The sequence below is a fragment of the Empidonax traillii genome, unplaced genomic scaffold (genome assembly GCF_003031625.1).
Source record: "Empidonax traillii isolate 1590-97213 ecotype Southwest subspecies unplaced genomic scaffold, ASM303162v1 scaffold277:size2070623, whole genome shotgun sequence".
Classification (NCBI taxonomy): Eukaryota; Metazoa; Chordata; class Aves; order Passeriformes; family Tyrannidae; genus Empidonax; species Empidonax traillii.
Window position 1 is genome coordinate 671,708 of NW_020955470.1, and position 120,299 is coordinate 792,006.

The 120,299-nt window shown below is 39.3% G+C and overlaps 2 protein-coding genes across 3 annotated transcripts; one reads left to right on the forward strand and one right to left on the reverse strand.

Moving 5' to 3' along the window:
• The first annotated feature begins 19,263 nt into the window (after nucleotides 1–19,263).
• LRRK2 (leucine rich repeat kinase 2) lies at nucleotides 19,264–82,591 on the forward strand. The gene is made up of 51 exons (XM_027890128.1): nucleotides 19,264–19,571; nucleotides 19,672–19,757; nucleotides 23,980–24,086; nucleotides 27,282–27,370; nucleotides 28,654–28,788; nucleotides 30,359–30,493; nucleotides 33,632–33,763; nucleotides 36,212–36,331; nucleotides 37,438–37,562; nucleotides 38,098–38,177; nucleotides 38,919–39,025; nucleotides 40,663–40,792; nucleotides 41,351–41,475; nucleotides 42,866–42,999; nucleotides 44,553–44,697; nucleotides 45,000–45,139; nucleotides 46,469–46,597; nucleotides 46,683–46,853; nucleotides 48,126–48,381; nucleotides 48,589–48,777; nucleotides 50,175–50,296; nucleotides 51,148–51,217; nucleotides 51,678–51,898; nucleotides 52,432–52,682; nucleotides 53,823–53,971; nucleotides 55,317–55,410; nucleotides 56,506–56,692; nucleotides 57,077–57,258; nucleotides 57,528–57,757; nucleotides 58,813–58,940; nucleotides 60,193–60,411; nucleotides 61,049–61,250; nucleotides 61,829–61,917; nucleotides 62,802–62,989; nucleotides 63,882–64,036; nucleotides 65,040–65,186; nucleotides 65,342–65,533; nucleotides 66,226–66,372; nucleotides 66,685–66,785; nucleotides 66,960–67,150; nucleotides 67,978–68,138; nucleotides 68,901–69,071; nucleotides 70,881–70,981; nucleotides 71,607–71,801; nucleotides 72,782–72,975; nucleotides 73,266–73,338; nucleotides 74,139–74,323; nucleotides 75,129–75,281; nucleotides 76,003–76,211; nucleotides 78,839–78,913; nucleotides 80,830–82,591. Exons 1-51 carry the CDS (start codon nucleotides 19,412–19,414, stop codon nucleotides 80,949–80,951), a joined length of 7,599 nt encoding a protein of 2,532 aa, XP_027745929.1. The 5' UTR covers nucleotides 19,264–19,411; the 3' UTR covers nucleotides 80,952–82,591.
• A 7,839-nt stretch (nucleotides 82,592–90,430) lies between these two features.
• On the reverse strand, nucleotides 90,431–113,525 carry ERGIC2 (ERGIC and golgi 2). 2 transcript variants are annotated; one of them, XM_027890130.1, is made up of 14 exons: nucleotides 113,414–113,525; nucleotides 108,352–108,497; nucleotides 105,475–105,583; nucleotides 103,996–104,042; nucleotides 102,941–103,011; nucleotides 102,158–102,198; nucleotides 101,308–101,409; nucleotides 99,721–99,816; nucleotides 98,913–98,968; nucleotides 97,811–97,909; nucleotides 96,524–96,621; nucleotides 92,984–93,146; nucleotides 92,044–92,123; nucleotides 90,431–91,249 (listed from the first exon to the last, which is right to left on the reverse strand). In XM_027890130.1, exons 2-14 carry the CDS (start codon nucleotides 108,455–108,457, stop codon nucleotides 91,184–91,186), a joined length of 1,134 nt encoding a protein of 377 aa, XP_027745931.1. In that variant the 5' UTR covers nucleotides 108,458–108,497; nucleotides 113,414–113,525; the 3' UTR covers nucleotides 90,431–91,183. The 2 variants fall into 2 exon arrangements, with proteins under 2 accessions (XP_027745931.1, XP_027745930.1); XM_027890129.1 differs by lacking the exon at nucleotides 113,414–113,525 and adding an exon at nucleotides 110,555–110,672.
• Nucleotides 113,526–120,299: the final 6,774 nt, after the last annotated feature.

Below are 120,299 nucleotides of genomic sequence, written 5' to 3' on the forward strand. Positions count from 1 at the left end.
CAAATAATTAATGAAAGCCCAAAAATTTTTAATCTACAACTAAGGGATGAGATTATCCAGCTGTGAGTTTGGGACTGACCTCTTTAAATATTTGAGATTTGGGCTTTGTAAATGAGCCATATCTAAGGAAAGGAAACTTCTGCTGTGAGAGGAGAGGATTATGGTGATTTGGCTGCTGTTCATGAGATCCTCTCCAGCACTGCACAATTTTTGGGGGGACTAAATTATTCTGGGGTGAAAAAATGAGTTATTATTCTGAGAGTATTTATAAAGGTTTATTTTATGGAAAGTAAAACTGCTGGCCAATATACTGACAACCCAGAAACTTCGGGAATACTCCAAATACTTACTCCTGTCATTACACCCTCAACTCATGCATCTAAATATGGACTAATTTTGATAATAGACATGTGGGGACAGTATTCATGAAAAGATTGAGGCCATACATCAACAATAAGTCACACTTCACTGATTACAAAAAGTTAAAAAAGAGATTGAAAGTCTTATTGTAGAGTATATTTGCAGAAACCAAATGTCACTTTTCACCATAGAGGAAGAAGGATGTCAGACTTCTTTAAAGTGTTAAACATCACTTATCAAATACACAACTATAAATTCTTCAGGGAAATCACCATGCTTTGAATAGTAACAGAAGCCTATGAGTATTTTCTGTAAGACTCCCTCACACAACACACAAAACCAGCTCAAATAATACTGTTTAAAAGTACTTATGACTAAGAAATTAAGTGCTAGTTTGTGTTGTGTAGGACTATTGGCTGACTAGCCAAGTGAATGCAATGCTGCATTCTTCTATTCCAACACACCCTCTATATCCAGTGCTGTTTAAAGACACTGTCTACATCAGAACTGTGGCTGATTCTTCAAGCAAGTTCAGAGAAATTTGCCAGGCAGCCTACAGATGGATTTCATGTTCATTAGGGAAAGTAAAAAAAAAAAAAAGACAAGAAAATAGATCAAATACAGACTTGCTGTTTCTGGGCAAGGGGGCAGGAATGAATAGCTCTACTTTTTAGGGGGAGGAAAGAAAAATAACTGCAAGGTACTTTGCTACTCATAGCCTTATTCACAATGAGTCGGATACATGAAATTCTCACATTAGCATTTGCAAACTTTCTGAACCAGCAGCAGTGAGTGTCAATTTGCACACAATTGCAAGACCCTCAAAGTACCACCAACAGATTAAACCATTCTCCCCTAGGAAACAGCAAAAAGTCCTTTAGAGGCTGTGTCTATGTTACAAAATAATCCTAAAAAACAAGTCTGGGAGTAGCCAGACACTTCATCTGCATATTAAATACCCCAGCAATTCAAGTGGCTCAGTCTAGAATGAAACCTCAGAGTGATTGTGGTAAGATAATAGCAGGATTTGCTTTTCAGAGGTTGTGTGGAGAAGATCTTGCTAATATCACATCACCTTACTTGCCACAGTCCACCACTTGCCTGTGCCAATAGCCTTAAGGCTTCCCAAGCTCAGACACGTATCAAAACCATGCCCTAAGGCATCCTATATTCAACCCTCCCTTCTTGCTGTAGAGTCACTAACCCAGCAAATTGCAAAGGGCCTTACTATTATTTTGGGGCAGAGCCTGTCTTTGCAACCATAGCAGGGGAATGCCAGAGCCCAGCGTTACAGCCTATACCAGCAACACAGAGAATAAACAGAATAGTGAGCTACTAACACAAGAGGGAGGATGTTCAGATGCCTTTCCTTGCTATGATGAGCTGTTTCAGCTGCATGCAGATGCAGAAGCACTTGACTGTGCATGTTCAGTGGTCTAAGACCACGTCTCTACTACTACTGAAACTTAAGTACTGGAAAGGGTGATGTGGCCTCTATGTCAGGCCCTCAACTTGACCATACTCTGAGCAGAATCCCATCCTTCTAGTCAGGCCTGCCTCCCTTTCCTCTACGAAAAGCCTCTCAGCTTCCACAGCACCACTTGTTTGGTCCTGACACCTTTTTATTGGCATTCCCCAAATACCGTGTTAGCAGTGGCTTGGGGACACTCATTCCTGAAGCATCACCGTGTTCAGGTGGACACAGCCTTGACCAACACATATGATGGCCTTCTTTTCTGTTTAAGAATTCATCTGAGACAAACTTATTTAAATTAACATTTTTCCATAGGAAACATCTGGCTCATATTGTTTTCCTATAAAGACATAGCTACAAAAGAGTCACTCCTGTATTTCAAATGAATGTTTTGTTCTCTGTGATCCTGCAGAGCCCATTGCACAATTCCTCTTCTACCATGTCCTGCCAGGAATTAGTGGACAGGCCCACTACTGCTGTAGGTAACCAGCCCCTGATGTGAATTAAAGTCCTATTCAGCTGAAGTGAATGCCAAATCAGTTCTGAGAGAGGCTTAATTACACTGGCAATACTGAGTAAAACAATAAGGACCTTGTACTCAGTACTCTTAACAGAGTGCAAGAGAAAGAAATGAAATTCTACCCTTCCATTTCCAGAGTTGGAATAGAACCCACTGATGTGGTAGGAAGCCTGCCAGCAAGCCAGCCACTGCCAGTATTGATAACACCAAGATAAATGCCCATTACCACAAGCAGCTGTGCTACTGGAAGCGCTCGGCCTTGCGCTCTTGGTGCCAAAGGCTCTGTTGTCTTTCCTGTGAGCACTTTGATACACATGCCTTCTTTGGAAAGAGGCAAAAACATGGAGAACTTGGCACACTTGTGGTGGACATTACTCAAGATATTTGACTGACTTTGTTGTGGCGCGTGGATTTTATCTTGCTGCTAAGATAAGAACAGCCAGTGCAAATAGACTTGGTATCACTACCACGATCAGTACAGGAACCACGAGTGTGTTGTGTTTGCAGGCTCAGTGTCAGTGACAGCATGCTATCACATTAGACTGCTCACACAGCAATGCATTTACTGAAGTGATTTAAGTAGTTTTCTGGCAACTGCAATGTAATTTCAACACTACAGTCAGTTACACACAGTCAACGGAATTGTACCATTAGGGAGTTTATATAACATAATGCTTTTCAAATCAGGTTAATAATGCTATATTACAGTATTTGACAGTTCCATTACAAATTTTTTTGTCAGCATTGTGGAATAGCCAAGACAATCACTAGCTGGAGCAGCAACAGGGATAGCAGGCACCTGGCCAAGCTGGAAGAGGGAGGGGACTGGTGTTGAAGCCAGATGTGGCAGCAGGGCTTGACTTTCTTGCCACAGGGATGCCTGGCACGAGTCCTGTCTTGGGGCAGGCACCACTCGTGCCTCCAGAGGACCACAGGAAACAAACTTGCCCAAGTCAAGCCAGAAAAGTCTTAGGAAATAAGAGAAGTTCTCTGAGGGACAGGAACAGGAGTAGAGAACAAAGAATGGAGAGCCTGCCAGAAGCTGGACTGAGAATATATGGATTCTATCTTTGAAGAAAAGAGAGATGCTAAGTTATGCTTTGAAAATTATGGACTGGAGTTAAACCAGAGGTATATTCCATTCCACTCCTGTTACTTGCTTCACCCTTGATTTGCTATTGGTGACAGAAATTAAGAATTATTGTGAAATTAGAATAACAATACTGCTTGATCCTGGCAGCATACTGTTACACAAAGCCTTGCAAAAAATAATTAATGCATTTGATACAGTAGATAATTTGTTGAAATATTTGTATACAGTAAAATTTATTGGGTCTAAAGCTGTTCCAAATATCAAGAGAGAAAATATCGATCAGGAGCGCCTTGTAGTGACAAGAGACGAGTTTGAAGCATTTAAATACTAAGTTTCCAAAGCAAATTAATGAAGTTAACACTACTCTCACTACCTTAACTTAGGAAATAAAGAGGATAGGCCTTACCTCTGTAAATTCTGATAAAGGCTAAACCGATTTCAATCAATACTTTGAGAAAAGTACTTGACTAATTAAAAGTGTTACCAACAAGTACTCCTTTGTTTTACTTTGAGATTGTTAGAAAATTGAACTTTTTTCCAGTTTGAAAAGGCAACAAATAGATAAGCAGCTAATTTAGAGAGATAACCTCTTGGTAAACGGAATGGAAAGTTTTATACTGTTTCAGTGGTAAGCTAGGACCTGCTATGTGATAACTTAGCTATTACATTTCAGTTACTTGATACAGCACCAAACTGCTTGGACAGCTACAGGAACACTGATTGTCTAATTATCAATTATTTTAGCTCCATGCAAATACAGTGAGTGCTTCTTTTTGTTGTTATATTTAAACTAATGAAATTGTTATATTTAAACTAATGAAATGGGCTGTTGTAAAGAATCATAGAATCAAAGAATGGCTTGGGTTGGAAGCCATTCCCCCTTGTCCTGTCACTACATGCCCTTGTAAAAAGTCCCTCTCCATCTTTTTTGTAGGCTCCCTTCAGGTACTGGTAAGCTGCAATTAGGTCATCCTGAAGCCTTCTTCTCTTCCATATAAAAAAAATTACTTTGATTTATAAATAGTGCAGAAACATGTACTGGAAAACAATGCATCCTCTGGAAGAACTAAAAACAGATCTATTAAACCTAAAAATATTTGTAGAAATTAGGAAGCTCATATTTCATAATCACTGGCAAACCCGATAAGATATTTTTTCTTTAAACTGCCAAAGTAAATACTGAAGTCATATGACTAAATGTCTATATAAGGGCCAAGAATCTTCTTCCTTACTCTTCCTTACTAAAACCAGTCTATTCAATCGACCAATAACAGAAGAGATAGAGGGGGGGAAAATTACGCTGTTGGATTATGATTTATCTTGGTGCCACATTCTTAAATTCTGCTTCAGGGATTCACATTCATTTGCATCCCTATCTTTATTTGTACTCTTTATAAAGCTGACGACAGATAGACGTTACGGTACAATGAAAGAGACTCATAAAAATTCAATTAAAAAAAGGCATACAAAACTCTAGACACAGGCAAAATGCATCATACCTGGCCCTGTAAACCCACTGGTGCTGTATTGTATTAGCTCCAGTTATTAAGAAAGAAGTGAAATAATCCCAAGATGAGCAGTGCTACTCAGGTCATACACAGTGCTGGTATCTATCTGGTGAGCAAAACCACTTCTGTAGGCATTGTAGTGTACAGGGGATTGTCTGCACTATAAGAAAGTGGCATAGGTAGAGCTAGTACCTTCTATCAGACCAAACATTACAAAGTTGACCACACTGTGTAAACCAACAGCCCTATTATATCCTATTATATCCAGGGTCCATGTATTTCAGCCACTCTGAAAGTGCTGATTCTTTCTTACTCGTTTTCACACACTCAGTGCTTTTTTGTCTCAGACACAGGGACCTCCTTTTTTAGCCTACATCACCTTGCTAGTTATCATGGCCAAGTGCTATGTTCCCACAGATCAGCTGCTTCCTCTGGATCAGGTGGCCCTTAACCCTCCTCCTCCCAGCTCTCTTTAACATAACCTTGAATCCAGTGAACCAGAAATTTAGGCTTTATGTTGCACCTCCTGAGAAACCAGCCCCAAGTCCCACTTATTAGTTTTCCAGTGCTATTTTTTTATTTAAAGGTCTGATCAGCTTTAGTAAAGCAAAATTCCAGCTCTTCAAGAAGCTGGTCAAGTAGAACCCCCGGGAAACATGGCAAATTTTTAGGGACATCTTCTATAGAGCACAAGAGTCAGTGATCCTCAGGCACAGGAAACTGGGCAAGCAAGGCAAGAGACCAGCATGTCTGAATCAGGACCTGCTGGTCAAACTAAAGGGCAAGAAGCATCTGCACAGGCAACAGAAGCAAGGACAGGTGACCTGGGAAGAGTATAGTATAAGAGAATAGTATAAGAGAATAGTATAGTCCAGTTGTATAGGGATAGGGTGAGGATAAGGCGAAGCTGGAGCTGAACTTGGCAAGGGATGCAAAGAATAACAAGAAGGGGGTCTACAGGTACATATGTTATCTAGAAAAGAAGGTCAAAGAAGGTGTATCCCCCGATAAGTAAGGCTGGCAAACTGGCCAGCAGATGAAAAGAAGGCTCAGTCTTCAATGGTAACTTCTCTTTCCACATCTCTCAAGTGCATGGACTGTAAAAGGAGGACTGGGGAAGCAAAGTGCTTCTCACTGTAAGTGAAGATCAGGTTTATGACCACCTGAGGAATCTGTACCTAAGTCTGTACCTGATCATTGTATCTGATGAGATACATTCCAGAATCCTGAAGGAATTGGCTGATAATTGCCTGTGATACTTGAAAAGTCATGGGAGGCAGGTGAAGACCTTGGTGACTGGAAAAAGGGAAACATATCCATCTTTAAAAAGAGTAGAAAGGAGGACCCTGGGAATCACTGACCTCTCAGCCTCACCTCTGTGCCTGGGAAGATCAGGGAACAGATTCACATGCAAGCTGTGCTAAGGCACATGGGCAACAGGAAGGTGATTCAGGACACCCAGCACAGCTTCCCCAAGGGCGAGTCCTGCCTGACCAGCCCAGTGGCCTTCCATGATGGAAGGACTACATCAGTGGACAACGGAAGGCTACAGATAATTTCCATGAGGCCTTTCAGATGATCCTCCCTGACATCCTGGGAGGACTGTTTGGTGGATAAGAAATTGTTTGGACCATGACATCCAGAAGGTAGTGGTCAATGGCTCAGTGTTGTGATGGACATCAGTGACGAGTGGTGTCCCTCAGTGGGTTCTGTCTGGGATCAGTGTTATTTAATATCTTCATTAATGACATAGACAAAGGGATTGAGTGCACCCTCAGCAAATTTGCAGATGACACCAAGTTGAGTGGTGTGGTTGACACACCTAAAGGATGGGAGGCCATTGAGAGGGACCTGGACGAGCTCAGAAAGTGGGCCCATGGGAATCTCATGAGGTTTAATAAGAACAAGTCCAAGGTGCTGCACCTGGGTCAGGACAACCCCTGGTATCGATACAGGCTGGGGGATGGGCAGATCAAGATCAAGCCCTGCCAAGGGGACTTGGGGTGCTGATGGATGAGAGGCTGGGCATGACCCGGCAGTGTGAGCTCACAGGCCAGAAAGCCAAATATGTCCTGGGTTGCATCAAAAGAAGGGTGGCCAGCAGGGTGGGGGGGGATTCTCCCCCTCTGCTCCACTCTGGTGAGACCCCTCCTAGAGCACTGCATCCAGCCCTGGGGTCCCCCGCACAGGAAAGACATGGAGCAAGTTGAGAGAAGGGCCACCAAGATGATTAGAGGAATGGAACACCCCTCCTAAAAGAACTGAGATTGTTCAGCCTAGAGAAGTTAAGGCTCCAGGGTGACCTAATGGCAGCTTTCCAGGACCTGAAGAGATCCTGCAAGGAAGATGGAGAGGGACTTTTCACAAGGGAATGTAGTGACAGGACAAGAGAAAATGGCTTCAAACTGAAAGAAGGCAGGTTTAGATCAGATACTATGAAGAAATTCTTTACTGTGGGGGTGGTGAGGCACTGGAACAGGTTGCCCAGAGAAGCTGTGGATGCCCCATCACTGGAAGCGTGCAAGCTGGATAGGGCTCTGAGCAACTTGGTCTAGTGGAATGTGTCCCTGTCCATGGCCAGGAGAGTTGGAACTAGATGATTTTTAGGGTCCTTTCCAACCCAAACCATTCTATGATTCTATGAAGTGAAAGCTTTGTCCCTTTAACAGAAGCTGTTTAATCAGCTGGATACTGACAGAAAACATCCTGAACATCATCTTCAGTTTCTAATTTGGAACCACAGAGTGCATCATCAGCTGTTCAGCAGGAAAGAGCAGGAAAACTTACTTGGGCTTTAAACTACTCATCTGCTCTGTTAACATAGAGACGTATGGCAAAGCAGCACACTCCAAAGGATGAGGGGAGGGGAAAAGCAGGCAGAAGGAAGACGAATTTCAGGAAAGATAAAGGGCAGACACTCCAGGGACAGCCTTTCTTTTGAGCAAATCCAAGTCTTCTCTGGCCTCCCCTAAGAAAAACACAGTTTCAAGCAGCCTTAGTTTAACTTAAGAGGATCCACAGAACCAAAGAATACCTAGACTGTACACTGATGTATTAGAAACACATCCACCACTAGGTGTCAGCCCAATTTAAGATATTATATGCACAAATTTCTTTAAATATCACTTTTGTTATACTTTAATCTTTTATCTATATAATGGAAATATTCATGCATATTTATATAACACATGTACATTTATAACACTCAATCTGATTTTAAGGAACATACTTAATGACAATTTCAAAAAAGCATGTCAAAAACCTTTTTGAAACTGAAGTAGCACACCTGCTTTCACAAAGATACATTTCATAGAATCATATAGTCATTTAATCATTTAAATTGGAAAAATACTTTAAAACCATCAAGTCCAATCATAATCCAGCCCTGCCAAGTCCACCACTAAACTATATCCCTAAAGGCCACATCTACATGTCTTTTAAATACCTTCAGGAATGGTCACTCCACCACTTCCCTGGGCAGCCTGTTCCAGGGCTTGACAACCCTTTCAGTGAAGGAATTTTCCCTAATATCCAATCTAAACCTCTTCTTGCACAACTTGAGGACATTTACTCTTGTCCTATTGCTTGTTACCTGGGAGAAGGAACCAACTTCCACCTGGCTACAACCTCCTTTCAAGTAGTTCTAGAGAGTGATAAGGTCTCCCCTGAGCCTCCCTTTCTCCAGGCAAAACACCCCCAGTTCCCTCAGATGCTCCTCATCAAACTTGTCCTCCAGACCCTTCACCATCTCTGTTCCCCTTCTCTGGACACACTCCAGCACCTCATTGTCCTAAAGTGAGGGGCCCAGAACTGAACACAGGATTTGAGGTGTGGCCTCACCAATGCCCAGTACAGGGGGATAATCACTGCCCTGGTCCTGCTGGCCACACCGTTGCTGATACAGGCCAGGATGCCACTGGCCTTCTTGTCCACCTGGGCACACCGCTGGCTCATGTTCAGCTGGCTGTTGACCAGGACACCCAGATCCTTTCCTGCTAAACAGCTTTCCAGCCCCTCTGCCCCAAGTCTTCCATTGGGCTGTTGATATCCAAGTGCAGGGCCCACTCAATAGGCTCACACAATTGGCTTTGGCCCACTGATCCTGTCCAACCTGTCCAGCTTCCTCTGCAAGCCTTCCTATCATCCAGCAGATCAACACTCCCACTTTGGTGCCAACTTGCTGCAAACTGACTGAGGATGGACTCGATCCCCTCATCCATCATTGATAAAGATATTAAACAGGACTAGCCCCAATATGGAGCCATAGAGAACCCTCCTAGTGACAAGCCCCCAGCTGGATGTAGCACCATTCACCACTACTCTCTGGGCTTGGCCATTCGGCCAGTTTTCAACCCAGGAAAGAGATGCCTGTCTGAGTCCATCCATCTGGGGGCTGTGGAGATGATGCACCTTCACGTACAGAGAACAGTGAACAAGCTCAGGCCTATGGACAGTACTTTATCTTTTCAAAATTTAAAGCCCTGACAGCTAAACATGAGCTGAAAAGGTCAAGATAGAGTATCTGCTCTGCCACTGTTTTCTGAAGCAATGAATCCATTTACACCACACAGCCCCTGCTGGTTATGAGATAAAAGCAGATGGACAATTTATCAGCATTTTGTCCAGAAGAGAATCAAATAACCATCATATCGCTTCTGAACAGGCTCTATCTGAGCACTTTCTGTCATTTAAATTAATACCACCCACTCTCCAACTGCAGGGTTAAAACAGACAGAGTGGGGACATAACACAGGGAAAAAAACTTTATGCAAGGTATTATGCCTTCAGTCATAAATATGCATGGGATCTTCAAAGCAGATTTCAAAAACAAAAAAGGTGTTTATGAAGTCTCCTGTAATTAAATTTTCATTCTCCTCTCTAGGGGAAGTATGATGACACAAAACTGAATGTGGAAAAATGGACCTGACTGACACTGCTTTCTGTCAGAAAGAGCTTGCAAAGAAGAGTCCCCAGGTAATGCCTAACACAGCCTTTGAAGGCTCACCAGGTGAGCTAAAGCACTGAAAATAAAACAACGGGAGAGCAGGAAGAGGGGAAAAACAACAACAAAGCCTAAAAAACCCCAAACTAACAAAAGCAAACAAACCGCTCAGAATCACCCTCCCCCCAAAAAAACCCACAAATTCATTCCCACCCACTCATCCCTGCAAAACCAAACAGAAACAAAATCCAAAAAGAGACCCCCCTGAAAAAGCCCAACAGAACTAGCAGTGGTCCAGGGAAAAGAACTGTTCTAGAAAAACACCTTTTCCAGCAATGCAGAAACAACAGCCTACAATCTTTCCTTGCACACAGCCTCCCTCTCCTGTCAAAAAGATGAAGCTTCAGTTCTGAAATAGGCTTGTACTACACTGCGCTATGCAATCCTTTCACAGCTGACCCAGAGTCTTTCTCTGCTTCCTGATATCTCACCCTGTCAGCCTCATAGAACATTCAAATCAGTTTCAACACCAAAGCCTAGGAATGATGAAGAATTTAGGGAACTGCTACACAATTGATAGCAAAAGCCAATCAGAGATGGCTGATATCAAGGAGAGACTGAATTAAAACATGAAGTGGAAAATTTTATTTCAAATGTGATAATGGATGTAACCCAGAGGGGAGAAGGGTCCAAGACAAGAAAATGATTTTCAGAAGAGACATCAGAGATGATCAAGAACAGAAGGCAGAAATGGCCCCTTTACAAGCCAAATCAACCTGGAGCTCCAAGCTAGATTTCTTTTCTAAACCTAATCCTAGGAGTGGGATGAGCCTCATTGCCAGATGTGGGCATAACCCAGACAAAAAAATTTCTTGTGGGGTTCAGGTGTGTCTTGTGGAAGCTTGCCCCTTCCTTTAGAGTACCCTTTGCAGCCTTACTCCCACTGAAGCTCTAGGATTTACCCTTCTCCTAGCCCTAAGGATGGGCACAGACAGAGCTTTAAGCCATGTTCTCAGAGGTATAAAGCTGTTGGCAGCCCAACCCTTCCCTTGACAGTTCCCTTCAGCCCACACCAAGTGTAACTTGAGGCTTTGCTTTGCTCCTAACCCTAGCCCTTCTCTCAACCTCAACGCTCAGACTTCAGCTCTGACTTAGACCAAGTAGGTCTTAGGGGAGAGGTCTTTTAGCAGCCTAAGCCTTCTGTTGGTGCTCTCTTTGCACATATAGTTTAAATGGAGCCCTAGACTTTGTCCCTCTCCTAATCCTGTGCTATGAACAGCCATAAACGTGGTCTCGTTAGGAGGAAAGAAAAGCTGCTGAACAAAAGAAAATGTCTGCTGAAAAACACTGACAGAGAAATGCCAGCCAGCCTGGGAAACAAACATCCATGAAAGTGCAAATGACTTCTTTGAAGTAGATAGCTGAGACCCAGAAACCAGAGACATCCTAAAATACTATTAAAAGTGCAAAAACCCAAGAAAGAGTAGCAACTTATCTCAAAAAGTAGGAACAGTCTGTGAAAATAAACATTGGTCCAAAAGAACAAACCCCATCATCTATTGGCTGTTACAAGTAAAAAAATACAAAGTAACAACACCTATTGGCTGATCAGAGAAGTGCTGTCCTGCATCCTCTTACCCTACAATACAATAAGACTTAACTTTTATCCAAAGTGTAGCTTTTCCCTGAGAAATTCCGGTGCTGCATATATTTTTGTTTTCCTAAACAGGTTGAACTCTCTACAAAATCTTTGTATGAGGTCTTGAACCACCTCTAGGAACTACCTGACTGACTCCAGACTTCATGATGCAGATCAACTTTGCAGTGAGATTGTTATTTTATTGGTCAGCCTCTAGCTCACCTCTGGAGTCAGTTCAGTTTGTTCTCTCACTTCCAAAATGGTTGGGTCCCCCTCTGGGATCAGTTCCTTCACCCCTCTCAGCTGGTCTGTTTAATGCACTTGGTATTATGTGTATATATAAGTAATCTACCATAAGTATACCTGCCATTATATTGTTGAGCTTGCTTCACTAGTGATAACTTTGTAGTAGCCTGTAATGGTATTTACCTGTTTAGCTGTTGCTGTACAATTGATTTCTGCCACACTATCGATTCTTGCTGTATTATTGATTGCTGGCAGTAATTTGTAATAGCTTGATATTTATATTCAATTTATTAATCCTAGGTATGCATGCTATGGATGATTTTTGGGCTATTTGTGGTGATCTGTAATAAAGCAGAGAAATCCAAAGGAATAAAAACAAAGTCTCCACGTCCTCATGCGTTACAGAGTCCTACAGAGCCACAGTCATGATCCCTGCACACCTGCAGAAGAGGTAACCCTTCAGGTTGTGATATGCTGTCATGGAGTAGCAAGAACCAGCTGCTCTGGGAGACTTTTAAGTCAAATAAATATATAACTCAAGCCCAGATTCCATCTTTTCCATTGCGAACATTATGTGAGTGTTAAAGATGTCAGGAAGGTAGGAGAGGCAATAAACTTTTGTTAGCACTGTTTATATATTGTGTGGTCACGTTCCCAGCAGAATTATAGCCCACTGTGCAGTTAAAACAGGCACATGAATCTGCAGTCCTAGCTGCAGAACAATGTGCAGGTCTGGGAAATATTTACAGAGGCACAAAGCCTTGGTTATTGGACAACTGGAATTATTTTTTTTTTTTCACTAGCATCAGTGCAAGTTCTAGGTGAAAAAGCTTCACCTGTGTAAAGACTGGAAGTGTGCAATGTCCTATGGGCAGATCTTGTACAAAAATCCAACACCAGTGCTTCAAGGGTTGGACTTAATGATCTCAGAGGTCCTTTCCAACCTGCTGATTCTATGATTCAGGTATGTGATCAAAGACTGAGAAGGAACACACAGGGCTCCCTGTTCTGTGACAAGATGCATATAGAAATGGACAGTATATACCAAATTACGTTTTTGCCGGGTGGTCAAGCATGGCATGGGCTGTCCAGAAAGCCTTTAGACCATGGAGATATTTAAAACCCAACTGGACATGGGCCTGAGCAACCTGCATTTAGTGACCCTCCCCTGAACAAGAGCTGGACTAGGCAGCCTCCGGAATTCCCTGCCAACCTCAGCTCTCCTGATTAATTCTGAGACTAATTATTGTTGAATATTTACTTGGTGATGAAATAACAATGTTGAAGTCTGAAATGGGTGTATAAAACTCAATGGTCAACTTGAAGACACTTCCAGATCCATTTTACATAGAGATAAAACTCAAGCTCAGTGACAAAATAGAAGTCACAATGCCACGTTGTCTGGTTAGATATGTGGCAATTAGTTGTAACAATTGAAAAAATATCAGTTAAAGGTTAGTAAAAACATACAGCCTTCATAATAATTTCCTTTTTTTCTTTGAGGTTATGCAAACTTCAAAAAACAGAAGTAAACTTAACAGTTCAGCTGTCAAGAGGTCAGGTCACAATAGTCACAGATCTATTGAACATATCAATATGAGCAATTGTGTTTATTTTGCTGACTGCCCCATAGATCTCACCAAAACCAAATTTAGAATGAAGATCACCAACGGAAGGGCAGTTTGTTTCTTGCCACCACCACCTCACAGTCCTGTCTGGACAAAGACAGAAGCAACCCGCTGACAACTGCACACAGAAGTTCTGTTCTCCTATTCTAAGATGATGTGAAACAAAAGATGAAAATCTTATTATTACCAGCTGGTTTCAAAATGGCAATCTAACTTGGAATTTTGTCCATCCACTAGTCATACAGTCATGTGCACTGTAGATTTTACTACCATTTATTACTGAGAAATTAAAAACTGCCTGATTAACTATTGTATTAGCTCTTCAGAAACTCTGTCATCTAACACAACCGTACTGACAGATGTCAGGAATCTCAGCATTAAGAATTCCAACTTCAACAAACAAAAGCTTGTCGTCTATGGTTGGTAGCTGAAGACAAGGGATGATAATTCAGATTGGAAGGGATGTTCCTAAGTCTCCAGTCCAAGCAGACTCCAGACTGCATAGCTTCCAAAAGGCTGAAGAGCAGCTCATCATGGCAATCCTTTATAGAAGAAAAAGAAGTAAAATAGTATCACTTTGATTAAAATTTATTGGGACTCCCACTTGCATAGGTACAGTCAGAACCAAAAGTGTGAGGCCAAATCCATATCACACATGAATCAGCTTCAGAAAGGGTCAATTCAACATACTGACAGGTTATTGAGTATGTCCAACCAGTCACCCACCATAAGCATGCAAGGTTAGTACATGCAGACAGTTTCATCAACACTACCTCTTCTCTCCCAGAGAGGAATACCACAGGAAAACATGGGAACTATCATTCCCTCTGGGTGTGATGGCAAAGGACCAAGATCATACACAACTCCTGAGAACACTAAGTAAAGATTAAATGGTATCAAGATCAAGCCTATGAACTTGTTTGCAAGATTATTAGGCTACTGTTTATGAATATGCTGAGCAGGACACTGTCCCTTGCTAGTCTTACAGTTGAGGACAGTAAAGAGACACAGTTTAAACCAGGTATAGAGGGTCCCATGACCTGCAGTCTCTCATCCCATAGCCCATATTCTGCCTCATTATCCCCATTCTCTCATGTCCAGGCAGCACCAATGAACTTCTTGCAGGTTTTCTGAATTCTTACTCCCATCAACTACTACATGGAGATAAAAGGAAGTTCAGTTACAGTAGACTCAAATCTATCATTTCATTCACTTTGGAAGTTTCTGTATGGGTCGATGTCTCCTCCCCTTATGCATAACATTATGCTAATTTCAAAAAAGTATAACAATATGCATTATGCATTGGATAATGAGGCCATGGAAATTATTCTATCAAGCCAGAATGGCTGATCTGGAATTATAGCCTGTGGCCAAGAAGAAATGCTTCAGAGGAAAGAATAAAAAGCCTTAAGTGAGACAGGAAAAACTGATTAAAGGTTATTCCACAAAGCACAAATCTTTAGCTCTGGAAATTTTTTTGAGTATCCTGTGCTCCTTTAACTCTTTTATACACTTGTACTGTAAGGCAATGAGTCCTACTGCCCCACTAGGATATTGTAAAGACGTTGTTCCCTTTTCATTCACGTCTCATACTTTGACTTTCAGTGCAGGGCTAGAGCAATGGCTGTGCTTAAGCAAATGAAAATAGGACACATGCAGAGAAATAAGAATGTCCTGCAGGAACTGTTGGGAGGCAAAAAACACAGTCCACACTGTTGAAAAAAAGTAATAGGAGCTCAGAAAAAGAATCAGAGTCACTTCTAAGCATGAGTGGGTACCAAGCTATACAAACTTATTTGTGGTGCCATTTCCACAAGCTTTATACTTCAGCATAATGGGGAAAAAAATAATATTATGTTCCACACCAGACAGATAATTCCCATTTTAGGGAAACAGTTCTGTGACCTTAGTGATACAACTTTCTGTTAGCCTTCTTTGAGTGTTATGTTTTCCTGATATACTGCATATTTATATCTATATAATACTATATATTTATAGATACTGCAAGATAACTCAAACTCACTCAGTTACCAACTCCATCTATCAAGACTTGGGGTACACAGCTGCTATCATTGCTTCTGCTGACTCCTATGAAATGTAAGATCCAGCAAATCACAAAGTCTTTGAGCCATTGCAAGAGGGTGTATTGACAAGTCAGTCTACAATGAAAACCAATACACAGAGAACAGGTTACATGATGTTCTGCCTAGACGGGCCCAAAGATCCTGGGAAGCTACATGGCAAAGTCAAGAACTTGCAACCACCACCACCCACGCACACAAACAACAGAGAAATTGCACCAAGTACAACTAATCCTTCTTGGTACTACCATTCCCCACAGTTCTCTGTCTCGAGAGAGAAAGGGGGGCAAAGCAACACAGAGGGGCCTCCAAATACATAAGAAAGATGGCTAAAATCAGCTACTTTACTTGTGTACATGGTGCTTCTCTGTTCAACCCGGGCCAGAAATGCTCCACTGCTAAGCATCAAAAGCTGCTCTGGCTGAGGAGGATGTGCAGCATCAGGCTCTCACAAGGTACAGATAAGACACAGCACAACAAGCAGGTTGAAGTCATGGCCAAAGAACAGGACCAGAGGAATATAGATCAGGCCCTGAAGAAGGGCAAGACTTACCAGAAGGGGGCCAACATTCTTGAGCCTGACTTAGTGGTTGAGCTCTCAGGGCCAAATGTTTCCTTTCACACACAGAGAATGAGGAAGAACAGAAAGCAGAGCAGTACTTCCCCATGTTAGACTTAAGCAGTCCAGAAGTAACTGGCCCCAACACAAACAGTTACAGCCCATTTTACGAGAAAAATGAAATTCAAGCTCATATGCAGAAATCATCTCTCCGTCAACCCAGTCTTCCCCGACTGTTTCAGTTCTGGCTTCATCTACAAAAGGAAAAGGGAAATGACCACTTGCTTTTTACAAGAGATTACTTGTTGTCTCTGTTAGATGGGTATTTCTTGGTTTCTTCCATTATATTTAGAAGGATTTATGTATGCAGTGCTTAATTTTATTTCAACAACTGGCCAGCTGCAACTCAGTGTGTTATACAGCCCCCACTTCAAACTCTGGATTAGCCTTTCAGCCCCATCCACACACAGCAACAAGAAGAGGGTAACCTGCCTGACAAATTCCTGGATTCCATGTGAACAAGATCTCACCAGCTGCACTACCGACATGATTACTCCCATCCCCATTCCTGGAGTCCCAGACTCCCACAGCCAGAGGCAATGAGTCCAGTAAGGTAGAAGAGGTGACCAAGTACAATGAAAGCTGTGATGAGTCAGAGTAGAAAGAGTGGCATTCAAATCCACCAGCTGGGAAATGCGGTCCCACAGCTTGAGACAGAGTTGTTGAGTGTGGCTGTGGTATAAGCACGGCTGTCCCTGAGAATGTGGCTTCACAACCCAGGCAGCTTCCAGGAGTGAATCAGCCTGGCAACCCCAGAAGCCATAAAAGGGCAGAGGCCTGCAGAATTTGTCTTGCTTGTACACTGCCTCAAAACTGCAGGTCACCTACCAGCTTCAGGAGGCCCCAACTCACCAAGGATCCAACTGAACACAGATTGTACCCGACTGGTTACTTCTTTGGGTAAGAATGGTATGAATAGTCAGAGAGACTATATAATTGCAACCAACCACTACAAAAACTGAAAAGTATATTCATTCATAATTCAACACACCAAAAAGCAGCATAACCCACCAGGGGATAGGAATTAACAATGTGGTGAAGCCACCAACTCTGCTTCATATCCTCTGTGTTCTTAAGACACAAGAGGCTGGTTGTCAACTAATTGAACTAATCCTGCATGCAGACAAAACTGTTACTACTCCTCTCTTGAAATTGAAGGGATCCATTGAGTCTGTTACTCTCAAGACTGAAGTTTAAATAAAAAAGATCCAATATCATCACAGACTCTTTACCCCAACAGAGAGAAAGAGAACAAGTTGTTTAAACCAGTTAAAGATGGAATGGTCCTTTGTTGGTCTTAATGGTCAGACAGGACATTCACACTCACAGATGGAGCACTACAAGGAGTGCCAAAATATATGAAACTTCTAGAGCAGAAAAATATTAAAGAGGTGCTCCAGAGGTAAAGTCCTTTGCCTTTTTCTCATATTCCAATAAGAAAGACATTCAGACAACTACACTTTACTATCAGAGCACAACCCCTCTGCCAAGACATCAAGACAACACCACTCAGTCTATAACCCCTAATCATTTGAACAGATATTAATGATATCTTCACCAGATTTTCCCAGGAAACTCCAAGAAAACTGTACAATATAGATGCTTACCAAGACTACCTTATTCCTTCCATTTTCCTCTGGTCTAACTAATTAATGCACTGCAGTAGGCTTTTGTCAAACCCTCCCAGATTCATAGAGACTTATCAGAATTTGGCATCCTCTCCAACCAGTCCTCCAGGGAACTACCACCTGCAGAGGAATGAAGCTTAGGAGACACACTACAAGTCTGGGGCTTGAGACTCCTGGTCTCAAGTAGCTGCTTCCTATATTTTTTCAGACACCTCAGAAACACTAGCACAATATTTTGTTCTTTACCAACACAAGCAGAAAGAGGAGGAAACATTAACCCAGACCTCAAATTGTCTAGCTCAGGAATCTACAATTTCAAGGAATTATTTACTTGAGGAGCTACAAATGATCCAAGACAGCATGCCAGCTGTCTACAGCACCATGGAACAAGCTGGGAGACTGCAATTACACAACATTTGTTATACACGTGGGTAGAAGACACACATTGATGATTTCAGACATCTGTGGTTTCAGCCAGGAGTAATGGGGTGGAAGCCAAAAAAGATCGTATTGGACTGACTCTGGCTGGACACCAGGTTACCACCAAAGCTGCTTTATCATTCCCCTCTGCAGCTGGACAGGGGAGAGAAAGCATAACAAAAGGCTTGTGGATCAAGATAAGGACAGGGAGAGATCACTCAACAATCACCATCACAGGCCAAACAAACTCAACTTGAGTAAACTAATTTATTGCCAAACAAATTAGATTACAGTAATGAGAAATTAAAATGAAACTTTAAAATCCCTTTACCTCACCCCTTGAGTCTTCTCCAATGGTTCAACTTCACTCCGTCCCACAGGGTGCAGTCCTTCAGGAACAGACTGCTCCAGCACAGATCCCCTGCGGAGTCACAAGTCCTGCCAGCAAACCTGCTCCAGTATGGGCTCCCCCCTCCACAGGTCCTGACAGAAGCCTGACCCTGCATGGGCTTCTCGTAGCATCACAACTTTCTTCAGGAATCCACCTACTCTGGCATGGGGTCTTTACTGGGCTGCAAGGGGACGGCCTGCCTCACCATGGGGTCTTCCCCGGGTTGCAGGGGAATCTCTGCTCTGGTGCTTGGAGCACTTTCTCCTGGGTCCTCTGCACTGACCTCGACGCGTGCAGAAGACCGAGTATGTTCCTGTAACATATTCTCACTCCGCTCTTCCAGCTGCTAATGTGCAGACTTCTGGAAGAATACATCAACATGTGAGAAGCAATGCATGTACGCAGGCAGAGAACCACCTCAATTTCACTCCCTCAAATCTCAGCCGACCCATAACCGCCCACAGTCGGGACGCTTTTATAGAGGGGATGTGCACTGCTGGGCGGACCCCGGGGTCCGGCCCGGCAGCTCCATTGGGCCGCTGTCTCGTCAGTCACCGGGCAGGGGGAGCTGTCGGCGGCTCTGCTCTGTTTGCCGGGCGCTTGCGCGATTCCCGCGGGCGTTTCCCGGGGGTTCCCGGGGGGCGCCCGCTCTGCCCGCGGGGCCGGCCCTGGGCCGCTGCCGTGTCCATGGAGCGGCGCCGTGGGAGGGGCCGGAGGCCGCGGCAGGGGCGGCTCGGCAGGGCCGGGTGACGGCACTGCGGGCGCTGCAGAGCGGGACAGGCCCGCACCGCCCAGCCCAGCCCAGCCCAACCCCGCCGCGTCCCCGCCGACCGGCGGATGGGGTGAGGGCAGCGGGTCGGCCATGGCCAGCGGCGGCCCCGAGGAGGGGGAGGCGGTGGCGGGGGAGGAACAAGCCCTGAGGAAACTGGTCGTGCGGCTCCAGAACGTCCAGGAGAGGAAGCGGGTGGAGACGCTGGTGCAGACCCTGAGCGACCTGCTGGAACTGGCGACCCGGCGGAGCGGTGAGCGCCGCGCCCTGCCCTGCCCGGCCCCGCCGAGTGCCGCCCGCCCGCCCGCCCGCCGCCGGTCGCTAACGCGGTCTGTTTGTCTGTTCCCCCACAGCTCCCCGGCTCTTCAGCGGCAAAAACGTCCACGTGCCCGTGCTGCTGGTGGTGGATCTGTACCCGGGAGCGGCGGGCGTGCAGCAGGTCAGGTCAGGGCCGGGCGGGGCGGGGGCCGGGGCCGCTCCGCGGGATGCGCCGAGCGCCGCGGCCCCTTCCCGGGACAGAAGTTGGTGTTCCGCTTGTTGATTTCTCCTTGACTTGCTTTCTCATGGGCCGCTTCTTGAAGTGTAGTGATCTTAGAAGGGCGCTGTCACCGCTGGCGTTTAAAGGGACCAAGCGCTTCAGCTCTTTGCGGACGCCACTTGCTCCGTCTCTGTTTAAACGGCAGAAGGAGGCGAAGTAGAAAATAAAAATTAAGCCATGTGCATACTGTGTGATGTAGGGTTCTGAATTACCAAGAATGTTATCTAATATAATTTTGACGTGTCAATATTGAGTTTTGCCATGGTTAGACAAACTTCCGAAAAGCAGAATTTTACAATTCGTATACATGCAGCCCTATCCTAGAGACTTGTACTAGGACAGCTTTTTAAAGGGAAGACAGAAGCTTTTAGCTAAGAGTAGGTTCTTCAGTGTAAGGTTCTGCCTGCTCCTGTAACTCAGCATGGGCCCATTTGGATTAGGTGTGGCACTTGTACGATTTGATGTTGTACTTATGGTACAGCTGCCAGACTTGTCATACAAAACAGCTCCTTCCTGGCAAGCATTTATTAAATTTCTGAGTATGATATGCTTAGAGGATGTTTGTAAACTCCAGACTTCTTTGCAACTCATTTTTTATTATTATTATTAAGCCCATTTGTATGGTAACAATATTTTTTTACATATCTTGTTTTTTTCAATTGACCTAGAAGGCAAAACATAAATTATATTGCAAATACCTCTTAAACAATAGTATATTTTAAGAGGGTTTGTGTGGTGGTTGTTTTGTGGGTTTTTTTGGTTTTCGTTGTCTAATAGACCTTAGCTAGAGATAAAAAGCTGAAAATTCAGATTAAATATGAAATTCTATTTGTGTAGTAATTGATCTGGAATAACAGTGATTTGAGGTTTTCTTTTAAGACTAAATATTAGAGCAGTATCTGAAGTTTTTACTTATTTTACTATTCGATTGTCAGATTGTTAATAAATACAGAAAAATGAATCAGCACTCATTTTCAAGATAAAACATATTACATGTATATAACAATTTACAAAACCACTGCCCAGAAGTTTAGACTAGGAAGCAGAACATGTGAAATCCAACCACAACAAGAAATAGGTGTGAAATGACAGCACAACACTCTCAGAATTGCATAAGGAAGATAGTGATTGTTTAATTTCCATTTTAAATGTATTGAAATACCTCACTCCAAATTAATGCATTTAAATTTTATTTTAATCTTCTATCTGCCTACATTTGCAGTCAAACTGCTTCAGTTTAGAAGTTCTGGAGCTCCTTTGCATTACTGTGTTGTATTGGAGTATGAAATTCATAGCCAGTGCAAAGCTCAAATCCTGTTCCTCATAAAATGTCTTAGACAACTCTTCCTCCACATTCAGTTCTGCTGTTTACAAACATTCACAGTATGTTAGCAGAGCTGTGTCGTCTTGCTTCATTCACTGCTATTTGTTTACAGTCTTTGTGAATACACAATTCTCACTTTACAGCAGTGATGAAGTAATGAGGTCCTGATTACAGTGAAGTCTCTTTGCACTACCAATGAATTTTCATTGAATAAATGAATTAAACAGCCTTTTTGCTTTCGGCGTTGTAAAAAAAATTGTCTCACATCAGAGAATAAACACAGTAAGAGACACACCTGAAGTGAGAATTTCCTTTACCTACCCTCCTTAACTGGTTACAAAGCGTCGGGGTAGTGCTGCTGCTCCACTGACTTGTACAAAGTATGTTTCCATAGTAGATCAATATTGCAAGTACTAGTGCAAGTCAGACTGCGGGCATAAACCCTGCAAGCTTCTTCAGAAGTAGGAAGGTACTGGTCTGGAAAACCAGTGGTGCTTGAAAGTAAAGTAGGCGTCCTTAAGTAAATATGGTCGTTTTCTGCAGTTACTCTGGCAATGACTGGAGCAACTTAGAAACTCTACAGCAAAATATGAGTACACTTGAGTAAAGAGCAGTCAGTAGAGCTTTATTGTCTCGTGTAGAAGGGGTGACCTAATGTAGTACAAATTCATTGCATGCTAGAAACAGAAGGGGTCTGATTTAAAAATAACAAGAGTTTCAGTGCTGCCACCACTGTTTCTGTGGGACCTGTTTATTTGCAACGACATCTTTGTTTACTTTTCCCCCGTTTCCTGTAACCTTTAGGATTTCTATTATTTAAAAGACCTTGACTTTCTTATATAGTTATTAAACAGCTAATAAGTTCTCTGTTATCTGAGGTTGTGATTATAATATTGAAAAATAGACTACATATCAGCAGGGCAGATGTTTCCATTGGTCTTCTCTAGATCCAGCGTTTTTGTAGTTGTCAATACTTGGGAGTCCTAGCAATCCAAATAAAAATGTTTAGTGGGAATATGAATTTCATCAGAAACAGTTTTAATACAAGAAAGAATCTTCTAAAGTCATTAAGCAAGTTTTCATCAGATTATGTATTTTTTAGGAACAGTTAGGATGTCCAGAAGTGAGACTTGTAAAAAAAAAAATAAAAACACAGTTTGTGAATTAATAGTCACCTCTACAATGTTTCTAAGATTTGTACCTGACTGACTGTCACTGATAGACTCTTATCTTGGGGAGGATTGATGGTTGGCAAGACTATTTGTTGTACCTACATGTGGTCAGGACTCAGTTATGAAGACCAGCCCAATCATCCTGAATGTCCATAGTACATGATTTGTAGTCTCATGCAGAGCAAGCCAGCTTGCTTTCCAAGGAAGCAAAGAGCAAGGAAATTGGCTCGTGATAAAGATCAATCTGCAGGTGTTAAGGTTGTAATTTGGCTCTGCAAATCTGAACTCAAACACAACTACTGATGGCATGAGCGTAGCCCATGTAAACAAGTATGGAAAAGACAAAGGCAAAATTCCAGTTCCCAGAGAGCTACATCAGCTTTTTCCTACTCTCCAAAGCTGTCAGCTGTCTAGATTGAAGCCTCTGCTGTTCTTTGGGTGACTCTGCACTACCAAACCTGTAATTCCATGTCTCTAGTCTTACTGATTGCAGGGTTAGGGATCATGCACTTTCTGTGAACTTCACTGTTAAACTCTTTGGAGGTAGCCATTTACATTCCTGTTGTGGGCTGTCCCATCTTGACCCCTTTGCTTTACACAACTCTTCTGTGGAAAAGTCATCCAGTTACACATACAGTTTTTGTGCCATACTTATCTTCTGTTTTGACCCTGTTAAAGTACACAGGCCTGCTTCCACCTTTTTATTTATTTATTTATTTATATGGTCAAGGAAGTTTTTATGCCTTATTATAATTCCTTTTTGTAAAATCTGCTTCATCTTGACCTTTGACATTTCACAGTTTGCTACTTCTCTCTCAATACAGAGTGGGTTTCTTGCTCATCAGTTAATTATTTGTACAGATTTTGCTTACTGCATCCTCACTGCAGCCCATTCGATCATATCAGCCTGTAGGCATTCATAAGACAGCAGATTTCTCCAATACAGAAGATCAGAGAGGAACATTTTTAGGTTTGGCATTATTCACAGTCAAAGTGTTTGCATAGAATGAAACGTGGTTATTAAAAACACATACACTGGGATTAGTATTATTTCATTCTTTACGGTCTCAAAATTTCCACTGCTTTCATTATGTTTTGAAAGAACACAGTGTTGATGACTGATAGCAAAGTTATGAAATATGTGCTGTTGTTTATGTATCTCATCCCTGTTTAAAACATTGAACACCTTTGAAAACCTATACTTTATCCTTATAATTTGCAATTAAATGGGAAGTTCTTGTGGAAACACACATTCTTCAATAAAGGTGAACTTGTAATAGTGCAGAGCTCTTCCCTTGCCTGTGATGATATACTGTGAATCCCATCATATTTTTCTGTCTATCAGCATCTCATTTAACTGTGTACCCTTTATCTTCAGGCAGTGCTGAAGCAGATTGAAAGTGGTGTGTTCCTACAAGCAATGCATTCGGAATCATTATCTTATCTGTTTTACCTCCATCTTTTAAATTTTCATGCCGTTTGTCTTGTGTCAATTAATTTTCCCATAGTGATTTAGCCAGGTAACTTTTCAGAACAGCTGTCTTCCAAAAGTCAAGAATATTAGAAGACAACATATAAATTCCAAGCAGAGTATCAGTTTTAAAATAACTCTATTTTTGTTTTACAGATGGGCTGGTCACTTCTCTGTAAATTAATAGAAATTTGCCCAAGCACTCTACAAAACTTAGCTCCTAAGGATGTTGGGAAGGACTGGGAAGTTCTGGGTGTCCACCAGTAAGTATTTTGTATGCAAAGAGTCTGCCAGAATGCTTGGTGATTGTGGCAGCATATATATATGCAATGAAATGTATTTATATATAGTTATTACATCAGCTTTTTTTGTGAGTTTCTTCAGTCCTCAGAATGGGAAAGTCATTCAAGAAGGGACCTTATCTGGGTATATAAATACTTGATGGACAAAGTAAAGGAGACTGTGCCAGGCTTTTCTTAGTGACACTCAGGGATAGAATGAGAAGTAATGGGACCAAATTGAAATATAGGAAATTCCACTTAAACATTAAAAAAAACAAAAAAAAACCAACAAGCAACCCTTTTGACAGATGCAGTATTGCTTGGATGGTTGCGTGTGTTCTTTCCAAATGTGAGGAATTGTATCCACAAGCCTGAAGTAATGGAAATCGAGGAGGTTTTGTCACACCTAATATTAGCAAGCGTGGGTAGAGCCCTTCTCAAATCTTCGTTCGCGAAACCTAGCCATGATGAGACTGATCGCCTGAACTACCTGTGAAGTCAGTGGACATAACAACCTTCAGAAGGGATAGTTTGTTCCATCTTTTTGGGAAGTTATCCTGGAGAAAACTGTGGTTTGGACTTGCTCATCTCTATCCTTTAACTGTCAAGGGAAGCCTAAGCAAGTGGTTTCTGGATGTTTGTGGTTACGTGGGATGAAAACCCACATAGTTTAGCTGAGTGGTTGTCCAGTAGCACAAATGCTGGTTTTAGGTGTAGGTCCAATGCAAATGGGGGTTGGTTTGGGCCTTGGTTTGGTGTTCCCTCACTTGGACAGATTGTCTGGTTCGGGGCTGATAATGGCAGAAGCTGCAGCCTTGTAACCGAGTGAGCCTGCCTCTGTAGTCTTCACCATACCCTTCCTTGGATAGGATAGCATGAAGATGCACTTTGGCTTTGTGGGGTTTTGTTTATTTGTTTGTTTTCTAGTGGTTGGTAAGAGAATGAACTCCCTTGAAAGATGTGTTGGTAGTTTTTGCTGGAAAGTAAAAGCCATTTGGGTTGCTTTTCATGAGCAAGAAATAACTGAACTGAAGCTGTACAAGCTAGTTATAATTTCTTTGGGAGCTTGCTAATTGACTAAAAGTTATTCTGAAAAGTTATTCTGAAAGCTGGAGATATTGCTGTTCATTCTCAGGTCCCAGAAAAATTACTTTTTGAGGGCTGATCTTTCCCAAAGCCTCTTCAGAGCCCACACAGTGCATGTGGTTGAACAAAGCATCCATTTCAAACTTCCCTGAAGATCTGATGACAGCATTGCTGTACACAGTACCTTCCCACTACCAATATTTTAGCCTACTGTGTATCCCTGTCTGACATGCTGACCATTTTCCTTGCTGTGGAGAAACTTCCTCTTAGTTGGGGGAGTGGGCTCAGGCGTTTCTGTCAGTGCCAAGGGCAGAGCAAACCAGCTGAATTATGTCTCATGTTCCCAGTGCATGGACTGGACTAGAACTGTAGTGAAACCACACCACAGCAAATATGTGCTGTTTGCAGCAAGGCTGGAAACAGTTAGGATAGAGAAGAAAAGGTCTTGCTGGGGGTTTTTTGCAAGAGATTTTCCCTTTTGTGTGTGTGACTATTTTAGGAGAATAGAAATTTTAAGCTAGAAGAACCGTTTCTTTCTTGTGTCTCAGCTATGATCAGCCTGATCACATTGCAGTCATGTTTACAAACAGTAGTTTGCTATTAATTTAGGCGTTCTTGACAGACAATGTGATAAATAATTCAAAATTGAAGAAAAAGGAAGGAAATTCTTTTCAGTGTATTTGCATCCTTTCTACAAGTTTAAAGAGACTTCATGTTTTGTAATCTCTTATATTAAACTATCATACAGTAGAAAATTTTACATACTTGAAATGGGAGGGTATATGAAGGGAATTTTCTAAAGATAAGGGGTGTTATATCTCCCATCAGATTTTGCCTTTTGTACCTGCTTTGGTCATCATAGCTACCACAATAGTGCTACAACAGAGGGGAGATAAACTAGCACCATCATAGTATGAAGGGAAAACAGTGATCCATTCATTCCAGCTTATAAAGTTAGACTTCAGCAAGACAAACAACATCATTGTCAGAGTTGGGGAGTGAAATTAGGATGAAACTTTAAGTGCTGTTTATGCTCTTCAAGACAGATCAAGACTATCAACTAAAGTATCATTAAGTACTGCACAATCTGTTTTTCTTAGATATTATATATACAGTGACTCACATTTGAAGTTTATTAATATTGCAGAGTCAAGTTCTCTAAAATAATGAAAAGTAAAAACCAGTTTCTTTAGGTGGACCTTGTGTGTGTGTAAGTCTATGCATTTTTATTTAGTTTTTAATTATACAATCTCTTCCCCCCATTCAGTGTGAAAGCCAATCTGACTGTTGCTCTTACAGCACTAAAAAACTTTTGAAAAAATATTAAATTTGCTTTTAAAATTTTATTTATTGAAGAGGTGTTACAGGTTTTTGATCACTGTTTTACAGGTGGTAGTTTGAGCAAAATATGTTAAAAGATTTTTAGGTGCCCAGTTTGATACATGCCCTGACTTTTGCAGTACTTGGCATCGTTTGTCTCTCTCTGTTTAACAAGTCAGCTTTGGTTGGCTGTGCTGCAGCATTTCTGAGGTTTATCTTCATGCGTCTCAGGCTGGGTGTGTGAAAAATCAGCAGTCTAGGAAATGTTTCTCTTTAGTGATTTGTCCAGCATCATGTAAATGCTTCATGGTTGGACCTTAGATAAGGAAGAGTTCTCCAAGATGCTCTTCAAGTTCTTTAACCAGGAAACTGCTACTTCTCTTCCAGCAAACCCGTGATTGTTCACTGTAACTGAGCTCTGGCTACACAGCTGTACTGTCCACAGCCCAGTGCTCTGTAGAGTAACCACCTCCTGGATGACACTTGTCCACTGTAGAATTAATATATAACTAGCTGAAAATGAAAATAAACTTGGTAAATTATACAGAATTATTTTAATGAAGTATGATCACATTTAAAATGTCAACATTATTTCATTGCTAATTTGAAAAATTATAAATTGAAATAGAAAGGTTTTTTTAAAATTAATTGAGAGCTTTTTAAGCTTTTGCTAATTTCTGTAATTATGTAAATGTTAGATTAAAAAATTGTATACGTTAATATTTAACCTTAACTCTTTCCCCCCCCTCTTTTTTTTTTTTTAATTTTTAGGCAGATTCTTAAAATGCTTACAATCCACAAAGGAAATCTAGATATTGCTGTAATAGGACTAAAAGCACTAAATCTACTCCTCATGTCAGGTATTGTGTGTTTTACTTTCCTACTTTGTCCAAGCCTTTAAAACACAGAACTGTGACATAAAGTGTGTGAACTGTCAGACCAGAATTTTCTGTTTTATTCAATGAAATCACTTGTCATTTGTACTTGTATACAAAATACAAAGTAATGTTTTGCACCTTTTTCACCCAGTTAAGTGTGATTTGAAGGCTCTGAAGAATATGACCAATTAGTTTTGCCAACTTGTTATTAACGCAGACACAAATACTTGCGGTTAACTACTTAAGTAAAATAAGATCTCATTTTTTCTTACCAAAGTCCAAATCTGGTGACATTCTGACTTACTTCCTTTAGCACTGGCTAGTACTTTTGAAAACAGTAAATTGTCTCTGACTTTTCTGTTTTTCTACTCTGCAGAGAGAGACCCAATCCTACCATTCGTGATCTTCTGTTGTAATTAAAGAGACAATCTAAGGGAGAGATTCTGCTCATTTTATTCAAGCTAATGTGTAATATAATGTGAGACAGGTCATGTTATAAAGCATTACAATAATGAATAATTACAGTAATAATAGCAAAATCTGGCTATTGGTGAGTTAACTGTAGTCTTTTAATTGTGAGGTATTGAAAAGGGTCTGGCTGCAGTGGAAACACTGGAACAGGCATTGTACATTCTGTTGTTACTGCTGTAGTTTGAAAATTGTCATGAAATGGATCTTTTTGCCTGCACAGGCTATTGAGTTAATGTTTTTTTCAAATGTTTTTTGATGTAATAACAGTAACAGTGAGATTGGCTTTTCAGTCCAGTTTCAGACAACAAATGTCTGAGAGGGTGAGACCGATACAGATGGACTGATTTCGTGGTTCACTGTGGTTGACACTCACATTTCAAATGCCCTATCATTTTCCTCACAGTGCAGTCCTGCCCCCTTTCTTCCATCAGCTTTACTTCTAAGTGAAACTTCTTAGCTGCAAAAGGGGGGGAGGGGTTGATGGGTTAATTTTCTACCAGTTTAGAGAGGTGAACTGGCTCACTGAAGAGTCAGAGCAGCACCAAAGCAGTGCAAGGTGGGAGCAAGAGTGGAGAGGGGAAACTGTCTTTTTGGCAGTAAAGTTTTAGAACATCAGTTCCATTGTAAAATGCTGTCCTAAAAGATAACTTTGTCATGGGTTATACAAACCTGGATTTGAACAGGTGAATTTTAAGGACAGTATTACAGAATTTTAGATTTTAATGGTTAAGTACAGTGCTTCAATGAAAGTTGAGAACTAATCAGTGCAACATATCATCTCTTCTGCTGTTCAGACATAATTGCTTTCCTGCTCTTGGAAGAAGAGGTGGATGTGTTTTCCTTGGTATTTAATGCCATGCACACCTTCCCTAAAAATGAAGAGGTCCAGCAACATGGATGTAAAGCATTACACAAACTTTTTGAGAAAGGTATTTATATCTTGTAGTTTATCAAGTTAGAAAAATGTATGGATTGGGAGGGGATGGCAGATTTTTAAATGCAATAAATGAATTTTTGCATTCCATATTGGTTTGTGTATTGTGTCTGTTCTTTAAATGAGTTAGCACACAACAGACTTTCCAAGCAATAGCACAAATTTCCTAAATTAGAGCAATGAATATAACACCTTTTTAAAAAAATCAAAATGTGTCTTCATTTCTAACTCTAGATTTAACTGAAAAAACAGGATTCGACATTGTTCAGTAACACTGGAATAAAGAGTAGTGACATTTGTTTTTAATTCTCAAAACCAGGATTTAAACAGGATTAAGTATTTAAAGACTGGTAAATTTTAGTAATATGTGAACAGTTCTAAAACCAAGCAAAATATTGGTACTTAAAAAAATACTTGGTTCTGCTTTTGATCATGACAATGCTAAAAGATGATTTTGTATCCCTATGATATTCCTCTGTTTCTTCTGAAAAATGAAGGCACTATGTATTGAATTTCTGCAGAATTCTCAGGAACTGTGCATGTGATGGCCAGAAGGCCCCCTGTTGTATTGTCTGAATTGAGTTCCTTGTTTCAAAATAGTAAGAAATGCCATCACTTGCTGTACTCCTTTGTTTCAAAGATAATCTCCAGTCCTTCAGATTGGTTCTCTTTGGCACCATTTTATATTGCTTTTTCTAAGTTTTTCTCCCACACACGTGTGCTTGGACTTATCTTCAGTGTTCCTTCCCCTCTTCCACTCTCCCTAAACACTTTTGTCCTGCTGTATTTTCTCTTCAGTCTCCATAAAAGGCTGATTGTCTTAGATTTTCTGTGCCTGTTTTTTGTAAGTGCCTGATTTTTACAGATCTGCCTGTTTTTTTTCTCTCTGTGACACCTTGTCACCGTGTAATGTGGATGTTTGCCTAGCCTTAGCTTGAACCAGGCTCAGAAAATGATCCTGCTTATGAAATTCAAAAGGTGCTCTTTCTCAGCCTGGGTCAGTTCCCTCATCTGGCTCATTGCACATCCATGCAGTTATGTCAGTGTGAATAACAGAAATGACCAGGAATGGAAAAACCTGAAGCCATTAAAGTAAGCTCTTACTGAAGCATGGCTGAAATCTTCATGGGAAGAAGTCTATTATAAAAAAAAAAAAAATTGAGAAATTAAATAAAATCATGGAGTATGAAAAATGACATTCCATCAATTGTTTTCCACTGTATGCTTAGCTTTTCCCTCACTTACATGCTGTCTTGTTTTAGAATATTTTATGTTCATTCCATGAAAAAAGGTGACAGATTTGTTCTAAAATACAGATTCACAGGGTAGCATTTATAAGTCAGGACTCAGTTATATAAAGTGTAGGCTAGAAAAAGGTCTTTATAAAACTAGCTCAGTCTTTAGTAAAAGGAATTGTGGAAGATGGTGTGTATGGAGAGTACCTTACTTTTGGTGAAACACAAAAAATAAATATAAGGAAACTTGATAAAAACAATTGTCTTTTCTCATTATTCATTTCCTCTTATTTCCTCAAAACACACTGTATCTCTTGTTTTTCAATTTAGTTCCAGAAGAGCAGCTGACTGAATTTGTGGAAAGCAAAGATCATATGATCATACTGAAAGTATTTAAAGAGTTTCCAGAGAAAGAAGAGGTGATTCTTCCTGCACTTTATTCATTACATTCCTTAGCTGGTCCACGTAAGTGTATTATTAGAAGTTATTTTAATTTCCTCATCTCCCAGAGCATGCATCAGCTCACATTGTCTGTGCTTGTAAAAAGTAATCTTTGTGTGATTGTAAAAAATCAGTGAGAACTGGTTGGGAGTTGCCAGACAAATCACTTTTCTGTTTTCTTTGGGAAATACTTTTTTTTTTTCATGGGATATTTTTTATATTTAGCCATTAAAACAGATATCTCTCATAAATAACAGACAAATGCTTTCTTCTACTTGGAGTAAGTAGTAACAGAGATGCTTATCATGATTGTAGAGACTGAAGTTCAAGATCCTGCCTGTCATCTTTTAATACTTGAAAAGTAAGATATGTTTATTGACTGAATAAATCTTCAGTGAGTTTGGATAGCAGGTAAAGAACACTTTGGGCAAAGTCTGTTCCACAGGGGGAAAATTGCCCATGCAAATTCAATGGCCAGGCCTGGGAAAAGGTGTCTGAGCTCAGGCACCTGCTCTGATCGTTCAGGGGTGGCTGCAATGACAAGCATTGGTAGCACTGTGCACATGACAGTCTTAAAGTGTCCTCAGGTGTTGTGCCTGGTTGGAAGAAAATGTCTTTGTTATGTTGTGCCTTCTGATAACCACAGTCCCTGTTCTGGGCAAAATCCGATCCTGAGAAATGTGCTTGATTTGTGTCAATTTGTTAAAAGCAATTTGATCCTGTTGACACAGAGGCGGTTTTTGTCAGCTTGCTGCTGGTAGTCCTAGTTTTGATAAGCATAGAGCATAGTTCTGCTCTCCATGTCTTTCATGTGGTACATAATATTGTGCCTCTTGCAAACGTGTTTCCTCACAAAGCCTTGCTCATACATCCTGTCTGGCTTTGTAGCAACCATGTTGTCCCCTTTTGTGCCACTAAACAAGAACCAGACTCGAGTGTCCCACATTTCATCAGACTCCGAGCTATTTAGTTTCTGTTTCTCAAACTTCTTGCTGTTCAGTCTGTGTTTAAAAAGTTAAGTATTCCTTGAGTCAGAAATAATTTTACCATAGCTCAGAAGTTGTTGCTGTTATCTGGGGAAGAAGATGCCAGATTTCAAGTGCTTTTCAAAACAGTAAATAAAAGTAACAAGAGAAGGGCATGAAAAAGACCTCTGTAAATTAGGTATTTAGTACTCTCATTTCTAGTATGAAAGATTACAAATAGCCAGAGAAACAAAGACAGCTTGCACGTGAATGTGCAAAGCAAACATTCATACTATTGGTTCGCAGCATCCCACAAAAACTCAACAAAATGTATTTCTTTAAGGCCACAATGCAGAAGTTAATTCACTGGAAGTACATACTGTAACTTATCCAGCAGCAAAATGTCTCCCCACACCCTGAAGTTCCAAATGAGTGCCTCGCTATGCCTTCTTTCACTAATCCATACATAAACTGTCCTGGCTTTCATGCCATGAGACATTGCAGGGTAAGGGTTTGTTGCAGCGTGGTACAAGAACCCTTTTAAATCTTAGTAGCCTCGATGGCATGAGAAAATTGCTTTGCTGCTGACTGTCCTCCAAAATCTGCAGTGGAGTGATGGGTCACAGAATGTTAGCCATCTAAATGGTAGGCATAGGGAGCTAGCCAGGCTTCTCCTCATTTTAGTAGGGAGAAAGAGGCACCTCAAGAGGACATTTACCTAACCCTAAACTAACTGCGTGTTACAGCTGGGATGATACACCATCTCAGTGATGAGTGCTCAGATCTTTTCATCGCTTGTTGGGAGAACCAAAATGACCAAGTTCTGGTGGTTAAGATTTAACAAAATTTGTTCCACCTCCTTTTCTCTAGCTTGTTCTGGGAAATGGTGACTCTGCAAATGTACCATTGCTTGCATCTTGCAGAATTTAAAGATTCATTTGATTGTGCTCCCTTTGTTGTAATAAATTTTGGAATCTTCTGAATATTTTAAAATGTTCATAGTTGTCACCTGTGAAAATATATCTTACTGTGAAGTGATGCAATATTGTGGAATATACCTTTAAAAAGGTCATATTAAAGCACTGTGAAAGGTACCTTCTTTCACTATCAAATAGAATGCTTCAGAAATGCTTCCTATTTAGCTTGTGTTTTCAACTTGCAGGTTATCATTATTTAATATTCAGAGATATATTATTTAGAAGATCTTTAAAAATACCAATTATCTTTAATAATACAGTTGTGAATATTTTTCTCATGTTGCATCCAGGAAAGGCAAGCTGTTGAAAAAACAATTAAGAAAGTTTATAAACCCTAGCAGATTAATGACAACTCCCTTGGAGTCAGTGACAGGACTCCATTCATTGGGGTCAAGATTTTGGCCAAGATTTTTTGGGTTCATATTCTTCTCATACCCCTGGTAGACATAACACAAGGATGTTTTCGTACACTGTGTTTTAACTACCATGATGTTGTTTTGTCTTGCAGTTCTATATGTAGGATCCTTCTGTCCTCATCAGGACTGGATGCATTCTGTCTTTGTACTGGCTCTTGTGATTATCCTGTTGGTTCTGTATCTGGCTTGAGTAATAAGCAGTAAATAGGTTGAGAGTGACCAAGCACTGGCACAGTCTTCTTGGAGGGGTTGTGAAATTTCCATACTTGGAAATCAGAAACCAGCTGGCTATGGCTCTGGGCAACCTGCTCTAGGTTGCCTTGCTTGAGCACATGGATGGTACAAGTTGACCTTTAGAGCTACCTCCCAACATCAATCCTTCTGTGATTCTGTGAAATACAGGATTTGCAGTGACTTTCAAAATACTGTAGGAATAGTAGATGAAAATTTTTGTACCCTAAGTACACAATAGTAGAATTAATTTAAATTAAAATAATAACTTTTTTTTTTTTTTTAAGAAAAAAGTTACATAAGTTAATTGTGGGGACGGTCCTGTTGCATGGCCTGATATAGAATAGAACAAATTGAAATAAAACCACTTTTCTCTCAAGTTGCAGGGCAAAACCTGAAACATAGTTGCAGCTTCCTAAATAAATCATTTAACTAGATCTGAATTTAACACAGGCCAGAATTAGAATCTGGAATTAGATCAACTTTTCTCTTCTCTCTTCTCTCTTCTCTCCTCTCTCCTCTCCTCTCCTTTTTTAACTAAGAAGCAATTTTTGTTTCTGTTTCTCTCTTTAGCCAGTAATGTTGAAGTGCTCATGTCTGGAGATGTTCGCTGCTACAATGTCATAGTAGAAATGATGAAAAGTTTCCCCAACAGCGAAACAGTTCAGGAAGTGAGTTGCTGTTTGTTGCACAAGCTTACTTTAGGTAAGTTCACAAAATTGTTTATAGTCAGCTTATTCTGACTGTGTAAGAGTTGAGTTTAATGGCAGCATTACAGGCAACAAGGCTACTAATATTCCAGTTAATCCTCAGAGTGGTGTATAGATCCATGTCTCTAATGGTATAAACATCCTGAGGTAACACTGGCCACAGTCAATATGGTATCCTTTTGTGTTAAACATTAGTAACAGTCAGAAGCTGCTATAAATGACTCAAGCTGGGGGTAAGTAAAGAGAGAAAAAAGGCGGAGAATATAAAAATGAGAAATCTGGATTTCTGGATTTCTTTTTTTGCAGTGGAAATGCTGAATGTGTGGGAAACAACTGGTGCTACAAAATTACCTGGAAGGTGTTCTCCAAGTTTGCATTTTTCCTGCTTGCAGTGTATTTATCTTCAGAGACCTGTGCTGCATTCCTGGCAGTGATGGTACCTGTCTTGGGGCCCCCTGTGCTGCAGCAGTGAAAGAATCGCTGGGTCCTGGACTTGCCTTAAGTACTTTGGTTGTCTGGGCTTACATGGGCTAGTGTCACAGGAAGAGAAATGATCCCAGTGGCAAAATGTAATGCCTCTTAGCAACTCTGTGAATATAATGAAGTGATCTGAGCAGTTGCCAAGAACCACGTAAAAGAAAGTTCAAAATACGAATAAATATGTTTTCCCCCTGCTGCATGCAAAACCACTGTGAGCAGCTGCCTGAGCAGCCTGCACGCCGTGGCTGGCTCTTCATCAAGGACTCAGCCAAGGTCTTCCTCATGAGTTAGACTTCCCAGTTCTTGCAGGTGGTGGCCTGAAGCTACTGCAGATGCTGGTACCAATGCATGACTCCCCTTAATCAAGTCAGTCCCATCCTTTCACCATCTGCTTCTGCTTTTTTGTGCAGATATTGTAGAAAATACAGATCAGACTTGAGTGCAACCCAGAGCGACTTCCAGTTCTCCTTCAGAAAGCCAAATACTATTTTCAAGGAAATGTGGTGGCCACTGAGGGGGTATTTGCAGGGTTTTTTTGGCAAGAGGCAATGCTGCCCTTGACTAGTTTCCTGTGCAAGGCTAACTGAAGATAGGCAGGGAAACCAAGCACTTGAGGGGACACAGCAGCTTGGTTGACATGCCTTGGTCTTGCCCTGTTTTCAACCTGTTTCCAGTCACACATTTGTCATGTGTTTATGCTGACCAACAAGTGAGAGTGGCAGAAAAGCAGCCTCAAGATCCATTTCTTCTTTCGGTGTAACAGATGCCCCTTATCTTAATAAAGAACAACTTTGGGAGAGTTATGAAAGAGGTGTCCACAGCATCACACAGTTAGGGAAACTGATGTGAGATTGCTAGGTGCTCCTGGAAATAGTCTGGAAGATTTATATCTAGCCAGTGTGGCTTCTCAAATTTTTCTGGTGAACACAGTCTTCCTAAACCTTTGTTAACTGGCAGTGAAATGGTACAGTCAGCATCTACTAGCTTCCAAAATCACCATCACACGTTTTTGTTTAAGCTGGTAATGACTATCCTAGATTTGACTCTCTTTGGAATTTTAACTGGCTGACACTTGTTTGGCCAGCCACAAGTCCAACAGAATTACTCATCAATTAGCCTAAGATTATTAAATTTTTTAGATAAGTAATGCATTTACACAAACATACCATTTCCATTAAGGTACAGTAGGAAACAGCAATACTGATGTAACATGACCACACTACTGATCTTTCACATTCTAGTGTGATTCTCATTTTTCTAATGAAGATTTAAACAAAACTAAATATCAAAATAGAAACTATAGCTATCAAATTATATTTAAGTGAGTGTTGCTCTGGTTTTTTATGCATGATACATATTTTTACAACAAACATGGAAATTATTTTAATTTGCTTGCCTTTTTGGAGAGTTCTTTATATTCAGCCTATAACAAAATACTGTACAACGTATAATAATAGTTATGCTTAAAATATATTTATCATCAAAAGGTAGTGCTTTCTGCTATTCCAGAATGTATGTATTTATAATGCTGACCTTGATCTATTTAATGAGGAGGGCAAAAACAGAGCATAAACCAGGGTTAAATGACTTGCTTCACAGGATAAATCAAATCATTGTAAGAATTCAGGGCTAGGACTGCATTTCCTTCCTGACGGGAAGTCTGCAAGTGATACACTAACTGTATTTTTCTTATTTTGATGACAATGTGTGCTTCACTTTGCAGTAAACCTCTGTCTTTTGTTAAAAAAAAAATAGAAACAAAATCTAAAAAAAAAAATAGATCCCAACTGTTTTTTTTCCTTGACCTCTTCTTTCCACAAATAAAATGTTGTGTTAAACCCTTTAATAAAAAACACAGTGTTTACTACAAAGTTTGTGCATTGTGTGCCAAGAAATTTATGTTAAATGCACATAAAGCTATAGAAATGTATTTATATCAATTTAATATCTCCTGTGTTTTCAGGAAATTTTTTCAACATCCTTGTGTTACATAAGGTTCCAGAGGTCATTGTGAAGGCTGTTGTGGCATATCCTGAAAATGCAAAGTTACAAGCTGCAGCTCTCAGTTGTTTAGCTCTTCTAAGTGAGTAAATCTCTGTCTGCTTGTTAATTTTTTCATTCTGGTAATTTCCTGTAATAATTTCAAACTCCCATTTCTTTACCACAAAAGCCTCAGGCAAGGTAGCCTTCACAGAAGTAGATTTCCTACATGCTTAACAGCTTGTTTTACTTTGAGAAGGCTGTGTTCATATTGTATGCCCAACATCTTCACAGTGTTCAGATCTGAACAAAACAAACTGTTTATTCCTAGGCAAATATTGGATAATCCCTAGTTGCCATAAAATCTCTAGTGGTAGTAACACTGATTTGATGGTGTGTTTGCCAGGTATGATAGTACTCATATTGTGGCAGTTGACAGCAACACCAAATCAGTGCTTGTGCTTGAGTTCTGAAATCAATTAAAAGATTTAAACTTTTCTTTGAGTACACTTCAGGTATTATTTTGAAACAGAGGTTAGTTAGATAGTGACAAAAAGCTAAGAATCTGATCCTCTTTGACTAATTGTCCCATACAAAAGTCAGTAGAAATGCTGTTTAAGAGTCCCCAAAATAGCAAAGATTAGAAATCAGTACAAACTCCTTTATGCCTCAGACATTATGGTCAGTGTTGGTATCTTTTTTTCCCCTTAAATGCTGAGAAAATCACAGGTATGAAATTACTTATTTTAAATTCTCTTGCACTTTCTGGGATGAGTTATTTCTCCCTTAGCAACTGCAATTTGCATTTTGTTTTTTAATGGCATGGCTTCAGAGTGTTGATGGCTCTGTAATAAGTGGTTACATGCAAATGAGTCACAGTTATATTCTATGTTTGTGGTATTCTGTATGTAAATACACTGGGAGAAAAGTACATGGAGGTCTTTTCAGCCAGTTGACTGATCTCCAACTCTGTGACTCATTTACTACACTAGAGTGAAGTTTTTTACTCCCTTTATAACCTTACAGGCAGATTTTTCAAATCTGTCATAAAGCTTATGTCAGAAGACTTCTTCCTTCCCAGAAAAGGCTTATCTTCCCACTGATTTTTGCACTTTGGGAGTGCAAGCACCTCCATGACTACAGGAAGGTTAAGACATAAGTGATTTGTTTTCTAAGTAAGAATTTATTGTAAATATTTTATATTTCAAGCTGAAACAATATTCTTAAACCGGGACTTGGAGGAAAGAAAAGAAGAGGAGGAGGAAGAAAAATTATGCTGGTTGGAAGCATGTTACAGGGCGTTGGAACTGCACCGAAAAAATACAGATGTGCTGGTGAGAATTTCGGGATAATGGGAGTGTGGGAAGACTACGTTATATATTGAATAAAATGCTTAGCAACAGCCTTTTCTCACATATATCCTCAGGCGAAAAAAAAGCTTTAAGGACTGGATTAGGTTTAGAATAAATCTTACCTTTCTTGCCTTTCTTATCTTTGGTCATCTTAAGAGGTTTCAGTTACTCCTTTGGATCAAATGTTGGTTGTTGAGTCTTGTTACCTGAAACATTTGCCATGCAAAGACTGTTGTTTACATGCCTACTGTGTATCCAGCAGCCAAACACAGACCCATCAACAGCAGAATTAGTCTTGGCCTAAAATAGGTATCAAAATGCAAATCAAATAATGAGAATGTGGCACACGTTTGTTACTCGGGCCTATTCCAGCTGTATACATTTTGTTTTATTTCTACATAAAGCACCAGGTACCTCTGTTGTGGACTGAAAAACAGTCAAACTATTTAAGTTTTTCATATGCTTTAATCTTCTAAAGGTATGTTTTCTTAATATTTTTGTTTCTGTTTATATTTAGGAGGCTGCGTGCTGGGCTTTGAAAAATCTGTTTCTGTATCAACGTAACCTTCATGAGAAGATTGGAGATGGAGATAATCAGTCAGTGTTATCTTGAACTGGATTTTTTGAAATTTAAAAAATGAGTGCCTATTGTTAGACAATTTTGGGTTTCATGTTTCAGTTATTTTTAGTTTTGTTTCCTGTTTTCTAATATATCATTAAATGCATGATGATCTACAAAGTTTCTTCAAAAGTGTGCTAACCTTGATTCAGGCAAAACTGCTGGTGTTTTAGTAAAGGGTCAGAACAGTCTATTAGAACTAATTTTTACAGTTTACAAGGAATTTTGTCTTCAGTTGCAACAAGGATAAAGAATGTAAGAATTAGGAAGGTAGACAAGATTAAGATATCTAGCATGTAAAGAGTGTGGGAAAGCAGTGCTTATTTCCACAAATCAGATGGAAGAGCATTGAAGAGGGGATGCTGCCTCGTCAAGGAGAATCTAGTCATGGATAAGACACAGATTTCCGTTTTACCTAAACTGTTTCTCAGAGTTGCTTAAAATTTTAGTCATTCGATTTTTAGTAAACCTATCTGTACCCCTTTCTGGACCTCAAGTCACTTGGAAGGCGTGGTTCCAAGTGAATGCAGTGAGGTTCAGACTAGACAAAGTTGCGTGGGTTACAAAGGGCTTTCTGTCAACTGTTGCTCTGGTAACAGAAGCCAAGAACAATCATCTGAAAATTTAATTCTGTTGCACAATACCTTTTAAGGAAACTGTAATTTTGAAGTAGCTTCTGTGATACAGTCAATGTGCAGTGATTTGTTTCTCTCTGAAAGGTTCCCAGTAGACAGAGCAGTGATGCTCTCCATGCTGATGCACTCCTCTTCAAAAGAAGTGTTTCAAGCAGCTGCCAGTACCTTGGCAATTTTGTCACAACAAAACGGTAAGGGACTTTAATTATCTTTACTTTCTAATTCAGCAGGAAGTTATTGCATTTATATTAAAGAGAATTTAGTGTGCTGTTGAATGAATACAATATTTTCTGTGATTAGAATATTATGCTCTTGTGTTCAGTAGGAAGTTTGTTCCTTGCTTTGAAAAAAGCTGTTGTTGGCTAGTACCAAAAAGTATGTGGAAGTAAAGAGTTCTCTGCCAGGTCATGTGTTGCAATTGCTACTTTTTGGAGCAGGAGACATGAAAAGAGTGTGTTCTCTCCGTATGCTTGTTTAAATATTTGTCATGTTTGAATTTCGTCAAGAGCAGCATTTGTTGAAAATCACATGAATAAGGAATACAGCCCAACAAATATCATCTTCTTGCCTATCATGGGAGATTTGAGCAGCCCTGTGGACTTCAGTGAATCAAATTGTGTAGAAAGTTAACCATGTGCATGACAGTTTTCAAGATTGCTTTAGTCCTGATTGTGTCCCTAACATGGTTTCCTAACTTTTTTCGATTTGCAGACCCCCTCAAAATTTTTCAGTGGAGATGTGGACCCCTTGGTAGAGTATTTAAGCCTACTGACAGTTGGCCTGCTTTTATTAGATACCTTTCCCAGAATCCTTTGAAATGGTTATGGACCTCAAGTGGTTTGCAGACTGCACATTGAAAACCACTGGCTAGATAGGAAGAAAAGCCTAGCAGTTTATTACCATTCTCTAGGTGAGAAAGCACTGTTCTATCACTAGTTACTGAGTCATCCAAGAACATAAAACCTAACACTTAAAAGGTTTTATTGTTATTTATGAGATCAGTATCTATCTGTATTGAGAGCTAGATCTCATAAATGTATGCATACCATTATCATATACAGGTACTTTCATAACATGTTACTGACAAGTGGGCCTCTGGTTCCTTTTGGAAATCTAAAGAAAGTTTTTCTTTTGTCTTTTTTCATTATTCCTTTTTTCCCCCTAAATGAATGTGCTTACAGCAAAAATGATAGACATGAAGAAGCTTAGTAAAACCCTCTGGCACAATGCAGTGTTGCTTGAACTAACCACTTGAAATGGATATACTGGACAAGATAACAAGATCTGGCGATAGTTACTGTGATAATGTAGAATGGCTTTGTGGTGGTCTGATTTGTATTGGTTAGCTACAACACGTGCTTGGATATTTGATTTTTAAAAAATGAATTAACAAAGTCAATAGAATGAAATAATTTCACTTCTGAAGGTTTATTGTGGAAGCTTGAAGTTTTTTTCAAAGTTTTAAATTATAACTTTCCTACGTGATCACAGAGTGCAATCACAAAAAGTACAAAAAGTGTAAGAATAAACATTTTGAAAATAAAAGTACTCATACATACTCTTCTTCCAGTATGCTGACTTAATGTAAGTAAAAATAGCAGATGTATAGAAACTTATTAGATGATTGGGAATTACGATCTGTTTAATTGAGGTGTGCAAACAGAATTCAGCTTCAGGTCAAATTGTTTCCCATTCTAATTTACACTATAATGTGTGTGTTTGGTGAGGGAGAAAATTGAAAAAAATGAGGGGAAAAAGGCAGTTCTGCTGGTTTTCAGAACTATACATAAAGATTTACTTATAGGATGTTTGCTATTTTGTGTTGTAGTAAATATTAGGAAGACACTTTTGGCAAAAGGCGTACATATGAATGTTTTGGATATAATGAGGAAACATCCAGATTCTCCTGAAGTGGTTGAAAGTGCCTGCAGGACTCTGAATCATGTTTTTGAAGGAAGGTAATGTAATTAGAAACATATGTATAGTCCCAAAGTGAAGGTTTGTGATATTCAGTGCTGTAAGCAATTGCATGTAAATTATTGACTATTTCACTGATACTAAATTGACCCCAGGCTGACAGCCCTGTTTAAGACATGGAATTTTGTAAGCCCTGTAGTCCAGTGCCCAGGTGGATGTGTGTAGGGAGAGGCATGTTCTTCTCTTTCTGGCTCTTGAGGAGTGAGATTTGAACAGACTATCCCTGGGTGCCCTCCCCTCCTGTTAGCCACACTGAATTCCACTGAGAGCTAAGAAGTTTCCCACAATATCAACTTAACAACATTGTGTTAGTATTGCTCTTGTGTTGGCTAGGATGGAATTATTTACGTGGACTGAATTAATGGAATGGCATAAAAATAATTTGCTATGATAAAGAAAAATGCCATAGTTTATATTTCATAGCTCAAATTGTATTTGCAGTATTCTAAAGGGTTATCACACAGTATTAATTGAGGAGCCAATACATGTACAATTTAGAAATGCATTCTTTGTAATAATTTAATAAACAATATTTTCAGTTTTCCTCATCTGGATATAATGACAGTTGCAGTATCAGAAGTTGTAAAAGCCATGAAGAAACATGAGAAATCACTCTCTGTTCAACTGGAAGCACTTCGAGTCCTTTTACAGTTTATGATGCCTGGTAAGTCATCCAAAGTCATCCACCAAATCAGGGAATAGAATTAGCTGGTTTTTAGTTTTCCTTATCTAATGGGACTGCCTTTAGTGGGACTTCAGAAAATTATTGCAGTTCTGTACATAGCAGAGAACAGCTTTAAATCTTTAGGAACATATAAGACAGAGGCAAATTTTTGAGGTATTGAAGGTAACAAACCAAAATTATCACTGCTGCTTTTCTCCTGATTTAAAGATATAAAATATGCAATTATGCACTATTTTCTACCAAAAATGAGAAATTATACTGACAAGCTTAGAAATTCCTTTCCAAAAAAACCTCTTTAATGGCAATCCACAGGGGAGAAAAAAATGTTCTTTAGTAGAATTAGGGTATAGTTTTAACTCTTTTTATCAGTGTACTCCTGTATATCCTGCTGTTGTCCTTTGATATTAAGCATGAGAGTACACACATGGGGTACTGACTTTCTTTCAGAACAACTTTTTGCAAGTATCCCTCTGCAGTTTTAGTTGAACATTTACAAAACCAGTAACTCTGAAAATAGTAACATGGCTAATGTGCAGACATTGCAGGTTTTCAGTTTCCTTCTATTATTTGTGTTATAATCCTAACTTTTTTTTTCAATGGACAGCAGGATTAAGACTTGATATATGTATTCTAACATGTAGACAGGGTGATTTGTTTGCCAGTATCCTGGAAGTGGGGCCCTTTTAAAGTGTAATCAAACACAGAGATCCAACTGGATGTTGGAACTTGTGGGTTAATTAGGGAATAAAAAAGTAATTCATAGAAAAAAGAGCAATCAGAACAACTATGAATGCTGAAGTGACTTTTAAAGGATTTCTGGGTACTTTCTTTAGTGTCACTTGAGTGCAAGTGCCAAAAGCTACAACAAAGGTAACTCTGAAAGACCTTTCTCTGTTCTTTTATATGTGGTCACATTCTACTTAATGTCATCTGTGTGTAAAATTTGTCCTGTGATCCTGCCAAGTGAGCAAGGACAGAGTTCATAGCTTCTCTATAGTATCTCCTTTCCAGAAGGAAGAGGCATTCTGAAGTAGGTATCAGGAACACCAAGAAACTCCATAGCTCAAAAAAGTACTATATTGCAAAGGACCTTAAGCCAAATTCTTTGGCATGATTTTGTGTTTTTATAGTAAGCAGTGAGCAAACATGTGGTGAAATCGTCCCTTCAAACTCAATATACTCACATTACAGTGGAAATCTGGAGGGACTCCAGTCTGTGATACAATGTTCTGAAAATGTCATAAGATCTGAAATACGCCCTCTGAGTCACCTCTGTATTCAATTTGATTGTTAAGTTGTTATATGGGGTCAATACTGGGAAGAATATGAAATCTGCTGTTCTGAGAAGGGCTGTTTTCTGTCTTTGCAGATATAAAGCATGAACACCAGAATGGTTCTTCCAGAGATGTGGGAGATGCTGCCTTTGCACTTACAGTGAAAGTCATTAAAAGCCAGTGTCTCTTGGAGGGAACTCACTCATTGGTGCTTAATGCTTTGAACAGGGTATAGTTAAAGCTTTAATCTAATGGATATTGTCATTATTTTACACTTGCAATGGTGAAGTATTTATAAGTTTTAGTTCTGCACTGATTTTCCTATTGATTTGATAAAATTAATCTTAACTCCTGAGTTTTATTGATCTTTTGGGATTTCTTCTCTCTTTCCTGGAGTATTAGATGATCCTTTACACAGTAACTCTAAAGAATATTTATAAAAAACAAAGTTCATTTTAAAACATACAGTTTATTTGTGAGTTATTTTTTTTTTTAAGGGACTAGTGTATACATGAAAAGTGTCCTCATGCCTACACCTCAGCTACACATAGAACTGAGTGGACAACTCAGTTGTCTTTCACTGGTCAATTCTATAAATTTTTCCAACCACTGGAAAACAGAATCAAGAGGAAGCTGAAAAATGAAAGGCTGAAGCAGACTCAGTCTATACAAAGGAAACACTGGGCACTTTGCATGGCAAATAAACCTTAAATCCTAGTGATTGGAAAGGCATAACTTCATGGCCTTCAGAAGAATGCCATCTCTACAAGGCTTTCAAGCTTCACATAACTACAATCAAAATGTATTGATTCATAATTTTTGTAAAGTCTCTCAAGAATTTTAAGGTTGCCAAACATCTTCAGTCAAGGACGCTTATGTCTCTTACATTTATTACAAAAGTCAGAGCAAGTAACGTATCAGTGAAAGACTTTTAGAGTGTCTAAAGGGCATTTCTTGACCTGAAGATATCAGACATAGGAATAAACGAGGGAGGTAAAATAATTTTTGCTTCGAGAAGGTATTACAGTGTTCAGTGCTTTGTGACCATCTTGATTGCATTTTTCAAGCCAACTGGTTTGTGTTTTGGGGTACTACAGCATCAATCAGAAGGGCGAGAAATTGACACATTTTAATGAAAAACTACAGATAGAATAAGGAGAAAGATGGACATGACACCACTGAAATAATTTTACAGGTTTGCAAGTCACAGTGACAGCTGTGACACCCTCAGATCTAGGCCTCATCTGGAAGTGGAGGTAAACTGGAAAAAAATATCACAAATAACCTATTCAATTGCTATATAATAAACCCAAAATACTCGTTGTTTCACATCTTTTTATTTTTGTATTTTTTCAGTTGCCACCATGTTAATCACTTGTGCTAGTTCTCAAAAAAAACCACTCTTTTTTTTCCCTTTTTAACCACAAAGGAAGTACATTTTCTCGCTCTTCTTGTCCTAAAAAAATGGTATGAATTTATCAATGGTTTTACGTAAAATTTGAGGAAAAAACCCCACTCTTCATCAGAAAACTAGCAAGGGAGTATTTTCAAAATCAGTGGTGAAAATCTGTGGAAGTTATGAGCAGCTGAAACTGATGGTTGATAAGGAAATCTTTTTGAAATTGTGTTTATTGTTATTTATTGTCACATCAGATGTAATTTCACATACTTATGAGCAACAATCGCTTGTTCTTACAGAACAGCTTTAAGAACAAGCAACTCTTTTGTTACCCTTGTAAACAGAATAAACTTCATCTGATTTTGTATTCCTTTCTTCATTAGTTTATTGGAAATCCTAGCATTCAGAAGTGTGGATTAAAACTACTTGCTTCTGTAGCTGAGTGCACTGGTGCACTAGAAATCTTAATCCAGCAAGGAGCTACTGATACTGTGCTTCACACCCTACAGATGTACCCAGACGAACAAGGTAGGGCAGGTGTTTTGTCAGTAGAATGAGAATGACATGGTAGGAGGGTCTGATTACCCTTAGAGGCTGTAAGTGGTCTATAGCTCTCTTTAGTGCTGGATGTGATGTGGGTTGCATGGCAAGAAAAGGCTGCAGTACTGTGTAGTCCTCAGGTTCGCCCACCTTGTAGTTTTATGCCTGGCCCTGTAAGCTTGTGCCAGTAACTTTGTGGAATGTTACTAAAAGACTACTTAAATCATGGGTTTATTCCACTTAGAATGTCTGAATTGTCAATGTCTGAAGAATATTTATTTCCCTTCTAGACATACAGTGTTTGGGTTTGAGTCTTCTACGCTCTTTGATTACAAGAAAGAGTTTGTGTATTGCAACTATGCATGTCCTGTCAGCAGTTCTGGTTTCTACTCTGCGACGATTTAAAGAAGTCACTGAAATCCAGATGCATGTACGTGTCATTTCTATGTGCAAAGAACAAAAGCCAAAACCTTAGAAAATTATTTTAATATAGTTATATTAAGTATAATTCCTTATTTTACTTCATTTTGATTGTATTGCAATTACTGGATTAGTGTAAAGCTGTGTAATAAAACTGGTGTGTTTGTTGTAGAGGTGGTTTTCTCGGAGACATATATTCAGTCCAGGATATGTACGCATAGGTTAAGTGTTTGTCTAAAACTTCTGAGATCTGCAAACTAGAACAAATTTCTCAGTCACAATCGACCATTGTGTCAATATATAGCCTAAATCTATAATCTAAATGTAGTAACCATCATTATATTACTGATTGCCTACTTTGAGAAGTCATAGAAAATGACGTAGTTTCCAGCCTTGTCACCAGCAATTAACTTAGTGTAGGAATGGCGTATTTAAGAAAGGATATTACTGGAATACTATGTCAGACTTTGGACCCACATCTGTATATGGAAGGAGAGTTCTTTGTCTGTCTGCAAACACACATTCAGTCCTCCTTGTGTGAAGGTTCTATTTCCTCTGCTTCAGAAATTTTCCCTGTTTGTTGCCAATTTCGTTTTTGTAGCAGAATGGGGATTGCCTATGAGATCAGCTTTCTGTGAGAGTTTCTGTACTTCCGTTTCAAATTAGTATGAAAATATCGAAAGTTTTTCCCCCAACCCTTCCCTGTTTAGCTTAGCAACCAATGTAGAGAGAAAAAATGTGCTGAAATAAGGAAGTTACTTTAAGTGATTTAGTCTCAATTAGGTTTGGACAGAGTCCCTAATTTACCCAGTTCACCCTTCTAGGCGAACTTTATTTGCAGAACTCTGGGATAATTTCATGTTTCTTCTTCGTGTTTTTAGATACACTTCTTATGTTTTTCATTTGGTCCATGTATTTTTTTCAAATTCAGCGATTACTGAGCAACACACTGGAACAGGGATATGTCTTCATTCCATATCTTTACAAGGAGATTGTTTCCTCTCCACATTTTCAGGAAATCACGAGTACATTTGTCACTGCCAGTGACAGATATTATGGTGCATATTTGGATTTTCAAAGTGTCAGTAAATTAATATATGTTTAAGAGGGTCAGCTAAACAAACATGAAACTACAGTTGTATAAACACAGAAACACCTGGTGTTTCTGCCTTCTCTCCTGATCTTCTGTGATTTGTGAGTTACTGCATGTTTAAAAGCAAGAACAAAAAATTAAAGCAAACATATCTTTTGGTTGAAATTTGATTTTGTTGCATGACCTGTTTGAAAGTGACAACTTTTTAACACTCTACTTCTTTCAATCTTCTCTTTGTATTCTTAGGGATTTCATGCAATCTTGTCAATTCTTGGTTTGTCACCTTGTTTTGCAAAGCTGCTGGTAAATGAATCCTTTGACACAGTCATTTTCTACCAGATGTCTATGTGTTTCACTGACCAGCGAGATCGACAGGTATCTTCTTTCTCTGACAGCTCCACAACTACGAAGTGTTGTGGGGTTTTTTGTCCTAACTTTTATTGTTTGTCTTCCCATTCAGTTTCAAAGCCTGTGTTGTAAATGTTTTGCTAAAATAGCTGAAAACGATGATTTAAAAAATATGATGCTGGAAAAAGCATGTATGGAGTGCAATAGTATTATGGCTGAATGTTTACTTCTACTGGGAGCTGATATTAATAAGAAGACAAAGACAAACTCTTTGATCTATCAGGTAATATATGGAGATATATATATATATATATATATATGGAGATATATATATATATATATATAATTTTATTGCTTTAAAATTTGTGCAATTTTGGGTTCCTTTCTGTTTTCCTTGATTTGGCAGAACACAGTAGTAATGTAACAGTGACCCGAGTGGTGTTAACTGTCATTACTGACAGCGACTGCAGGCTCAGTCTGATGTTCCCTGAAACACCCTTCCCTTTATTGAAACTCCCAGGGCACTGTCACATCGAATGTGCCCCCACTGTCAGTTTGGTTCTACTGCAAGTTCACTTTAAAGTCCGTGCTTTCCAATGTTTACCCTGTTCTTGTGCAAACCTGGGTTAAATCAGGTACTGACTTAGCCTTAGCTCTGGAGTATTTTTGAAGAAGACTTAAGCTGAAGCTTTTCAGGTTACCAGTCGGCATTTTTTTGAACTACTCAGGTGTAGAATGTGTCAAGCTATTAAAGCCCAGATGGGAACTGGTATTCCAAATTCAGCTCTGTGAGGCTGAAGTACCAATGGACCAACAACCAGCTTTATCCAGACAGCAGCCACACCCAGAGCATCAACTGTCTGAAATACATAAGTATCTTGAAAAAGGCCATAGGCAAACATTCCATCTGGATTCAGCCCTGCCAATGGAGAGGCCGTTCCCACATGCAAGTACTCCTTGCTTAATGTGACTGCCTCTACATTTTTGTGGTTTTTTGAGAAGTGGTATGCATAAGCACTTCTTAATTTTACTTCAGTGTCAAAGTTTTAAATAGTCTGAGAGAACCCCAGCAATACTGCTACACTCTCCTTTCAGGTAGTTAAAGCCAGTAGACCTGAGCTCTCTAGCTCTAGGCAAGGCTTGATGAGTCTCACTGTTGTTACCTGTTCATCAAATATCCAGATGATATGGCAGAATAATACCTAAGTGTCTTTTTTCCACTGAACAGATAAATAAATGGAGTTGCCGTACACCACATGCAATAACCAAACTAGATAAATTGCCATATATTTTTGACTGAAAATTGTGTGCACTCACGGCAATAATTACACTTGCAGAACTCAAACGTTTGATACATTTTGGGCAAAGACTTCATGGAAATGGGAGTTGGTACTCAGATGCCGTAGGCAGGCAGTGCTTCAAGGAGTAAGAAGTCGTGTAATTGAAAAAGACTCACAATCTTAAAGTGAATCTGAATTTGAGACAAGCCTCTTAATGCAGTCTGAGTTGTTGTTTAAATGCCTCACATAATTTTTTTTAATTGCTTTTCTCCTAGGTTTGTGACAAAGGAAATAATCCTAAACTGGTGGAATTGCTATTAGCCAATGGTGCTCGAGAGCAAGATGTTCGGAGTGCTTTAACCATCAGTATAAAGAGAGGAGATAGCCAGATCATCAGCTTGCTCTTAAAGAAGCTTAGCCTTGATGTCACCAACAGCAGTATATGTCTTGGAGGATTTGGTATTGGGAGACTAGAACCTTCCTGGCTCATTCCTTTGTTCCCAGATAAACTTACTCCAATAAAAAAACAAAGTGAGTATATAAAGAGGTGGTTACATCCCTTGATGGTACTATGAAGGTGTTTTAGATCAAGACTTTCAGTTTAGGCTCTCATAGCCTTCAGGTTGTTATAGAAAGTCTGGCAAAACTTGGAAACAAATCAGGTTATTTCAGTTATTTTTTAAAGTTGTTTGAATTTCTTGGAGAATATTCTATGGTTTCCATTTCTTATACATACAGATGCAGGTTCTGCACTGGCAAGAATGGTGCTTAAATTCCAGATGAAGAATATTTCAGAGGATAGGTCAAGAGCATCCTCTGATCCAAACTTCTCTGAAGATGGAGCAGATAAAAACTATGATTGGAATTTCATACCTGACCCATTAGTGGACAGTATCTTTCCTTTGAGTGATGATATTGATAGTGAAGGTACTTGTATTTATTTTCTTTTTTCTTTTTATAAAAGTGCACCAGGGCAAGACTATAGCCATAAGTCAGTTGCTTATTTGTATTTGAGATGTAGCACTTCCCATGAAGAAAAAAACGTCATGTAAAATTTCCTTTGTGGTAACATTGGAAAATAGTTTATGGTGAGTATGTAGTTTATCTACAAAATTAGGGCCTTAAAGAATTTTATTATCCATTTAAAATTAGTTCTATATGCATTTAGTTTTTTGAACAGAGGAAGAGTTGGATTCATACAATCAAATTTAGATTTTGACTGTTTTGCTGTCTATTTATGAGCTGCCGTTATAGCCTATAGAAAAAAGCAAGTGCTTCAAGAGCCCAATTTTTCTCATCATGAAGTCAGGTGTATTACAATATAGAAACCCCTGTGTTCCCTGGGTTGTCTGTAAATAAAGTTTACACAACCCCACCTGGAATAGAGGACTATACTATTAACAAATAAAGTAGGTGAAACAAGCCCTATCCCAAAGTTAACTAATTGATCAGAAAATGTAAATGGCAGGTTTATGTTCAGTCCAACATCATTCTTGGTAACCATGTCAGGACATCTGAATGCCTTTAACTTGTAAAAAGGCAGCATTTCTGTCTATAATATCAGCAACTTAATAATAAAAGTGGCCTTAATTTGCAACGTATCTTTTTTTGTTCAAATGTTGCTCCTGTTCTAGAACAGTTGGCTACTTAAAATCGTCACAGATGAAGAACTTGAATTTTGGAATCAGAGAATCCTAAGGAAGTTTTTTGTTCTGTTTTATTCTTTTCCTTTATATCATTCAGTACTACTTTTCATTTCTGTAGGTATTTTTGTTGTCCCACATAGAAAAGTTATGATCATAAAAAAATAAAGTCGTTACTAACAGGAGTGATTTTAGAAGTTTTAAAAGTAGCTCTGAGAAGAGGGACAACAGATGGGTCCAGATAATCCTAAATCACCAAATCCAGAGTGGTATTTGATGTTTCATTCTCAACAAATGTGGGAGTGAAAATTCATCTATTAAAATACAAACTTTTTCTATTTTAAAAAGCTATTGACACTGCAGTAGCAGAAAGATGTGCTATGAAACATTTATAGTAATCCCAACATGATGGAAATTTTAAATCATAAAGCCTAAGGGTAACAACCTGCAGGTCATATTTGAAACATGTCGGGTTAGTATGGCCCATGTGCTCTAAAAAACACTGACAACATTCTTGGCCTGTTGCACACACAATTGACCAGTGAGATCCTGCCAGTTATTAGTGCTTTTGAAATGTATCTCTCTGTATGTCAGCACCTATATTACAGTTGAATTCTGAGCCTCATGTTTAAACATGTTTTTTGTACTTATTTCTTCTCCTGTGTTATTGTTTTGTTCTAGGAAGTGAAGGTTCACTTTTCACAAAAAAGAAGTCCAATTCCATTGCAGTTGCTGACGTATATTGTAGGGAAATGGCATCTCAGAGAGGTTCTCCTGCTTTACCGCGACATTCCTACTCTGTGGTAAGTTAGATCCTTTGTCATTCCAGGCTTTTAAGTCCATGTGCATTGCCTACTGCAAAACTGTTAATAATCAAGTGTTAGGAAAGGTCATGTAACCATATGGGCTTTTGTCTTGCTGTTGCCATTCAGTATTTCCTTCATTGCAGTGCACTGTACAGATGAGAGTTTATGTCAGCAAAAATTTATCGTCAGCAAAAGTAAATTGTTCAGATTTCCAGTTCTGGTTTTCAAACAGAAATACAGGAACCTATTCACAAAGATTTAACTATCCCTTGATGAAGCTGATCTTCAGCTGTAATCAATGGAGACTGTTCCATAAGACATGAGGACAAATCAGTGGAATAAAAGTCATGTTCATTTGAAAAGACCTTGTCCTTTTCCATTGCCTTTAAAGGGGAAACTAGAGAGAGTGGCTTCCATAGACAAGGTTATGTTTTGTAATATCCTGCTCCATCCTATCACCCCACCCTAGTGAAAGTCATTTTAGGTTGTCAAAATATGCTCTTTATCCATTGCAGTTTAAATCTACCATTCTTCCATATTGCATGGATCAGTAACTGTTATTAATATTAATATTAAATTAATATTTATAATTATTTTATAAATATTAATTCAAAATATTATAATTAATAAATATTATAATTAAAATATAATATTTAAAATTAATATTAATATTAAACTATTATTAAGATGCAATCTATAGTTATTTTGAGTTGAAGTGTACAGTTTGTTTGTGTTCTCGCTATAAGTTCTCATAAAAAGAAACTACAATAAAAAGAGATTACTTAATTTGGATAATTTCAGATATCTGCATATGTTTGTAACTGTTTTTTCCCTTTGGGATTTTGCAGGGACCTGGCTCAGATTATGAACCATTTATGAAACAAAGAAGAAAATTCTTGCTTTCAGATGAATCCCTCAGTAAGTAAATTATACAATTTAACAGATATAACTGATTTTTCATCCTTAATGCTTTCACAAGCATAGCATGCAGATTTTAGTCAGATTATATATTTGTTTACCAATAAGAGGATACATTTTGAAAATACTACGGTGGAGTACAAATCATGAATATATAGGGATATTTTTTTTCCTGGTCTTCACAAATAATTTATGTAGAATTAAACAGGCAATGAAATTTAATGAGGGCTCTTATTAGCTTTCAGAAGCTCCTTCTGTTGTGCACTGCATAAGCATCCATCATTCCCCTACTGTCTTATAAATTTTTGTGTCTTAATAAAAGTCTTCATGGATTTGGATTTTAACCAGTATTCAGACATTCATTATCTACTGCATCTTTAGATCCCAAGTTCATTGATCTTAATTTTACTTAAGTGATAAATTAAATCATGGTCTTTTTCCCATGTTTTTGTTTTCATAGAAGGCATCTCAAAATTTTCACCCCATATAAGACCATCAGAGAGTCTTTCTTCCTTGATCTCAGAGAAAGAATATATTAAATCACTGGATCTTTCATCAAATGAGCTGGAGAACATTGATGCCATCAGCCAGAATAGCTGCTTAATTAGTCATCTGGAACACCTTGAGAAGCTGGAGCTCCACCAAAATGCTCTTACAAACATTCCAGAACAACTGTGTGAAGTAATTCTGCATGATTTTATGTAATACAAGTTGAAATTAGTTAAAATAAATTGTTCATATTGAATAATGTAATCCATACATATTATAATAATGTATCTATTATTTGAGCAATATTACTCAATAATATGAGTGTATATTTTTGCATGCTTCATACATTCACAGAGTTTTCATTCAGTGGATTTATGTTCATCTAGAAATAAAAGTATTTTCATAGAACTGTTTTAAGTCATTTACTGCAGAGAACTGCTTCAAAGCATGTTATATTAAGTAGCATACTAATGTAAATGGAACTGAGAACTGCACGCAGTTAATATTTGTTACATTTTAAGAAACTGAGCTAATTAATTTTAAGTAATGATTTATGTTTTATATTGTAATAGAAATATTATTGGTTACATTGGTATGATTGCTATTTTCCTAGTGAGATAAATATAAGTAGATTATTAAATTGCATAAAAATATAACTCAATTATAAACCTATAAATTCATGTTTTCTTTTAATTTTTTAAAAGCAAATTATCCTTTTCTTTCAGAACTTGAAATGCTTGACTTACTTGGATTTGCACAGTAACCGATTTACTTCTTTTCCAACTTATTTACTGAAAATTAATTGTATTGCAAATCTTGATATCTCTCGAAATGACATTGGACCTTCCTTTGCTTTGGATCCATACCTCAAATGTCCAACTCTAAAGCAACTTAATCTTTCATACAATCAGCTGGTGTGCACTCCTGAATTTCTTACAAATGTCGCTGAAAATCTGGAACAGCTGTTGCTGGAAGGGTGAGTACCATTAATAAGCGGGCTGTAGCATAAGAAACATATGAGGAAGTAATATATTGGTCATCCAGAATGATGACTACTGTTGCATGGAAAGGATTATTTAGTCACCAGTGAAGCACTGACATTGTCTTCCAAATGCGTAAATTGCTACAATTTTCAGTGCTGTATTGCAAAGTACACGAGAATATCTTTGGGCCTTGTTAAAATCTAATAGCATTCTAGTTACATACTAAACATTTAATTCTTGTAGTTCGATATAATTTTCTCCTGCCATACTATCAATCCACAGGCCTGTGTGTGTGGTCTGACATATTCAGGTAGATTTTCTATATACACAATACAGTGTCCACTTTATTTCATATTCAGAAAAGCTTTTTTTGGAAGTAGCATTCATGGAATTTTAGGTATTGGTATGGATATGTTTTAAATGACAGAAATATCAGAAAATATGTAGTTTTTTGTTTACCAGCACTCACTATCATATTTGTTAGTGAGTGAGATGATTCATGCCTATATAGCATTCTCAAAAATGTAGTTGGTGATAGTTCTGTAAACTGCAGAGACTGTCTCATTCATTTCCTACAGTTTATGGTAAATAAGATGGTGAACTTTATTAGTAATACTACCCTTGCAAAACAGTGCTGCATGGTTCTTTTATCTCTGTATTTTCAGGATCTTTGTCTCTTTCTGGTGTTCTCCTCCCCAGAGTACATTGTTTGTAACATTATGTACTCATCCTGAATTGTATTCCCCACAAATTTTTTTTAACTTTTTTTATGTTGATAGTAATGATGTGACTGTAATCCTGCAAACACATATCTTAAGTACGCAGAATCCCTCATAAATGCAAGAATCCTCTTTGTGTGGGATTGAGCTCCAATACGTTATCAGAAAATGACACCTTGCAATGTATTCTGCTACTTGCTCTCTAAATTAATTTAATCCATCTTAATATCCATCATGTTATTCCATGTTACCACATGTGCTAGTGTTTTTGCTGACTGGTCAATGTTTATATAGCTTAAATCTTCTTTTTGCTAAGGATCTAAGGATGACATTGTCAGATCAACACTTTATTTTCACATTTTACCTAGTAGTTTTTAAATAAAACATGGATTATTGTCTTTCTTGTAATTATAGAAACAAAATTTCATGCCTGTGTTCACCCATATGCTTGAAAGAATTGAAAATTTTAAACATTAGTAAAAACAACATTTCATCCCTTGCTGAGAATGTTTTCATGGGCTGTACAAAACTGGAGCAGTTCAACGCCAGGATGAATGCTCTTGGTAAGTATTGTAAAAATAGGATCCACCTTCTGCAAACTACTCTTAAGTCACAAAATTCCTCAGCCTCGGAACTTGGACTCTTGGGACAACAGGAAAGAATACCACATATGCTTGTCCTTGTTCATACAGTTCCCTAACCCCAAATGTTTCATGGGCTGTACAAAACTGGAGCAGTTCAACGCCAGGATGAACTACCTGAAAGGAGGTTGTAGCTGGAGCGGGGGGTGGGGGCAGTTACTTCTCCCAAGGAACAGGCAATAGGTAATGAGAAAATGGCCTCAATTTGTACCACAAGAGGCTTAGATTGGATATTAGGGAAAATTTCTTCACTGAAAGGGTTGTCAAGCCCTGGAACAGGCTGCCCAGGAAAGTGGTGGAGTCACCATCCCTGGAGTTATTTAAAAGACATGTAGATGTGAACCTTAGGACCATGGTTTAGTAGTGGACTTGGCAGGGCCGGGTTAATGATTGGACTCAGTTGTCTTAGCAGTCTTTTCCAACCTAAACAATTCTATGATTCTAAGTATTTACCACACTATATCCAGCATTATATTCAGAGTAAGACAGATAGTATGGTTCAGTTGCCTGAATGCAGGTGTCATTTGAGAAACCCTGAAGTATCCCACTTGGCTTGCAGCTTCTGGTCCAGAAAAAGCATCTGGTCATCCTTAGCTCCTGTGTTTTATCTTTAAGCTTTGTGCAGACAGCTCAGGCACCACTAGGCAGATCCCCTTCAATAGATCCCAGTGTTAAGGAACTGAATTAACTGAACTCTACCATCTAGAGTGTGTGTCAGTAACTAAGCTTATTTTATGCAAAGGTGTCAAATCAGTTTATCTACAGAAATTACAAATTGCATAAATTAGATTTTTAATGATACTGTGGGAGTTCATAAGTTACTGTCCTTGTTTATTATTCTGTCTTCAAGGCATAAAATCTTTCATTTCGAAATTATTTTCACATTATTTCAGAAGGTAACTCTTATAACCTCATTAAACACAGCTGAACCATTACACTCATTTTTATATGAATAAGACCCAACACATCCTGGGTCATATGGGAATCTTATACATACTGGCAATACAGTAAAGTGTAAGATTATGTCAGTGTTTAATGCCACTATGAGGTGAAGGATAATAATAAGTAAGGTGTTAAAAGCCAATATAGTACTTAATTTTAGGAGTTTAGTTTTAAATAGGCTTTAAAAAAAAGATCCGAATTCTGCTTTTGGTAGATGGTACAAAGACCTGTGTATAAAAATGATACACTGACGTTTTAGTCTGTCTTTGATTCTGGAAAATTCCAGTCTTAAAAATAATAAGATTAACCTCTTTTTCTGCTCTAGAAAGAATACCTGACTTGTCATCCAGCATAACAAGTTTAAAATTATCCCAAAATTGTTTTGTTATTGTTCCAGAAGCAATTCTTCTTCTACCACAGTAAGTTGTTATTTTATTTATTGAAGTTAATGTCAAGTTCTTGATGAATAAAATCTGGTGGCAAAACCTTGGTTAAGCAGAAAATTCTGCATGCACTACTGATTCTCAGGAAATTCTTTCTAACAGGTTAAATCCAGAACTTAGTAGCTTTTAACTGAAGACAAATTAGTCACATCTTCTTCATGATTTTGAGAAGTTGTGTTCCTCAGATTCAAATCACTGTTGTTGAAAATATATTGCTTGATAGTTGAAGCTGGCATTTTTTGCTGAGAAGACCAGAATTAGTTTAATATTCTCTTCTAACCAACAATAAAAAGATATTGGCAATTTTTCCTTTTTGAGTTCTGCAGACTTTTGCACAAGGCTACTGAGATTGGTTTTTCACTTCCCAAATAGCACAAGATACTTATTCTCAAATAACACTTCCTCTAAAGGGAACTGTGATAAAAATGCACGTGACATTTATTTTGCTATACCTTCAAAGCATTACTCATGTGAAAATTGGACTTCTGCTTTTTTTTGTAGAAGTTGATGACCTTAACAAATCACTAGAATCAGACTGTAGAAGGAGTGCTTGGAAGGGATGATCAGATCAGTTATCTGATGGGTGTGGGTAGATGTGAATGCTGGTGGCATCATGGAGAGGGCAGATCCACAGATTTGTGAGCTTACAATAATGAAATTTACATAGAGCATGTCATTACTAACACGATATTACACAAGTTCAGCATGCTAACATTTATATTCACAGCAGCAGATTTAAGGGATGTGTTCGAAAAGCTGCAGCTTTCAGGTTCTACATCTCCCAGGTCAGACAAATCAATAAGGCATTGCATGGAATTTTGTATGCTTCATGTTTCACAGTTACATAAACAGCATACTTGTCCAACAGATGTAGGAGAACTCTATAATTTATGCACATACATCTATCTACAAACGTATCTACTCTGTCTCCATATCTGTCAGAAAACCATCTGTTCCGACAGCTAATCCATTTATTTGTTTATTAAAAACTATTGTATTTCCAGTTCCAGTTAATCTTGGGTTTATTTTTTCATTTTCTAACTTCTCTCTTTTTTATTTTCATGTTTCTAGTTTGCGATCAGTAGATTTAAGCCAAAACAAGATTGTGAGCCTGCCTGGACCAAGGCACTGGAAGTCATTGAACTTAAGGGAGCTGTTATTTAATCATAATCAAATAGACATCTTGGACTTGAGTGAAAAGGCATGTGCATGGTCTAGGCTAGAAAAGCTGCACCTGTCTCACAACAAGTTAAAGGAGGTAAAGTGTAAGATTCTATATAAAGAAAATTAAGTTATTTTTCAATTGAATGCGATTTTTCAATGTTCATTTTATTTTCGTGTCACCTCTCATACCATTGTACATTCTGTAGTGAAATGATATGTACATGCAAATACTATTTCCTGTGAATGAAAATCACCGTATTCTATTCAGCTTTTCTTGCCTGGAATGTGTCCTGTCATCTGTTTGTATAATGAATTACTTATGAGGTCCTTTCTCTATTAGTGTGGGATATTAGGCCTGTTTATTAAAAAGAAAAATACACTACAGCAAAAAAAATGCCTAGTTTTGTTAAATATTTAATGTATTCATGCTAATAATTTTTTTCATGTATAATTACCCATTAAATGTTCTTTTATTTAGATTCCTCCTCAAATTGGCTTCCTAGAGAACTTGACTTCTTTGGATGTAAGTCATAATCCCGATTTGAGATTCTTTCCAGATGAAATGGGAAGACTGTCCAAAATCTGGGACCTTCCTCTGGAAGGACTCCATCTTAATTTAGACTTCAAACACGTGGGATGCAAAGCCAGAGACATTATCAGGTTTGTTGCCCTATTGTTCTTGAATATTCCTGGTTTGCTTTCTTGGGATATGCTGGACAAGAACACTATTTTGGGTATTTACAAAACAAAAAAAGACACATTATGAATTAAACTTCCGCTTTCAAATCAGAAATTAGAATAGAAAGTTAAAAGATATTGAAAATTTGAAGAAAATGGTATGGTTTTAGATACTGCCTTATTCTTGAGTTCTGTTGGTATTTTTCTCTCTTATACACTTCTGTGAGTTTTGCAAATTTTTTTTGTACCAGATTTCTTCAGCAACGACTGAAGAAGGCTGTGCCTTATAACAGAATGAAGCTCATGATTGTTGGAAACACTGGCAGTGGGAAAACTACTCTGTTACAACAACTAATGAAAAGCAAACGAACAGAGCTGGGCTCTCCAAAAGCTACAGTAGGCATTGATGTAAAAGACTGGATCATTCAAGGGAAAGGCAAAATGAAGAAAGAGCTTATATTAAATGTGTGGGATTTTGGAGGTATTTCATGAGCTTATTGTCCTTTACTATTGTCTTTTCTAACGTATTATTTCATTAATAAGTAATTTAATTTTTAATTTATTTTAATTTAAGTAATAATATATTACCTAATCTTGAAGTCAGCCTGTGGAAATTTGAACTGGGGACAGTCTAATCACACAAACTTACACCTGAAGTCCAGTGACCACTTATAAATTAGTGAATTCTGTAAATTAGCAGCTAATCCCCCAAATTTAACATTCTCATCACCAAATGTGGCGTGACCACACATTTCAACAATAGCACTTTCAAATAGTCATTTCAAAATAGTAAGAAACAACTTGTAATCACCAGAGGAATCTTCCACTCAGCTCTGATTCTCCCTTTCATAATCTGGGTCTCTCTAGGCTCCACAGTATCGCAGGTTTATAAGGTCACAGAAGACAAGGCACTTAGGAAGAGTCTTTGAGCCTTGGATTTTTGGGAAACTTTCTGAGTTTGGGGTACTACAGAAACACTTCTAAAATTCAGGTCTATTTTAGACTATAGAAAAGTTATTCTTAAACAGTGGACTGTCATCATTTAAATACAGTCTATTATCACAATGCACAGATGAGCAGTATTCAAGCTGCATGTCCAGCTTCAATTGTGATGTTAAATCACGTGAATTTAGGAGTCTCATTTTGAACTTGCAGGAAGGATAGGAAAAAGGGAAGGAAGAAGGTAGAAGGGAAGGAAGGAGTGAGGGAGAAATTCAGTGTTGGAATTTTAAAAGAATCATGACCTTTCAAGTTGTCTTTGCAGCAACCGTGTTTATCCAGTTGTTAAATCTTACACTTCTTGATTTAAAACTGGCTTTCATGTTTCAACACTACAGTTGTTGTCAATGAGCTACCACAGAGTACCTACCTAAAACTCATAGTTATTATGGGTTTTCTATCAATTCAGAGACATTTCTGGAAACATTAAGTTTATTGATAAATTGGTGGTCTGAGAGTAAACGTTCCGCTGCCTTTTTGTGATCCGAAGATGTCCAGTCAAGGAAGTACTAAACAATGAAAATTTTCCATCATTAGGACAAGAAGAGTTCTACAGTACCCATCCTCATTTTATGACCCAAAGGGCTTTATATCTTGCTGTTTATGATCTCAGCAAAGGACAAGCAGAAGTGGATGCTATGAAGCCATGGCTTTTTAACATCAAGGTAAGCCATACAGAGTGGAATTCCACTTCCAGAGACCTGTATGGGGACAACAAATTAACAACAAATATTTTTAGATAGGGGAAGAGGAAAAAACTCTTCAGAAAATAAAAATTAAGATTAAACAAGAGCTGAAATACATTGTGTTGGATATGAAAATATTTTTAAACATACAAAAGGCATGATCAGCACCATTTTGTAATTAAAATGGTACAAAGTTCTGTGCAAAAGAATAGTTTGTATTGGCAATATTTTAAATTGACTGATGATAAGTCAATATAAGAAAGAGAATAATAAGAAAGGGATAGTATTAAAGGACTGATGAGTTAAACCTGCTGTTTTCTTTTACAGCAGTGTAAATTCTGATGAAATCAGAATTAGACTAATTTAAAACTGAGTAGATGTAGGTTGTAAATCATGCTATTAAGTGTATGCTTAGCATCCTATTCTTAATAGGAATGATTCCAGAGCTATGATAGGGAAATTGGTCTAAGAATCAGCCTATATATTTTTCCTTTGCTCTGAGTGTTTTATCATCATTAGATGGACTCACTCTGTGGGGAGTGAGCATTACTTGTCTTTTCCTTTTGAGGGATGGTTATCCATGACTGGGCAATACAATCACATAAAGAGCTTTTATACTGATCCTGTTTGGCAAACTTGTCTTTTTCACTCTTCACCTTGAGAAGTGATGCAGGACAGAGGGTAGCAGTCACTTTAGTGTTGATAAAGACCATTTCTGACTTGTTCTCCTTTGCTATGCAGTACTTGCTGATGTTTCATTGCTGCACTGTTCCAATGACAACTAAAAAAGTGACATTTCTTTTAGCTTTTCCATTTTGTTGGATGTTCTTAATATGTCTCTCCTACTTTACTGACAATGCTGTTAATCTGCAAAGAATGAAATCCAGACCTACACTGTTTCCATTTAGAAAAACCTGATTTTTTAATATTTCTGTTTTGAAACAGACTGCTCTGTTGAAAAATATGTTTTGGATTTATAGGCTAATGCATCTTTATTCTTATCCAGTCGAGGCTATTATATGGGATTGCAGTTTAAACTTACTCTGAATAAAGACATGGAATAGCACATTTCAAAACTTAATTAAGAAAGGTCTATTTAAAAAGGGAGAAACGGTAGCTTTTTTCATTTTATCGATTGTTTTGACTAAATTGCTCCTATTTTATGTGGATACATAACTCTAAAATCAACATTCACTCTTGAGTTAATCAACAGTATGGATCTTACTAACAGGCTCGAGCTTCGACATCCCCCGTCATTCTTGTTGGCACTCATTTAGATGTTTCTGATGAACTGCAACGTAAGGCCTGCATGAGCAAAATTACTAGAGAGCTGTTGAATAAACGAGGCTTCCCAGCAATCCAGGATTATCACTTTGTGAATGCCACAGAGGAATCTGATTCCATTATTAGACTTCGGAAAATCATAATAAAGGAGAGTCTTCATTTCAAAGTAAGCTACATACTGTTTGTAATGTTGAAAACATTCTAGTTTTAGTTAAGTGAATAAATTTGTAAACATTAACACATAATTAAATACATTTTAGTGTGATAACAAACTCATCTTGCCTTTATAAAATATTCTGCACAGCAAAATAATGAAAGAAAATCACCAAGTTTGTTTTAATTTCATTTTTTACCAAAAAAAATCAACTTAGTAAAAATTGCATCGAAGTTCTGATTTCAAGCATAAATTGAATATTTAATTAAAATGGGCCATCTTTTTCTTACAAAGAAATGTAATTAAAAAGTGGTTTTGTTGGGTGTATTAAACATGTAAAGTCACGTTTGCATCGTGTTAAAAAGTGCAATAAGTGTTGCAAGATTTCAGGGACCAGGAAATATGATTTTGTGATTTCTGAAGATCTTGTGGACTGAGTGATCTTCCTAAACTGGAGAATCTTCACTTGTAGTTCTGTTGTCTCCAAAGTCATCCTACCCGCTAAGTCATGTTACTCAATAAATGAGTGTTCCTGTTCCTTCTGGCTGCTACTATTGAGTGGACATACCCACCTTACATCTTGGGTCGATTGTCTGCAATTCACATGAATAAATTAATACATTTAAGATTACTATTCCTAATTTTACAGATCAGAGATCAACCAGTGGTTGGTCAGCTAATTCCTGACAGCTACCTGGAGCTGGAAAAGAGAATTTTGCTGGAACGCAAAAACGTCCCAGTTGAATTTCCTGTGATCGATCAGAAACGCTTACTGGAACTGGTGCAAGAAAACCAGTTACAACTGGATGAAAATGAACTCCCTCATGCAATTCACTTTCTGAATGAATCAGGTAAAATGCTGTCTTCAGTGTATGTTTGTTAGCACTTTGTTGCAAATCTGCAGCAGACAGACTTGTACACATTTTTAAATCTTTCACAAGGTTGTCACGAAGCGGTGAGCTGAAGTGTCAGCTGGGTAACATGAGTGTGTTAATCCAGGTTGTTAGGACGGGAATTCCATGATATGAAGAATCACTACTGTAACAATTTATATCTCTTTGAAAACATCATACCTGCTTGTTGACAGCAAAGTTGCTGAAGAAAAATGCAATTGTTCCAATAGCTGAAGTACAGTAATGGTTAGAGGAATACAGGTAACATCTTATCTTAAGTAATAAATCACACAGACCTTGGCAAAAAAGCAAGTCAGATTACAAATCTAATGGAAAGTCTGAAAATAAACATAAAGCTGAACAAAGCATGATTCCATTCTACTGTTCTGAGATACTGACATAAATTCAATAGCTGTATTTATTATTCAAATTGCTTATGTCAAGTCACATAAGGAAAACAGCCCAGAGTGGGGTGTTTACTTTGCTTAATATGGAGCTTGAGCAATGCATTGCTAATTATAGTGTTCTTTATGCAGGTGTTCTCCTTCATTTTCAAGACCCAGCACTACAGCTAAGAGATCTGTATTTTGTAGATCCTAAGTGGCTGTGTAAAATCATGGCACAGGTTAGACTCTGATTACTTTCTGTGTATGGATTCATGGTACATTTTGCCCTGTCTGAAGCCACTCTAACTTGTCAGTGATTCTTCTTCGCCATTTCATTATTGGTTCATGATCTAGAATTTTTTCAGGACCCAGATTGTTTTATCCATCTCTTTCTGTTTCTGTTGCTTTCTGGACAAGTAACTGTGTCATTGCTTCTCTATTCTTTTCACTGTGATGTCCAACATAATTTAAACTTCCATGGACAGAAGAACACTTGTAGAATAGAAAGACCCCATGGATGCAAAGTAGTCATACAATATGTTGCAGTAGTTTGAGATGAAAGCTGGAATTTGGGTTAAAGCTGTAAGAAGAGGGGAAGAAGTGTCACTGGTATGGATGGCAGAAGAAAGTGAGAAATATGGATTCACATGTTGGAATGGGAGATTAGCAGACTGACTGCTTCAGTGAGACCATCATTGAAACACTGTTTTAGAAACACTCTCAAAATTTATTATATATATTCAGATTTCCTAAACTCTGAAACTTCACCTTTCATTTAGTGCAGGAAACTGGATGGAAAAAGTGTGAATTCGAGTCATTTCAGCTGATTGGATTAAAAGTGAGGAAAGACCTAGAAGATCACAACACACAGTGAAAGCCACTGAAGAATGGTAGCACCCAAGTGACATTCTGTCACTGCTGTTGTCATGCTGTTCTATCATTATGGAAATGTTTGGTTTCACTGTGAAAAGGAGTCTTTTTTTTTTCAATCAAAGGATTTTCCGATCCCATTCCCCCTCCCAGAATATTAGGCTATACCAAATATTTCAGGGAACAAAGTTTGTCAGGAAAATACAATCTGATGATGAATGTACACCTAAAATTGTTTTACTTTTTTGGAAAGATTCTGATGGTGAAAGTGGAAGGCTGTTCTAAATACCCTAAAGGAATTGTAAAGCGTTCAGATGTGGAAAAATTCCTTTTGAAGAAGAGCAAGTTTCCTAAGATCTATATGTCACAATACTTCAAGCTTCTAGAAAAGTTTCAGATTGCTTTGCCATTAGGAGAGGATCAGCTACTAATCCCAAGCAGGTAAGCAAAGAGTTAAACCCACAAATGACAGCCACAGAGATAGATCAAGATAAAAACCTCCCATCACGCTAACTAGTTTAACTGATCATCAGAGCAATTTGTTGTATGAAAGCGTGATACATACTTCGAATACTACATTTTAGTAAATGCTTTTGGAAGAGGCATGTTAAGCCGATCTGGTACCAGATAAAGCTTACACTTTATCAGCATGGTGGGTAGATGGAATCTATAAATGATAAAATGCTTTATGAGGATATTTATTTTACAGTTATCATGCTTCAAGACTGCAGGAGGGAAGTTATAATTTAGCTTCACATAGCAGTGTGCCGACATTACAGATATTTATTGCAATATGAAGGATAACCATGAAATTCTACAACCTATTTGCTTGAAGCGAGAACCACAGACAAGTTATTCATAGGCAGTACATCTTCCAAACAGTTCAGATATTAAATGTGGTGGAGAAAAAAAAGCATTATGACTTTGAATGTGGTATTTTTTTTTATATCTGAAGCAGATAACACAGTTTCTCTGCCTCAGTTAGATTTCCCTGATGTGTTTAATAATGCTTATGTTGCTGATTAGGCTTTCTATGTCCCTCAAACTCCTGGGATAGGAAGATTTTATCCTGCCTTATATACGTCTCAGATTTTTCTCACATTTACTTTCTATATGTAATGATTGTTAGTGAGGTTCTGATGGGTTTGAATTACAGCAGAACTTCACTTTAGCACAACCAAGCAGAATAAGTAGATACACCATCTGTCAGCTCCCCAATCATCTGAATCATATATTCATTAATAAATAATACATTTTACATAATAAATAATATGTCAGTCAGTTTGGATAAAGTACATCATCAAATACTGACTTAATATTTTTATTGTTTCAGTTTGTCTGATCACAGACCTGTTATTGAGCTTCCCCACTGTGAAAATTCAGAAATTATCATCAGGCTTTATGAGATGCCATACTTTCCTATGGGATTTTGGTCCAGGCTGATCAACAGGTTGCTTGAAATATCACCTTACATGCTGTCAGGAAGAGGTACAAATCTATCTTCAGAAGTAATAGTGAGCATGTTTCCTTTGAATGCCAACACCTGCATGTTAAAGCTCTAATCCCCAACATTGTTTTGCATTAGTTAATCTTTGACCCCGTCACAAATGTGAGAAAAGGACAGTGGTCATTTTTATAACTTAGAAATAGCTAGAAATAGATAGCACCTGATCTTCACAGTGACATGCAAAAGAAAGTGAAGGCTGTAAGCAGCCTATTTCTCTCCTTCACGTGCTAGACATAGAGGAAATCCTTATGTTTATGCAATATTGCTATTTGCTTCCACAAAGAGTACTGGAAAGGATATGTGTTCCACACCGAAAAACTAACTGCTTTTCTTCAGGTTCATTGATTCTCCCTTTATGAAAGTCTAAAAATAGAAGGGGAGGGGCATCTTTAGGTTTTTTCCCCATAATTCTGTGCTTTGTGTAGACCTATCTGCTGAACTTAGCAATTTCATTCAGCTTTGTTTTCTTAATGTGTGATTTTTGAATGCTGGTGACAAGTCAGGTGTGAAAAATATGCATTGCTAATGCTTTACAAATATCATTTATAACTACCTGCTCTCCTGGCATTTAAATTTCTTCTGAGTGTTAAATTCCAGTTGCATCCTGCAATTTCATGAGTCTGTGACAGGGGAAAAATTTAAATAATTGGGTGTTTTTTCATTTATTGCCCAAGATATTCTGTGCTTGGACCTAAATATACCTAAGCATTTCTGTAGTGCCCACCTGCTACATGACATATCGTCTGATTAAATATTTATAGTTTGTGGATGTACCGTATAGAACGGAGAAAGAGTTGATATATATTCAGCTTTTGTGGGGCTATGCTGCCTGCAAAGCTTTAGCCTTTATTTTGTTTGTTATTTGGGTAGGTATTATCCTACAATCATAATTGAGCATTCAAAGTACCATGGATTATTCTGAAAATTTTGAAGTTGACATTCATATGTGAGATCAGATTTTTAATCTCATTTCATATTTTCTAGAGCGAGCTCTTCGTCCTAATAGAATGTATTGGAGACAAGGCATCTACTTGAATTGGTCCCCCGAGGCTTATTGTCTGGTGGAATCAGCAGAATTTGACAACAACCCAGACAGTTTTCTGAAAATTACGGCGCCTTCTTGCAGAAAAGGTTAATTATCCCTGAGCCTGATTTTTGCTCCAGTTTGATTGCAGCTTGGCATTTTGGTCTGTTGTTCTTTTGCCTTTGGAAGGCAGAGTTTATCCTTGCAATTAAAAGTATGGCAGATAGAGTTTGTAATTTCCCCTCTTGGTGGTTTCTTATAGGGTGCATCCTTTTGGGGCAAGTTGTGGATCACATAGATTCTCTTATGGAGGAATGGTTTCCAGGTTTGTTGGATGTAGATGTATGTGGTGAAGGGGAAACACTGTTGAAGAAATGGGCTCTGTACAGCTTTCAAGATGGTGAAGAACATCAAAAAATACTACTTGATGACTTACTTAGAAAAGCTGAAGAAGGTATGTATCTATGCCATTTCAGGTATAGAGAGGTACACTTGAATGTAGACAAATATTATGACCTCCCCTCTACAACATTTGGGTACTTCATGTTATTTAAAAATGTTTCATTTCTGTAAGAAATACTTACAGTATAAGTCAAAAGTAACTTGTTCCTTTTTTTAGGTAAGATCTGTCTAGTATAGAAATGAGACAGATTGCAGCTACTCTGTGTAGTCGTGTAAAAATGGCAATAATGAAAAGAATCGTTTTGTTGTAATATCAAGAATGCAGCTTCACTCATGGAACTGAATCCAGCACATTGTAAAACTGATACTTGATCTTTTGGTTGGATCATGTAGAAGGGTAATTTAAAACATAGTATTCAGGGTGACATTCTACACACAGAATTCTTTCTTTTTACAGACAGATGTTGTTACATAGCAACAGTTTTTATCACATTTAGTTGGTACATATGCAGAACCTTGAAAATACTTAAACATGTAAGATCTAAGAATTTGAATGACAAACTTAATTAGTATGTATCTATGTGTGTGTGTGCATGTGTACACATATATATGTGTACACGGATGAATCTAATTTTAGGTATGTGGTCTTATGCACTCACAGAGATCCATGTACCTCTCAGCGCCCTTTGAATGAGGGCTACCCTTCTTTTTTTTTTCATTTTCTCTTTTTTTTTTTTTCCTTAGGTGACCTTTTGGTAAATCCAGATCAACCAAGACAGACCATTCCAATCGCTCAGATTGCTCCTGATCTGATATTGGCTGATTTGCCTAGAAATATTATGTTGAACAGTGATGACCTGGAATTTGATGAAGCTCCTGAATTTCTCTTGGGTAAGCATTGTTTTGTAGAGTTTGTTTTTTTAACAGTGATTATGTAACCAAATCTACTGGAATCAGTTCTGCAACATTTCAGGGATTTCCTTCCTGAAGAAATGTATTATATTAAGGTTATTGAGTTTTTCATTTTCCATTAACTTGTATGCTAGGATATTGGTTTTTATGTGTTTAGATTACTGATCATGAAGCTTAACACAGTAGATGATTCACACATTTTAAAACTGAACCCTTTCAGGTATTTTTTTTTTGAGAATTGGTTGTTGTCTCTTTGTTTGTAATAGTATTTTCAATTTTATTGTTCAAAAGGTGATGGTGGATTTGGATCTGTGTACCGTGCATCCTATGGTGGAGAAGAGGTTGCTGTAAAGATTTTCAATAAACATACTTCCCTCAGACTCCTAAGACAGGTAAGGAATATTGTCCTTTTCTCTGTAGTGCTGCTCTTGGAAAGCCAACCCTAGAAAAGAGCTTTAAAAGTTTAAGCAAATTGCAAGTCTTCACTTCAGAACATTCCCCCATTTACTTCAGAGCCACAGAGGTTATGCTGTTGGCATTATTTCATCTGATTTTACAATTTACAGGAGCTTGCAGTGCTTTGTCACCTCCATCACCCCAGTTTAGTGTCTTTGCTGGCTGCTGCAATCCGTCCCCGGATGCTGGTGATGGAATTAGCCCTCAAAGGATCTCTTGACCGTTTGCTTCAACAAGACAATGCAAGTTTAACTAGAACACTCCAGCACAGGATAGCTCTACATGTAGCTGATGGCTTAAGGTAAATGTGACTTCTGCATTGCTGTAGAAACAGAGTATAGCTGCAAATAAGGTGTATTGCAGATGAAGGGCTTCTATTTTCTCATATCCCAAGCAGAGTATTCCCATCTGGGTCAGACAGATGCCTGTATTTTCATGGTTGACTAGCTTACATATAACACAGACTTTTGTTACCTATGGTTTTTTCTGCTAACAAGTGATCCTGAGATTAGCTCAGTTGGTTAGAGCATGTTACTAATAATACCGAGGTTGTGGGTTTAATCCCTCTCCAGGCCGTTCATGTAAGAGTTGGACTCGATGATCCTTGTGGATCCCTTCCAACTGAGAAGATTCAGTGATTCTGATTCTGTCATGCTCATATAAGCAGAAAAAGTGCAAGAGCTCTAGGTGCAATTTCTATATGGCTGTTGATTTTGTATTGAAATGTCAAAGAAATTAAATTAGTGCATTTCTAAAGTTCTGAAAGTCCCTGAATGACCTTCGGTTTTAGTGCAGTGTGACTTTAAACTTACAAACCTGCTAAGGGGCTCAGGGATGAATGAAACTTAAACTTCTAAGGTTCAGTTTTCAAACTGCTGACAACTCTTCAAATCAGACTTGGTACTAAAATACTGCAATGTGTATGTGCCAGTAAATAGTATTTCAGAACAATTCTAAGTCCTTATCCAGTAAAGGAGTGTCATGTTAGTGATGTTTGACATTTTTAACAAAATAGTTCACATCTGAAAGCACGATTTACTGATGTGGGAATATTGCACTTGATATGTGTGTGTACAGATGAATCCCTGACTTATGAATGCTTTCAATAAATATTTTTTTGGTTAATAGGTACCTGCATTCAGCAATGATCATCTACCGTGATTTAAAGCCTCACAACGTGTTGCTTTTTACCTTATATCCCAATTCAGCTGTTATTGCAAAAATAGCTGACTATGGCATTGCCCAGTATTGTTGCCGAATGGGAATAAAAACCTCAGAGGGCACACCAGGTATGGAAATATGCTTTGATTTATAGTTCATTATGTCCAAAAATAGCTAATATGATTTTTATGTACTCTGTAAAAACTAACTCAAATCTATACTCTCAACTCAAAATCACAATAAGTAGTCCTAATCATATTACAAGTTGTGGTGCCAGATTTATACCTCTTGGATTTTCTTCCAGTTCATATTTTAACTTCTTATAGAAGAATCAAGTAGTATACTAAAGGTTTAAAAAGAGAACAAATGAAATTATATGCCTTCATTATCATTTTTTGCTGTCATAATATGGTTACTGTGATATTGAAATTATACTGCTAAAATTTGTTGTTTTGATTTCCAGTAGTGCAAACGTAGAGGCAAGAAATACTTGCACTGTTCCCCGACTTTGGAGAGAATCTATTAGCATTCATTCTAAAGCTCTGAGCAATTCAACCCCTCTGAAAAGTGCCTTTAGGTCTTTTAAACTGTGCACGAGAGTGTGACCTCAAGTGTGAAATGTTAGGCCCTCAGTAACAACTGCAGACTTGCCCTTCATTTTCAGCATTCATTGATAAAATAATTGTTTTATATGTACTGGTGCAGGAACTCTGTGATTGATATACTGTTTCCTTCCTTTATATCTGCCAAATACAAATTGACAGCCCAGAAATAGTGTGCTGCTTTTGGTTCACTTCCTGTGATGTTTTCATCAATAATTTACTTTTAAAAGTATAAAGATGGCTTCATCTTGATATGAACGTAACTATTAATGAATGATTTATTTACAGGATTTCGAGCACCAGAGGTTGCCAGAGGAAATGTTATTTACAATCAGCAAGCTGATGTTTATTCATTTGGCTTGCTGCTTTATGACATTTTAACAGGAGGTGGTAGAATAATGGAAGGCTTGAAGTTTCCAAATGAATTTGATGAATTAGCAATACAAGGAAAATTACCAGGTATGCCTTGTTTCTTAAAGTTTTAACACTTGTCCTGCCTCTTCCAAAAATAGCGTCTCTTTTGAATTGTGTTGTATCTGACAGTGATCAGAGAAGGAAACTAAACAATAGCAATTTTTAGAATCTTCCCCTAATTTCAAATGGTCTTGAAATTATGAGAAATAGACAAATATTCAGCATCACATTGATTGTAATTCCATTGCAGTTTCAAAGAATCTAGCTGGTTCACTTTATAAAGAAATAGAGATTTTGTGTACTTGGGACTTCATCCAGAGCCAGCTAAAATGGGTGTTGCTGAAGGGATATCATCTATAATGCATATCATGCACAAAGATAAACACAATTCCACTTTTGTTCTTTGATTGAGATATATTACTTTAAGATATCCATGATTTTAAAGCTGCATATCTTAAAATCTTTTAAAAACCCCTTGAATTCTTATTTCAAAATTATAAAAAAAGCACCACTACCTTAAAAGAGCTGCCACCCCTAAAGGTTTTAACTAGGAATTTCCTTTTAACTTGTAAAGATTGTGAAGTCTCTGCCCAACTATGTAACATTCTTCATAGTCCATCTGCATTACAACATGTAGTTGTTGACTGCTGGAAGGAAGATTAAACAGAGTGTCAGGCAGGACATGATGTAATCATGTGGACAGTGTAACTCAGTCTTTGGCAACTTCTACCGAAGTGTCAAGAGCTGCTAAATTTTTATAGTGCTAAAAGCTTAGTGTCTGGTGTTCTTATTTATTACCTGCAATAGTGAATATGCTCATGGAACATTTTTTAAGAAATGTTTCACTCCATCTAGGAAAGAGCAGCGTCACTTCATTTGGCATAGCTTCTCCATTACGAGAGACAAAGAGCTCATGCATTTTCAGCTCCTTAAGGAAAATTGTCCAGTTCTAAGCTCAGACAGTTTCAATGCCCTTCCTGAAGGGGATATCCAAGGACTGATGACTAAGTATCTCTTGAGTGCAGCTGTCCATTTGACTGTATTATGAGCCCTGTGAAATAATTAGAAGTATTACTTTCAGAGGATAGTACAGTTCCATCTGTGCACATGCTCATCATTTTTGTATTTTCACCAAAAGAAGGGCCAGCTGATCTCACAAGTAAATAGTGCCTATTGTTTGTTGAACTGAGGATGTTCATTTGCAGGTATTTATTATTAATGTTACCTCTGTCTAATGCAGGACTGGAATATCTACTGTGGATTATGATGAACTAAAAGAAAAGCAATACAGGCACCATTTTTCATGAGTGATTTGTTCTTAGGTCAGCACCTGTAGTCATAGGATTCATATTCAAAGCACTGAGTGGGAATTTGAACTTCCATGTTTCATAAATGCTGTATGGAGTTGTTTATCTAATTGCTATGTGTTTTATTGGAAATTCATCTGTATTCCATATATTATGTCCATACACAGAAGAATAATGTGGATAAAGTGTTCACAGGAATTTGAAAGACTAGACTGACATGACATGTCCTTGAATGGTCAGAATTGATCAAAACACAACCCACACATGTCTGTGATTCAGTCCCAGGTACAGGAACATTAAAGAAAAAGATAAAACAAAATCCATTTGCTTTAACTGCTATTAATGGAAAGGACTCTAGTTCAAGCATTTCATGCTCTAGCATTTAAGGGCAGATGAGCAATTCCAAGCTGTTCATGCTGACATTTTACCTAAGAATGTGATATTTCTTAGAGCAGCTCAGGAAGAAGTTAGATGAATTCTTAAAATAAGAAGTTACTCAGACCTAAGGTAAATGCTGGTTAAGAAGTTATCTAATTTTACATTTTAGATCCTGTAAAAGAATATGGGTGTGCCCCCTGGCCTAAAGTTGAGAATTTAATTAAAAAGTGTTTGAAGGAAAACCCTCAGGAACGACCAACATCTTCCCAGGTATTGCTTACTGTATTTATTTATATTTTAATGACAGATGACACTACAAAGTTGTGCTTTCTGAAAAGAAACGGGGCATTAAGTTAGTAAGAGGCAAGGAGTTTTTTCTGTTCTTCTTTTCTGCAATGGAAACAAATATGAAATATTGCCTGCTCTTGCCATCCCGAATAAACCGTTCCATTTGAATCTACCAACCACTTACTCTAGCCTGCTGTTTTCCCCTGTGTTGCTGTGTAGTGATTGTACTGAAACACAGTTTGAGTTGTTCTTGGTCTCATATGGTCTCATACTAGAGCTGTGCAAAAAGGACTTTGTTATATGGTATCAGTGCAGCTACACACTGTTTTGTGCATGTGAGAGGAGCAGCAGCAGTGTGGATCTGAGACCCGCTGTCTGTTATCACACATCGCCTTGCTCATTGAAATGAGTTTTCAAACGTGCCTTAATCTCACTGCCTAGAGTTGCTCAGTGCACAGAAATTGCCCATTAGTAGTGGCAGTTCAGATGACCAGACTTGCTGAAATACCGTGCCCATATTCCATAAAATATTGTTATCCATTGCTTATTATTTATCACTGTACAAGCCATTGTTGTGACCACGTGCCTGCTGTGGCTTTCTTTGTAGGTTTATGAGATGCTGAATTCTGCAGAGCTTATCTGTTTGATGAGGTATGTCTCAATACCCAGCACATCTACAGCAGAGTGCATGGTAGCTGCCAATCAAAGCTGCAAGAAGGCAGGAGTCTGGATAGGCAATGGGAACACAGAAAAAGCACAACTTTCATTTGTTAACCTGAATACAGATGGACATACTTGTGAGGTATGTGGGAAAGTTGCCATTTATTCTATGTTTTCTGGCACCTAGATGCATTTCAGAAGCAGGATATCACTTCTGCAGAGCTAAGCTTTGAGAGAATAAATCTCATAAGTGAGTCATCATTGTATCCACGAAATAAAGTAGAAAAGCAGTTGCTTTTTCCTCTCTTCCTGCCATCTAGACTAAAGTTTTTCAGAATACTGTCTTTCCACTACTGGATAACTTTCTTCCACTCAGATGGAAGCTATTTCTAGTATGGAGGCCAGAAAAAGGAGTAGTAGTTAGGCAACCCTTCGTATCTCTACCTCCCCTAACAATCTAGGTAGTCTTTTAACAATTCCTCCCTTGCCATGAGGGCCATCTCCTTTGTGCCACTTTGGGTGATGCCCTTCAGTTCTTTTAATGTGATTTTTGTACATCTCAGTGCCGTCAGAAAAGGGGAAGTGTTTTGCCCAGGCTGTGATGAATATGTGTGCCAGAACTGAGCGTGACTCATCATGAAAGTTGTTTAAGTTCTATTTCCATCTGCCATCTGTTGACCATGATACATCTGAGTTGGTAGCCTTGGTATAAATTATGTGGGTTATTCTTCTAAAACTAAAATGAGAGAAAGAAATATTCAGCCAGTACTTTTACTGTTCACAATTAAACTGAATGTATATTGCAGTGTACTTCCATTTGCATAATTCTCTCATGGCTGTGACACCTTGATTAGAATAGAGAGAACAGGGTTTTTTAGCATTCAGCTGAGAGATTTTCCTGTGTACTCTTTGAGGGGTCCTTCCCAGCACTTTGAAGATAAATGGCACAGTTGGAAATGTGTTGTTCTAACAGGGAATTAGATTTCTTACAGGGGAGGTTAGGCCTTGGGTTTGTTGAGGGTCCAAGAAGATTGTACTTTATTTTTATCCCCAGTAATTTACTAGCATTTACGCTTACTGAAATTATGACCAGGTTGTTTTTCTTCTCTTTTTCTGACTCAGGATATTGCAGATAGTAAAATTATAAGTTTGACCTTAGTGACTCTTCCTACTGAGAAGGAAAACTGGATTGTAGCAGGAACCCAGTCTGGTTCTCTGTGGGCACTTAACACGGAAGATGAAACAAGAAGGCATCGTCTGCAGAAAATGTCAGATTCCATCACTTGTTTATACTGCAATTCTCTTTCAAAGCAAAGGTATAAATTAATTTTAAATATTTGGGATTACATTTTGAAAATAATAGTAAACAAATATATTCATAAAATTACATCTGTAAACTATGCTGCTTTGTTCAGACAGCTGCTTATTTTGCCCGTGTTTCCACTTAATTCTACAGCCAGTATAGCTGGGGGACTACATGCTGATCACAGGGGTTGTGTTTGCTTTTACTGTTTAATTGAATACCTGGAATACTAGAGACTTCTTGTTCATTTTTTTCTTATCTGATTAAATCATTTCTAGAATTCATTATTTTATTTTATTTCAGCAAACAGAAGAATTTCTTCTTGGTAGGCACAGCTGATGGCAAACTGGCAGTTTTTGAAGACAGAGCAGTAAAGGTAGACTTGTTCTTTGCTGTTCTACAAAGTGCTATCAGGAATATCTAAAGCAGCTACCGAGAGTAGCTTTATTTCATACTGCTTATTTTTTGATTTCTTCTCTAAAACTAAAAATAATTTTCTACTGCAGTCTTAGAGGAGCTGCATATGTTTTAACAAGTAGAAGTAAGAGGCTGAAAATTCCTTTGAAAGGCCTGGCAAACTGGCTGAAGACTGACATTAATGGTTGATCTTAAGAATATTCTAACTATTTTAATCTCCTTTATTTATTGTTGTTACGGTTCCTTTTTCTTCCTTTTCATTTAGTAAATTTTCTTAGAACAGCTGTGTTCAAAAAGAAAGTGTTGTTCAGGTTTTCTGTAGGTCAGAGTTCTCACAGAACAGATGAAGAAATACTGGGAGCTGTTTATATCAGCTGGTTCCTGAGGGTTAGCTCCTGACCATATGCAGTTTAGAGCAGTTATGGACTTGCAGTGCATTCCAGAACTCGAATATGGTCCAGTGTGGGATGTCTCCAAAGATACAGATGTGACTTTCCATCGAGTTCTTTAACTGCTCCCAGGCTTGTAGAAAGTGTCAGTCCCTGCTCTATCCTGTTTCCACTCGCACAGGCTGTTTCCCTGTGAGACATCTGTAATGGGAATATTTTCAGTCCGTAACATTCTGGAGCTGTTCTGAACTATAATGGGTCAGAAAATCTGGATGTGAAAATTTAATTCAGCAAGGCTGTGTGGCCTTGCTTTTGCAGTTTCTGAGTTCATCCTCCTTGTTTCTAATGCAGAGTATATTTTTTCTTGCAGTGTAAGGGTGCTGCACCTTTGAAGACAGTGACTATAGGAAATGTTAGCACACCACTGATGTGCTTAAAGGAATCCTCATGCTTATCTGAAAAAAATATAATCTGGGGAGGCTGTGGAACAAAAATCATTGCCTTAACTAGTGACTTCTCTGTTCAAAAGCTCATTGAAACAAAGACAAGTCAACTGTAAGTTTTTCTTATAAGTGATGTTCCTTGGCACTTTTGTTGTTTTCATTAAAGATTTCTGACAGAACTTTGATGTGCTGTCTTGTTCTAGAGCTCGTTCTTTGAGTTTGCTTGTTTCTGTTCTTTTCCTTCCATAATACAGATGGAATATCAGCGAGTAGTGTTGAAAATATTCACTGCTGCTTTTAAACAAGGGTTATCCATTTTTACTCTATAAAGGATTTATGAAGTCAGTATCTATTCAGAAAATGTATTAATGCAGCTCATCAGTTTTTCTCCTCCAGTTGCACTAGTCCAGGCCTTGTTTGCTTTATTTAGAATTATGCATACATGCTTAGTATAGTATTTGTCCTTCCATCTTTGTCAGTATGATGTGTGCTTATCTTTGCCCTATATATATTTAATAATTCATATTTAATCAGTTATCATTGCTGACTTCTCACTATTTAGAAATTATTGATTTTGGACTATTTGATATAATTCTCAGATGGACAAATCCTGCTTTGAAGTTAAGGGGAGTTTTTCCTGAGCAGGGAAAACAGCGTTTGATGAGAAAGATTTATTAATAGCCTTTGAGCATTAATGCACCTCCAAGGATATCGTCAGCCCAACTCTGTTACTTGGAGAACTGATGTCAAACTGTAGCAAGATTATAGCAAAGCCTTTCGGTTGTATCTTAGCCCAATTTGGTTTTAAAACTGAATGATTCTCCAAGAATCAGAGGGAAACTAACCTCACTCATAATAGTCACATTTTTCTACTAGGTATTTTCTTTGTAGCTAACAGGAGTTCTTCTCTCTCCTAGGTTCTGTCATAATGCGTACAGTGATGCAAACATTATTTCAATAGCAATAGACAAATCCATCTACTTGGCAAAGAAAAACAGCCATTTTGTGGAAATCTGGGACAAGAAGACGGAAAAACTTTCTGAACTAATTGACTGTGCACATTTTCTTAAGTAAGTGTTTTATTGCAGATTGTTGGCCTGATGGATAGAAAGCTGAATATCAGATTGCCTTCTGTAGCATAGTACCTTAACCTGCCAGAGGTAAGGGATTTGCCCAGCTCTTTGAGTAAATGTGGATTTTCTTTCCTCCCCGTTGGCCCAAAACTTCAGAATATTCCATGGAGAATCCCATTTTTTTTTTAAATTCTTATATTTCACAATTACCCTGATATCAAGAAAACCCATTTAACTCCAGAAAGAAGAAAATCTTTTGCTCTCCTTCAGGTACTAATGCTTTTACATGCAATTGCTTCCTGCATCCCCTGATTAAGAATGTCTGATCTCTCCAGTGCACAGATTCAGTAGGAGATCAGAGTTTTATTAGCGGTGACAGTGATTTTCATTTGCATTTAAATTGTTCCCCTCCCTTAATGTGCCACATCCATTTTTTTTATGGTGAGGTTGGGAGCAGGTGTAGGTGTGCTCTTCCCACTTTGCAGTGACATTAATCAGAAGGCAGAGAAGTATACCTGCCTTCTATTTATGGGCCTTCTGAAGCTGACCAGCTGGCTCTTAGACATCCAGTAGTTTTCATCTCAGTTTGTTAGCATGAGATTTTTGTTGCTTGTCTTGATGAATGATTGTTTTGAAGTCTAGTATTGAGAGAGTCCTTTTATTAGTCGTGGAATAGTGTGCCACCAGATTTCAATACCAATTCTCTCCATACTCTTAGGAACAAAGTGGAAAAACTAAATAAGGAATCAAAACATAAACTGGCTTATTCGGGAAGAGTGAAGACAATTTGCCTGCAGAAAAATACTGCATTGTGGATAGGGACAGGAGGAGGACATATCTTGCTGCTTGATTTATCAACGCGTCGTCCTGTACGAGTTATAGACAACTTTTGTGATTCTGTCAGAGTCATGATAACAGCTCAGCTGGGTAAGTAAAACCATTCAGATGATGAGTACTTGGAAGTCAGTGCCAAGTTTAGCTGTGCTGTGTCCAGTTTGCTTTGGTGTTCCAGGAACAAATTAGCACTATCCATGATTTGTTCATTCATTTTGTTCCTCTGCTGTCCTCTCCAGTCGGTGTCAGACACTCAGGTGTTGACCCAATACCAGCAGGGTCAATACCTGTGCCCACAGAAAGCAACAGCTCTTCCCTGGCTTGTCACTGATCTGCACATGGACAGAGCCCACTTCACTGCATCCTTGTGCTGTGTTTCAGCACACACCATATTCTGTCTTAAGTCCTCTCCTACACAGATAGCCTGTGTTCGTTCTCCATCCTAAGTGTTACACTTCTGGCTTCTCTCTCTGTGGACCAGGTTAGATTTTTAATAATTTTTCCTTAATTGCTTATTTCCCAGTTTTCTTCTCCCATCCTTATTCAGGGAGATTAGATTTGGGTCACAGGCAGATCACAGCAAAGCTGGGAAAGTCCTTCACAACTGAACTCGAGGTGTGGACTTGTACAGATGCGCTGTTCCTGTCAGGGACAGGTGTTTAGAGCTGCTGTAGGCAAACAGGAGTTGTGAGGTTTCACTGGTAACCACAAACAAACAGCCAGAGGATTGTAGATGAATATGGGGTACTCCTTGGCTCTTGTACCTTCCTTATTTACCTGTGCACTTTCCTGCAAGTCTCCCAAAAGTAATAAAGCCCATAGCAACTCAAGTCCATGGTACTGCAGTGGGGAATACACTCAAAATGCACATTATTTCAAAAAGTACTTTGTGGCACAAGATGTGGATTCCTATCACTTTACACTGAGTTTTGAAAACAACTCTGGAGTTTCCCTGTCAGTATGATTTAAAGTGTGTTTGCTTAAAAAAAAAGACACTGAAGCTCTTGTTGTGGCTTCAGAAGCCCATGGTAATCCTGCTAGCAAATTTCTTGGTTGCAGGCTGTGTACGTTTTCTCATTACATCATGAACTTATTCTGGAGCTGTTTCTTCCTTTCTGGCACCACAAGAATCTGTAGACTGCAGTTAGCTCATAGTGCTGGGTTGTATGAGTCAAAAAAACTCCATCTTCCTCTGACTTGCCTTTGCCTGAGACAGCAAGTTTGTACAGCCTGTTCAGTCCTCAGCTCTTAGGGTGCCCACTAAAGCACAGCATTTTCAGTCCATCTGGTCCTGGTAGCTACAGTGTTAGTACTATAAAGGGACATTTTATTTTTAGCATTTTGTAAATAACAGTTACTATGAAAACAGAATTTCTGCCTCACTTATCACTGTCATTGATAGGGAAAGTATATTGCATAGAATAGTACCGTGTGATTTAAAAAGCTTTGGATCTCAGTCACCTCAACATTTGTAATCAAAATTTTATGTATAGAAAAATTGTTATTCAGGAGAAGGAGTTTAGCTGTGTTTGCACAAATCTCAAGAATGGCAAATAAGGTCGATATATGCAGTTTGATGTGTACTTTTTTCTTTTGATCGTCTTTTCACAGCAATTATTTATAAGGGTTGAGAGTTTTTTCCTAAATTCAAGGCTTTGGTTTCTACTGGGATTCTCACAGAATCAGAGAAAATAGCACTGAGACTGATGAGCAGTTCTTCAACAGAACCACATTGCTTCTGTGAAATAAGAGAAGATAAATGGAAATATTTTTGTATTAAATAGTTTCATTTAAGGTTAAAATGTATAATGTCAATTAGATATAAATATTTCAGGAAAACAAGATTGCCAGACTTTGAGACAATAATTTTATCTGTGGTTCATATATGAATATGAAATATAATATCATTTTCCAATTCTGTCACCCAACACATTGATCTTTAATAGACCTGAGACTTCCCATAGAGAATAATTTATATGTAAATCTGTAGTTAATTGTGCAAGTACAAATTTAGACTTCTATATGGTAAGACAGGACCCAAGTCTAAAGAAGAGGCATTATACTTAAGTTCCAATCACTTTTATAAGGAGTATGGATAGGTCTACTTGCAGAAAAAATTAAAGTAATGAAAACTCTGAGTATGGAGGATATGTATGGTTCCCACCATCCCTCATCTACTAGAATCAGTCTTTTTTTGCATTATTCAATAGGCACTTCCTTATGATCCATCCCCTATTTCCACTTCCCTGCTGACAACTCCCACCTATGTGCCATCATTAATTCAGAATATTTTTACTCAGTTTGTGTCATATTTCATGGGTTTTTGTTCATAACCAAACTGATAACTGGTACTTTCTGCTGTGCACTGGGACTTTATTTGCCACCTGTCCCTTTGCTGTGACATCTGTTTTCTGTGACCCCACTACCTCTGCTGTGCTATATAATAGGGTGCTTTGTTCTTGGGCTTGTTCAACAGGCTGCTCGGCTGATCCCGTGCTTAAGCCTTTTGGAACTCAGATAAACCCTGACATTAAATGGAGACATGAACTACATTGTCTTCATGTCTGGGTTTGTCACGGTCAGTGATTTTCAATAAAGGGTCCTATTGACTGAGCTCTGCTTTCTGTCCTCTTAGTGCCATGATGCCGTCTACTCTTTCTGACCTAAACTAAGAAATTCCCATTAAAACTAAAATTTGTCATTTTGTTTCTTTGAAATAGGGAGTCTCAAGAATGCAGTCCTAGTTTTGGGATATTGCTATAAAAGTGACACCGAAGACAACAAATATCACAAAGGTATCTGAACTGTGTTTTATTAATTTTTATTAGTGGAGTGGACATTATTGAGTTCATGATCATCATTTGACATAATTTTATTGAAACATTATTATTAAATAGTTTTTGTTTTCTTTTGCATATCTGGGCTTCATACAAACTGACAGTAACTCCAAAAATGGACCAGAGGAAGCCACTGTTTAAGTATATAATATAATTTGTTGGGATGCTGTATTGGAGAGGAAATGTCATTGCCTAATTGGAGAATGTATTGAATGGATTTCCAGAGGGATCTGTGCTAGGTCAGGAATCCTCAATGCTTTTATGAGTGATGTGGATGAAAAACCAGTAATGTGCTTCTCAGATTTGCAGACAACTCTTAGCTGAGGCACAAGCTCACTGGAGGGCAGGATTAGAACTCAAAGTGACCTTGACAAATAGAACAAATGGTCCGGAAGGAAATAGGATACAATTCAGTAAGGACAAACACAAGACCTTTTACTTAATTAGGAATGATCTGTTGTACCAACACGAGGAAATGATCAGCTTAAACAGCAGTGCTGCAGAAAAATGGTTATAATTGATAGGAGGCTGATCATGAGTCAGCCACATCACGTGGCTGCAGAAGAGGCAACACCACTCTCACACCAATTAAAAAGTGCTGTCTGTAAGGCATAAGCTAATTCTTACACTCTGCTCAGTGCTCATATGGCCTCTGCTGGAGGACACATCCATCTGGGACATTGCTGAATGATCTGGACTATCTGGAATAGTCCAGAGAAGAGAAATCCAACCCGTTAGGAAATGTTGCTGGAAGTTTAGTTGGTTAATATAAATAAAGCTTAGAGAAGACATGATAATAGGCCTCAAATGTGTAAATAAAGAGCGAGGGAATAAAGACTTGTACATATTCCCTGTGGGTACGATAAGAACTAACCAGTTTCTGTCACAGAAAGGGAGATTAGGTCAGACATTGGTAAAAGCTTCCTGACAATTAGGATAGCAAAATGCTGAAAGATAGAAAAGATCCTTCTTTGGATTTTTCTAAGAACAGTTACAGTTGGTGCTCTGATCAGTGCCCTTCTTCATCTTTATCTCATCCCAGTTTCAGTGACTCCTAAAAACGTGGCAGTGGTGTAGTATAAAGTTAAGCAAGAGTAGATGAGCTGACTAAAATAAAATAAAACTCAAGCTTAGAGCACTGGGGTTTATGTTATAGTATTCCCCAATTCCTGTTACCATAAGAACACTTACTGCCTTCTTAGCATTTTTGTTTTGTTTAAGAGTGACATTAATTGTAGAGAGGAATCAGAGAGTCCCAGAATTCTTGAGACCTTGCTTTCTGAGCCCCTACTTATGAAGGTGTTCTCAATTATCCCTCTCCCACTAAAAGAACTGTGAATTCTTAATGAATAAAGAGTTGTTTGCATGAATGGAGATTGAAGAAGTGACCTTTTCTCAGTATATTCACTAGCTTATGAAATCAGTTTTTAATTAACAGTGAATGGGATTTGAGTCTCATAAGCATTTAAAGTCTATCTGCTTGGGAAAACAGAGATGAAATATTATGCAAACATCTCAGTAGAGCTCAGTACAGCTACATTAGCTGTAGCTCAGGTCAGTACCTTATAGCCCACAGGCTCCAGAAATGTTTTTTCAAGTACTTTTAAATGGGGCACTGTAAATTTAGGGACTGGAATCCAAACCATTGTGAGTACAAGAACAAACAAGCAAGTACAAACAGCTTGTAGCCTATGACTGCATTATCTCACACATGAAGTGTCATGTAACTTGTCTTCCAGGTCCTAAGGTTCCTGCTTCATTGAGTGAGTTTACAAGTAATTAAAAATAAGCAGATAAGCAAAACCACTGCTAATTATGTAATGATTCATCTCTGTTGCAGTTTTCAAATGTTCCTTTTTTTTTTTTTTCCCCAGAGTTACAATCCTGTGTGTCAGTGTGGGACATAAACCTGCCCCATGAAGTGCAAAACCTGAAAAAACATATAGAAATGAGACAGGAACTAGCAGAAAAAATGAAGAGCTTTTCTTTGGACTGAAGAGTCACTCTGCAAGTGCCATACTCTTTTCTAGTCTTCCATCCTAACATACTGTGCAATAATTACAACTTCTTGCTGTTGTTTTGAACCAAAACCAGGAAGAAAATTGCCATGAGAGTATTTATAGGATACCAAGAAGAAAGAAGTTATTTGTAGTGTTTGAAAGGACAGAAAACTGTTGAGAATTTCTCAACCTAAAATGCTGTTGTGCATCCATTGTTTACTTGTGAAATTCTGCTCTCAGCCACTATGGCTGAACTCCGGTATAACATTGTTCATCCGGTTTTTGATCCCAGCTAAATGAATAAGCCAGGAGACTATAAACAGCTCTAATTTACTTCATTATCTCTGAGTTGACTCTCTAATAAGAAGCAAAATTGAAGCCTCTGTGTGTTAACTGCAGTTTGCATGTATGAGCTTGCTCTTATGATTCATGTTTTAGTGGTAAATCAGAGCTCGTGACCCTGAGTATATGAAAAAAACATTATAGTTTACCTAACAGCAGTGTTTAAATGAATATGTAGTGACTGCATTACTCTTTGAAAACAACAGGCAGAATAGTCTTTATTTCTCCCATGAATAATTGACTTTTTTTTTTCATTATGGCCAGAAAAAGCCCACTGTGCTACAATAATAGAATAGCTCAGAATTTAAATACACTGACAGGCTTCTGCAAGTTGGTGTCCTCTTGCAGTCCTGCAGTCTACCTGGCTCTAGGAGATGCAGTCACACTGTTGGGAATGTTACTGTTCACATCGATCTCTTGTGCAGCTCACTTAAAAAAGCAAGGAGAAAGCATGAGGTGAAAGCTCTGATCCAAATGCTGCTCTGACTTGTGCCACACAGAGAGCACCATCCTGCTGTCAGCAGACCACTGGCTCTTGGTCCAGCTTGCTCCTTCACTTATCTCAACCTAAAAACAAAAGGAAACTTTCACTTTGATATTTCGAACATGCAAAGTTTCCACTTATTAATTCTTGGTTTAATTTATATTGTTATTTTGGGGGGTAATCAGGGGAATCTTAAAGAGTGTAAGAATTGGCTGCCTCTTGCAAATTTGTTGCCACACATCATCATTCAAGAGCCGACTTCTGCTGCTCTGGCTGTAAGTCCAAGCTGCTGCTTGCAGGCAGCACTGACCTGCCCTAAGGAAGTGCCTTCTTTCTGTCCATCTGCAGACAGACATCAGTTTCTTTTTTTGATACCAAAAGAATGTACAGGGTGCTCCTGAAATCTCAAGGAGTGGAGTATCCAGAGCCATTCCTGAGTCTATGGAGCTGAATAAGGTTGAGCAACCAAAAAGTTCTCAGTTTGTTTTTGTTTGGGTTTTTTTTGAGAAATAACATACTGGGAAAACGGCATTTCTTGTGTCCAACTCTACTATTGTTCTATTTTCTGCCATTTTTGGAGTGCATACTCAGGATTCCTTTCAGATATGCATCCCAGTTTTTATGTGTTCTTGTAATCTGCATACTGAGAATAATTTGCTATTTATATGGGATTTTATAACTCAGAAAATATCTATTATAATGAATAGGGTTTTTTAAAAAAATATATATGCATTGTGATTAAGTTTATTTATAAGTCATTTTGAAATGTAAGCCTTAAACATTTTTATTAAAACTGTGCTTTGTTAATAACCTGTCTACTTTCTCACCACTGAATTTTTAAGGAAAAGCTTTTGTGTGCAGCTTCTTTGGCATTTAATTCCTTCAGGATGATGCAATATCCCAGTTCAGTAGGTGGTATTGACACAGCTTCATTTGCACTTGTGCTCTGTCTCACAGTTCATATCTTGAGCCCTTTTCCATTCCCCAGTTTGTCTTCTACTTGGTGTTCCATGCGGTTTTACCCAGAGGTGGGAGGTGACCTGTAAGCAGTACTGCCCCTGTGGTCATTCCTCACCTCTCCAAGACGCTCTGGATGAGAGTGATCTGAATCGGGACATTTATTGGATATTAAAAGAGGGCAAAGAACAAAAGAGACAACAGCAACCAAAGGAGAGTCAGGAGCTCACATGGCAAACCTGACTCAACTGACCGCTGTGGTGGGAGAGAAAAATTCTGTGATGTAACCCACAGGGTCCATTTAGCAATACAGCACTCATTCCCATGGAGGACAGTGATCCAACTGCACCCTCTCCAGATGCTTTTTCATATGGGAAGCAAATGAGAACATCCTGTATTGGTGCTTCTCGTTAGAAGTGCTCAGGGACTGGCATCCCCTTCCCAGCTGGGACCTGCCACCAAGGGGAAGAACAGTACCCCTGAAACCTGCTCTACAAGGAAACCATTTCCAAGAAACATCTCTACTGACAAACTACAAGGAAAGAGGAAAAAAGATCCATAACTTCATGTTCACTCTGGTTTTAGTTGAGCTGTTTGGAAACCAGTAGAAGCTGATCACATAAAGAGGACAAGCTCTATTGGCTGTAGCTTCCTGTGTACTTAGGATAATATCCAGCACCTGAACACAGAGAGAGCCATTATTTCAAAAAGGGACTGTTTGCTCCTGGGAAACAAGCATGTGGTGTGGCTGTGACTGAACACCTGAGCTGGGACAGGTGATTAACCCTGTGTTCATCAGTGCAGCTAAAGCATGCTGGGGTTTGAACCTAAAGACAAGGAGAAAAATTGTACAGAGTGAGCTGAATGCTTGATTAGATAATAATTTGTTTGGTTTGTTTTAAACTACTCTTTCCCTCCTGGGCTACTGACTTTAATTAGAGTCATTCTTTTTTATTGGTTGCTTGCTCTGGCAGATTACGTATTCATCTGTTCATTAATTTTAACCTCTTTTCTTTTACAAGCAGTTTCTGGTCAATCCTACTGTAAACAAGGTACAGAGCCTGATTAATGCACTTCCTGTATTATATCTTGGCTTTCCTTTTACTCTGAAATCTCACACTGTCTCTTGTGTCCCATATTATTACCCTATTACTTCTTCATGCACCATTTTGGGGCAAAACTGGGACTCATAAGAGAGAGAACGAGGCCTCTTAGGTGTTGCTTGATCCCCAACACAGGCATTTGTCATTACTGCCACTTACTATCCCATCCACCTGCAGCAAGCAAGACAAGTAATCCACTTTGTGATGTACACTTCACATACCAGAGACATGAGAAAGTAATAAGGGAGAAGAATGAGTATCAGTGCATGAGGAAAACACAGTGACAATCACATTTTTCTATTAGTCTTTCAAGTAGAGAAGCATATGAACAATCACTCTTCTCATTTTTTGCCTTTTAAGTCATTCATTAAAAGAAATCTGAAAACAGTTCCCCTTACCTGCCTTAAGAGAACCAAATTTTTGATCAGAACTAGCAATTGTTATTTGTGTCTCACTTCTTCATGTATATTATGAACTCATCCCAGGACTCTACTGACCTGCAAAGTCTCTTATATAAACCCTCCTTCATGGCCTTTGAACAAGTGTAATTTATTTGGCTGGCCAGCATTCCATTTTGGTAACTTTTCCAAATTTATTCTTTTTTTTAGTAGGGCTGTGTTTTTGTAACAATTAGTTTATAAATATGAAGTGGCATAATCACATGAAAATGGAGAATCATACTTATTGCATATCTGTATTTTAAAATTAATGATTTTAAAAGGAAAAAACTGCAAGATATATTATTGTTGTATTAGCAAAGGGAAACCTCACTTACTACAGATTTAAAAGTGAACCCAAGTGAAATTTCTAGCAGGAACCTTTCAGCTTCAGGAATGTTCTTTGCTGAATCAGTGAGCTGTACAGGCACTGTGTGAGGACAGCTCTGGCTCTAGGTACCTCAGTAAGACTCCTCAATACTTACACCAGTTTTTGTTCAATTAAGTAGCAGAATTACAAGACTGATCAAACTGTGAAACAATTTTTTTACCCTGCACTACCCTTATGCTGACTGGTACCTATCTTTAAATGGGTTACTTGTACAGAGCAATAAGCTGAAATTATTTTTTAGAAGTTATTAAAACTTATGATACATTAATAGATCTACTAAAAATTAGTATTTTTTTTAACTTATCCCAATATGACTCTAGTAAAAACAAGATAAAAGTAAAAAAGCAAGCAAACACCTTTTCTTTTTTTTCCTTCTCTCTGTCGCTTTGCTTTTCCTGCTGCCCTGCAGTCAGTCCCCACAAAGGCTGTCACTAATTACTGAGGGGAGACTTAAAAATCGATGTGCTGTCTCTGGCGCTTGCGATTATTTACTTCACTTCCACCGCAGCCCATTAGCGTCACTGACCTGAAAAGTTAAAGCAGACAGGAAAGAGGAAAGAAGCTAAAACCTTCTTCAGTGGCAATTTCAATTTTCTTTTACTGAACCGTTTTTTTCCCGTGCCTTCTGCTGTGCTTTTACTGCGCTCCCTCTGGGCACTGCAGGCCGTGCCTTTCCCGTGCCGCCTCCTGGCACTGACGGCACGGCTGTGCCTGGGAGAGGGGCTGCCTTGGCCGCGGGGGGCCGTGAGCCCGCTCCCATCCACCCGAGAAGCACAGAATGGTGTTACAGAAAAGAGAGAGGGGAGAGAGGGAGGGAAATAAATAAGAGCAGGAATCTGGCAGCTCGGCAGTGCTCCGCAGCCGAGCCGGCAGCGCTGTGGGGGCCCAGGACCGGCTTTGTGCTGCCAGTGCTGCCCCCGAATCCCCCCGCAGGGCTGTGCCCGGCAGGGAGGGCAGGGCAGAAAACGCGGCCACAAAGTGCCCGGTCCTGAATGAAGGACACCCGGGCAGGAGCAGCAGGCTGGCAGCGGCACAGGGGTGGCCGGCAGAATCTCCTCTGGGGATAGGGGGCTGCATCCCAGCGTGCGCCTCCATCTTCTCCTGCGCCCTCACCGCCCGTGCCGGGAGCGCCGCGGCTCCCTCAGGGGTGCCCCAGGCCCGGCTCACTCTGCACCGAGCCCTCTTTAACGAGGCTGCAAAAGGAAAAATCCCTCACGACGAGCTCCCTTTTCGCGTCCTTTCTCAAGGGAAGGATGACCCACAACGGAGTCACAGCAGGAAAGGAGAGGCCTTGGGCTCGCCCGCAGGCCGCGGGTCAGCCCGACACGGTGACAGACCCGGCTCACAGGGTCACACAGCTCCACATCGCCCCCTCCTCCCCGCTCAGGTTTCGGCAGAGCCCAGCCTGCCACGGAGCACCATCGTGCCATGAGGGCGCAGCATGGCCGGACAGGCCTTTACGTTGTAGAAAGTGATTCGTAGAGTGGCAACGGAAACACCTGGCTCTTTTTACTGTGACTACAATAACCTTAGGTCAGTGATTCTCAGTTCTGCTTTTTCTTGCCTTGACGTCTCTGCAATTGCCTTGAAAACATCTGTTTTCTGCGGAGCTACAAGAAACATCCACCCCCGCCACCACCTGCCAGGCTCCTGGGCTCTGCAATTTGGAATTGAAAGCAACTGAGTCAAGGTGGAGGCTCAAAAACGTCGATTTCACACCAGTATCCTCAGAAGTCACAATAAATATTTTTTTAAAAAAAGCTGCAGAACTGCTCTCAGAGCTACAAGCCCTTGGAAGAGCAGCTGCAGCGTTTGTAGCTTGCCATGCAGAGGGTGGGGAGGACCAAAGGCCTGTCCGCTCCCCCTGTGGTGATAAACGGTGTTTCCTCCCTCTGCACTCCTACACAGACTGCCACAGCGACAACTCTTTTGCATTAGTCGAACGCTGTCAGGTTCAGGCAAAACTCAAAGGATTCTGTTAAATCGCATACGCACAGTGAAGGTTTAATGAGCTTCCTGTTGTTCCAGTGAAGTTCAAAAGTTGCAAAGTGAGTTTCTAAACTTTAAGGAGAGGTCCCCACGCTCCCGGGTGAAGCAGTGAAACAGCAGCTCCTGACGGACAGAGAGCTCGGGCCACCAAGCCCTGTGCAGCAGCCCTGCTCAATTTAAATACCACCGTTGTTCACGGTCAATTTTAATACTCAACCACCAGCCAGGGAATTAAGCTTCGGTAAATAGTAATTTTCAAATATCATCCATGCATCAAAACTCACCTCCTCCCCCCCCTCTTTTTTTTTCCTTCTCCAAAATAGTAGTATGTGCTGAGCACTCTGCAACTAGAAAATCTCATGGCAATACACACTCCCACCTTGTAATTACAGGAAAATGTACGAGGGAAGAAACGCAACAACCCCAAAACCATTCAGTTCTGGTTTTTACAGCTATTACAGCTAAACCCAGGAAGGGAAACAAACACCTGCGCTCTGCGGGAGCTTAGAAGTAGCTGGTGCAGAACAGTTACTTCTGCTGAAAAGTCTGAAATCCCCTTTGCTGGAGCTGGGGATGGAAGTGAGGTGAGGGAGGTTTTTTGGCTTGATATGGGCAGGGGAGCACAGGGCCCTCGCTCAGAGGAGCATCCATGACAGCTCCAGTCTGTGATGACGCAGGCACAGCAGTCTGGAAAAGTTCTGCTCATCCAGAGCCTGCCTAGCACCTGTTTGCCGTGGCCTCTTGCCCCCACACCACACCAGGGTCCTCCTGACCTCAACCCAGTCTGGCTTTCTGTTTTTCACACTTCAAATTGCTGGTCCTGGGACTATGAACATTTCTATCTATACACACAAAGCAAGACCAAATAGCCCCCAAACCAAGCCCCAATGAGATTTTGCTTGAATTCTGATATGTGGAAACCACAGAGAGATGCATGTTCTCAGAGCTCGCCTTCAGCTCTCCCCCTTAGGAGGCTGCACCGCTCAGCCTTGAAGGTTCCTGTTTTGATGAATTTATCGACCAGCTCTCAGTAAGCTCCTCTGGAAGACAGGGAAAAATGACATTGCCTTTCTCCTGGGCCAGTAGCGACCAGAAATGCTTTGGAAAGGACACTAAGCCATGTCAGAAGGAAAAGATGAAACATTTCATATTCCTTTAACTAAGCCAGCTGAAATGAATGCCAGTGCTCTAGCAAGGTGTGCACAGACAGGTGGACAGACCTACAGTGTCAAACCCTTGCCACGATTTGAAGGCAGCAGGCAAAGTCCCTCAGGGCTTCTTGAAGCATTAACTACTAAACATTAACTATATATGCAGGCATGGACATTTCTTTAAACAACAGACCACCACCAAGGCCAAATACTAGACCTCATTTGCATTAACTGAGCATTGATAGGGAAGTGTCTTTAGAAGAAGTAACTTTGCACCAATCTGAGTAATCAAGTAAACCTCACACACTCCCACCTTCTGAGTGCCTTTTAAAAACAGAGATCTTTGCAAGTATCCCCAAACAAGCTGTTCTCATTTCCCACCTTCCCAGAAAAAACAGCTGCAGCACTTCGCTACCTCTGAAAAAATAGACAGCAGAGAGCTTTAGTGTCACCCATACCACTGGAGATGTGATCAAGGTGATCACATCCCTCCTCCTTCGCTGTAACTGCACCATTACACCAAACATCTCACAGAGAACTCGACAGCAAAAGGGTGAGGCAAAAGCTGCCTCCCCGGCCTTGGTTTTGTCCGTACAGTTAATCAGAGCGGCATTTACACACCAAACAGGTATCTGCCTCTCACCGTTCCTAAGCAACGACACCGACTACTTAGGGGTGAGTTTGTCAAATCAGTCCCTGAAAAGCTTAAAGGGATCTTGGGCAGGGCAGGAGGGAAAGTCCTTGCCTAGCTCCATGCAGGACTGACTTCACCAGCACATCCTCTCCCACCCTGGTGATTTTACAGCAACTTTTTGTCAATGCTGTGTGATTCTGGCTTGCAGGCAACAGGGCCAAGGATGCTCTGGTCTGTTAAAAAACACCACCTCTCCCAGGAGAGCAGGGCAGGAGCAGGGCACAACACAAACCATGCCAGCTGGGAATGGGGAAGATTTTTTGGCCAGAAAGACAGCAGTCACAAACGGCATGCTATGAACACACCAATGAAGGTTAAAACCTTCTTCCCCTCTGTTGTTGCCAACATCATGTAAGAGCAAAGGATAAAACCCATTCTGACCCAGAAAATAATATTTTTCATCTGCTATCCCCCTTTCAGAAAATATACATCACATCAACATCTGGGTTTCTGTTTCCCTTGGGACATCCATTCTTTTCATTTTTCCATACTACACTCACTTTTACACAATGTAAAGAAACATAACCAAAAAAAGTCCCTGCAATAAACTGCTGTTTTCTCTGGGACACCCCTGCACATGCTGGTTAAGCCAACGACAACACGTGCTACAGGGGTGAGCAGCACTGCTTTAACAACCAAACCCGCTGTGGAAAGAAAGCAAATAGCACAGCAACACAAGGTCAACTGATCCCATATTCACTGTCCAGTGCAGCACTTCACATTTGGAAGTGGATCCCAAATTTCCTTCCATTAGCAGCTAGCCATCATACAAGCTTTGTTCTAGGTAACAAATACACCACACAAGGATTTATGACACACCAAGCTGCTTGGCTCTTTTATGTGAGAATAGAAAATAACATTTAAAGTTCTGGTACAAAAAGTTAACCGAGATCAGTCTCTCCCACCTGTACAGTCTGTTCCAGGCAGGTAAGAAACAAGTGTTAGGACAAAGCCCCTTGCAGAACAAGTCTGAGTAGAAGCAGGGAAGAAACCTCAGAAGGAAATGCTAAAGAGAAATGGGAAACAAAGAGTTTCTCAAGTTGCTGGAGCTTTAATCGGTGTTAAAATAAAGCACAAAAGAGAAACCCCCAAACCTGGCTGTCATCCCCAAGGACCCAGCTTCCTGAAACTTCTTTTTCAACAGTCAAATTCAACAAAGGACTTTCCTGATTTCCCATATTTTATTTACTATATTACTTCTGTTTAGGAAGCCCTTTGCTTTGCATAGCAAATCAGCTGTGTTATTTACACTATGCTCATCACCAAGATCCAAGTGTCCTGTAAAGTACATTAACAGAAGTCAGCAAAATCTGACGCCACACAGAATTTTATTTTTCTGTAATTAGTCCTCTCAATTATAATATTCATTCCATGGTGAGTAAGGCCGGGATCAGCATAATCTCCTAATATATTATTAAATCAGTTTTGCCAAGAAGGAATCATATTATTGATTTTTTACACCGCTGGAGTAACTGTTCAACCACAGTTGTGTACCAGTAGTTCAGCAGTAACACGATGTTCAGTTTCTCAAAGCACCATCTGCATTAATAACATTCATTCTCAGTAGCATATTTACAATATGATATTGCTCTCTTCATTTAATTTACAAAAACCTTCATGAACAATACGGATTAATTCTGCAGATCCCTTCTCATCACCTGTCTGCAGCAATAGGATTCAAATTCCCTGAAGTCACCTACTTCAATTCCACACTCCCTGGCCTAGAAGACCTCCCAGCTGCCCTGAACTGGCAGCTTCTTGCTCCTCCTCACCCCATTTCCAGGATGCAGATGCTCCCATGGCTCACATCCCAGCAGCAGGGCTAAAACAAAGGTTCCATCCAAGCAATTTCTTTACCAAGAAAGAGGCGTACAAAGATTTCCTGATCTTTTACTAGGGAGTCTCGTCTTTTACCAAAACTACAGTCAAATGCCTTATTTAAAAGCCTTATTCCAAGTTAAAAAAAACCTGTGCACACTGGAGGGCATTCTGAGAGTCCTTGAGCACTTCCACACCGATGCCAGAAGTGACACTCTCACTGCTGGCACAGCAGATTTGTGGAAACAGAGGAACTCCTCTGCTCCGCAGTACGTTTCTTCCACTAAGGAACGGTGGGACTGTGGAAAGGCAGTGGCTATGACCAACATCATGGCTTGGGCTCCACCTTACTCCAAGTTCTCTCTCATCCCCCTCTTCTTCAGGATTTTCTAGGATTGCTCCCCACTCCCAAAGACCAAGAAAACCCAATCCCCCGTTTGCACGTCTAAGAGAAATCCCAGCTCTATTGCTGTCCCTCTGTGCCTTCCACACATCCCACTTGTACTCTTTCCTCCTTGGGGCCTGCAGCCTTCCCAGGCATCACTAAGATGCTTCAGTGGTCAGTGGCAGCCACCACAAAGATGTCCAGCTTGAGCATGAATACTTTGTTGGCAGTAACTCTCCTTTACTCTCCAGATGGTCCACCTCACTGGTCTCACAACTTTCTATGACTCCATGTGCACTCAGAAAGACAAAAAATTACACAAATTGTTTTGCTGTTGTTGTCGGGTTTTTTGTAAAGGCTTCGTTTTTTTTTTTTTTTTTTGCTGCCCATCAGCACTGTCTCAGCATATTGCACAATGTTTATTATAAAAAAAAGTCTTCTGTATCAGGCAGGAAGAAAGAAAATTTTCTCAGGAGGCTAATGTGTACTATTGTCTGTAATTAGAGGTAAGTGGTTGCTTGTGTGGCCATCAGAAAGTGGGACCTAGTGAAACAAAAACAAGGTGTTATTAATGGCGTGTTCACAAACAGAATCTCCACTCCCTTCCCCCAAAAACACAGACTTTGGCATTTCTTGGATGTCTTTTACCTGGTCTCTCATACAACAATTACTCAAATGTGGTTGCCTTCCCTCCTCCTCTCCCTACTCACATAACCTTGCCAGCTGGCAAACTTCAACCAAATTTGAGAGAAATGCAGAGGTCTCAAAGGCTGTCTACAGGCTTAAATTGCAAAAATAAAAGTAAAATAAAATCAAGTAGTTGCTAGAGGAGCAATCCTATTAATGCCCAATGAAGGGAAAGGTGAAGACAGCTCAGCTCTTTCACAGTGCTTGGCAGTAGCCTGCAGACTGATAAAGAGCACCACTGAAGCCCTGCAGCACACAGTGTGTCTTCTTCAGTCTGCAGGCCAAGTAGAAGAAAATGTGAAACCAAAACCAGGACAGGGAGAATGACTAGGCCTGGAAAAACATGTCATTTTTGGAGCAATATGAATAAAAAGAATAAAAATAAAAATAGTAAGGACGATGGAGGGAGTGCAGAAGAAAAACCTCTAAGAGACTCAGTTGCATTAATTCAGCTTGTTGGAGAACACCTTGCTTCTTTACATTTTAGGTTTTCTAACTGTTTTTAAAAGCTGTCGAATCTCTGCTCTTATGCATGTCAAGGGGAAGGTTTATTACCAACATCTTAAAACTTCCTGAGGCCAAGTCCCTGACCTTATCATCCATCCTCAGCTGTACAACTTACTTAACACTTAGAAAAAAGTTTTCCTTACCGATGTGGATTTGTAAGAGCCCAGCCTGAAACGGCAAAAAATAATTTCTGCTACAAATCTTCCAAAGCCATGTAAAATTCCTGCAATGTCAAACAAGATTTAAATTGTCATCAGTAGTAAAAATGTATTATTTATGGAAGCATTACAACAAAACTCTACATAGAACATAGTGCAGTAAACCCGTACATAAGACACTGAGAAGTTAACACACAAAAAGGAAACATCAAGGGCAGGGGAGAATTCTATGAAATGCATTGAGAAAAGCAAAGCTATCCAAGTAAATGTCACCCTCTGCCAGCTTTCATGGGTGAAAATACATTCTGTGGGACAGAAATATCTACTTTGAAAGGCAGCTCTTAGTTCAAGGTCTCTTTAATAAAGCTCTCTTCAAATGAGAACCAAGAAAAGAAATTACTTGTGATCAAGACACCCTATTATGTCTTGACTAGTAAGTGGATTGTGGCTTTTCAACTTATTTTCTTTGAAGGAGAAAATCCTGCAGTACGCTGACAACGAAAATCCTCCCAATTACTTCTGATGGAAATTTTATCTCAACTTTTGTTACTGATTTAACAGTGGATCTCAACTAAAGGAACTGCACAGAATATAAGAAGTCAGTATGTATGTGTGTAGAAGTCTGTATATATGTGTGTACATATATATACACACACAAACACAGATATATCCTTGCTCTTCCAGAAGTAAATAAACTATGCTGTAGTTACCAGAAAGGAAACAACAGGCTCTCAGAACAGCAGAAGTACCACACTGGGACACTGAAACTGAGTAGCTCTCATGGCACATTTCAGTGCACACAAAATGAGCACTTCATCTTAAACCTGCCAGAGGTTCAGGACTCCCCTGTAATTTATCCATAACAGTCACAATGAAAAGAAAACCAATTCTGATAGAATCTAAGAGGGAAGGCTCTGATAATCACCTGTAGTTGAAAAAATTCCCCCAATAATGCCACAGAGCCTCACTAAGAACTGCCAAAAAGGCATGTGTTCTTCTGTCACTGTCACCATAAGTGAACTGATATCGTATTTCATGAATATTCCTGACACCCCATGGCTGCCAGCTGCATGGTTAATTACTCTTTCCTGAAAGAAAAGAGAGAAACACAAGTTAGTCACTTGTTGTAAGTCACAAAAAAACCAGTCTTATTAGATGTGATAACAAAGAGCTGTTTAATCAGAGTTAGCAATCAACAGAAGACTAGGGAACATCAAGGTAACTTTGACCATTACCTTCTAAATGTCAAACATCATTAAGTAAAAGTTTTCTTTCCTGGTCACTGAGCTTCTGTGCTGCATATCAGTGTTCACTATCATGCTCTGGTTCTTTCTCCCAAGACCTGCCCACATGGTCCTTTAAAGAAGGATGTTTATAACTGGACTGTTTTTGGTACCTATGAGGGTAAGTGCCACAGTCTTGGTCTGGGGACTGCACTGCTATAACAATGTACTGCAACTCTTCACACTTTATCCACTACTATGAATGACATCAGACCTTCAGGAGACATTCACGTTGTTGTACAGCCTTAGCTACAGCAGTTTTCCAAGAGGGTGTATATAAATCATAGAATATCAGGTTGGAAGGGACCACGAGGACCTTCCTTGGTAAAAGCCTCTTTTCAAACCTTTTGTCAGTGACATCATTTCAGAGAAGTCACACAGCAAGAAATGCACCTCAATAAACAGAAACCCCACACTCACTGGGACTACCAGGCACCTTAGTCCTAATCCAAGAACTTCTACAGTTTCTTCTCATTTGGTCAAATTCTTATACCAAAAGACCCCAAACATGAGAGTGTGGCTGCTACAAATACCTACTTTTTAAAAAAGGTTTCAGAAGGAAACACCTGAACACAGCCTTAAGGTTCTTTCAGAAGTTTGCTGTCCTTTTGTTGTTAGTGAAAGGTGTTGAAAAATGAACTGCCAGGTATGTCTGACTGAAAATATACAAGGGCAGCAGAAAAGAACATAATTGACTGAAGACAAACTCAGCCATGCCCAAGTTAATAAGAACAGAGAAGACAAGACAAGCAGGAGTGAACAAAAAAGCAATATATCACAGCTCCATTTCATTTGTAGATTTAACACTGTGCTCAAAAACCATGCAGCATACAGTACAAAATAAAAAGTAGAATAGCACTTTGTTGAGGTAGCAGAAAAAGCAAGCTGGTTTGTGTCAGTGTTAACTGACTGAACAAGTTGCCTGATCTGTATTTTTCAAAGTAAAAGAAGTCAAAATAATGTATCAGTAATGATACCAGGTCACAAAAACTTTGCAATGGTTAAATAATAAAATGTAGAATGTTTTCCATATTTCAAAAGCATGACAACAGACAGCAGGCAAAGATGGATGATGAGGCACACTAAGAAGGAAGAGAAGACTGAAGGTAGTTTAACAACCTTGCCATTGGCAAGGGACACAAAAGCCTTTGTCCTGTTTGTTTTCCTCTGTTGTTTCCCTAAGCCTTACTGGTCTTTTGAGGTTCAAATGGTAAAAAAAGAATATGAAGTTAAATAGAACACACAAAATTCCATCCTCAAAAGATACAGAATTCTTTTTCTGCAAACCATTTTGGTCTGCTTCCAGCTTCTACTGCTGCAGATTCAACTTTTGATTGCTAAAACCTGCTGAAAATAACTAACCCTGCATCAGATAGCTCAGTGAAGCCTTGTAGAATTAAATCTTTTCAATAAAGATAAACACAGTATCTCAAACACCAACAATAGTGGAGATGATTCTACCCACAACTTTCAAATGCTCTTTCCTCATCTGCTCACCACTGGTAATTAAACCTCACTGCATTCAACTTCTAGCCTGCCTGACCACCTTTTTCCACATCTGCATATGTGTCTACTCTTATAAAATAAATGCACTAAGTTGTTCAGTGAATAGCTGTTCTTAATAGCCTTTTCCAGCTTATCTGCTAGGAATATTTGGTGTCCTAAGATTAACACAAATAAGCTTTATAGGGCTACCTACTGAGCAAGAGCAAACAAGTACATAATGCCACTTTACCTCTGCTATTCCAAGCTTTTCCACTAAGCAACCTGTGGCTGTTGCAACTTTCATAAAAATAGACTCCCACCAAAAAAAAAAAAAAAAAAAAAAAAAAAAAAAAAAAAAAAAAAAAAAAAAAAAAAAAAAAAAAAAAAAAAAAAAAAAAAAAAAAAAAAAAAAAAAAAAAAAAAAAAAAAAAAAAAAAAAAACACCCTAACTTAGACTGGACAGGTAATTGATAGTACCATCTTTACAGAAGGAGGAGAGAAAAACTGAATACAAGGTTAAAAAAAGGAAAAATGTCTAAGACAAACTTATGGATGTCAGTGAAGAGCTTAAAGAATGCCTTGGCTCTTGCAGAGATTGTGCAGAGAAAACACAAAGCAGATTGCTAGACCAGCAGGAGGTGGGAGTATACTGCACTATGAAATTCCTCTTCATTCCTCTCTGTAGCTCAGCTTTCATGAGTTTCAGAGTAAACCTTTCCCTTCAGTGGTCTGCATGTCCTAAGACATCACCTCTATCCTACTTCCCCTACCTATGTATTTTTCAGAAGCACAACATGGAATTGTGAGGAAATAAAAAATTTTTCTCCCTTAGAGAACACCACAAGCTGTAATTCAGTGAACTGCCAACCTAATCCCCAAATTTCCTTTCACCCCAAGGCTTCTTTCTCACCTCTTGCTTTATCTGTCATTTTTAATTAAACTTTTTACCAAGATTTTTCTCTTTGGCTTTTGAATACAAGACCAAAATCAAGTTCAGTCTCTGAAAATAAGACATGTAAGCAGTACACTCAAGGCTTTTTTCCTATTCACAGCAGTCTTTAAAATTAGTATGCTGGTATGCTGCACTAACTACTTTCAGTATGGATTCAGAATTAAATGCCTCTCCAGACCCAGAAGTGGAAGCTCTCTAGTCTTGAGAGTAATTAAAACTGATGGTTTAACAAAGGTTAAACAAGACAGCTGAGACATTTACTGTGTGATTAGTTTTTCATACAAACTACCTTTCTTTCCATTTCTTACACTTCACAACCAAATTCTTGATATTCAAGTGAGCTGCATTTTTTTGTTTGCTTCCCACATGGATAAAAAGCTAACGGTAGATTAAATATTTGTAAGGCTACACACTAGGTTACAGACCTAACGCTTGGAGGATTTCACCAATACCACTATTAGCATACAGGGAAGTGGATAATAATCAGACTCCAGATCTACAAATGCAAAACACTAATGCAAGAAGTCTGCATGTGTCACCAAGCATATATATATTTTACCATCAGCCATAATTGTATGATTTACAGACTAATCCAGTGTACTAGAATGTTCTACAAAGAATCACTTCATGCTAGAGGAATTTTCAGAACCACGGTACAACCAAGCCTGTTTTCACATTTGAACTTCTGTTATGAACAACCACTTCTATATTTTTCTCTCCGTGTTTTTTTATTACTTCTACTTACCCTTTCTGTCACTGAGAATTGATGAGTTTCTGCTGAAATTTTATACGTATGGAGTTTGGTTGGCACAACTGTGATAAAATACTGGAACATCTGGTTGTCTAGAAGAAAAAACATCTCACTGTTGAATCAAGTCAAAGACCATCTGAGACATTCACAAATAAATCAAAGAAATTATATTAAAACAGTTAATCAGCTAAGCCATTTACACTAGGGACATTCTTCCATGAGTCCCAGCCCCGCCAAGACTACTTCAGCACCATCTGCACGAACAAAGTTAGTTTCCATGGAAAAGGCATATGTCTCCCTTGTACTCCCAGAAATTTATATTTTACCCCTGTAATGAAAAGACTCATTAAGGTCAGGCCACTCAAAGTTTCAAATGAAATGCAGAGGTGGTGTTTTCTAGGGCACTAGAGCAAGTTTCACACTGTCATGTTTTTCATGGTACATACACATCTCACAGTGGTCTCAGTAGATTGAATTTAGTACACAGGAAGTATCTCAGTAGATTGAATTGTATACAAAATGCCGGAAGCCCTTCTAAACTGGTTATGGTTTTTCTGTCGATTAGACTTCTGGAGAATTCTTGACCAATCAGCAATACTGTGCATTTATCATTGCTCTGTGCATTCCCTAGAGAACAAACACCAACAGACTGAAGCCGTTTGTTTCACCTACACTAAACCATTCTGGCTGTACCAGCCAAGGCACTGGCTCTGGGACAACAGCAGCTGTAGAAGGTTCTGGGGATCACTCACAGGGAACGCCACTGAGAGGATGAGGCAGGTTATTACTCTCCTTTATTTATACAGGAGGAAACAAAGTGATACACAAATCCATCCTGTAGTAGCCTCACAAAACACACTGTGGGAGGGACAACCCAACTGCAGGAATAGAATCCATGTCTCATGGTGCTATTTTTTTAAATTAAATCAAACTTATTTTTCCCCATTATGACGACAATCAGATCTATGATTCTGCACTGTAACACACTCCTGCAAAACTCTTTGCAGTGTGTTCAGACATACTTCAACTTCAACATAACGCAAACCTGGAAAAACTGCAAATCACCTTCAGGGAAGCAGCAGAGTACAGTGATGCAGATATTGAAAAGAAGTGGCCATTTAAATGTCACGTAGATAAATTAACAGGGCATTGCTTGCTACCAAATTTAGTCTGACATGCTGCTTATGAATCACAACGTTCATGAAAAAATTATAACACTTTAAATGTAACTACTGGGAAACTATAGAAAAGATGATGCTTTCTTAAACACACAGCACTTACGATCAGACGCGATTTTTTCTGTTCCATCCAAAGGATTAATAATTCCTGGAATAAGCTCTCCAAATGACAAATGATCTATTCTATGGGAGAAGTTATAGGCTGAAAGATAATACAGATAAATAAAATATTTTTAAACTATGAGATTCTGTACTTGGAGAAAAAAATTCACCCATTTCTCACACTGAAATATTCTAATGAATGCATTTACCAAACATGACATTGTATTTGTGCCTGTGACTGCACCAATATATCTACACATGCTTCAAAGAAAACTCAAATCCAAAATATTTAACAAAAAAGTTAAATTTCTCTAGAAAAGAGCTCTAAACTAAATTACTACTCTATTTTAAACAATTCTGGAGCTGAACAGTTATAATTTGATGACATGGAATTTCTAGTTGGCCAAATACTTAAATTATTCTATAATTCAGGTTCTTGTATGCAATGGCATATAAAAAACCCTAAAATTTCATAAATCAACTTTACAGAGGAAGTATAAGGCAGTTTCCAAGATACTATGCTGCCCGATTTTACAACAATATTTAAGATCTATAATACAGTTGTGTTAACATAAATTCATGGGCAGACACCTGGAGGTTTAAGCAACCTTTACTGGTTGCACCAGGTTAATTTTTCACACTAAGTCACCTTTGTCTCACATTAGGTAAGGCAGCAACACACCTTTAGTATCTAGGCTCATAATCCAAAAGGTAAGTTTCTAGGTACAAAGATCAGAAACTTTTAACCTTATAAAAAAGATTTTTCAGGAAATAGGTACTTTGGACTGAAATACAGGAATTTTACATGGAATCTGTGTTACAACAGAGTACATCTGAGATTCCTGTGTTATCATTACTGTAGAAGCAACCTAAGGATAGTCCTTATAGTGTTATATGTTACATGTATTACATTTTAAACATGTGTTACACCTATAAAAGAAAGTCACTACTGAGTCAGATCACTGCAGAGAATATTCTTCACATTTTTTACAATGCAATTGCACAGCTAGAACATCTTTTCAACGGCAACTTCACATGAATCAGGAGAAAGCAGTCTGACTGAAATGATCCATGTCCATATGGAGATGGCAGGAGGAACTTACACTCATGGCTTACAAGGGCTGCCAAGTGTGCATGGCCTCGAGGGTGTGGTATTGCCCTAAAGAAAGCAAGAAATGTTTTATGAATCCACACTGGACTATGTAGAAAAATTACCTTTACTCCTCTATTTCAATAAATACTTTATGTATATATAAAATATGTATATATGCACATATGTATAACATAAATGTGCTTAAATACATGTAATATATGTGTGTTTTAGAAACTGATATCTATAAAAATTGAGTATATCTATAAAAACCCCAAAGATGACAGTTTTATTACTGCCAAGTACAGACAGCCTGAACAGTAAGGTACAGAAAACTTGGACTCAGAAAAACCCTCTTACACAAAATTGTCTTTCATTTTTAGAAATATCAAAACCACATCAAGTGTGCTATTAGAAAAGTCACCAAGTCCTACTCCAGAAAAAAATGCAGAACAGTTCAAGTGACAAACAAAAATTTGACCATATTTGTTCCACAACCAAGTAAGTTAAGTGCACTCTGCATTTGCTCCCTGACAAAGCCAGTTTCAAGAGTTTCCATCCTTTAAGACATGGAATTCATAACAACCACATTACATGCAACAATGCACTGCACTGCATTGTCTCAGTAATTTATGAAGAAATTTAATTGTGCAAGAAAAGGTATCACATTGAAAAAAAAATCAAGCATGAATATAAAAGGTTAATAAAAAACAGTCATTAACCCTGAAATATAAAAGCACAAGCACATATATACATACATGCACTATACAGAATGTAGAAGTCAAGGGTTTTTTTATTTTCAGGAACTGAACAGAACATACTTGCCCACAGTTATGTGAAAGTTCCCTGCCACTTTATTGACATAGAGATGACCATGAATTCTGCATGCATCTGGAGACTGCAATGAATTATCCTCCCTGTTTAAATAAAGACAACATTGAGAGTACTTGAGAATATTCACTGTCTAGCAGAAATAACAGCAGTACAGTTAGATTTCCTTTTTCTAGCATAAATATAGAGCATTATCATCTACCTCTCCTTATTGTAGTCCTCTGGAATGATAACAGAGATGTGGAAGGGAAGGAAAATAGTAAAGGTCAGTTTGATGAAACCAATAAGCTTTCATCCACACTTGTATTCACAGATCTGGCCTGCACTGCTGGCCATGTCAGCAGAACACATAAGACCATAAGTATATCTTGTTGCTCTGGAGATTTTTATTTTCCCACTTACTTCCACCAAAAGTGGCTTGTTGGGAAAGTTTTAATGCTACAATGAACAGAATCAAATACATTTTGGTCCCATTAACAACACTGTAGCAAGTAGAGCTTACAACAGATATTTTTTAGGAAACCTTCCTATCCCCACTCTTATTGGGGTGTCCACAACTCAGAAGGTATCTCCAAATCTGCTCCTTAGAGGGAGATGAATGATTTTTTTCAATACATCTCAAGCATAAATACCACTTCAAATACTGCACTAACAAGTAACACAGAAGCAAAGGAGAACTTAATTAATCTGAAGACATCAAGTAAATGAGGAATAAAAACAAGATTTTTTGAGTCATCTTCAGGCTCACCTTAGGAAGCAAAAATGTATTTCGTCCTCAGACATGGAGATGACAACATGAAAAGTCAGGCAGTTTCAGTGTTTGTTTTGTCTTACTCAATTTTTTTGTTTTAGTGGGATTTCGGGGGGTTTTTTGTGCTGGTTGTTTGCGTGTTTGTTTTTAAGGGGAGAGAATTTCAGCTTTCATTTAGAAAGTGTTTTCCCTTGGGGAAAAAAAAATTTTAAAACCATATAGCATTTAGACTCAGGTAGACCAAGCATTCCATGCATTAGTCTCTCAACATTTGTGGGTAGTTGGAATAAAGTGAAAATAGCAAGGCTTCTCCACACAGCCTCAACTATGCTATTTAGACACAGGAATTTACTTACAAAACACATTTGCACTCAAAGGTTGATTCTTTTAAAACTGTGAAGCTGTAAGTCACACCTAACAGCAGCAATGTTTTTAAAAGTTGCTGAACAGAAAGACAGTTTAAAAAAAAAAGACTCGTTTAGCACTGCTCTGGCATTACTAGTTCCCATTAAGAAGGAAGCATCAGAAAAAATGGAATAAAAAAAGTGTGTGCATATTTTTATTTGTGTGTCAGTATACACACAAAACCTGGAAACTTTCTCCAGACTGGAAACCCCAGAAATTTTCATAAAACAACAGCTCTTAAACTGTATCAGGCAAGTATCAAGCATACAATTTTAAAATGCATTCAAAAGCAGTGAAATCTTCTTTTCTTACAATCTTGTCTTCTGGCTGCAGGGGGGGGATCATAACCACAACAAAATGTGAAGCCTAATTAATGGGGGGGGGAGGTGGAATAATGACCCAAAATCCCAGTTTTTCTTACCGTGGTGGCAGTGATGTAGAACCACTTTTAAATGCACTTTTGAATATCACATCTTGAAGAGAATGTTCTTCCTGCAGCCTACTCTGAATTAATTGCAGCATCCTAAAGATCAGAGACAAGTGTGAAAGCACGCAACAATAAAACAAAATCTGGCTTCACAATTAATTATTAGCTTCAGCTGCAGGTTGCAAATCAAGAAGTTAGCGAAGTTGATGTAAGCATTAAAGCATTAATTTATTAGAAGTACTAATGCATAACTTTTGCATTACTTTATTAGAAGTATTAAAGAATTACTTTGAGAATTATGTTTTATACAGAATTTGAAGCTCAGGTGTTCCCAGCAGCGTGTTACCAAAATACCAAAACTAGCCAGACTCCCAAATAAGTTTCAGTTCTATTACAGGACTATCAGTGTATGGGGCACACATAACACCAAGGTATCACAGTTTAAATGATGAACAGTGAGTCAATTCAGTTATATGAATGACTCAAATGAATGACTCCAGCTCAGCTTGGACATTTAGATATCTGTTTTATACATTTGATACTATAATTATAACTTGTGCTACCAAGTACTCATTTGGAAATACAAGCTGAGTGAGTCCATACATCTTGGCTTGGAACTGCACGACCCAATTCCACAGGTAAGTCCAAAGCCCATTTTTTTCCAGAGGTATCAAATAACGAGAAAAGCAAAGTAAGTTAGTATCTTTTCACAGGTCTGCACTCTTAAATTACAAACAAGAGTTGATGGACCCAAGACTTAGTTGTGTCATGTGACTCTAGTGTACCTCCAAAATACTTCCAGCACAAATAATACAAGCCGTAAGCATGCATCTCAGTGGTTTACCTTTGCAATTCTTTTTGTTGTGGGGTGAGATCAAACGCTACCTGAAATAAAAATAACACCTCTAATAAAACACAGAGAAAAATTCCCTTCCAGGAAACCCAGAAGAAATTTGGGGTGTGGGAAGGGGTAGGGAGTTATAATCAACTTCACACTTAGTACTACTAAAGGAGTTTATGAAAGGACTTTTCACTTTAAATAATACATTTAGTGTTTAAGTATAAAAATTTCTGTCCCTTTCAACCCAGAATTATTCACTTGCTTGCATTTATAACTACGGCATCTTTTCCTAAACCTTTCCTACCTCGAGTCAGCAGTCACCTTCTTACCTTTGACTATCAGGGACTAGAAGCAATGAGCAGCAATTTAATTCTAAGGGATTTGCATGGCTTTGATGCCAACAGCAGTAAAACAAGCAGAGGAGCAATCCTTGAAAGACAAGGGTCCAGGTGCAGATTGTTTATTCCAAGGGTCATCCCACATCAAGCACTAAAGACAAGCTACCAGACCTGCTATACTTCATCAGCACAGGAGACCAGTAACCTCTGTGCAGGGACTTCAAATCTAAGTATTGGTTAACACTAATGTACTCCAGGCAGCAAATTCAATTGCAATTAATGCTCAAACATACCCAGAAGCTATGGCCAAAAGAGATCAACTGCAGAAAGTTTCCTCTTTCTAAGAGGTTGAAGACAAAAAAACCACAAGCATGCAAATCAGACCGGTAGTGCTTCACACCAGGAGCAATTTGATTTTCAAATAAAAAAAAGGTAAGAATCAACTTACTGGCTCATAGATTAGCCCATCTGCAGAGGCAACCATTGTTTCTGCTAAATCCAGAACATCAGCCCCCACATCTATTGGAAACAGAGAGAAATATTAAGTCACACAGATGATCAGAGAACAATTAAAAAAAACCCTTCTAAGTTGAAATGAAGTTTCACAGTCCATTGGTAAACGTCAGTATGTCACTGTTTCTTCAGCCTATCTAACCTTCAATATGAACTGATGCACAGTGACCAAAAACTCTTCAGATTTGCAGTATTTTCTCACTGATGTAACACCTACAATGATGCTGTATGAACCACACATACAAGCTTTCTAGGATCTGCTATGCATAAATATTTTCTCCTGTTTTGCAAGCACTGAACAGAAACCAAGACTAATCAAAAAAGAGGAAAAACTTTTTTTTATTTAAAAAAAAAAAATACAGCAATCTACCATACCATTACTGCAAGGTTTAAGCTAGCCAAAAAAAGTGACTCCTGAAAATTTGTTTGCATTCATGGTAGAAGTACTATTTTCTCTCTTTCTTGGTACAGGACAAGCAAGACTAGTCCATACAAATAATGGTTCATTTGCTAGATTATGTCAAAATAATAGTAAGCATTGCCTTTAAATAGGAAGGCATCCCTCATGTGTTCATGAGGAGGATGAAATTACTCGATGGTTTTGGTATTGTTAAACAGTAGCCCAAGTTAATACATCCCAAGTTCATAAATAAATAAAAGTTGTTAAAAATTCCTGCTGCTGAGCTGTGTCTCACAATGAGCTTTTAGAATATTCCAGCAAGAGAAAGATTGGAACAGCAGATCCTTTTCTTGCTGACAGACAAAGCAAAGTTCTGTGAGATGCGAATGAGATGGCACAGATACTTTTCTTCACATCTCTTCCCAATTTTTTCAGTGAGTCATAAGTCATCAAGATCACTACATGCCATCAAGATAAGAAGAAATCACACTGGTAGAATAATCTGAACAATATCCAACTCTATTGCAAGCAAATGCATACTCTGAAGAGGCCTTAAAATGTTTCAAAACTTTTACTGATGGAATACTTACATTGACACCTCATGGCAACTGTAATATCAATATTGATTCTTAATTTACTAGAAAGGAAAAAAATAGCAAAAAGCTATTAAGTCACTTGGAGTACAAGTATCAAGAAACATACTGCTAAAAATATCAGAGTACTTGCAGAAACACAAATAACAAACTTTACACCAACAAATATAAATTTAATCAGTTTAACATTGAAGTGAAGCTAGATGGACTTCTGGAGCACATTAAAGCACCCATGAGTTAACCTCCATCTCACCAAATCTGAGTGTGTGGCATTCCCATACATTCTGGGCATTTCCTATAGATTTTCGTGTTTGTTTCACAAAAGCAATTTAAATTACAATTAATAAACCCCTTCCCTACAGTCACACGGCTCTATTACCTCCAGGAAGCTGCTTGTGAAACTTAGCTGACCACAAGCAAATCACGTAAGCAAGGGATTCCACAGTGGCTCAACTTGGGATCAGAGAGGGTCAGCAGAGAGGAGAGAAGCAGTTACACTGATACCAGTCTCCATTGGTTTAAACTGTCAAGAACCACAGGCTGAGTGATTAGCCCACAATCAAACCAGGAAATCTGTGGTAGGCCATCTCCCAAATCCCATAATAGTCTCTTAACTGACAGACTACCCTTCCCATGTGATAGCTTTGCTGGGGATATAACCTACTTTAGCAAAGGCCTAACTGTGAATCTCCCATCTGTCTGAATGGATTTCCTTCAGTTTTTGATGTAGCTCCTTTAAATTTTTCATATCTTTTTCATTACAGAACTCTTAGTTATTTCTGATGCACAAGACATCCAATTAATACATGTATCTTTAGCTTGTTACCACAGCAACTAGTCAAACATCTTATAAAGTTATTTCAGTCCCAGACGTGTGACATTTAAAGGTGCTCACGGCACAGAATCTGCATTTACTTCACAGGGACTCCATGGGTGCCTGACCACTTCTGGAAGAAAGGCAAACACAGCCCAGACAGGCGCATCAAACCATCAGAAAATGTATCTTCATGGGGGCTGTAACTGGAGACAAGACCACTAGCAACTCTTAGATGAGACAGTCAAAGTTCGTAGTGCTTCCGGTTCACCTCCGGCACACAAAATATAATGGCAACATACAAACCGTGTGAACTAGAGTAAGGATCATGCCAATGTGGTGAATTTACCCAGCTGATGTGGAAATAAGTATTACAATGTTCTCTGAATTGTTGGCAAATAATTCCTCAGGGAACTTCTTCACCAACAAACCTACACTACTTTGATTTCCTCACTGCAGAAATCTCAATTTATCTTCTCACAGATTTCAGAAAAGAAAAAAAAACACAAATCAATCAACAGAAGAAAAATCAAGTCCCTTTAGTATTTCATTTGTAATTTCAATCGTAAATTTCTTGCAAGTCACATGAACCTTTTAAATCTGTTCTTCCCTGAAATGCAGACAACTTAAGTTCTAAAAGTAATTATAACAAATAAAGTTACCTAGTAAAATCCTTGTCTACTTCATATTCATATTTCATCCATGTGTCCCGGTACACCATGAATTCCATTATAGTCAGGAAAGCTATTGTTGTAAATGCTATCAGAGAAACTGGTCAGATGAAAAAAAAAAGTAGAATTTTAGATTGCGAGAAATATTATCCAGAAACAAGCAGGAAAAAAAATTCTAACATCCCAGAAATTGAGCATGACCAGTACAATACTGGCATCTTTGATTCAGAAATCCAAAAGCTGCTCTTAGAAATTTGTTTTCATATCTACTGTATTTGTACACACAGGAGTGGAAAAGAACCAGTCATACCTTTGCATCAAGAAAGTACTTTTTAAGTACAATCAAACTCTAGAATGATGAGGAGGTTGTGAAATTCCTAATATGGAAGATTTAGGAACAGGCTATATCCTCCTCCACATATAAAAAGCCCACAAATCGCTGTCAGGAATGGTCTAGGCAAATTCATTCCTAAATTCAATCATGCAAGAAGAAGGTAGAGCACCTTGAAATTCCTTCAAGTCTCCCCCTGTCTACAACTTAAGTTTTTACAATAATTTTTTTTATATCAAGTTTGAGAGTCAAGAAGCTAGCAGACAAGAGAAATAACATGCATATTACTTATGTATAGATGCACAGTCAGGATTTCCAAATATTTCAAACTATTCTCTCTCTGGTGATCAGCAACACGTAGCTATCCAATTGTACCAACGGCTAAATAAGTGAAGAACTGACTTGAAATTGTTTTTAGGATGAAAACTAATTGGTTTATTTTAGTGGTATATGTGCCTCACTTATCTCCAAAGTAGCCTGTTCATCACACTTGCAAAGCTGAACAATGCAAAGGGAAGATCTTCCTGCTGAATGCAGTCAGAAACACAGTAACAGATACCCAAAAGCACCTGCTATGCCCCTTTTATTAAATCATGGCTTTTGTTAAGTTGAAAAAGCTTCAATTATGGAGCATGGTAGCAATTTGTAGAGCTTATTGACACTGATTACATTTTTCATTTGCATTCTGTGGAGCATTTCTACGGAGTCTGCAAAGGGCAACTTGAGGAAAAACAAGTCCATTGTTGACAGGCTTCAGCTCACTACACAGTGGTCCACAGGCCAGAGGTGGGAGCAGGGGAATAAAGGCACTGTCCTTCAGGATCAGGAAAGAAACCATTGACTTGCATTGATCAGCAACATTTCCAGTTCTACCTTTCAGCTGGCACTATGTAACAATCACATATATGAAACCTTTCACATCAATGTGAAGTGTGAAAGCAGATGCACTAATCATTTATTCTGGTTATCAATATCCTTTTGGAGACCAGTAGGCCAGACTCACCCCAGCTAGGCAATAGGAAAGCTGGAGCCATACTGACTACCCAAAGCCACATATAAATAATTAGAGCCATTGTTGCTTTCTGGGTAATTCTGCATGAAGGTATCTGTGGATCTGAACAGGAAAATAAAGTCTTGTAGAATTTCCAAAGGCAGATCCTCTTGTCTCAAGGGTCTCCCAGCCCAAGAGCTGGAGTCTCAGCCTCTTTGAGAGACTGGTACTTCTTTTGCAATGGGTTTAAAGGCACTGAAATTCTAAGAGTCCTGGTATGTTTTGGATCCCTATCACACCAGAAAGTAAGCCTGGCATTTCAATCCTGAATGAACTAGGAATACCATTTCAGATTTCATAATGGCACAGAATAAGACAATCCTATATTGTCATTTATAAGGTTACTGGGACAAAACCAAAGAATGCTAAAGTAATTTCTGATGTTGAGAAATCCTTAAGGCACCCTTCACCAAAGTGAAGTTATCATGAAGGTGCTATACTACAAAAAAAGACCTTTTAAAGCATTTATTGTTTTTCTGCAAATTACAACATAGAAACAACTCACTTGCTTTCTCGGGAACTGAGACATTAACAAGGAGTTATTTAATCACTTCTTAAGGGATTATTTTATATGCAATAATCCTTTAATCATTAGCAGTGCAATTCAGGAAATGTAGCAAAGTAATACAGATCCTTGTGATACTTACTTCTACACTACAAGTGCTGTAAACAACTTCAAAGGCTTTGAACTTTTTACTCAACTGAGTTTCAGACATAATCACACAAGACAGAGATTTGTGTCCTCCATTTCAGACTAAGTGCCAGCAGTTTCCTGTCTAACTGCAAATAATTCCAAGAGTCCAATAGTCCTTATTTCCAGATAAGGCTACCTCTCACTCAGCTTAACTTAAAAGCACAATTTTATGATCAGATACATAAAGAAAAGGTAGTTTTTACAGCTACAGCTTTTTCAGAGAAGTAGGAGTCACTAGCAAGGACAGTACAAGCACATGTCCTGAAGTAAAGTGTTTAGTTCTTCAAAGGGCTTTCTTTACTCTTAAAATCAACTACACCTTCAAGAAAAAAGCTTTAGAAAGCTGCTCTTCATCCTGATGCTCAACTAATCTGCCTCTCGAGAATGTTTTTCCTCTTTTACAAAAGCAGTGTTGAATCCCACCGTCATTTCAGTTCATGCTGTGTCTCACCCAGAAACCTGACACCAAGAAATGGGCTTAGTGAGATAACAAATAAGAACGTTTTATGACAGCCTTGGCACAATGCACTTCCAGTTGTAATTGGGTAGAAGTTTTAACAGTGAACCTTCACATTGGATTGACTCTCACCAGCTTTATACAAAAATCTTCCTTCAGATGAGTGATGGATGCATCTTTCTGGATAAGATATTATGTATTTACTTGAAGAGGATGAGTTCAGATAGTCCAACAAAGAAATCAAAACCCAATTTTGGTTCGTTTCAAGTGAACACAGATGCCTGTCTTCCTCCTCTTGAAGCTGCTATCAATGTCAGCATCTAAACAAGGCCTACCTGTGCCTCCACTCGCTGAAGTCTCCACATAGCTTTCAGGAACCTTTGGAAAGGCATCCAGTTCTTTCATCAAATTCAAGGTCTTCTTGCGATTCAGTCGCCTCATCTTCAGCACGCTCCTCCACCTCCTCCTTCATATATTCCCTCTGATTTGAGAATAAATTGTTGTGATTAAAAAGACACAAGCAATACTGTTCAAACTGACTGGCTGTAACTATAAAGCAATAATAAGGCAATTAAAACCTCATAAATATGTTTTCAAGAAACACATACTAGGCAACTGGAAGGTCACTCTTGCTTCAAGAAAATTGTTAAAGTTGGCCTGAACACTGCTGCTTACACTCCAGCCACATCCAGCACATTCACCATTTAATTACTATGATTAATTTCTTTCTCAATGAAGTTCTGATTGGTATTGAATATACTGCATTTTAAATTAATTAAGAAAAAAATGTAAAAACCCATCCTCTAACTCAGTCCTGAAGTAAGCTTGCTAAACAGACATGACAGTGCATGGAGGTCACTGACTTAGCAGGGAATATCTAATAGGCTGCATAAACTTGGGAGGATGTCAGTCTGCTCTGGGCCTCTACATTCAGCCAATTCAGGATAAAATATATTCTAAAGGAAAAAAAAAAGTGTATTTTGCATTTTTACAGTTGTAGAATATTATTATCATCACAAAATGAGCAATTTTTTTTTCTCTATAAAAATACCTCCCAAAGCAAGTTATGTATCAAATCCTAACTCAATCCTTCATAATCATTTCTGTCCATGACATGATCTCTGCTCTCTATGGAGTCATGTTAAGCAGCAGGATGTCAAGAGAAGCAGCCTGCCCAGGAAAGAGTGTCTTCAACTGTTTCCAAATCATGCAAATACGCTCACAACCTGATCCTGCCAATATGCTGCATGTTTTAACAAGTTGACACTGTTGTTTTCCTTCTGAGGAACTGCTGCGCTTCACCAGAATTTCTGAAGCTATGAAAACCATCGTGCAAAGCTTTAGTGGAAATGGAAGTTCACACACAAAGAATGACCATCTATGCCTGCAGCTTTCTCACTATACAAACTGACTTCAGACAGAGACTCTGCACTTGGTCAAGCTGCAGAAATCAATAAAATGGTTCTGTGTGTGTGCTGCAGAAGATTCAAAGAAACACAGTTTCTGGAATGGGCAGAGAAGATAGATGCTGGAACAGGCTTTTGGTTATACAGCATAAAAAACCCCCAAAACTTCAGAGAAGCAGGGTTCTGTCCTTACTACACCACATAATTGTGTTTTAAAGAATTATCTGAACTCACGCAGATTAGCTTAAGGAAAAGCTGGAAAACTCCGGAGCACAGATATGGCAAAGCAGCTGCTTGAACTCAAGTGGAGCCATAACATTCCTTAGCACAGAGGAAACACGGGCCAGGGTTGCCTGCTATCCTTCACAGAGAGGCACTGAAGCCAACTTAGCACCATTTCATTTTCCCCATCTCTTCCCTCCTATCACATGTGTAAACACAAATAAACGTGTGATAGCACACCGTAAGGAGGCATAAGATAAATACAGGAAATTTGTGAGCACTTTACTAGGAAACTTTCTAAATCATCTTTCATCAGTAAGTACGTGGATTTTTGTAATCCAGCTAGAAATATCCAATCTGTTCATCGGTTTCTTTAATTCCATACAACATACAGACTCACTTTCCGTTACAAACCCAGACGGACACCTGATCCCTTTCCTCTGCCCATCTCAACACACACACCGCAGAAACACCAAGTACTAAATTTGGAATGCTGTAAGAGTGAGATATTACGAACCCAAGAGACAACTGCGTTTAAAAAACGTTGTTATTATCATTAGCTAAAAAAAAAGACAAAGCACAGCACGAATGCCACTCGAGACCAGAGGGCCCGCTCAAAGCCCCAGCTGCGCGAGGGGCTGGGGCAGCGCCCGCTTACCCGGACACCTCGGTAGTGGAGCCGCCAGCGGGGAGTCCGAACACCCCCTCCCACGGGCGCGGAGCGGCCCCACGCCCGAACCCCCTCCCAGGGGCTCGACCCCAGCCGCCCACGCCGCAGGAGGGCCCGGCCGCCAGCCCGGAGCCCATGCGGCCGTGCGGGCCACGGGAGCTCGGGGCCGCCGCCAGGCATCGGGAGCCGCGGCACGGGACGGGACAGGCCGCGCCCCCGCCCTCCCCTCGCCCCCCCTACCTCTCGGTTCTGCCGCCGCTGCCCAGCGCCGCGGGCGAAGCCGCTCGGGGCGGCCGAGGAGGCTCGGGGCGCTGCTCGGCGGGCGCCGCGCTGGGCATGGCCCCGCCGGCGGGGCGGGCTCGCTCCGCCGCTGCACCCGCCGCCACCGCGGCCCCACGGGAGCGCCGCGCGCCCCGCCCGCCCCTGCGCGCATGCGCCGAGCGCCGCGGGCATGCGCCGGCCCGGGCGCTGGGATGGCGGAGCTGGCGGGCGGGAAGGGGTGAGGGCTTCCCACGGAAACAGCGGGTGATGTTCCCAGCCCACGGAGCGGCGGCTGTCGCCAGGCCCCCGCGCTGCCGGTCCCAGCTCGGAGAGCGGAGCACTCCAGAGCCGCAGGAAAATCCGCAGCCCGCGGGAAATACGGCCCCGCTCCGGAGTATTTGGGGAGCGGCGAGGCACTGAGTGATCGTTTAAAGCGATGTGTATCGAGCACCTTCCGAAGCAAACTGAAAAAAAAGCATCATAACGTGGCCTGCAGGGATGATGCTGTTTCGAGCACTATGGATATAGAAGCAGGCAGTGTTTGAAGAGAGGCTGTAACTTGGGTTAACCACGAAGGAAAAGGATTTAGGACAGTGGGCTATAATACTGGGGAAGGGAGGATATGAAGCTCACAAGCCAGTCTACAGACTTTAAGTGAAAATGAGTAAGAAGGCTCATATATACCTAAATTCTCTGTTCTTTTCTCTGCGCTGGTGGAGTTATTAAAAAGGCACTGCCTCACTACAAGCCTTACCCCTTAGTAACAACATTAGTCTCCAAATTTTTCCTTACAATTCCAGCAACTCTCATTCTCTATGCCAGAGTCTCCTGCAGTCTTTCCAACTGTGCTGCTGCCAAAACAGACTTACAAAGTCGATTATCATGGGGTTCCATTATGCTACTGCCACCCTGCTTGCAAGTAGCTGATCCAACATAGACATTATCTTACAGTCAAAAAGGGAGCTCTCCAGTATCTTCTGGGAAGTACTAACATTTTAGGTGACATCAAAATGATTCAACAAAAGTTGCTCCATGTAAGATTTAACAACAACAAAAAAAATTATACCGAACATTTTTATTCATAGATCAGAAAGAAGAGAGACTGAAGACTCCAGTATTTTTCATAATGAGGCAAGCAAATAGAACCCTCACCCCAGAAATAGATAGTGATGAATTCCACAGCATTAATTCAGATTTTTCTCTTTTTAATGGTTTAGAGGAAAATGTAGATCCATAGAAAAAGAGTTTCAGGTAGCATGCCAAACTATACACCATTTGAATTAAACAATTGTTTGTATATCTACAGCATCTGAGAATAAAAGAAACCTGAAAATGAGAAAGCAGTAGGAACAAATTCAAAGAGTATTTTTTGCTTTTTAGGGATGGTAGATAGTGGGTTTCAAGGAAGGAAAGATACAGCAACATGCCAATGTTCTCACTGAATTCTGATCAGTCTGTTTCCAGCATTTTAGCATCTATAATAACTGGATCAGACAGAAAGAAAAAGGCGGTGGGAGGATGATACTACAAGAGACAAATAACCAGGCTAAAAATATGTTTCTCTGTACATTTGCTCCCTCATCTCAGAAAGAGCAGGCAGCTTTAGCTGCAGCACATAAAGCTCTTATGCTGACATGCCAGTGGACCAGGCTGCAATTCAGCAGCCAGGGATTTTGCTAGCTAAGCCCTGTTTTCCCTTGAAATGCTCTCAGTGCTGAGTCCTGGAAGGAGAAACTGATAGATCTGATTATTAGCTGTGCAGCAGAGATGCTCAACAGATGTTTTCACGGGCTATGAGCTAAAGCAATCCAGTCTGCTCAGACAAACAGGGGCTCAGCACATGGAGATGGCTCTTAGAGAGAAGCAGCACGGGACAGAACTGCTTGCAGCTTTGCACCATTATAGTCATATTTGTAACTACAGATGTCTCCATGGGATTTTATGAGGGAAAACACAGGAAACATTTTTCAGAATTTAAGAAAAACAGAGAAAACTTATGTAGTGTCCATTACACTAACAGTATATATTTGACTGTGCAGTGCTAAAGCAACATAACAGTGACTGTACTCCACCTGTCAAGTACCAGACTACTCTAATGCCTTTCCTTATGCCTCTGCGTGCCTGTTTTCTGCTCTTCTGGTCACACCTCAGTGGTGGCAGCCTGTAAGCATATGCCAAATTGCATTCAGGAGCCTGACGAGGAGGAAGAAACCCAGCTGCCAGCAGCAAGCCATGCAGGTGAGCCCAGGGGCTTTACGCACTTTGTTTCAGTAATAAGATCCCAAAGCACCCCGAGACTTGAATGTGGTAATCTATGAAAAAATGCAATTGCCTTCCTAAAAACCCCAACGCTTCTGGTAATTTATGAAGTCCCTTGATGTGTGCAGAGAGGAAACCTCATGTCTCATATCCATCCTGTTGACCAAACCACAAAGCAAGTAAGACAGAAAAAAAATCTCCCGAGAATGTTGGGCTATAAAGGACATCGATATCAAAGACAATAACAAAGACGATGGTAGTAGACCAAACAAGATAAGTAAAAGTAAACACGCACAGATGCCGCCCACCTGCACTTCAACACACTTCGGCGTTAGTTAAAACGCTGGAAACCGTATGCAAGGCACACAAAACTAAAAACTTGGATAAAGAACGTTGAGGCTCAACCCAAGCCCCCATCGTTTGCTACTGCTACTGTCTCCTGCACAGGTGGTTCGCGATAGCTGAAAAAGCACTTTGTTAGCGCGAAAGCGCGAGGGAAAGGCGAGAAGCAGGAGCGGGGATCGGCCGGGAGCGCCTAGAGGGGTGAGGCGAGACGGGTTGAGAGAGCAGCCGCTTTACCTCGTGGAGGCATCGAGGTGGCATTTAGGGAGGAGAGGAGGAAATACAGGTGCAGACGAGCAAATATGGAGATGAGGGGTGGGAGTGGTTGGAAAGGGGGCGGAGGGGGTATAAAATCAGTCCCGGGGGTGAGGGGTGGTAGGACGGGAAGGGGTAAAGGTGTGTGGCTGTGATGTCTGTGAGGGCTGGGAAGGGAGGCGGTGAGGGACAGCGGTCCGGCGCCATGGAGCGGGATGGGGCGGGAGCGCCCTCGGCCAATGAGGGGCAACCACGCTCCAGGAACCGGGAGGAGGCGGTGGGAAGGGCGCTGTCCCCTGACCCGGGGCCGCGGTCTAGCTGCCCGCCGTGCCGCCTGCGGAGGGGCCGGGGAGCCTTATCTCCGCGCTGCCGGAGCCGCCGAGCCCTGTCCCGGGGCCGGGCTGGAGGTGCCGTCCCTCCGTGAGGGGAGCGGCGGGCGCGGTGCGGTAACGCAGGCGGGCACTGCCGTGGTGTTTATTGACGGACTTCCATTTTCCTGGCCCGTCTGTACCGGGATTCAGTAAAGACGAGCTGTTGATGAAAAGAAGCCGTGATCTCCCTGTTCTCTCACGTCAGTTTTCCAACTCGGCCCCACTTCTGGTCTTTTGAGAGATCCTTTTTTAAATTATCTTAGTGAAGATTTCTTGTCATGGGGTCTCAAAAAGTTGAGCAATCCAGTTCACTGAAAGAAGGATGATGTTAAAGCTACTACTGAGGCTATCTCAAGCAATCCTATTTAACATTAGTACATCATGTAGACGGAATGGCTTTGTTCTGCATAATTAATACTCTTCATACGTAATTATTTACCATTAAAATCTCTTTTTTTAAGATAGGTTCATCCTAATTCTTATTTTTAATATTTTTGTGACTTAGCTAACGTTTCAGATGCAATTTATACAGCTGTTTCGTGAAGCTCATGAGGAGCTCACAGGGGAGCAGGGATAAGTCCTAAGCACTTCGGTGAGGTACTGTGCAAGCTGTAGTTTAAAAATGTTACTGTAATCTCCCTGTTGGTTTTTTTTTTTTTCTTTTCCTAAAAGTTTAAATTGTTCGGTGTAGACAGATAGTGGACTCCAAGTTGTGTCTTTCATTCAGCAGAGATTTGCTGTATATTATTGATAGACTGTGTGGTGTCCGTGGGGAGGAACGGAACATCAGTCACTGAACTGAATTCCTGTCTAGATTACAAATGTCAGGTTAGTAATAAATCCTGCTCTTTCACCACTTGGCTATTTTTAGTAATTAGACAGTGATTGCAAAACAGAAATATTTTTATAATTTATAAAGTTACATAAAAACACTAATCCTTTTGCATAATGTTCTTGAATTGTCTAAACATAGCCCAAGGCCAAATCAGGAAACAAAGACACACTAGTGTATTTTGTGACCTTCAGTATTTCTTTGATTTTAATGTTCTGGTTACCATTCTTTGGCACACAGTTTTCCTAAAAAAGCACGTAACCACTAACGAATAGGTTTCTCAAAGCTTCTCTGAAGTTGTATTCACAAATACACTATTTTTTACTCACCTGCTACAAGTTTGCTTTGTTCCAGCATAAAAGTTAGTCTTGAAAAGTATTGCTAGTCTTAAAAACCTGGATGGTAGGAAGTATGTGGCCTTCTGCCAGCCTACCTGGTTGAGAATGGAGTTAGATGGCATAGTGGAGGGACAAGAACAATTTGCCTTCATAGAGGAAAAGACATTGCTATTTGTTAACTGCATAAAAGACACTAAAGTCTTTCTGAGGTTTTCTGAGAGATCTGGTAAGTCATACAGGAGCTGATACTAGGTATTCATAAATAATAAGTTTGACATTGTGTTACTAGTATTTCATCAAAACTTTTGAAGTCATTGTGCCCCTTGTGGTGTTATAATTATACTAGTAGTATGTGTGTAAGTTGATACTTAATCAGCAGGAATCATCAGATTTCTCCAGACTTGTAAACTTTGTGGTGTAGATAAGTTGTTTGGGTTCTGTAAGAAATAACTTCTGTGAGTTTTCTTGAAAATTATTCTCTTACAGTCCTGTCAGGCCAAACAGGTTTAAGGAATTCTTCGAAAATTGCTAGAAAGGTTTTACTTTTGTATTGGTGAGGGGGTTAATTTATTTATTAATTATTAATTAATAATTAATTTATTATTAATTTATTTATTTTACCATGCCTGTTGCTTTCTGTAACAATTTGAATATGCTTGATGAGAGCTGAACCTTGCAAAAATAAGAACCGGTAATTAAGCTTTATCTAGTAAAAGTATAATCTGGCAGCCATCAGGGTTTCAATTAATTTTCAGGACACTTCCGCAAAGCAATCTGAAGGGGTCAGGATGCTCTTAGATGAGCACCTTAAAATGTCCAGTGGGTCTAATGCATCCCAACTCTTCCAAGAGCCATTGTATTTCTGCACAGACCTGCACAAGCAGGGAATGGAGGCCCTGTAGGGGATTGCCCTGTTTTCTTTCAGCCTCTGTTTCTGCACGGCAATACTTTTTTTATGAATTGCTAGCACATGACGTTTCTTTTGTGCCCATCTGACTGAGACCCAACTTCCAGTTACAACTTTCAGCCTACTCTCTGTAATCCCCTGCCCAGCTCTCTCCACACCTTCCTTGTCCAGTCTATGGCCCTATGATTACCAGTGGACCTTTTCAAAACAGTAAATCTTTTCCTTGACAAGGTGCTTGAATCAGCTGCTTCTCTTCCCTCTCCTACCCTCTCAGTCCCCAACTTCAAATCAAACCTGGCTTCCCCAAAGCACTAGTCCTTTCCTACCCTGCTCCTTTCCTTATTGCAGGCTACTTACCCTTCAGGATATCCCAGAGACTCTGAAGTGCCATCTGGCTTGATGTTCACAGACACTACTCCCTTGAATCGGCTCTGGCAGCTCAGGGTAATGGTCACAAACTACCTGGTGAGAAAGGGCGGGCAACGAACATATGAACAAACCAATTGCTGTTGAAATGTGCTCCACACAGGTGATCGGCAAGGGAAAGATTACTTCCTTCCTTCTTCCCCTGAAAAGGAACTGCCTCAATAATAGCTTTTGAAAGCAAGAGGTATTTCCTTCTCCAGCTTTGCTGTTGGCATTTTCTGTGCTTGGCTGAGTTTCTATCATACCCAGCTGCTCCTGCCTGGTGGTGACAACGCTTTCCTTCCCTGTGACAAGGGGAGATCAGGAAAAGTGAAGTGAGACAAATTTTTTCTGCTTTCTTCCATATGGTGTAATTAAACGAGAGAAAGCAGAGCTTATATGTTCTTGATCCTGGGAAACTTATATAAATCTATCTAGCAGCTTCCAACTTCCTAGCATGTAGTGTTCTGGCTGTGCTACTGTTACATTGGTTATACCATTAGGATCCATGACAAAATCTAATCATTACCCTCATTTATCTTATGTGTGATTTTTGTGTGATGCTTCCTGGGTTTGTACAGATTCCAGATGTTACAGGATAGATGCAAATAAAATTAAACAGCTGATAGTCAGCCAGCCATCATTCTGTCATGCTTTTAGGTAATTAAAATGTTTATGTTGATAGATTTAAATACCTCCTGAAACTTTTGTATTAAATTTCATTTTCGACTGAGAATGGAGACTCTCCAAAATGTCAGTTTAGCTGTTTATATTGTTAGATGAAAGAAGGTACGTGTAGCTGTTGAGGCTTTTGGCTGAGCTCAGATTCATCTGCCCCCTGCCTGAACTGTGCTCACTGTCTTCTGCAACCAGGGAGCTCGTGGATGACCACGGGAGAGGAGCCATGTGAGTGGGCTGTTGTGGTGCACAACCAGACACCACACGTCACAGGTATTGGTGACTTAGATGGAAAACTTCAGATTTCCCAGTTATTTCACCTCGCAGGCAGACCTTTCTGAAGCTTCTGCAGCTTCCTGAAGATTTATTCATTTCGATCTAAATGTACTTTTTCTGATTTCGAGTTATTTTGTGCTACTTTTGTTTTTCAATTATATAAGAAAGAAACTATTTCTTCCATCCAGTGAAGTAAGAAGAGATTTCAGTCGATCTCACTTTTACAAACCCAACTGAATTTAAAAGAACCAAAATTATTTTATTCTCCATCAATCTGAAATATAATATCTAAATTTGAAGTTCCTGTAAAAAAAATAAGGAGGAAGTAAGAGGGCAGATTTCTTTCATTTCAGAGACCTGTAGTCCAGATGCTTCCAAGAATGGTGGAAAAGTTGGTTTCACTTTGTGCTTCTGACTGGAGTACCAGAACCAGTGACTGCTATGGAAGTTCTAACCACTGGCCTTTGGTGGCTCTGCTGTGGATGCACTTGTTGCTGCTGCCACTGCTCTTGTCCTCTAGTGGACAAATTCTTCTCTCCACTCTTCTCAGGCTGAAGCTGTAATCCTTCTGTCTGTGTGGTTCTCCTTCTGAAGATGTCAGTTTCCTAGTTTTTTTTTTTTTTTGGGGGGGGGGAACTCGTGGAATTGACTGTTTTCCCTTTGTTTCTTCTTTAAACTGTGGTCTTCCAGGTTCTGATCTTGTTTATTCACACCCCCCCTAAAAAGGCAAAAAAACCCCAAAAAAAAACCCCAAACAAACAAAACCCACAAAAATAAACAAACAAACAAAAAACCCCACCCCTCATCTGAGTTTCCAAACAAGGTTTTTGTATTAGTAAGAAAACATTTCTAAGCCAGTGTATTGGATTTGCATGGCCAGGTTTTAGTACAGGGAAAGCTTCTGTGAGGAGCTGCCAGATGCTTCCACCATGTCCATGTAGAGCCCATGCTGGCCAGCTCCAGGATGGGCCCACTGGTGAACAAGGTTGAGCCCATCAGGAATGACAGTAATGCCTCTGTGATAACATGTTTAAGAAGGAGAAAAAAAGTTATTATGCAGGTGAAAATTGCAGCCAGAGGAGAGCAGAGTGAGAACATGTGAGCTCTGCAGACACCGAGGTCAGTGCAGAAGGAGGGGCAGGAGGTGCTCCAGGTGCCAGAGCTGTGGCCCCTGCAGCCTGTGGTGCAGACCATGGTGGAGCAGCTGTGCCCCTGCAGCCCATGGAGGACCACAAGACTGCAGAGATCCACCTGCAGCCCGTGGTGGAGCCCATGCCAGAGCAGATGGATGCTTGGAGGAGGCTGTGATCCCATGGGAGGCCCAGGATGGAGTAGGGTCTGGCAGGGACCTGCTGACCAGTGGAGAGTGGAGCCTATGCTGGAGCAGGTTTTCCTTGTGACCCTGTGCAGAACCCATGCTGAAGCAGCCTGTGCCTGAAGGACTGCACCCTGTGGAAAAGTGACCCATGTTGCAGCAGTCTGTGAAGAACTGTTGCCTGTGGGCCGGACTCGTGTTGGAGAAGTTTGTGAAGGACTGTCTCCTGTGGGAGGGACCCCACAGGGAGCAGGGGAAGGACTCCTCTCTCTGAGCAGCAGCAGAAACAACCCTTGATGAACTGACCATAATCCCCATTCCTGTCTCCCTGTACCACTGGGTGGGGGGAAGAGGTAGAACTTGGGAAGGAAGGAGGGGTGGGGTGGGGGAAAGTGTTTTTTAAGATATATTTTACTTCTCATTCTCCTGCTTTGATCCTGTTAGTAATAAATTTAATTAATATCCCCACTTTGTGTCTGTTTTGCCTATGATGGTGTCTGGCAAGTGACCTCTCCCGATCCTTATCTCAACTCATGAACCCTTTGTTGTATTTTCTCTTCTCTGTCTAGCTGCAGAAGAGAGTGAGGGAGTGGCTTTAGAGAGTACCTGGTGCTCAGCCAGGGTCAACCCACTACAGCCAGTGAGCCACAGAGGTTCCTCAGGGGCCTGAGAAATTTTCTGAGCTCAAGGTAATTTTCTAAACAACATCACTTTAACCTTTGCAGATGAATTAACTTTAACCTAGAGAAAACTACTTAGGATAATTTAGGCTGACAGGTATGGAAAAAATCTAATAATAGTGGTTTAAAACAGGACATTGCCACAAATTTTGATGAATAAGAATAGGACGGTCTTTTCTTAGCAGTTTCAGCAGTACAGAGACCATTAGCAGAATAAGAGCACTGTTATGGCCTATTAACAGACACTGTGGTGGAAAAAGCTTTCTGGTGAGAAGCTTCCTTAGTTAATGTTGAAAGTTAGTGGTTATCTTGTGAAAAACTATTGCAGTCATCCTAGTTCTGCATATATTATCCTCGTACAAATTGTGCTTTAAAGCTATAATAGAATTATTAACCCTGGTTTACTAAGGGGTTTCTTTAAGTTTTTATTTATTTGCCAAAATATAGCTTGATATTTCAAAACAAAGTACTATTGATATTTTAAAAGCATACAGGTAAATCTAATTCAGCAACTGCTCTTCATGCTGCTTGAGTCAATTTGCTGGCAGAGTTGAAAGGACCCTCTGACCTGTGTTGTGTGTACTTGCAGGTTTTGTTTTCTTGAAGAGAGTAGGGTTTTTTCCAAAAAAACCCTTTGGTCAAATTGTCTTTAAAAATAGCCATTTTTTGTGACTAATATGAAGCACCTCGGCTTGAATGGCTCGAAACAAGCATCAGTTCTCTGAGAAGCAAACCTTTTCATTTTGTTAAAATGGTGACATATGCAAAGCAAGTATTCGCTTTTAAAAGTCTTTTTCAGTTGTCTTATGTGCAGAGATTTAGATTATTCACAATAAAGTAATCACTATAAATATAGCTTCTCTTAACTCCTGCAACTCCTCTCCCTCTTTAATCAATACTCTGTTTTAGAAGAGAAAATGTGCATGGTTATTTCCTATAGTTGTGGGGTTTATATATATATCCTACAACACTTCCATTAACGCCTCAAAAAGCAGTTTTCTCCTCACAATCATTGAGAAATCTTCTATGTGGACTTAATGGGGCCAAATAAAGCCAGGAACCCAGA

Coding starts and splice junctions, on each gene's coding strand:
- ERGIC2 (XM_027890130.1), bottom strand. CDS start 108,457: ATGAGGCGACTGAATCGCAAGAAGACCTTGAATTTGATGAAAGAACTG. Junction 104,043..105,474: donor GTAGACAAGGATTTTACTAG/GTAACTTTATTT, acceptor TTTCCTTTCTAG/TAAATTAAGAATCAATATTG. Junction 97,910..98,912: donor AGCCCTTGTAAGCCATGAGT/GTAAGTTCCTCC, acceptor ATTATCTTTCAG/CCTATAACTTCTCCCATAGA.
- LRRK2 (XM_027890128.1), top strand. CDS start 19,412: ATGGCCAGCGGCGGCCCCGAGGAGGGGGAGGCGGTGGCGGGGGAGGAA. Junction 40,793..41,350: donor AATCATGTTTTTGAAGGAAG/GTAATGTAATTA, acceptor CAATATTTTCAG/TTTTCCTCATCTGGATATAA. Junction 48,382..48,588: donor TACTCCAATAAAAAAACAAA/GTGAGTATATAA, acceptor TTATACATACAG/ATGCAGGTTCTGCACTGGCA.